General features: G+C 40.4%; 1 protein-coding gene and 1 pseudogene across 4 annotated transcripts; both read right to left on the minus strand.

Moving 5' to 3' along the window:
- Window positions 1-40033: 40033 nt before the first annotated feature.
- LOC148027952 (kinesin-like protein KIN-4A) lies at window positions 40034-105130 on the minus strand. 3 transcript variants are annotated; one of them, XM_087689646.1, is made up of 28 exons: window positions 103730-105130; window positions 96541-96687; window positions 96165-96317; window positions 83958-84217; window positions 83436-83623; window positions 83210-83334; window positions 83088-83124; window positions 82586-82677; window positions 82344-82460; window positions 81446-81559; window positions 81275-81358; window positions 80918-81137; window positions 80747-80844; window positions 79175-79273; window positions 78900-79013; window positions 68773-68889; window positions 68382-68462; window positions 68207-68278; window positions 68007-68106; window positions 65793-65836; window positions 65555-65652; window positions 59275-59379; window positions 58863-59099; window positions 58491-58653; window positions 58216-58347; window positions 57163-57471; window positions 55712-55766; window positions 40035-40666 (listed from the first exon to the last, which is right to left on the minus strand). In XM_087689646.1, the coding sequence occupies exons 1-26, from the start codon at window positions 103898-103900 to the stop codon at window positions 57262-57264; spliced, it is 3378 nt and encodes a 1125-aa protein (XP_087545772.1). In that variant the 5' UTR covers window positions 103901-105130; the 3' UTR covers window positions 40035-40666; window positions 55712-55766; window positions 57163-57261. The 3 variants fall into 3 exon arrangements, with proteins under 3 accessions (XP_087545773.1, XP_087545772.1, XP_087545774.1); XM_087689648.1 differs by having other exon boundaries at window positions 65793-65824; window positions 103730-105129; XM_087689647.1 differs by lacking the exon at window positions 55712-55766 and having other exon boundaries at window positions 40034-40666.
- Window positions 84229-88504, minus strand: LOC148027953 (uncharacterized; annotated as a pseudogene). Its single transcript, XR_015692668.1, has 2 exons — window positions 86741-88504; window positions 84229-86638 (listed from the first exon to the last, which is right to left on the minus strand). The product of XR_015692668.1 is annotated as an uncharacterized LOC148027953 (transcript).
- Window positions 105131-144179: the final 39049 nt, after the last annotated feature.

Consider the following 144179-nt stretch of genomic DNA (forward strand, 5'->3'; position numbering starts at 1 on the left):
CCAACCCAATGGCTCATCAGACTGGCGGATCAGAGTAGAATCAAGCCTTTGGGCATTCTCCCATATGTGAAGACTACAGTGGCTGGAAAAGATTATTGGCTAACCTATCTGGTGGTGAAGCCAAACTCTTATGGTACATCCTATCCTCTGTTACTAGGCAGACCATGGCTTTTTGAAGCCCGAGCAAGGACGGATTGGTTCAAAGGAACTTTGACCTTGGGCAGAGGACCCAACAAAGTGGTGCTAAAACTGTATGGTTCTCAAAAAGGACATGGATCCACCTCCTTGGAATTATCTTCTGATTTCCCTAACGAGGTTGCGGATGGAACATCAGCAGACGAAGATGCTGTCAAACAGATCCTTCCCAAGAAAACAGTGGCACATTCTTTAACAGTGGATACTGTAAGCCGACTTCCAAAAGATGCAAAGCCATTATCAATGGGTGAATACTTCCTGCCTGAACCGGGAATGACTTCTGAAATCACTTCTGATAGTGAGATAGAAGCATGGATGTACTGCTCTCCCTGTTACATGGTCACAGCAGAAGCAGACGCAGAGGCAGAGGCAGGAGAGGAACCAGAGAATCTGTTCTTCTGTTACAGAGCTCCTACAGAGACAGAAGCAGAAGCAGAGACAGAAACAGAGACAGAAACAGAGACAGAAGCAGAAACAGAGACAGAAACAGAGACAGAAGCAGAAGCAGACGCAGAGACAGAGACAGAGACAGTAGAGGATGGATATGATATGGACGAGGAAGATTATGAAAGTAAAATGGAAGGGTCTATCCCACCTGAAGAGGATACATTTGAGGAAGAAGTTCCAGAAGCATCAGAAGCCGACGAGCTCATGCTATGGGACAGAATGGCGATGGTATCATTTGGTCTGGTAAATGGATCTTCTCATATGCAAAATCTTTATAAGAAATGGATTAAGAAGAGCAAGCCATCTTTTAAGTGTGGCTCCTGCCGTCCTAACCCATCCTTGCCAAAGAAAGATGATGATGATGCACCGTGCCAACAAGCACCAGTCCCACCAACCCAACAAGCATCAGAGGGTCCCTGTTATGTGACGTTCCTGGATGTGTCATTATCAGAAGATGAGTCTTCAAGCCAAGAGGTAATTAATTTTGAAACCAAACCCGAAACAGCGCTAATCCCATTCCAATATCTTAAAGAGCAACCTAAGTCTCCACCAAAAGAAGAAATTGGTTCTAGTGGGACATCAGAAGAGGATACCACTCCCTTGAAGGAGTCGGATCTCTACCCAGAAGCAGTCCGCGGGACCTTTATCCGTGAAGTAGAAGGTGAAAGGTAGTTAACCTTTGTGGATGCAGAAGGCACTGAACGCCACTTGAAGGTGGGTAGCAGTCTCCCAGAAGAGGAGTTGTCAACCTTGTACAACTTGTTGAAAGAAAATTTGGATGTGTTTGCATGGTCTTACAAAGACCTAAAGGGGATTGATCCCACAATATGTCAACATCATATTGACTTGGAGCCTGATGCCAAGCCAGTACGGCAACGACAAAGGCGAATGAACCCGAATTATTCCACATTGGTGAAAGCGGAGTTGTTGAAGCTTCTAGAAGCCGAGTTCATTTATCCAGTGGCAAATAGTGAATGGGTTTCACCCATCGTGGTTGTACCCAAGAAGAATGGCAAATTGCGAATATGTGTGGATTTCCGAAAGCTTAATTCCAAGACAAAGAAGGATCACTTTCCAATCCCTTTCATAGACCAACTGTTGGACACAGTGGCAGGACATGAACTTTATTCTCTTCTGGATGGATTCAGCGGATACAACCAAGTGCAGATCGCAGAAGAAGACCAGTCCAAAACAACCTTCACCACAGAATGGGGGACCTACGCTTATCGAGTGATGCCATTTGGGCTCTGCAATGCCCCTGCTACTTTCCAACGAGTCATGATGGCTGCATTTCAAAATCATCTGCACGACTTCATTGAGGTATATTTGGATGACTTCTGTGTCTATAGTTTGATTCGTGAACATTGGGAGCACCTGGAGCAATGCTTTGACCGATGCCGAGAGTATGGGATTTCCCTCAACCCTGACAAATGCATCTTTGGGGTCTCTTCTGGAGTCCTGTTGGGCCACATTGTCTCTGCACAAGGGATATCAACAGACCCTGCAAAGATCGAAAAGATCGCAGCTTTGACAGCACCCACCAACCTCAAACAGTTGAGGGGATTCCTAGGCCATGTGGGTTACTACAGAAGGTTCATAGCCCATTTTGCAACAAAGGCAACTTCCTTGCACAAGCTTCTGAGGAAAGATGCAGAGTTTACTTGGACGGAAGAATGTGACAAAGCCTTCCACACTCTGAAGCAGTGTCTGATTGAGGCACCCATTCTGCAACCTCCTGATTGGACGAAAGAGTTCCACGTACACACTGATGCATCAATTGAAGGCTTAGGCGCTGTCCTCTGCCAAAAGGGCTCCTCGAAGCTGGATCAACCGATCTATTATGCAAGCCGAAAAGTCACTGATAGGGAACGGAACTATACAGTGACAGAGTTGGAGTGCTTGGCAATGGTGTTTGCCCTGGAGAAGTTTCGCCATTACCTCCTATCTACCCACTTTAAATTTTATGTGGATCATGAGGCCCTGTCCTTCTTGATGAACAAAGCAGATGTGAAAGGACGATTGATGAGATGGCTCCTTCTATTCCAGGAGTTTGATTTTGAGGTGATTACTAAGCCTGGTCGTTCCCATGTTCTGGCTGATCATCTGTCGCGTATCCCACAAACTGCAGACGAGGAGCAGGATGATCCAGACCTCCCTGATGCTTCCCTATTCTTGGTGGAAACTGTAACTCCGTGGTATGCAGACATTGCTAATCTGTTGGCAACCCAACAGTACCCTCCTGGTATTTCTAGTCGGGAAAGGAAGAAGCTTATGTTAGAATCAGCCCCCTACACCCTGCTAGGCGGTGCATTGTACAAGAAAGGCAAAGATGAAGTGCTCCGAAGATGTGTTGCAGGAGAAGAGATTGGGATTGTTTTGAAGGCTTGCCACGACGAGCCATGTGGAGGTCACTTTGCAGGAGAAGCTACAGCCAGGAAGGCTCTGCTAGCAGGATATTGGTGGCCTACCATTCATAAGGATGCCTATGATTACTGTAAAAGATGTGATGCTTGTCAAAGAATGGGGAAACCCATGAAGACAAGTGCCATGCCGTTGCAACCTATCCTTCCTTTGAAGCCGTTTGAGAAGTGGGGCATTGACTTCGTAGGTCCGATCGACCCTCCTACCAGAAGGAAACAAAACAGATACATCCTCGTATGTACGGATTATGTTACAAAGTGGTGTGAAGCTAAAGCCCTTAAGCGGGACGATGGTAACAACGTGGCCCTGTTTATGTACGAGAATATCATCACCCGTTTTGGCAGTCCCTTAGAGCTGGTAAGTGACAGAGGCACGCATTTCCTCAACAAAGTCATGGAAGAGTTGACAGAGTTGTATAAGATCCGCCATCGCAAGTCCACTCCTTATTACCCCAGAGCCAACGGCCAAGTCGAAGTCACCAATCGCATCCTCTGCTCGATTCTGACAAGAACAATTGCCGCACATCGTCGTGATTGGGACGATCGACTTACAGAGGCCCTCTGGGCGTACAGAACCTCCCATAAAGCAGCAACGGGACAAACACCCTTCCAGTTGGTGTATGGTACAGAAGCTGTTTTTCCTGTTGAATTGGAACTACCCTCTTTGAGAGTGGCGATCAAAGAGCGTTTGGGGGATGACGATTCACTGCAACGCCGTCTCCTGCACTTGGAATGTTTGGACGAAATTTGTCGGATGGCTCTACAGTGCATGGAAGCCACGCAAGCTCGACGTAAGGCTTACCATGACAGCTTCATCAAGCACAAGGAGTTCAAAGAAGGTAATTTGGTCCTAGCTTATGATTCACGATTTGGCAAGTTTCCTAGTAAGCTCCAGCAGTGGTGGATGGGCCCCTATAAGGTACTTGCAGTCAACCCTAATGGCTCTGTCCAAGTGCAGACCGTTGATGCCTCTGATGATCCCTTTCTGATCAATGGATATCGCCTGAAGACGTACTTCCCTCCTTGGGGATCTTGACAATTACGGACACTTGATCCTTTCCCTCATTGGCGCGGCACTGTAATTGTTATGATGCTACTTCTGATAGCCGTTCTTCAATCACTCCTGATGAAGTGGACGCAACCCCCCTATCTCCTCAAACCCCCCTTCCAGCCTTGATCTCTTATCCTCTATTTTCCACCAGCATCAGTGGCGAGGTGGGTTCTGACAAATGGTAGTTCTACCATTCTCTTGCTCAATTCGAAAAAAAAGAGAAAAAGAAACGAAAAGAAAAGAAAAGAAAGAAAGAAAGAAAAAAAAAAAGAAAAAAAAACATATCGGTCATGGGAGAAAAGGACTTAGGTCCCTGTCATGCCGACCTCTTCTTCGAGAAAAGGTGGAAACACCCTCGGGAATAGAAAAAAAAAAGAAAAAAGAAAAGAAGAAAAAAAAAGAAAAAAGAAAAAAAAACAAAACAAATCTGTTATGAGAGAAAAGGAAGCAATTCCCTGTCATAGCGGGCCTCGTTCCAAGAAAAGGTGGTAAACACCCTTGGGCGAGAAGCTGGCTGTGGAAAAGGTGGTAACACCCAGCAGTCCAGAAAGTGGATTCATTAATTGATATCCCTAGGATCCAATTCCGACGCTGCCTCCCTTGGTACGCTGTGTCCTGGGTCTCTTTGCAAAGTGACTACCTGTCCTCTAGCAGACGACATATTCCTATCCAACACAATGTTCGATTTGATGGCTACCTCCCTGGGTACGCCTCTTCAACAACTGCTGACGCGATCTTCATCGACAACCCCTTGAGTGATGTGAGCTTTCATCCTAACCGGATGGGGAAGTGAGTATGGTTGCCCTCTGTATCTATCAATAGAGAGTGAGACAGAGGGTGGGTCGAGAGACCAATCTTTTCCCTTCAAATCGAATGAGAGGTGAGAAGTGTGAATGAAGTGTTGCACGCACGGGATGGGCTTCTCAATGCACAAAGCACAATTTGTCCCTGTGCACTGCACCATAAGGCTCCCTTGCCTTCCTTCTCGTACCGTATGCCGGCACAGGGCGGGATGCACGGTTGCACCATCAACTGCGCACAAGGCATACACCCTTTGCACAAGTGATTGTGAGGATTACATCAATGGGTTTCAGGAAAAGGCTGCCCTCCTGTATCTATCCACAGAGCGTGAGACAGAGGGTGGGTTGAGTGTGACTGGAGTTTCTTCAATCAATTACCGAGAGGCGAGATTGAGGGACGTTACGACACTTGGAGTCAGGTATGTTCCCGTTTCCCTATGCACCCACGGGATGGGTCTTTACCGTCATCACAAGACACAGCACCCTGTTCTGTACACTGCACTGTAAGGCTCCCTTGCCTTCCTCCTTGCACTTATGCCAGACGGGTTAGACGCACTAATGCACCATCAACTGTGCACCCTGGCACACTCCTTCTGCACCATTCCCCCCTTGTCGATTCCTCAACCGGGTATGAGATATGGGTCTTACTCCTTATTCCTCGAGTGATATTAGTCATGGGGCGAGTGACTGTTCTTTCATTCCAATTGAGTGACTGTGAGTTGAGTGTAGTATCCCTTATCATCATCGATGAATTTCTTGCGATTCCTTCCATCAGCTACCTCCCTGGGTGCTGCCGCGTGGTCCCTTCCATGACGGACGTGTGCGCTGTAAAGATGCCTTGGTCCCTCCAGCGCCGACAACCACACTGGACGTGCCGTTGACATTCAACCTTGATTCTTGACGAAACGGGCCAAGTTTTTCTAACCCTACACTTTGGTTTCTTCGTGCCGGTCATGCTTTAAGTGTGGGGAAGTTAGTGGATGGTCTGTGGCGTGGTCCTAGGTCCCTAATGCTCGGTTAACCCTATCCGTTAAGGTCTTAAGTGTGGGGACGCGTCCCTGCGCGTCTCCCGTGCATACTTTTCTGCATATGCCTTATCTTGCTCATGCATGTATGCCATGACTTGCTTTTACCCTGATGGGGTCCCTTCCACCCACCCGGTTATGTTCCACCCACCCTTGGGGCTATTTCCTTGCAGTTTTCCTTCATTCCTTGATTTTGAGGTCCTACTATGTGAATGCATCCTACGTTCACCAAAATCCAAATCCAACCTTATAGCCCTGTTCCTCTCTTTGAACTGATCATTTTTCCTTTTTACCTACCCCTGTTCCGGTGCACGGTTTTCGAGTTATTAATTTTTGAAGCATTTTGCGCAATTTAGACGGTTTTCCATGTGAACGCCCTTTTCTTGCTTCGAAACTGTGATATGATGTCATAGCCCTGACTAGTGCTTTTTCCCTGCCAGTTTTCCTTTTTATTCTGCATCATTTCGATACATGGTTTGTCCGTTATTAATTTTTCGGGTTTTTAAGACTTTTTCGTGTGTATTTTTGACATCTTTCCATGTGAACCTGCCCTATTTGCATCGGAATTCCAATCTGATTTGACAGCCGTGTCCCCTGTGCCTTCCCCTACCTTTTTCCTTTTTCCTCCACCCTTTTTCGACTTCCGGATTTTTACTTATTAATTTTTAAATGAGTTTTCGGGAGTATTTTTGGAGTTTTTCACATGTGAACCCCTCCTATTTCCGCCGGAACTGTGTTTTAACATGATAACCCTGTGCCATTCCTTTCTGCGGACATTTTTCCTTCTTACTGCATGTCATTCCGGTAAACGGTTCGTCCGATATTAATTTCCGATCCCATTTTCGGGTTTGTTTTTTGGGTCTTTCCCATGTGAACGCGTCTTCTCTCAGTCGGAATTATGTTTTGATGTGATCGGATTGTCGGGCACATCTTTCTGCCTAGTTTTCCTTTTTGCTGCACCTCATTCCGATGCACGGATCTTTCAGTATTAATTTTTAACTTGTGTTTTTGGTTCGTTTTTTGTGTTTTTTGCACGTGACCGCCCTTTACCCCTCCCGGAACCCCCGTCCCGTATTTTTCTTGTTTTCTTCCTGTCGTCCTGCCTACTTTTTGTTTTTACGCTATTTCGTTTTGACGTCCGGATTGGGAGTTATTAATTTTTCTTTCTTTTTACGTTTTTTTTCTCGCGCTCGTTTTGCGCGTGAACGCGCCTTTTTTCGATTTTACGAATCTCCACGCGCCTCGGTCGTGTCCGCGTAACCCGTACCGTCTTCCTCGCGCCATTTCAATCCCGTCACGGCAAATTTTTTTTACCCCGCCCCGCGCACGAGTGCGGGACGGGGGTACGCGCCTTTGTCCCCACCCCATGGCCCCCCCCCATGGGACCCCCCCAATTCTTCCCCCCAACTGCCCACCCCTTCCCCCCAACCGTCCTCTTCTCTCTCTTCTCCCTTTCTCTCTCTCTCTGTGCGTTCTTTCTCTCTCTCTTCTTGCCTTTCCCCCAGCGCCCGCCCGTCGTCGCCTTCCCCCAGCACAGCGCCCGCGGCCTTCTCCTCCACCCGCCGCCCGCGACTTCCTCCCCCCACCTTCTCCTCCCCCCACTTCTCCCTCCCCCTCTGCTACCATCCCCCGCGGCCGTCTCCTCCACTCCCTCCTTCCCCCAGTCCGCGGCCGTCCCCTCCACTCCCTCCTTCCCCCAGTCCGCGGCCGTCCCCTCCACTCCCTCCTTCCCCCAGCCCGCGGCCTTCTCCTCCACCCGCCGCCCGCGACTTCCTCCCCTCACTCCTTCTCCTCCCTTCACTCCTTCTCCCTCCTTCGCCCCGCCGCCCCACCTTGGCCCCCTCTCCCGCGCCTTCTCTCCTACCCTCCACCTTCCTCCCTCCACGCCACGTCGCAGTCGTCGTCGTGCCCAGTCTGCCACGACAACCGCCGCCACGACCGCCGCCGCCGCCGCGTCGTGGAGAAGTCGCCGTCGCCGCCACGACCGCCGCCGCCGCCGCGTCGTGGAGAAGTCGCCGTCGCCGCCGACACGCCGCCACAGTCGCCGCCGCCACGCCGCCAGAAGCCGCCGGCTCGCCGCCTGCACCACCCCCACCTCTCTTCTCCTCCACCACCCCCACCTCCTCCTCCTCCTGCTCTGCCTAACCTATCCTAAGGTTAGATTTTAACCTTAGTTTAAGTAACACTAACCTAAGTCAACACTTAACTAGACTTAGGTTAATAACTAACTTAACTAGGGTTAGGTTGAAAACTAACTTAACTAGGGTTCGGTTAACTCTAACCTAACTATAGTTAGTCCACTAACCTACCTCAGGTTAGCCTTCCCCCCACTAACTAACCCTAGGTTAGTTAGTCTCACCTAGGTTAGTTAGAACTGACCCAGACTAACCTAATTGACTTAGTCCACCCTAGACTAACCCAGACTAACCTAATCAACCTTGACTAACTTAACTAGACTTAGGAAGACTAACCTGACTTATCCCACTAACCTGACTTAATTGACTTATGTTTAATTGAGTTATGTGATTAATGTGATTAATGAGACTTAATTAATCACTACATTAATTTTTCCATTAAAAAATTTCAGAAAAATTTCTAAAAATTCATTTTGCCTTTTGTCAATTTTTGGAACTTTGTCTGCTAGGACTTGCCTACCCTATAATTTCTGAAAATTCCACATTTCCTAAATTTACCCCTAAATTGCCCATAAATGTAGAAAATTCATTTAAAAAATTCTAAAAAATTCTAACAAATTCTAAAAAATTCTAAAAAATTCCCCTCACCTCCCTTGCTCATTTTCCATTTATTCAAGCATAAATACTCACAACTAAAAATAAAAAAATAAATAAAAATAAAAAACCAACACAAACCAACTTAACACATCTGCTAAGGTGCTGTCATTGTTGTTTCACCAGTGTTCTTTGCTTTTCCTTTACTGGATTCACTTCTTTTGGGAGACTCTTCCGTGCGCATTCCTGCATTACATACACACCCCTTCCAGGTATTTATTTTATGTGATTTATTTATTTATTTTCCCCCTTAATCACAATTAATTGTTAAAATGAACCCTTTAATTCACCCACAGTTTCCACACGCATTCGCGCTAAACACACATACTTTTTTAATTAAAATAAACAAGCCGTTCACTTAGCACGCGCTACGTGCGCTAAAGAGGCACTTTAAATTTTTTAATTAAAATCAACCAGCCGTCACATGAGCACGCGCTGGCAAAAAAGCGCTCCACATCACCTTAATTATAATCAATGAATTGCATTTAGAGACCCAGTCGGGAATCGAAGTCCGGGAATCGAATAAACGCACCGGTTTAACCTAATAATTGGTAATTAAATTTATAATAAGGAACCACCGTTTTCTTATTAAGGTTTATCACCTAATAAAAATTCACCCATTTTTAATAATTGATTCAAATCAACCCTTCATTACATTAATTCCCCCTCACTGCACTTAATTCCCCTTTTTAATGAAGCGTTTCGTGGGATGGGTATACGCAGTCATTAGTGTTGTTTTCCATGGTCCAGTCTTGGTCTATCACAGATGTCGTACTGATATGTGTTGGATATGGTATGGTTTTGGTTTCCTGTCTTTGTTACGGTTACGGGTACGGTATGCAGTTTTTTCTTTTATTGCCTGATACGGGGTTCAGGGTGTTTGTCTGATGCATCGCATGAAGCTTTCGGTCGCATTTGTCTCAAGGTCATGTCAAATTTTTATTTTTTTTTCTAGGATGTGGTTTGCTTGGGGTTAGTAGGTCGAGTCACGTTTTATTGGTAATTCTCTTATCCTTGGTTTTTTGTCTGTTGCTTTGCAGGCATTCTCTTTGATTGTCTGTGTTTGTGGTGTGTGTGTAACCATCTGAATGGCGCCTTCTCATGCTCCTCCCCCTATCCAGTACGTCCCATTAGTTAGTAGGGATTACTCTTCCCTACTTACTTTTGAGCCCCTCACGAAGGCAGGACTTGCTGCTTTTGTGGCCACTCCTTTTCCATTACTTCCAGAGGATCCGTCCGTATGTGATGAGTTCCTGGCCTCTTACAGCAAGAAGACAGGAGTCGTCCAAGGAATGTCTATGACATTGACGTCTCGAGGCTTAGGGAAGGCTCTATCTTTACCCTCCAAAGGAGAACCTTTTGTGACCACTCGTCAGCTCTTCTCTAATGAAGAGATTCTGAAGCTGTTGCAGAAGCAGACAAGGGAAGTCCTTGATGTTAAGAAAGTGATAAACTCTTCAGGAGTTTCGTTTTCTATGATTACTGATCCCGTATGGAAGACGGCGTGTCAGTTCCTTCAGGACAGGTTCATGCCTGCCAAAACGCCATCCCACTATTTGTCCAAAGAGCTTTTCACAGCTTCCAGGATGGTGCTAAAAGGAGTTGCCATTGATTGGAGCACATACCTCCTTACTAAAATGGATCAGCATTTTGTTAAAGTCACGAGGGGTAATGTTACCAATGTTACCTATGGATCATATTTGTCTGCCTTCTTGACCTATTCGGGTTTACAGAAGACTGTGCCTCCACCTCCTCCATCAGATCCAGTACCTCCTCCTCCACCTTCAGAAGAGTCAGCACCTATTGACATTGAGGATGATGATTCTCCGCCTCCCCTGGTCATACAGCGCAAACGCTTGAAGAGGGTAGCGGACAAAGCCCCTGCTGTACTTCCCTCAGTGTCTATCCCTGGTACTTCTGGCAGTGAACTCCCTGGGTATCTCACTTGCAATAACCTGTTCCGAGCACATCGAGAAGGATCCTTGGAGATCTCAGTTCCTTCCCTGAACAGTCTCGTCTCAGGAGATGCCATTCCTTTCCTCTGCAAGGATATTCAAAGTTCCATTGAGTTGTCAGTGACAGCCTGTGTTCAACAGCTGTACGCATCTTTCTATGAGGAGCTCATGCAGTCCAAAGACCAGTTGCATAAGGCAACATCTGAGTTAGCTTCTGCTAAGGATACCCTAGCAGATCTATTTAAGCAAATGGAACAGCAAACCCAACTGGTTGCCACTCAAAGCGATGAGATTTCGTCATTGAAGACCCAGTTACTCGAGGCTCAATCCCAGGTTACTAGCCTTTCCGCAGAGAAGGAGAGGATGTCTAGTGAAGCGAAAGAATTCCAAGTTCTCTTAGATGACAAGCTTTCAGCTTTACAGACTGCTAATGACACAGTGGCCAACCAAGCCTTCCAAATCCAGCAGTTGCAAGATCAGCTTGCAAAGTCCCGCTCTGTTCCTCCAAGCCCTCCTGTTCCATTAATTCCTTCTCTTTCACAGCAGGACTTGGCTGCTCTTCAGAGACAGGCTACTTTGTGCCCTCTATTCCAAGACAAAGTGGAAAGATTGCAATCCAGAATGGACTTGTTATGGTCTACCTTTGAGCAGTTTCAGGACTGTGTCTTACCAGACCATTCTTTCTTTGTCCACTACCACTTGCAAAAGTTGGTCTTCTATATGAAGCTTTCCACGATGGATTTACCTTTTCCAGAGGATGGCTGGAGTGGGGCTTGGTCTGCTGAGTTGTTGACAGAGGTAGTTAGAATGCTCTTTGAAGATTCTGTCACGCCAGACACCATGCTGATGTCATACATGTATCTCCGAGGAGATTTGTTAATTCCAGATGAGGTAGATATGGCATGGTATGTGGGGGATGTGGTCTTACAGGCTGTTCTATATGTCAATCATTTGGAGTTGCGCATAGCTGATATGTTCCAGAGTTATTCCTCCAAAGTGGCTGATTGTCAGGATAATTCGTGGCATTCCATGATTGATTCGGTGGTCCTCAATCAAAGACAAAACACAGCTCCTACCTTTGCCCAGAGTACTAACCAACTGAGGATGGATCTCTTAACCTATCTTTCAAAGCATAATCCATTTGATGCTATCTTCTTTGATGCCTATCAGAGACGATCTCTCTTAGGACCTTCTGTTCCTACCCTCCTCTATTACCAACAATTGGCTCACCGCTATGCTATATATATTTCCCTTTGTCAAACTAATTCCACAGTAATTTTACCACTTCTTTTCCAACCTTCTAATTTTCCTCAAATTCCTATTTTCACTTACTGTTCCTTTATTGAGTATAGGGTATTTTCCCCTTCTCCACCCTGTCCTTCACCCCTCATAAATGTTCCCTCTACATTTCCTATTTATCAGTTAACACCATTCCTTAGTGATTCCTTCCAAATTTCTGCCACTCCTTCTTTAACCTTTTCTTCCTTTTATGATTTTTCCTATCCTTCCCTACATCCACTTTCCCTTATTCCATTACCCTCTCCTAACACTTCCATATCTCAACCACCTCAGTTGGTTAGTGACTGTGACGGTTTTGATACTCAGATTTCCAGACGAAGGGGATGGAGTTCGGATGATTGCCTTACAGGACCGCAGATTAATTGGCCAGTAATTCCAGGAGAATGGACAGCTTCCAGTCAAGCTTATCAAAACTATGTTCATTTTGCCCAACAATATTCACAGTCTGCAGATCCCTCAGTGAGATTAACTGCTCACTTTGCTTGGTACCTGGCGTATATGCATAGGCACTCTCATACTGATTCAAAGCCTATTCCAAAGTTGTGCATGAATGTCAATGTTAGCATTGATTCCCAACAGCTGGAGATACTGTATTTTCATGCCCTCTGTTTGCCTAGCAAATACTTGGTCCTGTTGGAAAGGATGTGCTGTCTCCAATTTTTTCAAAATCCTCCTAAAAACTTTGTAGATGAATCCTTATCTATGGATCGATTCCGACAACATCAATCTTTTAAGAGGGATCATCTTCATTGATACCTTTCCAATGTATGGTGGAAGCTTTTAATGAACAACTCTCTTTTTGAAGAAGTCATTCAGATGGTTGTGTTGTGTATTAGTGTTTGTGTTGTGAGTTCATTTATGTCAAACGAACGTGGTGGTTTCCTATTGGATTTTGTGTACGAGCTATGTTTTGGAGATTTGTAGAGATGGGGTCGTGGTTGGAGAGTTGAAGCAGATGAAGATGATGAAGAAGAAGCAAACTCTTATATCCTTTACAAATTTGTTGTGATTTTTAGTTTGATAAGAGGTGTTAATTTCAAAAGAGTTTTCCTTTCTTTGTATTTTTATATCAGAAACAGGTTATAAGTTGGGGTCGTGGTGGATGGATTCTTTGTGAAAAGATATTGAAGATCAAAGTTGAGCTTTTCCTTGAACTTGTATTCCCTTTTTCCTGGGTCGCGAGGACGCTTCCTTATTAAGTGTGGGGATATGTTGAGTGTTGAAATGACTTGTTTTTTGGCTGATTTTTGTTGTTTTTGAGAGCTGAATGGTTGATTTTATGGGATGATTGATTGATTTGGAAGTGGATTGAGAGTGTTTTGGATGATATTGATTGTGTTATTAGAAGTTCATGATGTTTGTTGATGGTTCTGTGATGTTCTGATAGGTTCTGATTGGTTCTGTATACCTTCTGTTTTGTTCTGTTTTGGTCTGTTTTGTTCTGATTGTCTTCTGTAAGGAGGGATGGAGTATTAATTGATGAAGATTGAGATCTTGAGAAAGCTTAGTGAATGGTTTGTGAGAGTTTTGAATGGTTTGAGAGTGAGTTATGTGGTTTTGATGACCTTCTGTAACCTTCTGTAGGTCTTCTGTAGAGCTTCTGCTTCTGTTCTGCTTCTGTTCTGTTCTGTATTGTAACTGTTCTGGTACTGTTCTGTAGACTGTTCTGTATGCTTCTGTAAGTATTCTGTGGAATGTATATGTGACTTTGGGGAAAGTTTTCTAGCCTTGGAAAGAGGTGAATACAAGTGCAAAAGAGCTGAAGGAAGTGGAAGAAGTAGCTGCTGAAGACTCAAGAGAAGACTAGAGTGAAGTGACAGTAGTGAGCTGTGAAGAGACACTGTAGTGGCTCTGGTGACCCTTCATATCAGACATACCTCTTGGGAGGGGTATCCACGACCTAAGAGTGATTATTGAGAGTAATTTTTTAGAGATTGTAGTGAGGATATGATGTATTATTGATGGAGAGAGAAAGAGAGAGTCAGAGATAGCCAATTCTACTCAAACAGAGTGATTGTATATGAGAGATTGAGAGAGAAGACTATGAAGATATTGAAGATGAATACTATGTGATGTATTTCCATTCAAAGATGGTGTACTTCTTTGCTTTCTTTGTTCTATTGATGGATTTTATGAAGATATTGAAGAATATGGTTGATTCTATTAAAAACCGTGGGAGGTCTACATGATGCTGCATGAAGATTTGTTGTGCCTGGTGTTCTTTTCTTCATTGTGATCATATGAAACATGATAAACAAGCTTGTTGATGTTACAAGATAGATTTTCTTGCAAGAGAATTCCCTTTTCTTGGTGTTCCTCTCGGGGCTCCATAAACTTGAATTAGTATTTGGAGCCTAAATCCGTTAATTACAAGTTTAACAATATCCCCTTGCATTATAGCCAGAATGCAAGTATCTGCAAACTGCTGACATGTAATTAGCCATAGTTCTATAGTACAACCATTTCAATGAAATATGCTAGGGCTGAGAACATCATATAAAATGATATCCATAATATATAATAGAGAATGAAGATATAGAACCAAAATAGAACAAGTAGATTACCATTCCAACTGCAAAGAATAATTCCATTGACTTGAAAAAATGTCAATGATGCTCTAGCATTTTCATCATAATAAATGTATGACAATATGCTACCCAATTTGAATCTTGAATAAGACATTGCATCCTGAAAGAAATATGTAAGATAATCCACAGCAACATGTAACTGTTGATTTTCAAGTACTTGGAACCAATAGTCATCATGTAATTGTCGTATTTGTTGTTTTTAAGGTTGTTGTAGCACTTTTGACTATTTTTTATCTTGTTGTAGTACATTTTGCTACTGTAGGAAGTGTAGGAATTTAGCTTGCTACTGTAGGTACTGCCAAAATTTAGCTTGTTGCTGTAGGTCCAGGGAAAATAGAAATTGCTACTGTAGGATGTTTGGTTGTTCTTGTGCAGGAAGTGAAGATATTGTTGCAGGAGTTTAGAGTTCAACAGTAGGCATTGCTAAAATTTAGATTCTTGTAGATCATTATGAAGCTTTCATGATATAGAAAACTGTAACATACTCTTGCTACAAGAATTCACTTCATACAACATCAACACTTGCATTGTTAAAAACCAATCAACATGAATAACATCAACCATTGTTGTTGGAATATGAATTGCATAGATATCCACTGTAGGTACTTGCATACTTCCAAGTAGTACTGGAACTTCAGTGATAGATTCATCAGAGTTCTCAAACACTTCAGAAATAACAGTTTGAATTGAAACATCAACAACTTGATCATTCAATGGCATAGAGATTCTCAAGAATTTATTAACATTGGTGTACATTTGGACATGAGAAATTGGGGCTTTTGCAAAATTTTGTGAAATTTGACTAAATTTGCTCATTTTATGCTCTTGGAAACATGTATTAATGCAATTAGGGAAGATTGGTCATTAAAATTTTGGGGCTTTTGCTAAAATCTATGGATTTTGGCAAAATTGATGTGCACAATGCATTTAGGGGACATTGTTGAAGCAATCTTAGTGATGTAGGCCGTGTAATTTGTCTTTTATCTCCTGCTTGTGAGATTTTGGAGAAATTGCAAAGAATTCTTGGGTATTTTTTTGTGTATCAAAAGTTGATTTGGACATATATGTATGCAATATACATGTTAGGCAGCTCTTATTGAGTTGATGTATTGCTGAATATTCATGGTATAGCAATTTTGGAGATCTTTTGTAGATTTGGGATTGTTGTAGATGTAATTTTTGGCGACATTGTCGAAGTGGGAGTCACCTGGAAGTGATGTATGCATCTAATGCATGCTAAAATTTCAGTTATATTGCTGAAAGTCATTTCCTCTACTGTTGTACTTGTATTTGGGCACTGTCAGTAATACGATGACACTAAAATTTGCTGTTATTTCTTGAAATTTTGGGCAAAAACTAGTTGAATATTCAATCTGCTATATGTTATCATAAATTACAGCATTAGTACTTGGCACTTTGTTGACAAATGGCCACTAATGCTTCTAGCAATAGTGACACTAAATCCCTCCTTGAAATCAAGAGGTTTGATGGCACTGGCTTTGATCTATGGAAGGATAGGATGTAAGGCATTTTGTTTCTCAAAGATTGTGATGATACTCTCTTGGAAACTAAGCTTGCAGCTATGGCATATGAGGATTGGGCTAGACTCAACAAGAAGGCCACTGTAGACATTAAAATGGTTATATCTGATGATGTGCTTACATACATTAAGCGTCTTAATATAGCTTATGTTGTATGGAAAAAGTTAATGGATACTTATGAAAATACAACTTCAATAATTCACGTGCATCTCATGCGCAAGCTTGTGAACACAGAGTTGGATGAGTCTAAGCTAGCATTTGAGCATTTGAGTGCTTTCACAGGGATTTTGAGTCAATTTTTGTAGGACTCTGGTTTTTGTAGCCCTTCAACAATAAACTAAAAGCTATTTTCTTGTTGATGACTTTACCTGATGGGTGGGAGGCTTTGGTTGTTTCACTTAGAAATAGCACTACTTTAGCCTTTGATGGTGTTAAAGGCTCTATCGTCAATGAGGAGATTAGAAGAAAGTCTACCAGAGAAAGTAGTGGCTCAACCTATCATCTTAGAGGTAGGTCACGAGAAGAGGGGTAATGTAGCAAATAAAGGAAAAAGTAGAAGTAAAAGCAAGGGCAAACATCAGGATGTTACTTGCTATCAATGTGGATGTAAAGGGCTTAAAAAGCCCGAGTGCTAGTATTACAAGAAGGAGCAAGAAAGAAAGAAACAATAGGGAAAGAAAAAGAAGGATGACAGCTCTCCCTCAAAAGGTGTTGCAAAGGAAAATGTTGTATCTAGCGTGGTCACATTGAAGAGCTCTTTAACGTTGGAGAGATACTTATTGCAGCCTCATGCAATGTAGACACTATGGCAGCATCATGTGATATGCACATCATAAAAAATGACGTAATTGATGCCTTACTTTTAACTCATGATGGGTTTTCCCAATCATGGATAGTGGATAGCGGTGTCTCTTTTCATGTTACTCCCTCCTTGGAGTCATTTTTTGAATACATTGCAAGTTGCCTAGGCAATGTTTACTTGGGAAACAACTTTGCATGTGAGATAGAGGATGTAGGTACCATTCACTTGGTTCTTAAAAATGGCAAAGAGCTAATTTTACAATATGTCAAATATGTACATGGTATAAAGAAAAGTCTATTGTCAGTTGGGCAGCTTGATGCAAGAGGGTATTTTACTACCTTTGGCGGTGGATCTTGGAAGGTCCACAAGGGCTCTATGCTTATTGTTAAAGGCATAAAAAAGGAAACTTTGTACTATTTGTTGTAAAGCATTACCTAGCAAGTTCTTGGCTGTGTGGTTGAAGTTCAATTCACAAATGGAACTTTGGCATAGAAGACTTGGCCATATGAGCCAAAAGGGCCTTCAGATTCTCTCCTCTTTAGGAGATTTGATGTAAAAGGCTATGATCTCGAATTTCATAATGATTGTATATATGGAAAATATGTGAAGTCTCCTTATTACTATGGTGTCATTAAGAAGTCCAATGCTCTTGATTTAGTACACTCTAATGTGTGCACTATGCTTGTTACTTCATATGGGGATGCACGGTACTTTGTCACTTTTATTGATGATTTTAGTAGAAAGTCATGGGTGTATGTGATAAATAACAAAAATGAAGTGTTGGATACCTTTAAGAGGTTTTATGCTTTTTTTCACTAAAAGGACTTAAGTTAAAAGCTATAAGAATAGATAATGGGGTGAGTATGTTTCTAATGTGTTAAATTTTTTGTGTGAAATGCATGGAATTAAAAGGGAGTTGACAACTCCTTATAATCATGCATTGAATGGCATGGATGAAAGATACAATCGCACACTTTGTGAGAGAGTCAGGTGCATTCTATCCACAATTAATCTCCTGTAACAGTTTTGGGGAGAGGCTCTTAAATCTGCAGTTCATGTATGCAATTGCTCTCCAAATCATGTATCGAAAAATGGCATTCCTAAAGAGGTTTGGTCTGATAAACCTGCTTCATATGACCATTTGTGTGTCGTTGGTTGTGATGCCTTTGTACATGTGCCTATAGAACAACAGAGAACCAAACTAGACATGAAATCCATTAAGGGCATCTTCATGGAATAGGGAGAGATGGGTTATAGAGTTTAGATTCCTGAGGGATAGGAAGATTGTATGCAGTTGAGATGTAGTATTTAATGAGGCAAAGTTGGTGAAACATGCTACACAAGGTGAGCTTGACAAAAAGAAGGTCAAATTTTAGCATGAACAACCAGCCATTCAACAACCATTAGTTGAAGATTTTGTTCCTTTTGATGCTGAAAATGAGCAACAACCCATTGAGCTACAGCTAGAAGATAATGGATAGCAAATAGAAAAACAGGATGGAATAGGACAACAAGACTAACTTGCCGAAAATAGGTTACATTGGCAAGAAAATGCTGAAAATTAGCAACATGGTAATGATGTGCACGTACCTCAGGATGTAGGCCTATTGCATGATAATGCAGATCGTTGGGTAAGAAGGTCTACATGTATCAAAAGGCAACCACAAAAGTTTTAGCCATCTTTGGATTGCATTCTGTTGACTAATGAGGGTGAGCCTATGACATTTAGACAAGCACAGTCATGTGAAAACAAGAGAAAGTGGGAGCTTGCTATGCAAGAAGAGATGAAGTCTCTATATGCAAATAACATTAGGAGCTTGTATCTTTGGCCAAGGATCTGAAATCTATCCCTAATAAATGGGTTTACAAAGTGAAACGTATTGACGAGAAGCCCAAGTACAAGGCATGGTCGGTTGCTAAGGGCTATACATTGAAGGAAGGCATAAACTTCTAGGAGGTCTTTTCACCAATGGCGAAGATGACTACACTTCATGTTTTGTTTGATCTCACTACATTCTTGGATTTAGAATTGGATTAGATGGATGTGAAAATTGATTTTCTCCATGGTGATTTGGATGAAGAGTTGTACATGAAACAACTAGAAGGCTTTGCCATTCTAGGAAACAAGCATTTAGTTTGTAAGTTGAAATGTAGCTTATATGGGCTAAAACATGCCCCTATAGACAATGGTACAAAAAGTTTGATACCTCTATGCTCAACCATGAATTTAAATGCAGTTATGTAGATCACTGCATATATATTAAAAAGGCTAATGATGGAAGTCTTATTGTGCTAGTCTTATATGTGAATGAGATGCTGATTGTAGGAAAGCATAAGAGTACTTTGAATGCTCTTAAAAGACAGCTAAGTTCAGCCTTCTATGAAAGATTTGGGGGCAACTAAACACATTTTGGGCATACGCATTAAAAGAGAGAAAAGGTAGCACTTGTTGTTTCTCTCACAAGACAAGTACATTATCAAAGTACTTGATAGGTTGAATACATCTTATGCTAAGCTTCTTGGTGTGTCTTTACCGCCACATACAAAGCTTAGCAAAGCTGATTTCCCAAAGGATGATGCACTTGCTAGTGCTATGAAGGGCATACATTATGCATCAACTTTTGGATCTTTGATGAATGCTATGGTTGCAACTCGCCCTAACATTGCTCATGTAGTGGGAGTTGTTAGCAGATTCGTGTTTAACCTTGGCAAGCCACATTGGAAAGCAGTGAAATGTACTTTCAAATACTTAAAGGGTACACAAGAGAAGTGTATATGCTATGGAATGGGTACATTAGAGTTGCAGGGATTCTATGTTTTGGATGTAGTAAGAGATCTTGACACTAGTAAATCTACCAGTGGGTATGTCTTTACTTTGGCTAGTGGGGCTATCTCTTGGTGTTCAAGGTTAGAGAAAATTGTGGCATCGAGTATCATAGAGGTTGAATATATCTCAGCCATAGAAGCCTCTAAGGAAGCTATTTAGCTTGGCCATTTGGTCAATAATTTTGGTTTTTTTTTCATGTACTCCAATGCTTGGTTGTGATAGCCATAGTGCAATATGTCTGGGTAAGAATGCTATGTTCCATGCACATACCAAACACATAGATGTTCGGTACCGCTTTATTCGATAGGTCTTGGATGATGGTCTTCTCACACTGAAAGCCCAAGATAACCATGCATATGTTCTCAATAAGAGTCTTACAAAGGCTTAACATGAGCATTGCATCCGATTAATGGGAGTAGGTTAGCTTAAAGGTAACACTTCGGGCCTTTAAGTGGGAGGTTGTGGTTGTAAAGTCCCTTCATCTTTGTGTAAAGTTATACATGTGTGAACACACCCTTATTTGTACCCTAACATATAAATACATTTTTCTTCTTTGTGTACCATTGCAATTTGGTACATTCATCTTGGCATTCACTCACTCTCACTCTCAACACTACTGCTCCATTTCTGACTCACACTTCCATTGTACACTCTTCCTTCAAGAGGAAGTGGATTTGCATGTTCATGTGGATGAAGAGAATGCTACTACAAAGACTGCTTATAGCCTAGATGTAACAACTACTTCCCGATATTATTTAGAGGGAATGAAAAATATTTATTTTTGGGTAGATGGTTTCTTGTATTAAAATAACACTATCACTAGGTTAAATCCACCTTTTATTTCCATTTCTTTGTTGCTCATTTATATTGGGAATGGTGAATAAGGTCTATTAAGTTATTGCAAATAGTTAAGTGGCAAGCCATCAAAGCTAAAAGGGTAGCTTTCAAAGTATACATACCAAGAAATAGATATTTAAAAAGAGATTAAAGCATAAAGAATGCTCTTGTAAAAGTTTGGTATTCTTTAGATAGGTTGGTGTTATTAATGCTCAAAACCCTTCCAATTGAAGGAAAATTTCATAAAGTTGATGATGATTTTACAAGGTCAGTGAATGTATGGAGAGAAATCAACATTATCTACTACATCTGGGTGAAAGCTAGTTAAGCTTTATATCAATAGTGTAATATGTAAGTGAAAGCAAGTTATTCAATTAGAGAAAGGGTATTAGATGCATGATGTGTCCCCATCTTCTCCAAGCACTCTTACCTCCTCCTCAATTGTTATTATCAAAATTTTCTCCCCAGTCATAGCTAATCCCATGGCCACAAAAGAGTTGCAAGAACCCCCAAACCATTAACATAAGCACCATGGCCTCATAGAGGTTATCAAGAACTCAACCAACTTATGTAAGCCCCTCAATAACAAGAGCCATCATCAATGCATGTGTTGACATTATGTTTCTCTATTGGAGATGAATAAGTATCAAATGAGCACAGAGGTGTTGATTCAAAGGAAACTTTTTACTTGTACCATGAAATTGATATTTTGGAGGTATGGGTATGACAACTCGATACAATCCACAATATAAGAGGCAATCCAAGAAGCAACAAAAGCTCATATAGTTTCTTTCCTTTGAGATGCATCTATCTCTATATGGAACCCATGCCAAGTGTGTAACCATTATGTATAGGAGGATATACACCTCACTAGGTACATTAGGGGTGAATGGAACTAAAGTCTCTTTTTTTGTAAGTGCTCATGTAATAGTGTATCAATTATTACTTACATCATACAAATACAATTTACAAAACACTTACTATGGTTTGATCACCTTTCTATGGTGGCATAAATAATTTGTTACATTAATTATAGATTATGGATGGATCTAGGACCATTTTGCTTAGTTGATTGTTTAATACCACAATAGTTGTAAATGTGCCATTATCAATCACACTAATGATTGTGGAGAATAGGTAATTGTATGGTGGCTAGGGCTATTTGTGGTTTTTGAGAGAGAGAGAGAGAGAGAGAGAGAGAGAGAGAGAGAGAGAGAGAGAGAGAGAGAGAGAGAGAGAGAGAGAGAGAGAGAGAGAGAGAGAGAGAGAGAGAGAGAGAGAGAGAGAGAGAGAGAGAGAGAGAGAGAGGTATGTATGGCCTAGGGGCTATGTGGCAATAGTTAATGCTTGTTTATTCTTCTTGAACAAAGTTATTGGTATGAGGCTTGAGGCTACTAGCGAGGGGAGAGAGGGTAAGTGGTTATGGTGATAGTAAAAAATGGTACCATAGCCCTTGCCTGACTTTGCAACTATTTAGTCTCAAGTTTGCTTTCTATATGTTCATTGAGCTTCAAAGTTTTTCTTACCCTTTTTCTATTGCAATTTCTCTTTTTCATTGACCATAGCATTGATGATCAATTTAGGAAAGAGTAAGTAGTATGTTCTATATTTTGATTTGATATAGTCATTTAATGTATAATTTTAGTTTTAAAACTAGGAAAAATGAATGGCACAGTTGCATTCAAGTGGCTCAAAATCCTAACTGGAGGTCAATAAATGCCAAAAATAGAGGTTTAGAGCTCAAGTTATAGGGCAATCGTGGACCAAAATCCCAACTAGAGGTCGATAAATACCAAAAATAGAGGTGTAGCGCTCAAGTTATGGCTCCATCCCAAATTCATGTATACCAATGCAAAATATGTAATCAAACTTGTAACTTATCCTTTAAAAAGGGGTTTGTAAATTCTTGGCCCACCATGATGCGTGAGAGGGTAGGATGACAGGTGAGCCAAATATCTGCAAACCCCTCTAGGGCTATAACTTGAGTCTGGACCTATATTTTAAATGTTTCTCAACCTTTAGTGGGGGTTATGAGCCATTCCAAATGCAACCATGCCATCCATTTTTCCGAATTCTTCATTTAAACTATAGATCTTGGAAAAATATCTACCATGTATACATAATGCAAGTAATGATTTGTAATATGTCTGAACTATGATGGAACTAACGACTATACTATGAACTTGGTGTGGTGCTAGAAATGATTATTATGGTGGTTAAGGGCCAAGGGGGGCAAAAGAAATTTACCCCTCCATGGTGCATCAAGCATGTACATGGGGCTCTATTTCACTTATTTGATGCAAAGTGCAGGGATCAATTTTTCTCCCTATCCACACCATCTCCCCTCCCCTTCCCCTCCTTCCCCAAGCCCATAGCCACCATACTTGTAGTAATTATCCCCTAGCCACCATAACCACATCATTTGCAATATCTTTGTTCTTTATACTGTATGATAACTTGTACATAGTGTTAGAATTTATCCTTAAAAAGTACAAGGCAATTCTACAAGGCTATCTTGTTCAAATAACCAATTGCCATGCATTATGAAGCTATTGAATAGAATGCCTCATAGTTCCATCATAAGCACATGAAGCACTTTAATCCAACCTTAGTGCTTGAAATGCAAGGCATGATCAACTTAAATACTCAAAACTTCTTTTGTGGCGATTACAAGTACAATATGCACAAAAAGGTACTTTCTATTCCAAGATTAAAAGTTGATATACAAGGTTGTTAACATTAGTGCTACACACCAACATAGGTTTACAAAGACCATATGACATTAAAGTAAACTATATAGTAGCTTTCTTTATTGAAGTAGTAGCTTGCTTCTAACAATGCATCTTAGTTGTTAATCATTGGCCTACCATCACATTAGGCATTAGGTTGTCTTTGTTTCCCAAAGGCCTTGCCAATTGTAATCAAGGCTATAATTCTACTATGCAAACCTATGCTAAAAACATGCCTTAACAAGTGAATTGATTCCAATGAGAAATCACTTCAATGTACTTAGCCAAGAGATAGTATCCTTGAAGTCCCTCGACCTCCTTACCAACAACTAGGATGCACATCAATATCCTGGATAGCTCGCATCAAGAAAATATTACTTATTTAATCTTCAAAGAATCGAATAAAAAATATAAATAAATAATGCAATTACCTCTTCAATCTCATCAATTGTGCTCTCTGTATGTTTTCTCAACTAGATTGGCCTCATTGAGTGTGTAGGAGGCAGGGGTGTGGGAGGAGAGAGACACCTAATGAAATGACATGTTTGCCTCCCCCATGGCACCCCCATATAGCACGAGTGGCCTCAAACTCATTAATGGAAAAAAAAAGAAGCTCTATGCTATCAAGTGCCTATGTCACGGCACCAATAACATGCTCTAGCTCCTAAAGCTAGGAAAAATAGTTGCAAATATTAAGAACAAGCTAGGGCAAGGATTGAAAGCAACATATCCTTGTCCAAATAATTTCTCCACATCTTGAAGAAACAATTTAGTCCCCCAATCCTTCTAAACCAATACGAACTAAGAGACATCAATCTATAGGAAAATGTCACCTTTGTTACCCAACTCTCCTCATCCCATCCTTCTTTAAAGAAATGAGGAAGACCTCGTTTATATTCTTATAAATGAGCATAGAGGGACAATGATGTGTATTAGAGGTTTTGAATATATAAGCCAAAATATGAAACTGCACACCTAGAAAGATTCATAGATCTTAAAGATTTTTCAAATTTCAGCAAACTATTAATGTCATATACAATCTTCAACCTTAATGTTTGAAACAACCACTCATCTAGATTGGGTCATTCAATAGAATTGAGAGATGGACAATGAAGTAATTCAAGAGAACCATATAAATTATCTAATTTAGGCACTAGATATATGTATTTATAGAACAAAGTCTTGCAAATCTAGAAGATGTTATGATGACTTTTGGATCATCGTTATCTCACCCACAACCACATGTAGTGCTTTGTATATCCCTATCAAAGCTTATCAAAGGTTGATCCTTAACAACATTTGAAGGGAGAATGTTTGATAGGAGAAAATAATTAAAACCTCAACTATAAATGGAAAACTAAGAACATGAAAGTGATGGCGTATAATTTGAGGATAAGATGTGCCAAGTATTCCTAGGAGGTAGTTTCAAATCAAATAATGCCACAAACACAGTTGTGTTTTAGATCTCAAACTTGAGTTCACTTGGGCCTTCGATTTTAGCGCAAACTACTTGCTTGTAGTGTGAACACAAAGGGGTTGAACCAATTTTTGGGTTGATTAAGCTTAAGAGAGTGTAAATGAGCACAAATAGGGGTTGAACCAGTTATTTGGTTGATTAAGCTTACGTGACTATAAATGAGCAAAAAATCAATGATTTTTTGGGGGTGGAAGGGGGAGGGGGTGTACTTTTCGACGTATCGCCTTATTTCTCCAAAAATGTGATTTGGCAACCGGTAGAGATGCAAGGAGCAGCCTTGGCCATGAGATGCTGTATTTTTTTGCCTTGAATCCCCACAGAAAATTTTAAAAATGATGCATTCGATTAAAAGTTCATTTTTAGTATTTCTCTGTTTTTTTTCTCTCTCACCATAATTGTTGTTTATGTGGACTAAGAGGATGATAGAGAAAGGGTATTGGAACATGGTACAATGTGAGAAATGGAACGAAGAAGCACGAAGGTAGCTATTAGTGGCTATGTGAAGCATCATCAAGCTGCCTAAGTGACTTAGAAATCATAAAAAATAAGGCATTTTTTAAGAACATTTTACATTAAGTCTCAGTTTCTAAGAAAATGTGATTTTATTTCTGTTTTCATCATGGAATTGAGATGCATATGGGATGAAATTTGATATGGAAGTAATATATATTGGGTTTAAGTACTAAAATTTTGAAGTTTCAAAATTTATGGTTATTATAATACAAAAACTATTTATTCAAGTTATGCAAAACCTGTAAAATTAAGAAATGTGATTATAGTTGATAAAATTGATGAAAATAATGGTACATATGGAGAAAGATAATGCATACCAGTTACCATGATTGTGTTTCTCTATTTTATGATAAAAAATTGTAGATTTCATAGTAATTATGATAATAATAAATGATAAAATTAATAAAAATGTTTAAAATTTAACTTTTTGAGGCTAGAAAAATAGGAAAAAATCAAGAAAACATTGACAAATGTGTTGTGAGTAGTAGGGCATGGGGTTAATCCTCAGTCTACAGTTACTTTTTTGTTAAAGTGGCCAAGTAATGGTAGATTCTATATAAAATGACACACTAAATATAAAAATGGATACATACAAGGTATATACATGAAATGAACGTTGAAATTTGACATATTTGCAATGAAGGACCAAATGTGTATGCATCATAGTAAGGCATTTAGGGTTTTAGTGAATATTTAAAGGAGTGAAAGTATGGGTTAGTGTGGTTCCATCTCTTCAACACCACACTACGCTAGAATAAATAATGAAAAGAATGGTTTTACACGTCACATGGTTGTTTTATTAGTTAGAACTATTTGAGCATATAAGGATGGTATCTAAATAAATCTTTTTGGATGCATATCAATTGTCTATAAACCCATTGACCCATGTGGAGTGGAAGAGAATCCCTAGCCATAGGCTAGCATATTTATTTCTTGGGAAAAAATTATGTGAGGTTGTAAATAATCTCCTGGAATGATAAATATCAAAAGAGGAGTTTATTAAGATGTTTTATATGTTTTAGATGGCGCATCCTTGGGCCAATCCTTGGGGTGTAGGAGAGCCATGGGGACCACAAGAGTTGGTTGGGGGTGCCTTTTATATATGTGATTCGAGGTGTGGATAGTTCGAAGTTTTGTTTCTTAATATTATACATTTCGTTCATAGATCCAATTCTATTGTGGAGATGGAAAAAAGATTGACATGCAGGTAATAAATCAAAGAAGTGCAACAATAAGTATGCCCTTCCATCCCAAACAATGAATAATTATAGATATGACAAATAGTTCATCATCATCTTGAAGATTCTATAGAATTGAGAAAAACTAGATAGATTGACTAATTGTGTGTGCCAATCCATTAATTCTTTATCCAAGGAAGTACTAAAATGAATGTTTTCTCAAACTAAAAACAATTCTTGATTTCTAACAATATACTAAACAATGAAACAAAAAATAATTGCTACCAAGAAATCATTCCAAGAAGCCATAGCCATATCTTGTATTTGCATAATGCACATGGCACATAGAAACCATGGTTGAAATCAAAGAGAATATATAACAAAGGATCATGGCACTCAAAAGTTTAGAGATGAGAACTCACCAACATGCTAGGTGGACATGAATACACGCATTCAAGCTAGATGGGAGAGCCAAGATCCTCAAAGCATGAGAGTACAAATGATGTCCCAAAGATGTGCATAAAGATAATTCTCTACCTTTTATACCAAACCCTTATGTCTTAGGTTTAGTGTAAAGGATAGGCTAAAATGCTATCTTATAAGCCATCCTAGCACAATAAAGTTTTGTTATCAAAACTTGAGTACAAAATACAATGGTGCCCTTGTATACCAAACTCTAAGTAAAATGCTATATTATAAGCCATCCTAGCCCAATAAACTTTTATCCTCCTTGAAACTTGAGAGAAAAATACAATGGTAACTTATATTACAAGAGAATACATCATGAATCAAATTTGAGCACAAAATAAACTGGTAACTCATGCTAGAAAAGACATACAATGAAGTTCCTTTGCTAAGTATATTCCATAGAACGTGAAGAATCCTCCAATGGAAGTAGGGATAAATATAGACTTGTAATTGCAAGTGTCCTGTATGTAGTCAGAAACATGACTACCTGAAAGAAATGTTTGTAACTTTTGATAGACAGCTCCATTCTCCACCACAAACGAGGTATAGATATGAAGTAGATACCATAAGCCATCCATTCATTGCATAAAATCCCAAGTATGATGGAGGTTATATAATTTAATTTGTGATAGAAATTTAATACAAATGCTATCTATGTACTATGAAATCAAGTATCCTCTTGCAAAATCCAAAGAAAATACTCTAAACATGAAGTTGTTTGCCAAATAGGCTCTTCCATGGGTAGATGTCACTTCTTTCTTGCCAATGATTCTATTTGATTCATAGATGATTGGTCCATCTTCATCACAAGGAGATAACTCTTTAGGTACTTGGTTTTCAAGGCCCACATACTTATTGAGATGGAAAACATGGAAGTTGAGTTGATAAGCACAATCACCAACTCTCCAAATGATTTGATAAGAGCCATAAAATCTATGAGTAAATCTAGTTGTTGTGCCCATCTTTAAGTGAAGCATATCATTATTTGGGAATCTTAAAAAAGACCTAATCTCCCTCTTTAGATTCTAAATCCCTTTTTCTCTCATCAACATTGCTCTTCATACCCTCTTGTGCCTTATGAATTTTATCCTTACATTGCTTCATAAGTACCATCCATCTTATCTAGCTCTTCTTTAGCTTGAGGATTCACATCATCATGAAAGAGGACTAAGGGTACTTGAACCTTATAAGCATAAAGAGCTTCAAATGGAGACATCCCAATATTATGATAAGTACTATTGTAGCAAAATTCAACAAGATGTAGCAATTGATCCCAAGATTCATAAGTAAAGTGTGTCAAGTATATTTCCAACCATTTACTATTTCAATTTATCCATCTATTTGGGGATGATAAGTGGTACTTAGAGTCAAGGTGGTGCATATAGAAGTGAATAAAATCTTTATAATAAAAAACTCCTGAAATTAGTATCTCTATCGATCACAATCTTCATAGGTAGCCCATGAAGTTGATAAATTGGTCCCCACTTGCTTGGATGAAAAATAGACTTTGATTGGAATGAAATGTGTTGATTTGATCAACTTATCAACCAAGATAAATATGCTATTCCACCCATGCTTAGCGGTAGGAATCCTTGCAATAAAATCCATAGTAATATCAATTGCATTTTCCATGAAGAATAGGTAAGGATTGAAGTAAATCACCTAGCAAAAGAGAAGAATCCTTATTTTTTTGCATAGTAAACATTGAGAGACATAGACTTTTACACCCTTCCAAAGTCCTTTATAATTAAAAAATTTTAAAATCTTATCAAAAGTCTTGAAAAGTCCAAGTTGGGGTGGCCTACCAAAGGAGAAGAATGTATCTCTTGAAGTATTCATTGCTTGAAGGTTTTTTAGGTACCAAGTAAATTTTACAATCAAATCATAAAAGTCCATTATGCTACTTGAAGTTTGGAAATTCTTTCCTATTACCTTATTGTAATTACTAGATCATTGTGGCAATATGTTCATCCATGAGGTACTTCTCTTGGCTATCTTATATCCAATCTTTATGGATAGTGGAAATAGCCAAAATCGAACATGCCCACATCCTAGAAAGTGCATTAGTCCCCCACAATATTATTGTTTCTAGCCATGTAAGATATCTCAAAGTTATAGATTTGAAGAGTGACTAATCATTGTCTTTGCTTTTGCATGTTGGGTTGTGAAAGGAAATATTTCAAAATTCAATGACCACTTTTAACTTTGAAGTGGCTTCCATAGAGACAATGATGCCATTGCTTAATATGGCATGAAGGATAACAAGCATGTCTTATTCATATACATGAAGGATATCAAGCATTTCTTATTCATATACATGAAGGATCCCCAATGCTAGACTATTAGCATCCACACATATAGTAAACTCCTTGGAGAAATCTAGGCATATCAAAATAGGTGTTGAGATAAGTGATTTTAGCTCATTGAAGCTCTTTCTAGCTATAGCATCTAAAAAGAAGGCCTCATGCTTTAATCGATTGGTAAGTGGAGTAGTTGTATGAGCATAATTCTTGATGAAGTGTGGACAAAATGGAAAAAGACCAAGAAAACTCTCAATGAAATAAACTCGGTAGGAATAGGCCAATCTTTAACACATTGGACCTTCTTTGGATCCCTTTTTTTCCCAACCATGTGACTCTAATATTCCACCTCATTGTCCTTGAAAGAAAACTTGCTCCCTTTTGCAAAGAGTTCATGCTTTCTCAATGTGTCGACAACTTATCTTCCATGCTTAAATCATATCCTTGCTATATATGAGTATATTCTTGAAGAACATAAGGGTTGTTTTAAACAAAATTAGCTTTAATATTTTATTCATCAATGCTTGGAAGGTAGCAATGAATCCCAAATGGCATTAACTAAAAAAGTGATAGAGAACTCTTTCAGTCCTAAACCTTGTTGGGAGCCAAGTCCATTGGTGGATGGTCCACTTCTCCCTTTGGAGACAAAGAAGTCGATGGGGCTAAAATCTATCTTTATATTCCTCCAAAATTTTACATAAGTGAAGAATCATCTCTTTTGAAGAAGAGGGCTAATTATTTTTATGAAATTTGGAAAGAGGAAGAGTGAATACACATGATATAATAGCACTAATCACACTTTTGAGCTTCTTTAGGTTGACCCATTCCACTTCTTCTCAATACCATTGATAATAACTCCTTTTCCATACCAAAAGAACTCCATTTTCATGTTTTCAGGATCCATAGGAAACTTGCCAAGCCTTTTAAGCTAATCATAGCCAAGAAAATATTAATAGGATCCATCTCAAGTGCTATGAGAGCCACCTTAATAGTACAAGAGAGTGATAAAATAATAGAAGTGCCTAGGCACACTTCTTTGTTGATCTCGTGTGCTCCATTTTCCAGTCGTACTCTCAAAGGAACGTCTACCTCTTGAGGATATAACTTTAGTCCATCAAGAGATTTGCTATTGACAAAACTATGTGTGCTGCTCATATTAATAAGAATGTGAGTAATTTTGCCATTCACAGTCCCTTTTAGCCTTCTTGTATTCTCCTCCTTGGAAACGATCCATGCATCATGAGAAATAGAACGTATCATTGAAGAGTAAATCTCATTCAATGAACCATCCAAATAGAAACCATCCAATCATGAGTATCCTCAACAAGATCATGTGGCTCATCACAAGTAGGTCTTGCCTCTACTTGAAGTAAATTTCATTCATAAGGCTCTTCATTTGAATCCTCCAAAATGATCATACTTATTTTATTATTCTTCGCTTTTCATTTTTTCTCATGATCAAGAGACCATTTCTCATTGCTTTTGAAACATAAACCTTTGGAATGCATGTCCCTTATCACTAGATAGATGCTTTCTTTGAACATGGTTGGATGAAAATTTTCCCATAAAATCAGTGAAACCTCTTTGTTATTGGCCATACCACTTGCATTCTAATCTCTCCTTCTCCATGGGAGAAACAAAAAATTCAACCATAGTAGTATTAAATGCATTCCAAGTTGGAAATGCATGGCCAATCGTTTCCATATACCTCCACCATGTGTGTGTGTACTTTTCTAGGTGTATGGCTCTCAAATTGGTAGAAGGGTTATTTCTCTTGAAATTGGTATTGGAAATATTATCTTTGTACCCATTTTAATAGTAAGAATTCTATTCACCATAATATTGCAATCCAAATATATGTTTCCCATGAAATTACCCATGAAAATTATTACCATAAGAGTGTTGTCCATAAGAAAGTTGCCCGTAAGAATGATGGCCATGAAAAGACATATCCTCTTGTCTTCTAACTCCATTTCTATCATGGAAAGAATAATAAACTCGTTGATTTGCTTTATCAAGTCAAAATGTCTGATAATCTTCATAAATAGGCTGATTAGAAGTCTCCGATCTATGGGGCACATTAGTGGGCTAAGGATACAATGACTTATATAATGGATTATGCCCACGAGGCTTTTCTTCTCTAGGCATGAGGTGAGAATCTTTACGATGATCATGATTCTTTGGAGAAAATTGAGGTATGCGCTTCATAATATACATTGAGTGTAAAGGCATTTGTTGATTAGTATCTGTTGAAAACCAGAGTTGCAACATTGGAATGTGTGCACAAGAGGGAGAAGAGAGCTCAAAGTACAAGAATGAAATCTTGCTTACTAAGTTTCTTAGAGTAAAACTTGGGTATACTCTCCCACAATTGATAGTGACCCATAGGCTGTTTTTATAGCCTTTGCCAAGCTAGGGTTAGGGTTTCCCCTGCCCCTAGGGCTATTCACACTCATCTGCCCTTATACTCCCTTGCTTATAGTGGGTTCCTATGCTTGCCTTCTAACACCCCCCCTCAATGCCAGGGTGGCATTGGATTACAAAGCATGTAAGAGGTTCCCCCCCTTCTTGGGATGCCTTTATAAATCAGGCTTACAAGGTTGTTTTAGGTAGATGATTTAAATAGTCAAAACAGTCGATCTTCAAATGGATTGGAGGCATAGTTGGCCACCAATTCTTTGGGTATATCAAGAGTGTTGGGGCATTTACTAATGATATGCCCTGTCTTCTTGCACTTGTTACATTTTATCTTCTCGGGATACTTCTTTCAGCAGTTGTTTACAAGATGTCCTTTTTTCTTACAGAAAGAACATCTAGTGAGAGCTGTATGAACCAATACTTGATCACGAGAATTTGAAGTTGCATGACTGTTGCTGCTTTCTTTGTGGTTCCTCTTTTCTTCATCCAAACAGGATTGAATGATACTTGCCAATGTAGGATCTGGAATGTTGGTGAGAGTGGTTACAAGAGTAGGAAACACCTGTGTTACAGCTTTTAGGAGAATAGCAATAGCATCTTCTTCATGTATTGGAGCTTGTACAGAGGCAAGCTATGCCATAAGTCTCTTCATATGAGAAATGAATTTTCCAAAATCTTCTCCTGAACAATATTCCAAGCTAAATAATTCAATTTTAAGGAAGATTTTAGTATTTTTGCCAGTGGCTCCATAGAGCTTTTCAAGCTCATCCCATTTTTCTTTAGCAGTGTTTAGTTGATCAACATGATGAATCAGGGATTCATCTAAGTGTAACATTATGATTGCTTGAGCACATTGGTCATCCTCTATATCAACCAGATTTGCAGAGTTTACAACTCTACTGCCTTGAATGAGAGGCCAATACCCTCTCTCCATCATTTTGTATTTTATAAGTACCTGCCATGGGTGGAAATCTTTGCCATCAAACTTTCGAATTCGAGGATGGACATCAGCATATGTTGTGGTCATTGGGAAGGTCTTACCACTTGTTAGGACAAGGGCAGTGTCTAGTCCCTTACGAACTTTTCACTGAATGCAGAAGCAAATCAGACAATTTTGAAATCAAAGTTGCAATGAAGAGAAAGACTGAAAATCATATAAATGTAATATTTCAAAGTATGACTGTGGTGGTCCTTTATTATGTGCAAACTTCTTCGGAGGTTTAATAGTCTTTTTAGGTTTTAATGAAGTAAACCTAGACTGGACTTCAGGCTCCTCCTTGTGGTATGGCTTAGTGGATGAAGCTTGTGTTGGACAAGGTTGGTCTATGATCTCAATGCTTGTTGCTGATGATTCCGAGGAGAGTACAATGATACTCATACTTTTGATTTCATTGACCAGTGTACTTGAAACAAAGTTACTCACGGTATGCAATACACTTCTAGTGTATGATGGTCAATGTGTTAATTGTACACATAACCTTACAACAATATACGAAGAGGAATAAAAAACTCACTAGATTTTAGTGAATGTCCAGCAAGCAAATGATTATATGATTCATGATTAGTGTTTAGAAAACACTATTGTCAAGCTTAGTGAAGTGCTTGAATGGAACCCGGTTGGAAGTCGGCTTCTTAATGCTTAGTGATGTCCATTGAGCATGCCCAAGAGCTTTAGAATTCGGAATAGGCTTTAGAGACTCTGCTTCAGTGATTAGAATCACCATTAATGAAGCTCAGAGTGAAAAAATGACAAAATGTCAAGCTTGGAGCTTGTTGGCTATAGCTGCCTCAAAATACACAGTTAGGGTTTGGCAGAGATCTCTCTCTGTAAGAGGAATTTCCAGGAACCCTTGTAGATGAGGATAGCCCACTAGGGGGGCTATCAAAGCCCCAAGATAGCTACAGAGATCGCGTCGCCTGCTGCATGTACAGCAGCACGAATTTCGCGCTGTCAGAAACTGCGTGTGTTTCTGGGAATCATGCAATGCCGGCCTCACACGTGGACAATGTCGAGGGTAGACCTGACGAGGATCTGCGCCCTGATGTGGGGAAGAGAACTCTAAAAGAAAGCACACGTTGATATGGCCTCGTTTGTCCTCCCCAAGTCCTCTAATGGAGGTAGGTTGTAGGCAGGTATGGAGGAAAGAAGGATAAGATGTAGGAGGAAGAGGCTCATGTGTACTTAGTGATAGCTGAGGCTGAGGGAAGCTGAGGACATCGAGATGACTCTGACACCATGTTGAAAAACAGAGTTGCAACATTGGAATGTGTGCACAAGAGGGAGAAGAGAGCTCAAAGTACAATAATGAAATCTTGCTTACTAAGTTGCTCAGAGTACAACTTGGGTACACTCTCCCACAATTGATAGTGACCCATAGGCTGTTTATATAGCCTTTGCCAAGCTAGGGTTAGGGTTTCCCTTGCCCCTAGGGCTATTCACACTTATCTTCCCTTATAGTCCCTTGCTTATAGTGGGTTCCTATGCCTGCCTTCTAACAGTATCTCTAACTTTGGAATTTTCTCTAACCTCGTATGTAGGTGGAATAGGATGATTTGTCTACTTCATAAGTGTAGGGCCATTTGTGGGTTGAATATTTGATAATTTTTCACTCAAGTTGTTAACGGCCATGATTTTTTGATCAAATTTTGACTCTGTAGTTTGATTAAGCTAAAGAATACCCACATTCATATTCCTAATATCATGAGAAAGTTGGAGATAATCATTAGATGCATGAGATACATTTGTATCAACTATATGGTCCTGGACAATGGGTGCAATATAGGAACCACTTTCTTTGTTTGACATACTCTTCTCAACACCTTCTAGGCCTTGACATAAAGCATCATTTAAAGAAGGAGGCTTTTCATAGAATGTTTGAATATCTTCACAATAATGTTGTCGACCCCCTGGTCCTTCTTATTCCTAGCCATAGAAGAATGGATGTAGTAATGTAGACCATTGAAGAGTTAAATGTACATATATTTCTTGATACTCCACCAAATCAATGAGTTAATAGCTCCAAAAAAAGCTTGAAATGTAAAGAAAAATGGTAATTTAATAATCTCTTGAATTGGATATTGATTACTAGGTGAGATAAACCAAAATAGTAATCCCTATCTAGTTGTCCAAGGTGTTGTCCATAACAACAATAGTTAAGAGAACTTAAATATCTCCCAAAATATAGAACAATATGGGGCCCATAATGGCTCTTTTGAAAGATGTTGTAATAACCCTTTAAATTGTATCTTGTACCCATAAAATAGCCAAACTTTCTATCCCAAAATTGAGAGTAACTACAGAGATCCTATTTTAGTTTTATGACACAATACTACCTTGTTTTGACTTCTCTTCCCCAAATATTCATTCCAAATGAGTATCCATTACAAGATTCCTACAAATAAAACCAAAAATGGATTCCAAATCACTAAGGGATGGGCCAAGTACCTCTATAGATCAATTAGTGTACCCCTTTGGGATCTTAATTAGTGAGGGAGGTCACCTCTCTTTTGTCCCACTACCTCTTGTGACATCCATATTTTTCCTTAATGGATATGTCATTCAATGCATCACAACAATGCTACGCACTAAAAATAAAAGAATGGACTAAAATGAAAGATCCTTTTTGAATTAAAAAGAAGAAGTTTTTTGAAATCGAAAGAAATTGAAAAGGGATCGAGATTGGTAGAGGTTACTTCAATTTATTTCAATGAGTTCACTGATCATATACTTATCCACAAACTGATTAGTTCAATCAATCAAGAGAACACACTACATGTTAGGTAGATGAAATCCAACACATTGACAATCAATTAGAAAGAGTTTTTGAGAGATAAAGATAGAAATTGGAGAATTCTTGCAGGATTTAAGCTTAATTGCTACTCAATGGATTATATCAATTTAACTCCATGATAAGAAGACTCAATGAAAACTCCAAATCTCTTTACAATAATAGGAATTGGCTCAACAAGAGGACTTCAAAGAGATTTGAAAGAAATTGATAGAGAATACTTCATGCAGTAAAAATGGTTGATGGTTGAAGGCAAAAGGTTTTCATAGAGTGATCCATTAAGCTTGATGCTCCATAGACTGCTTCCTCTTGATCCTTGGATGCTCGACAATGAGTATAAGCACTTCAATATAATAGAGAAGGGGACAAAATGATGATTTTTCCCAATTCATGTTCTATCAATCAATCTTGGTCCAAGAGGTCTTCAATTCTTTGATTCTTGGAGTAATCTCAATTAATATTTGTGGTGTAGAAGCCCTAGGGTCATATGATGATACCTTCATGAAGAATATTTGAGTTTGAAGCTTTCATGGTTGTCCACTCTTGTACACTAGGGTTTATGAAGAAGGAATACCAAGAAGATGGAGAAATGGACTTCAAACTTGCCCCATAATGTCGATGAGCGTTGCTTGATGGTTGAATTTGGATCAAGTAATGATCAATGCTAAGAAATATAAAGACTAGAATGACAAATCAACACCTAATTTGCACCCCAAATTGTAGGGGCTAGTCTAAAGGAAATCTAGATTCAATTGTTATAATCTAGCTTGAAATGAAGTTAGTAGCGTCTCGAACAAGCCTTTGAAGCATTGGAGTGATGGTTGACAAGAAAGAAGGGTATGAAATCTCCATGGAAGCTCGAGAACTTTGTAAAGATTTGAAGGGAAGCATGCTTGAAAAAAGTAGCAACAAGTTTAGTCTTTTCCAAATCATGTAGCCCCATTTTAGTAAAATTACATCCAAAAATGCTTAAAATTTGGTGACGATAGCCAAATCTATCATTCTTCCACCATATCTATCCAAATCTACTCCAAATAACTCTAGATTTAACTTCGGTTATCTATGGAATCTTTGTTACTCAAAAAATGTCCCATCCCAAGTTTTGGAACACTTGCATTCGTTTGATATGGAATTTTATGAATGAAAATGAAACTAGTAATGGATCTAAATATTAAGCTTTAATGTCACTGAAATGAAGCTTGCCTCAAATGAAAATAATTCATGAATTCTAACAAAATACTAAACAATGGAACATAATGCCTACCAAGAAATCATTCCAAGAAGCCTTAGCCATATCTTGTATTGCATAATGCACATGGCACAAGGAGACCATGGATGAAATCAAAGAGAATACATAACAAAGTATCATGGCACTTAATGAGGCCAAAGCTCATGCATGAGAACTCACCATCATGCTAGGTGGATATGAATACACACCTTCGTGCTAGGTGGAAGGTCCAAGTTTCTCAAAGTATGACAATACAAATGATGTGTCAAAGATATGCACAAAGCTAATTCCTTTACCTTTTATACTAAACCTTAATTTTCGAGTTTAGTGGAAAGGCTAGGCTAAAATGCTACATTATAAGTACAAATGCCTATTTTATACCTTCGTGAAATTATGCAAGAAATAGAGAGTGCACATATTGAGCTTCATAATATCGTTAATGAGTTGCATTATGAAATGGAAGATGTGGTGGAGGCAATGTATGAAACAAAGTGAGTGGTAGATATTATGATGAAGAAAGTTTAGCTTGATTTTCGGGACTTAGAGAGTGAGTGGAACACAATAAAAACACTACAAAATTTGTTGAACAAGTGTTAATTATGCAAAGCAATACACAATACACATATCCCATTACTCGTGCATTCCTCACTTTAGGGAACATCATGAGTTCATGGATCTTTTGTGATTGGTTAGAGTGCATTAGTTGCACCTTGATGTGCTTGTGACCAATGGAGTAGAGATTCGTGCACCTACTTCCAATTTGGGTGATTGTAGCTACATTTTTTAATCTCATTTGTATTTGTGCACTACACAAGTTTCTTGCTAATAAGTGTTGTTTGTGTTGTTTAATGTAAAAGGAAGTTCATAAAGAGCAATGGTGCCAATTGTTCATGTAGAAAGAAGAAGTTCGCATTGGCAGTGCACAATACAATTGATGCTCTAATGTTCCCTAACAAAACTCATTTGCAAAAAAAAAAAAAAAACAAAAAAAAACAAAAAACAAAAAACAAAAAACTTTTTGCTTAAATATTGATGTTTTACTCATTTTTTCATACACTTCCCTCAAGTTTACGAACATACTTCACATGACATTAGTTGTTTCATGTTCTTCTTTGTGGTTGGACTTCATTTAAGTTTTTGCAAGCACAATTCTGCAACATTGTTTGCATCATGATTCTCTAAAATGGGTCGTACTTTCTTATTAAAAATGTTTTTCCTTTATGTATTATAACTTGAAGTAACTTTGAAATTACATCATGGTATTGAAAGCTTGGATTCTTTGCATAGTAATTTCAAGTTTCCAAACAGATAAAAGATTTTTGTGTTTTATACCACATGCACATCTACATCATGAAATGGGTACGTGTAGTATTTTGCTTTTCTAAGTCAATTATCAATTTTACATTTTGTTCAATTGTGTGTACTACATGAGATTGTAGTGAAGTAAGAGAAGAAAAAATTCATTCCAATTATCACTCATTTATGAATCATTTGGACATACACCATCCATGTTGTGTGTGAGTATCGTGTGGTTGCTTCCTTTGCTCATAAAAAGGTGATGCAAGCAAGGCATAGCCTCACGATCACTATGGCACCAATTAGCTGGCTTGGCCAACAAGACAAGCCAAGCTAGTGTTAAATTGGCAAACATAAAGTTCTAGAATACCATGTACATGCATGCCATAACTCTAACCGTTACTTCAAGGTACAAAAGTGTGTCATTTTGTCTTAAAGGACTAGCTCACATAGCATAATGCAGGGCTTTTCCCTTGGAGCTTGAGATACACCTCTTAGGCAATAGCAACAAATAAGTTGCCTACTAATAAAATTAGTTTGGGTGTCATTCAACCATCAAGAGTCCAATGCATGGTTCATTCTGATGTTCCAAGAGCTATGTACACAAAGTGGCCCATGTATGGCATTATGCACCCATGCGCAACACAATCTTGTTGCCATCCCTTTTACCATATCCAATTGTTTTACAAAGTTTCCCATGTATGCCATTAAGCATCCATGTTACAGCACAACTTGGTCGCCATCCCTTTTACCATATCTAATTATTTTGCCTTACTCTTATGGAACATCATAGATTTGCCTATGCATGGCATCAAGCATCCATGTTGCAACACAACTTGGTTCCTGAGGCTCCACTGCACATGAGGGATGTTGCCAAGCAATATAAGATCTCTCTACAAGAGGTGGGTGCCTCTCTCACTTGTTGGTGACCCGTGGGAGCTTCACCACACACGAGGGTTGCTACCAAGTGATATGGGTTCTCTCTACAAGAGAGAGTGACCTCCCTCGCTTAGTGGTGACATGAGGATTGTTAGCAAGTGATACGGGCTCCCTTTGCAACAAGAGGGAGGTGCCTTCCTTGCTTAGTGGTGACCCTTGCAAGCTTCACCACACAAAAGGGTTGCTACCAAGAAATATGAGCCCTCTCTGCAAGAGGGAGTGGTTTATTTCAACTTGGCGATTTATTAGATTCTATTTCTAAACTTTGTTGATGTTCGATTATCAATTAGCACCACATACTACAAAACCCCACACACTTATGTTTTAAGAGTATAATCTAACACCATTGATTATATTACTATTTCCTTAGCAAACAATTTCGGGTTGAATGCATGTGATATGGGTAGTTTCTTAATAGTGACTTGTGCGAAGTATAGCTACTCAAGTCTATCATTTACACATTTACATTAATGTACTCTCTTGGCAAGAACACAAAAGCAATGGTTCTGGCATCCAATATCAAAGCCTTCAAACTCAACTTGGATGGCTTGCGAGTGTACTCTCTCAACCTTACATGTTTTTGAATCATAGTACAACTAAACTACCTTGATGTCATCCAATACAAAACATTTTGCCAAACTTTATCAAGTTCTTTTCCAACTAGAAAAACTCAATTTGGTCCTTGGCTGTTTTTGAAATGTCTTGCTAGGCGCTTAGTAGTGAAAGGTAGACAACCATTGGATCCTACCTTGACGCTTATGGCATGCATTCATGGTAAGAATCTAACATTCTTTTACATGGGTGCATATAACATTGATATGTTTGTACAAACACCAAAAAAATCCATTTTCTTTATTATTTGGATTTTTCAGCAATAAATTGTCAGTTTTATTTGTGAATTTATCAAGATATATTGCAAAAATAATTAAAGAAACATAGGATGGCTTGCATGTCCATGGCGAGTGCGGCACATGCGATGGTGCGCACACAAACATTCATATTCGTATCATATACATATGGAAATGCACACATGCACACATTACTCTTGTGAAGCTACATAAGCATGCAACGAGCCCTGGAGGAGGGGGAGGGGGGGGGGGGGGGGATCCTAATTTGCAGAAAATATAAAAAGAGAGATATACAGCTGAGATGTATCCTAGTGGACTTCACTGGAGCAATTTAATTTGCTCTTAAGCAAAAGTGTATTACAATCTCATGCAGGAAGGTATAAGTAATACAAAACTGGCAGTGGAGTGGAGTGGAGTGGATTGGATTGACAATATAAGTATACACCCAAACTGTACAATATGATGGGACAATCATCCACCTTCGAAAAAATGGCACTCATGAATGAGCTGTTGGATACAGTTACTATAAAGGTGACTATAGACATTTGAAATAAGTATGGCTAGCTGCACATTGAAGCTGGGGGATTTGAAGGGAACTCATGTTATCCTTCTGTTTCTTTAACTCATTACTCTGGTATTGAGAAAGAAGACATGTGTGACCCACAAGTGGGTAGGCTAAACACTAAACAGCTAAACGAGGTTAACAATAGTTGTATACGGGTCATGTCAATGCAGTCATTGGGAACCTCCTACACCTTTGAGTTGCTCTACCATCAACATTCACATCCCAATCGTATGCGTCGTAGCCTGCACTTCCTCTTAACATCATGCTAATTCAATATGATGACACCATGCTGATAATATGCTTTGCTTCTTTGTGTTGCACATGATCCAGCCTGATATCAAGCCTGCAAAGCCGCATGCAAACCACCTTGTTACACTTCTGTTTTCAATCACACACACACACACTCACTCACACATCTCTCTCTCTCTCTCTCTCTCTCTCTCTCTCTCTCTCTCTCTCTCTCTCTCTGGATTTTGAATTTACGAAGGGCCTTCTGGAAAAGGAAGCAGACTCAAAAGCTATGATGACAGGAGAAAGAACCACGAAGCAAGCACAACCAGGGTGGAGCAAATGATACCCATCCAGGAAGCAACCACCTCTCTGAGGATCACAACAGCAGAAATCATGGAATGACCTTGTCATGATGACAATCATCAAACACGGCCCTCATGACCATGGATACTTGAGGGCAATGCAAAAAATCAAAGTGACAGGTATGCTCTGGTTGTAAAGTGGCCATTAACAGCATCTTACTTGAAACCCAAGAACAGATGATTGACATTGACATGTAATTGAAGTCCACATTCAGGAGGAGAAACCCAGACCTGCCTAGGAACTAGGCAAGAAATGAAGAGATGAGCAGGTGTCTCATCACACATGGTGCAGAAGACATATCTAGCGGTTGTGTTCTCTCTTTTTTTTTTCGTAATAGGTTGTGTTCTCTCTCTCTCTCTCTCTCTCTCTCTCTCTCTCTCTCTCTCTCTCTCTCTCTCTCTCGCGCGCGCGCACACCCACCCACCCACATGCACACACCCAAGCAAGAACCTAGAGAACATTGTAAGGTGCTTACCACCTAAACGCACTACTCTCAGTAAGAGTGAGGAGGCTAGATGGAATAAATCCCTCAAATTCTGTTATGTACCAGGAAGGAATTCAGAGATACAAGAGAAGACTATCTGGAGACTGTTAAGTGCCGTCCATCACACAGGCTGGAACATCTGATGTACTGCAGAACTAAGCACCTTGTTACTCCATCATGTGAATGCTGGAAATCAGCTTCTTGCAGGATGTAGGCTTGCTGTCTCGTGTGCCCTGGCTGAGTTAAGATCTTTTGTAGTAGGGGAACCTAGGCAACACATCTGAGTCAGGAAGCCGACTTCTAAAATTTCTACTCAAGATCAGTCTACTGTACTCTGAAGGGTTACTTTTCAATCAAGCAATGTGGCTTTGAATACCTGAATGGGAGTCAAAAATAAAGGCATTCCTAGTGACCCAGTTATGTCAACATCCCCACAAATGCAAAAAGTGGAACACTATTTATGCTTTTAGATCTTGTAGTATTATGGATGGATCATCACTCTAAATGAAACTGAAAAATTAATGATAACCATGCTGCATCTTAAGACAATTCATTTGTCACATGATGTCTCTCCAACTAGTAATTGTGAAGATATGTTAGTGGGCGGAAGGAAGCCCCTACAGAGGTTACAGTGGGATCCAAAAGAGTGGGTTTGGAGAGACCTGTTTCTTTACAGACTATCGATGTAGCCTTCTTTGGCTATACCATGTTGGGAGGAGGATATAGAGGGGCAAGATCAGTGCACAACCAATAGCCACTCAGCTTGGGCACATCTTAGTGTCTTTCTTGACATTTTTTTGAAGGATATTGGATGATAGCTTCACACCCAAGAAGATCTCTATCTTCGTGTGGATTCTAGCATGTAGAAGTTTGGAAGTTCGTACATGGATCGATGACCAATGGGCAGATTGGAGCTAGACCAGCAAAACGCAGCCTGATTTGATAACATGGAAGTCAAGCACAGGTAGGAGAATGCAAAACACATGTGGCATGCTGTACCATAGTCTGCAGTAGGAAACACAGCCAGAAACTGCCACGTGGTAACCTGGCGACAGCTAGCAGGTCCTGAACAGCATAGCAGCAGATGATGGACAGGCAGTAAACGCAAGTTGAATCATGTCACCAGCTGATCTAGAGGGCTGGACAGCAGGCACCAACAGCAACCGCAATGGACAGCAACTCGAACTAAGATATCCTCCATGCGGGGTGTGGACAGCAATGTTTGGGCATGCAATATGCAAAAACAAGATGGGGCTGAGTGATGGGCAGCCTATCTATTTATAGATTGATGGATCCTCCCAAATTAGGATTTGGCTTGTGGGATGTAGACATTCTCTAGGATCGCGTTTCTTTTTAATAAAAAGTAAGGTAATTTTGAGTTTTGGGGCTATAATAAAGAGCTAATCAAGTGATCATCTATTTTCTCAATAGTAGCTTGGGTCACAAATAGAGGCCTAACATTTGGTTATATTCTTACTAGGATTTGGACATAGACTATTGCATACTTGTGGGAAATGGAAAAGTCTACAAGGTGACTCTGAGCGTATGAGAAAGAGATGCTTTTATATAGACATGGGACTTTGGCGCCTTCTTTCATGCCAGACATGGTCTGGCATTATTGCCCATCAGATCAATTATTCACTTATGTATTTATGATGTACTTAGTGGTCCCTTGATGCATTAGATGAAAAGTCAGCCAAATTATTATAAAAATTGGGGCCAAAAAAGGTAATCCACTAAGGGGAAGCCATGTTAAGAGAAACATGAAAGAAAAGAAATTTTCTATTAATAAATTGACAGAGTATCTTGAGGCAAAATACAAAATAGCCTTGTAAAGGACTTCCAAAACAAAGAGGAAATCTTTTACAAGGCCCAAGTGAATAACTAGTTAGAAGGTCTATAGTGCCAGATCATGTTTGGCTAATAATGAAAGAAAGTGACAAAATCCCAAGTCCTGAGAAAAGTTTCTCTCCTCATAGTCTCCAATTGCCATGTATCCTCTCCCATCTCTTGCAAAGGATATGAGCAGTCTCTATCCAAATCCTGGAGAGAGTCTTTGAAGTGGATCATGTCCAATGAATCTATGGCATGACTACATCTCAATCTCTAAAAGGATGCTGGAGAGTTGCATTAGGATTCAAGATAGCATTAAAAAGGACAAGGAAATTGAGTCATGCTTGACAAAACATCAAAGCTTCTTGATGAGCTCCCAAGAAAAAAAGGGTTTTTGTACAATGCATAAGAAATCATACACACATCTATGCTCCTATAGAAACATCTTGTAGCTAGCAAGTGCACTTTTGAAGTTCAAAGTTCATAGATGTCAAGAAGTTCCCTAACCGATTATATAGGAGGGTATGGAAAAGACATGGGCATCTTTCCTTGGGAAGACTAGAAAAGCATGTTGCAAATGATGCAAACGGTATGGACAAGATAATTTAGCTTTTGTAGTTGACCTAACATTGCACAATGAACCCAAAATGGTGGTAGTGGGTGAAAATGGTATAAAAAATGGAACCATAAACTGTAAGTCACTGCGGGGAAGCCATTTGAAAGAGCAACACAAAAGAACCTTGAGGAACCAAAATCCTCATGTTACACTTTAATTTCTAGGACGCAATAAGGCATGATATATTACACTAAACAATCTCTTGAAGGATGTTGGAGAGTTGCTTTAGGATTCAGGACAGCAATGCAAAGGATAAGGAAATTGTGTCACGCCTCACAAAACATTAGAGCCCTCCATAAGCTCAACAAAATACAAGGTTTTCACACAATGCTGATGTAATTGGACACACAAATATGATCCTATAGAAACATCTTGCAGCCAACAAGTGCATTTTTTGAAGTTCATAGATGTCAAGAAGTCCCTAAACCGAACATATACAAGAGTATGGAAAAGATATCACCGTCTTTCCTTGGCGAGAATCAAAAAGCGTTACACAATGAGTCCAAACAACACCGGCAAGGATGTGTGTTGAGTGTGGCTTTTCCTAGAAGAGAAAATTTGAAAGGTAAACACTTAAGTCAAAAAAGGGATTAAAAACAATACAATCCCTTTATAGGACAGCAATGCTCACTCCATGGCCATGGTAACCACTCACTAAAACAAGGTGCTAGAATCCCATGTATCAAAAACTGCATCTCTCTCCTCATGTGCTCTAATTCACAGAAGTATGGATGATCTTTGTCAGCACTAACCATTAGTGCATGCTACCATAATGGTGCAGTGACAAGGTGGTTATTGCCCCAAAATGTTACCCCTAATTAACTTGGCTTAAATGGCCCACTTGTACGGTTATGAGTGTTGGATAAAATATATTAAAAAAAGAAAGGATTTTTCTAGAAAATAAATAAAAAATGAATAAAATCCTACTTACTTTTCTCTCTTTTTCTTTGCCCAGCATCGTTACATGCTCATTCCATGGCTTTCCTTGGATCCATATCTTCCTCAACAATCAAGATCCTCACACCGATCCTTGCCTAATATGGGCTCTTTGCTTTGCATTCTACATGACTGTATGCTTTCCACGAGGGAAACAATTGCCATTGAGCTGAGCAAGCAACATATGTCACCTTCTTGCCTTGATCAATGGGCTAAAATCAAACGACTCCTAGCCTCAACAATTTCTCGTTTCCATTCAGGAAACACTTCAAAGCCAATTTTATGCTTCAAAGACAACAACATTAAGTCCTCAAGGAACAGGAGCAGTAAGTTCTTTGGGGATACTTCATTGAACGTCATCTTCTCATCCTCACCAACTAACAAGCATTCGTTGCACCAACCTTTTAGACATGGGCCTTCACCACACTTAGCCCGCCCACTCAGCCAATGGAAGCCTTACAGACCGGCATGCCGCCTTTGTTTCTCACAACTTGCTTCTTCAAACATCCATGTAGGCACAGGCTCTTGGGTCCAAAAGAGGCAAAATCCCTCAAGATTAAGTGAGCTTTGAGTAGAATTTCGTGATTGTCCATGGCCTGCACCTGTTAGAGATTTAGGGATCAAGAGAGCTTAAGAAGGTGAGAAGGAGGCTTTATCCATGTCAAGAACACCTGCTAGAAGCTGTAGAAGCAAGCCAAGATGGAGAAGAAGCTATAGATGACCCTGGTCTGATCAGGTTGCAACCCCTAAATCTGTGCCGAAATTTACGGGCTGCTGCCTGGGGAGAAAGGGAGGGTCAAACCATTCACTGGACAGCTTGAAATGAAGGTTAGGATCCTTGTGAAGCTTTGGAAGAGTGGTGAAGATCACTAGGGTTGGGGTAGAGAGGATCTATGGTGTTTCTCCTCCATGGAAGCTTGGCAGGAGCTTGAGGAGAGAGAAGACTCCATGTGAAAAGTAACCAAGATTAAACTCTTTCTAACTCATGTGAGCACTGTTTTTAGAGATTTACCTTCAAATTTGGCCCAAAATGACCCACGAGCTGCCAAATCCAGTCTTCTAGCCTCCAAACTTGGTCCAAGGACTCCATTAATGCTCTTGACTACTGTCCTCCTAGTCCTTGACCTCTGGGTCCTTCAGTGCTCCTCCATTTTAGTGCCTGTCCCTATGTACCTGAAGCTTCTTGGATTTTGAAACTGAAAAGGATGGTAACTGAGCCTCTAAGGTAACTAAATTAATCAGAACTAGAGCTCTGATACCACTTGTCATGAAGAGAATAGGAGAGAGGGAGAAGAAGAGAGAGAGAGAGAGAGTACAAAAGAGAGAGAAATATTGCAAGAGAGTGACGAGGAAAGAGAAAGACAGAGAGAGGAAAAAGTCATGAAAGCCAGGAGAGAGAGGTGAAGATGAAAGGAGACTTGTATTATTATCTAATGGCCAAAAATCAAGTCCCTAACACCCTATATACCAGCCAGTGTAGCTAATATTTCCCCATTATTAAATCCCTTTTAGCCAAGATGGTTCTTCATTCGTGTCCTCTACCTGTTCCAGTTTTTTTAGCTTGATCAGGTAGATGGATAATCCTTTCCTTATTCCTTGAACTATTCGTGTTGCCCTAGCTAGTTGGATCTTTGGTTACTTGCTTCCACTTGTGTTGTTACATGCTCACCTTTAAGATTACGAAAGGAGACTTGTCCTTTCCCACAATGAATGTGGCCAACATTCACCAACATTAAATGTTGGCCAACTGGCATAAAATGCCTAAAATGCCACAAATAAATCACAATAAAGTGCCTAAAATAAGGACAATGTGCCCAGCCCTAAATGGCATGCATAGACTCACACATGAGTTGACAATCCTAGTAAAACACTCTCAAATCATGGGTGATCTAATATAATGATACAAGGAGAATGACCCATCATAGTCCATACAACATACAACCACCAGAGTAGAACCACGGATACACAAGCAGTGGGTGATCAAGCCATCACCAAGGTGCCTTGGAGAAAACGTGATGTTGATGTCACTCGTACTAGCTTCTAAACATAGAGAAGAATCGTAGCGTGTCTCTGTGACTGTCATCAATGTCTCGCAGTAGCATACAAGCCCAGCTTGTCAAAAATGCCTCTGAACATATGTGACCATGGATTCCCTAGCTTTGGCCAGAGACCAACAAAGTATCCCCTCATGTGAGCTTAGACTAGGAGCCAAGCCCAAATACCAAACCATCATGAACCTAGATCATTCGATGCATCAATGACATACCTCTCTAGAACTTGTGCATCTATATACCTATATAGATGAGGTTCACCTACCCCATCTCAGCACCCTCGCATTCCCTCTCTCACACTAGAGAGTTATAAAGAAATGATCACATCACCTGGACTAGAAAGCAGCAAAGGAAGGGGCTACCCAACCCTACCCGCGATCTAAAGAAGTGAATCCCTTCTGCGCCTTGGACATCTCCTTGGCTAGAGAATTGGAGTTGGAAATTGAGGAAGAGGATGACTCGTTGGGGACGAGGCCGCATCCCACTTCTTCTGCTTCTCCTTCTTCTTCCATGAGGCTACTAACTCCTTGTGATCCTTCCACAAGTGTCCCTTCTCACTTCAAGACCTACGAGGCATGGAGCAGGTTCCTCATATTCCATATCATGTTCAGGATTGCTATGAACCCTTCAAGTTACAATGGTAGCACTGGGCCTTCAACTTCTTTTGGTCACCCCTCTCTGAAGCGGCAAGAACCTCATGAGAACCTCCATAATGAGATGGAAGCATCCCCTGTAAATGCCGATGTCTTATGCTCAAGTAGCATCGAGGACATATGTGTGAAGCTCATATGTGTAGATGATGTTTGCACCCTCAAAGCATTGGCCACTCCAAACGTTGGGGGGAGCTTGTAGAGTATTGTTCCCACAAGATGTGCCTCTAGAAGGGCAAATTGCATGTGTCAAAGCTAGTTTTCTACCTATGTAATATAAAGTAGAAATGATTGTATGGTGTCCTTAGGCTCAAACTTCATCTACTAGAGCTATCCATAAAGTATCATTATAAGCATGGTGAAAGGTGTCTCATACAACATCTGAAGCTTTGACCATACTTCGGGAGATGTTCTATAGGAGATAACCGCTAGTAGAGCTTCTTTAGAAATACATCTAAGAAGAGCACAATAGGTACGTGCATCATTTGAATCCCATGTAAGCACAACTTCCTCATTGTTGTTCTCATCAAAATCTTCTGGAATGAAAAGGATGCCGAGGATAAGGAATAGCTCCACAAACAATGTACCAGATCCGCTTCTACATAAACCGGGCTTTCATAACTTCACTCCATGTAAGATAGTCAGGTCCATGTATCTTATCATCTATAGAACTACATGGAGGAGCCATACAGAGAGGATAAGAAGAGAAGATGGAGAATAGAAGGTATACAGAGAGAGAATATTGTAAAACCAACAGCAAAGACTTCACAAAATGAGAGTCCACATGCAAGATAACCAAAAATCTGATAAAAAAGGAAGGGAAACTACTATAGATTGATGAAAACTCAGTTGAAAACTGCCATAAAGAGCAAAAACGGCCTGTAGGAACAGTCACCCAGCCACAGTTAGGGGCAGAAAACCAAAAGCACAGGCTGACAGGGCAATTAATGCAGCAAACTGATGTCAGAGGCTGATAATGCAGGGGGCTGGGCTGAAAACACAGGCAGCAGTTGAACCTCACACAAGCTGAAAACAGTCAGCAACAGGTCACTTGATCGGCAAATGGAAGAAAAACCTGTAATCAGCAGAAAAATAGTAGCAGAAACCTAGATCCTACAATTTGATACCATATCAAAAGTGGATGTAGCAATGGAAGTGTATCCGTATGCTGAAATGGATTGTTGAACACAAGACACAGAGAAAAAAAAGAGAGAATACTACAAAGAAGAGAACTCAAAAGAATGCTTGGGAAATGGATAGTCACGTACGATAGTGAGTCACCAGCTGTGTAGGCATTGGCAACAACTCCTCTCTCCTCCAAGACCTCCAAGTGATGATTGATCGTGACTCAGGAGGAGGAGCACAATATATACGCAATAAATATTCCAACAACAATATTTGGTCAGCATAAAATGCCTAAAATGCCACAAATACATCACAATAAAAAGGCCTAAAATAAGGACAATGTGCCCAGCTCAAAATGGCATGCACAAACTCACACATGAGCTAACAATCCTCCTAACAAGGTGTGGGTGCATGCAAGAGAATTGTGGGAGTTGGAACAAATGCCTAAGAGAGAAAGTACCAAAGTGAAATCACACATGACCTAACAATCCTGCTAACAGGGTGTGGGTGCGTGCGAGAGAATTGTGGGAGTTGGGACGAATGCCTAAGAGAGAAAGTACCAAAGTGATATCATCAATGGCCCATTCAGGATAGTGCCTCTTCTATCTGCTCTCTCTCTCTTGAGAGAGAGAGAGAGAGAGAGAGAGAGAGAGAGAGAGAGAGAGAGTTGTATTAACTTCCAAAAAAGGCGAAGTCAGCCTATGAGATAAAGTGGATCAACCCTGTGCCTAAGGGGTACTTTCATATTGACTTGCACAAGACCCACAAACTTGGGATGTCCAAAGACCCAATCTTTTGCAAACATCGATAGCCGACCCACTAAGAATCAAATGACTAATTGTAGTGACCAAACCTTCCGTGCCAACTCAATCAAGTCAAGCTGCCAATGCAGAAGTCCTTTCCAGCAAACTATATGACCCCACACTCTTGATGAAGCATCAAACATGAATGCATTTCTCATGGTCCATATATGCCAACAATCCCAAAAACGTGAGAAATGAAAGAGTACTTTCATATTAGCCTGCACAAGACCCACAAACTTGGGATGTCCAAAGACCCAATCTTTTGCAAACATCGATAGCCGACCCACTAAGAATCAAATGACTAATTGTAGTGACCAAACCTTTTGCACCACCGGGCAAGGAATTGAGGGGGGGGGAATGGGATTGTTGTCAGTTCCTACATATGTTTGACAAAAGAAGCAACAACCATCGAAAATCCTCTCCTTGGAGAGTGTAGAGGCAAGAGCAAGAGCACCAATCAACATTTGCCAAATGAAGACCTTGGATTGGAAAGGCATTTAGTTAAGCTAGCTTTTGTCATTGCCACAAATTTCCACCACACTTGACCTTTCTAGAGACCCTGGGTAGTGTTGCCCTTCTTGGAAAGCTAGTCCTTATCGTGTATGAGCAAATGGTATAACTGATTGGCTGAAGCACGGCCCGAATGGAGCTGACCACTAATCTTGCCAAGGGGCCTAAAAAGATCTTGTTGCTTTGAACTGTGAAGCTATGCCGTCTAACACAAAAGTAGCGCCAAACTCATCTGAAAGACATGATAGCCCCACTTGCAAGTAGAAGAGCATCAACAACAATGACCAATCCCAAGTGTGCCATCCTATTCAACATCGGCCTTTGTTCCTATTTCCCTTGCCAAGTGAGAAGCATAAAAACAGGTAACACTTCAGCTCTCAAGGAGTTTGCCATCCCCTGATCCAGAGATGGGACAAGATTTAACAAGGACCGATTTCTAGGAGTGGACCAAATGATTCAAAATCATGGAAGATTTAAGATGAAAAGGCTATCCAGCATTAACCACATGCCACCATGAGGCAAAAATACTAGTGTTCCCATGCTTAATACCTTGAGTCTCAAGAAAGAACTTAGCAATCAAAGGCTAGGGCTGCCTACCCTCACACAAAGCTTGAAACAATGACCAACACAGAGCAATCATATGTGTCTCCAAGTCTAGAATAGCCCCACCCCACATTCTTTTGAGAGTACAAACATGGTGCCAGGAGATCCAAGATATACCCATCCGTGTAGAGTCTTTTTTTCAAAGCAAGAACCAAATGGGTTGAGTAATTTCCCACAAATTAGACTTCAGCCAAGGGAGCAAGGGGAGGTAATATGAAACCATTGGCACCATGATTGTTTGAGCGATTTTCAGTCTTACGTGGAAAGGCCAAGCTTGTGATTTCCAATACACAAACCTATCCATAATGCCCAAGGAGATCCAATCCATTAGCACTTTAGATAAAACTTGCACCCTCCAAGGATAGCCCACATGCCAGAAAACAAATCCTTTAAGCACAACCTCGCCTTGCCATCCCAAGGCCTAAAGATCACTCTCAGTGCAACTGATAAGGGCTGACTTAGATGCATTAATATGGAGTCCCGAGGCAATGGCAAATAAGTCCCATGTAGCCATCGCTCTTCATATATGATCAAGATCAGCCTTGAGAAACATGAAAGTGTCATCTGCCAAAGCTTGCCCAACCAACTATTTGTGTGAAGAGAGACCGACCACCTCACCATTAGCTGCTAGGTGAGACAACATCATCAGAACGGATTGAGTAGCCAAGGCAAAGAACAAAGGCCTCAGCAGGCAACCCTACCTAACAAATCGACAAAGGGGAAACGGTGTCATGGCACCACCATTGAGTAGAACTCTTGAGGAGGAATCCACACTGATAGTATTAATAAGCCACATTCTTGGACCAAATCCCATGCCTTGCATCAGCTCTCTCTCTCTCTCTCTCTCCGTGAAGATAATTGAATTGAGTAGCAAATATGTACATTAGACCATCAAGTCAACTAAGAAAAATAAGACACAAATGAAAGTCTACCAGACTCCAACACAAAAAGATCACACAAAAAGGACAGCTGGTGTAGAGCGAACAATATCTAGCCAGGGAGCAACAATGTCAGCAGGCAACCCTACCTAACAAATCGATGAAGGGGAAACGGTGTCATGGCACCACCATTAAGTAGAACTCTTGAGGAGGAATCCACACTGATAGTATTAATAAGCCACATTCTTGGACCAAAACCCATGCCTTGCATCAGCTCTCTCTCTCTCTCTCTCTCTCTCTCTCTCTCTCTCTCTCTCTCTCTCTCTCTCCATGAAATAATTGAATTGAGTAGCAAATATGTACATTAGACTATCAGGTCAGCTAAGAAAAATAAGACACAAATGAAAGTCTACCAAGACTCTAGCACAAAAATATCACACATAAAGGACAGCTAGTGTGGAGCAACAATGTCAGGAAGAACCAGATCAGCTAACACCATAGACGAGATCTGCCATAACACTATACCACAAACACGGGCCACATGACCATGGATGTCGGAGGTTGAATAAAAAATAAAGACATTCTGAGTACGCCAAATATGCCACAGGGCTGTCAATCTAAGGAAATGAAAGAGGCACGAATAATCTGAATGCAAAGTAGACATAGAGGTCATCTTTCCCATAATCCACGAAAGACCTGATATATGATGCTAAGTCAATGAGGATCACACACGGGAAACAAAACTCCAAATATGTCGAGCAACAGGGCAAGAGACAAAGAGATGAAGCAATGTCTCATCACATGTAGTGCAAAATACACAACGACCAGCAGAGATCTTATGAGCATGCAACACATCCCCAATTGGAAGACCCCCACCAATAAGCAACCTCCACATGAACACTTTACCCTGATAAGGAACCTTAGACTTCCAGAGTTGGATGAATCTTTCCTGCCACTTCTTTTTGCTACCCCAAATATGTCATAATTTATAAGCCTTTCCAATGACCCATCTCTTGGCCTCCACCATTTGATGATATATCTGATTAGCCACTCCCTCATGTCACTGTTAGTCTCTCATTCATGCCACAAAAGACTAGCCTAAGAGCTCCCCTCCATACCTACTAATCTCTAGGGAAATCCCATAAGCACTGCCTTTGTATTCCATTTGTCTCTCCACAACCAGCAAAAATTACTAGGAACTTGTCATATCTAAACTATGTACAAACTTCTGAACTCGTGTGCCAATAGCCATAGGGAGAGAGAGAGGTTGCTAGGTTTGAAACTATAGTGCAACCTCCTCAAGAAGTTGGGTAAGTAAGGAGAAAAAATGCCTCAAGCGCACGAGTGCTAGGCAGCAATCGGCATCACTTTGATCCTACTTACCTAACCTAGTTAGTACAATAGACAAAGGGTGAGATGGAGGGTTGAGGGTCTCTCAAGAATAGGCAAGTCTCTCAAGAGATAGGTCCCTCCAGACCAACTCTACTAGATCCCACTATAATCCCAAAAAACGTTTCCTCTAACAAACCCAATGTCTGCATCCCACCCCTAGATCGCGCAACTAGTTGGGTCAAGATCTATGAACCATCTCCTATCATATAGGAAGCTACTCTAATCCTCTAACAAGAACAATTTGTATACTCATGTCCTCCCATGAGCTTGCAACCTAGACATACGAGGTGCTACTCAAAACCTTGGCTGCCAAGATAGTAGGTGGGGAGTTTCGGAAACGGGGGAAATAGACATGGCAAAAAATGAAGTTTCAGATTTTTGGCTAGTTCTGCTAATGGGGGGAAGAAGTTTTAGATTTTAGCATTAACTCCATACATAGGTACTAAAATATATCAATGCCCGTAACAACATTTACTCGAATTTCACAAAAAACTTAGCCTTCATGTTACATGATTCATGACATTTGAACATGTTACAACTTAAAGCACCCACGATCATTACAAGAGTGAAGAAGAAGGTGTAGGAGGAAGGAGGAGGAGGAAAAGAAGGCAGAAGAAGAAGAAGGAACAAGGAAGAAGAAGAAGAAGAAGAAGAAGAAGAAGAAAGGAGGAGGAGGAGGAGAGGGAGAGAGTTGCTAGCTTCATGGACGAAAGAGAGATGGGGCAGAGAAGAAACACTTGAGCAGATAGGCAGAAGAGAAAACAAGAAGAAGAAACCCGCATTTCCATTTCAGGTAGAAACAGCAGCTCTATTTCCAGCTGCCCAAAATGGCAGAGACGCCATTCCAGCGTACAATGGCTGCCAAATTAACATTAGTATCTCATCACCACAGCAATTCCTATAAGTCCTACCAGACGTCAGGAAGAATTCTATATACACAGTCCAGACCTTCAATCAAAGGCTCTAGTGGTTAACCATGTTAGTGCATTGATAGATTATCTATATGTCAGCTAAATATATATATACTTCTAAGCCATGTACAATAGTCTCAAAAACTCAATGTGTAGTTTGAGAACGATCCTTCTAAGAAAACCTATAAAGTGTTTGAGCATGAGAGGACGATGACTGTGTAAATCAAATGAAACGAATAGAAACATAAGTATTTTCTCTACAGTTTATAGAGTAGTTTTTTACTTTGAATACTGTATCTCACCTCGGTGGCAATTTTCACTGATGTGATTTTAATAGAATTTATCTTATTGGTAAAAACAGTAACCGAAAGAGAATCTGATGCCACTATGCATGATGAAAGATGAGAGAAAAACGCACTGCTCATTGCTAATTGAATTACAACCATAGCCCAGTACTAGCCAATCCAACTCTAATAAACATGAAGCATATGCTTGCCACATTGCTGCCCACCAATTCTTTCTTGTTCCAGACATGCACTACTATCCAATGCTGCCATATGCCGACATGATCAACCCCAAGCCCTCAACCTTCCACCTTAACGTTTTACTTAAGCACACTGTCCAACATGAATCATCAAAAGTCAAATGACACAAACTTGGATCACTAAAAAGAGGGGACTGGCAACAAAGAAAATGTGCCATACTTGATCAAGCATTACATGAGTAAGAAGGTTAAAGGCCTTTGTGAGCAAGAGAGAGATAGAAAGAAACACTCAAGACAAAAATGCATCACTAGACTGTTCGATACAGGTGTTGTGTAGCACTAAATGCATTGCTGGAACTGGATATTTGCAAGGATTGGAGAATTATTTCATTAGCCTTGTATTTAACATCTTCTTTGAGCACATAGTCAAGGAGATTTTGTCACATGAGGAGATTTTGTCACATGATGCCTCCCTTCCTTATTGTGATTCACATTGTAACGAAACAAAATGTCTATTGCTAATATCAAATGCAGTCATTGCATGCCTATTTAATGGTGGCACATGTGATAATATAAGAATGCTTCTCAAGTCTAGGAAAGCTTTTATGAAACTCATGCACCCCAATCAGTTCATATTATTGAAGAACCAAGGTAACAGGGGCTGCCTTATTGGTAATGTGATCACATTGGTGAGCTTCACAGTTCAGCATTGTTTCAGGATTTGTCTCTTGCTCAGTACCCTTGGGTATTTATTGGCAGATTGGCTTCTAGGTAGGAGGTGGTGATACATCGAAATAAAAATCATTGATGAATAAACAACACAGGAGGTGGTGACACATACATATAAAAAGCACTGCTGCATAGACAACAAGTTACCAGATGACATATTGGGAATTTAAAGGGCTAAAGTTGGTGAGTAGGAAAAACTGCTATAATGCAGGTTTAATTTAACTTTGAACAGCATCCTTACTGGCGCACCTTGAGGGTTTTGAAAGCAAACACAAAGAATAATAAGAGAAGATTACATTGGTGAATGCTTGACCTCAACATTCCTGTCCAGAACGTGGAGAGAAGTATTCATTTGTTCAACTCCTCCCTGATGGCACGGATGCTATGGTCTATTTCTGTGGCTTGGTAGGCCATTACTCAACTTTGGCTAACGAGGAATGCATTAAAGCTTTGATTTTTCATCTGAGATTTTCTCACATGTTATAGGAATTATTGGGCAAATCCCTTTCTTGGGTATTTGCAAAAACAAGTGATACCTTGAGTTCAGGTAGTCAAGGCACTAAAATGATGCAGTAACATCATCCTAATGTGCAAACACATTATAAACACATGGTTTATATGCTAGCTAGCAGGTCTACTATACTTTCAATTCAGTCCTAATAAATCAAACATTATGGAAAGGAGAGGAAGAAAAAAGTATGGGTCGTGCAAACTCGGACATATATTCTCTAAAGAAATGAAGGCAAGAAAAAGGTTCTTAGATAATGATTTAAGCTGTATGATGATTACCTTTTCAAGCCCACAGATCTTGTTCCCCGAAAGCTCATCAACCTTGACCGAAAAGCTGAACACATTTCAAGATGAAAAAAGAGGCTAAACCTCTCTCTCTCTCTCTCTCTCTCTCTCTCTCTCTCTCTCTCTCTCTCTCTCTCTCTGTGAATTAATGAATTGAAATATTTACAAAGGGCCTTTTGGCCAACCAAGCATCAATGACAAGTAGAAAACACACATGGAGCCAAAACACTACAAAAAACACAGGGGTACAATAACAGAAGAAGGGGACCACAAACCAGGCACAACCGGGGTAGTGCAGATGATATCCATCCACAGAGGCGCCACCTCTTTAAGAATCACACCAGCAAGGACCATGGAACTAACTTTCACACTAACAATCCTCAAATATTGCCCACATGACCATGGATACTTGAGGCTGAATAAAAAATAAATGTATTGCATATCCACCAAATGGGTCAAAGATCAGTCCAATGCAAAAAATGAAAATGACGAGTATGCTGCAGCTGTAAAGAGGCTGCAGACAGTATCTTGCCTAAAGCCCAAGAATGGATGATTGTACGTTGACCTGTCACACTGAAATCCATACTGGGAATGAAACATACTAGAAGCAAATTGACACCAAGCATAATTGATGTCATCAAGCATTTGAAGACATGAATTGTCTACCATGATGGATTTCTTGCTAAAATCACAAGATAAATAATTGGTAGTAATTAACAAAGGCCTACGAAACAAACAATAATCCACAATGCGAATGCCAAAATATAAGCTGAGCCATAAAGGCACATGATCTCATAAACAGTATCACAATCAATCCAAAGCTTGCATGAAAAGGCATCATAAGAGTTATCTAGTTGTGGGGATGCATTATTAAAATCCCCACACAAATGAGTTACGAAACAAGGATAAGCAGCCATTTCAGCCCACACATACAAATACACAAACAAAAGAAGTAACACAGACAGAACCCCAATACAATCACAATTCAGCCAACACCATATCATTGTCATGCTGCTCGTTTGATGGAATCAGAGGATCCCCAGCCAACATCATATCATTGTTGCCCTGGTCCTGAATTAGAGGATCCCCTTTTCAACTTCCACTCTTTTGCACGTCAGACCAGTTCAGCTTAAAGCACACAAGGCACTACTCATATGCTACATGCATCAAAGGCCTTGTCAGGAGTGAAAAGGTCAAAGGATCTGTAGCCTGTGTGGCAGTCGCTGAACTGGAAACAGATGAGCATTATTTTCTTCAATGGTCAGTTGGGTGGTTTATTGTTCTTTCGAGGAATGCTGTCTTCCACTTCCAAGCTTCTATTTATGAAAAAACACGTAATCTGTCTTTTGCCCTTTAATCAGACATCTCCTAACAAAAAAAAAGCTAAGTACAAGCTTGCATATGGGAAAAAATGGCATTTGCAGATAAACTTCCAAATAACTAACCTTCTCTGAGCGGGAGGATAGCTTTTTAAGCTGCAGTGCTGCCAAGTAAGCCTCTTCACTTTTGGCCACCCAGTTGTTGCATGTTTGTCTATTGCTGTTTTACTTGATCTCCATCATATTTGAAAATCTAGATGGCTTTGCCCTAGTCAGGGACTCATCTCCATGCCTTATCCACTCTGATAGACGCCAAGGCTTTTGCCACTTCCATTTGAACTGCAATAACCACCGCTCATGGCTTCTCTTCCACCTTAGTAATTTTCCTACTTGTGTTGTTTGCTTTGTACCAGAACGTAGCCCTCTATTTGTGAACTGTAAATGAATGGAAAAATGGAGTTAGTGATTACATTAATCTGAAAGCAATCAAAACACTTGTAAAGTGGTATGATTATTGCTATTACACCAAACAGAGCTATCTTTCAGTGCCAACCTATTTTCTCTACACAACCCAAATTCACAACCACGTTAGAGCCGATCACAAAGAAATGCCCTTGCTTTGAGAAAATATTGTACAAGCTTGATTTCATTTTTCTATCTTAGCTCTTCTAAACAGAAAATACATTTGCTTCCCCTGTAGGAATGCATAACATCCCAATTTAGAGCAATACTATGGCATGCAAAAGAATCAAACACATTTCACATATGCCTGATTTTTGAAATGTTTTGGAAACAATGGTAATTTCACTGTAAGGGTAACGACTGCAAATTCTGAATTCCTGATCATGAAGGTACAAGGTTTATGACAACCGAGTATGTGAAAGCCAGAATTATGACTGGAACCAGCCCTAATTACATGGGGATTGGGTGGTATAAGAACTCCTTAAAGGTTACATCATCTGATATGGCTGTCTGTCACTTTCAGTACTATACCAACAACCAAAAGTATAGAAAGAGTGCATAGTAATGAAAAACAGCATAAGTTTTCCCCCTGGACAAGTAGAGGATTTGACAAAGAGACCACTAAACATGGACCAACATTTTCACAAGTGATATAGGAATCTGATGAGGGTGACATCACAAGAAAAGTAAACTGATAGAAAGGTTATTTGATCTTGCCTTTTGGTATCCATATCTATAACCGACATTTGATGTTGAGCTTTGATACATTCCATGAGAATTAGGCCCTTGTATATGCAGAAGGTGTGATGGAAGATCCTCATCACAAGCTACTGAGACTTCTGAGCCAAGCTGCATATAATCATAAGCAATCATGACCATTAACACTAAACAAACTTTGTTAAGTTCTATAATGCATTACAATTGTTACATGATAAAAATGGGCAATTACATTCAAAACATCTGCAAATTCACGACTAGTAACAAATTGATACCTTTGTAGAAGTGGCAATTGCTTTTGCTATGGCATGTTCTCGTCTCTGTTGCTGTCGACCCATTTCTTTTCTGCAAGCCTCACTCTGCCTCAATAAATCCATCAGCTCAGTAACCTTTTCCTTTAACTCCTTGTTTTCCATGTCCTTATCCCAAAGTCGACACCTGTAATTCAAGTGACAATCTAACAGACTCAGTGACTGACTGTGCTGTCATTGTGGTACTGTGCTGCCAATTCAATTACCAATTTCTTGGGCTGATCTGTTTAATTTTCACACTAGGAAACTCTTTGGCTCATCTCTTGGTTTAGAAGCTGCTTGCTTTCATTGATAATAGATGTTCTGAAAAAGTAAGAGATAGGTTTTGATCTGGACCTGGCATCTATCACCATGTTAAACACATAATGTAGAAGATTTTTTGCATCTCCCATTGTTCGCAGTTGCTGCCAGCGTCCACGACCTGTAGAAGTCCTTTCACGCTCTTCTGCTTCTGACAGTTCCGAGGCCATTGACACCAATGTTTGTGAAGAGTTCTCCAGCATAGTTTTCAAGGAGTCAATTCTTGCACGCCTAGCATCAGAACTGGTGAATGAACTAGGGACAGGTAGCAAACTGCAAGTGAACATTTAATTTAAGCATGTATGATGACCTAATGATTCACTATCTGAACATTTGCTACAACTCCAAATCTTACTGAATGGTGATGATGCATTCTTCTTAATCTGATTTGATGAATTATTGCAGGAAAAAGTACCATCAAGATGTTCATCATGAGGTGAAGGATCACCTTAATGGCATTTCTTCAGATTTGTTATGGTGCAACTCCAGCATGTTTCGCTGTAATTCATCCTCCTTGATTAGGCTATCCAGCTCTTTTGCCAAGCAAGCCCTCCTTCAAAAATCAAAACAAACAAACAAATCAAATTTTTTGCAAGTAAAACATATTTTACATTACATCAATCTCCGGAAGAGTGAAGAGGAATATAGAGGAATATACCTAGTCTTTCCATCAAAATAGTGATTACATTAAAAATCAAAATCAAATTTCGCAAGTAAAACATCTTGTTGCACAATATCCACTTCCAAAAAGAGTGAACAGGAATATACCCAGACTAGCCATGAGAATGCAATGGGTAAAGTTGGGGGGGATTTTTACTTCTAAACAACAAACTAACTTGTTAACAGAAGAATTCAGCCAGAGAACAGTTAGAGCCCCATGAAAGTACGAATAGTCTAGCAAGTCATTGACTCTTTTCATAAAACTACAGACAAATTGGACTTGGCCACAGACATTCATACAGTATGTTTTGAGCAGGATAGCAGATTCAAATGCATGTACAAGCTCGCTCCATAAGTTCATCAGCTCACTAAGCTCCTTTTAATCAATGGCTGAGTGGTTTCAAGCTCTAGGCGATGACTAGAACTCAACTTCTTTTCAATTCCTTTGAAAAAGTAAAAAATGCAAAACAAAAAACAAAAGGTTGATGTTTGTAAAGCTGCCATTCAATATCAAAGATTCAACTCAAACAATGCATAAGCATCTATTTGGATTCATGCGGTTTGAAAATGGACCAAGCCAATTTGGAGAACAACAGAAAGATGTGTTCATCAGTGAAAAACACCAATGTCCATACTATTTATCAGCACACATATGTGTGCTAATTTTTTTCCTTTTCAGAGATACTTTTGGCAGTCTGCACTGCACACCGCTGTCTTGCCATACTCACTGTGGATTGATCATCACCCTTCCTTACTATTCTCACGTGATTCTTGGCATCTATGTGTTTTCAGAGAGGCCTGTTATGTCCAATTATCAATACCAACCCATCAAAGGGAAAGGTACTGGTGCAGTCCCAGTACATATCTTGCCAAATGAACGTCTGACCCATTCCTTCAGAGCATGATCAGCAATTATTATTTGGAAATTCAGATCACCATACTACCCAATAGTTATTTCCTATTTCCTATAACTCATCTTTAGAGCATTTGGCTCTCCTATATATACCAGTTACCCACAGAGCAGCCAGTTAGGAGTAGACTACTTTCAAATCTGCAACCCATAATTATGAGAAATTACTTTTTTTATCTTTCAAAAAGGTGAGCTGAGGCGCTGAAGACCTACATGCCATTAAGGCTTATGAAAAGATATTAGCAAAGAGTAAGAAAAGGGCAAGTGGATAAGAAGTCGAATGAATCTCCTATGCAAAAAGGTTGATGACAAAATCCATCACCATGATACCCATCACCAACTATAGACACCATCCAAAACACACACTTTTTCTTCTGTGCAACCATGTATTAAACTACGTTAATCTACATCCAACATGTTTTTCTTTTATGAAGGAAAACCATTGCTCATGATCGCCCTAATGTGCAAGGAGAAAACGGTGCTCAAGTTACTGTTCATTATCGCATTAATGCACAAGAACAATAGACTTCATGACAAAGGCTTTTCAAAAAACTCAAAAGCAGTGGTGAAACACATCCATGTTAGAAGTGCATATATCACCAACAGGGCAGCTATCATATAAAGATTGTTGCAATGAGTGACAAAAGTAGCTGTGTGGATGGAATGACTTAACCCCCAAGAATGCATGATTTCATTGAGTCCAATTTGTGTTACCAACGCCCAAAATTTGACCCATATGGAGCATTTGGACACAGTCAAGATGAAATCTGCCAATTAACCAGAAGAAATTGCCAAAACTCTGTGCTAGAATTCCATTTTTGAGAAAGTCTATCCAGGAATACCCTACTCAACTCACAATTCCAAAGGAGATGAGGGTTTGGTTGTTTTTGTAGCATACCTTTTAAAGTTCTACTCTACCTCTTAAGTGGCTTTGCAAGATGTCAAAGGGCATTTGCATGATCATTCACCTAAAGAGAACAGAATAACATGTCAATAAACTGATTTTCAAATAAAATTTGTAAGGATACAAGTCTATAGACCAGTAACTCCAATCAACCATCTTAAAAAGTGAATCAAGTGGAGAACTGGTCCAAACGGCTTGATAAGCTCGTTGAATTTCCTCCATACTAGCATGTGAAGCCCATTAATAGAAGTGAGGACAAAGAGGATCGCATTACGATCATCATCAACCAAAGATTATATATAAGTGTTGCCATTCTTTGCAAATGAAGTATGCTCTCTGTGCATCTTGGATAGCCAAAGGGTTTCAAACAATCTACTCCAATGCATAAACTTCAAGGCACATAGAGATAGCTTGCTGAGTCTGACTGCCTGTTGATTTTATATCCACCAAAAATCTTTTCCCAATTCATAATAAGCTCAGTGGAGAGAGGAGAGCCCTCTATTTTGCCTTCAAAATGACATCCCAATGTGATAATCCAATTTCCAAAGGCTTTGGTTGACATATTAGTACACATTGCAGCAAACATTTCAAACCATGGTTGACTTTGCTGCACAAATTCAACCTGATGAAGATTTCCTAGCACCATGCATATTCAAAGAGCTCAATCTATCAACAGCCAATACAATACATCCACGCACATACACATACTGTTTCTTTTTTTGAAACTATGATGTCAAATAAATAATAGCAATCTCTGGTAAAGTATGATCTCAAATAAATAGTAGCAATGTTGAGTGTGAACATAGGACCTACAAAGATCTCCTAAGGAAGGTAAAAGCATCAATGGGAATATCACCAAAGACCATAGATTATGAGATTTTCAAATGGTCCACAGTGTCCAAAACCTTAGCCAAGAAAAAGACCAAGTGCATGTCATCCCTGAACGAGTCTTCCAAAGAAGCTCCACTGCCTAAGATAGACTCATTAATATCCTTTTTTGTCCAAATCCAGAGTGCCAAATAAAACTACAAATATGCCATAATAATCGAGTCGACTGACATGCAAGGATGAACTTGAAAGATTCTACTATTCTACATTTTTCTTTAGCTTTTGTGAGATCCCATCTCTTTGATGCTTAACAGTGACATTCCATCTAGTAGGATAGTCCAAGTGCCTGACAACCTAATGTGGCTGCAAAATCTGTCCTGGCAGAAGCATGCCATGCCAATCATAGTGTTTCAAAGGCAAGAGCTTGAATTTCACAAAATTGATGCGCAGTCTTGTTGCCAATCAAACATCCTGGGGGTCATTTTTACGCAAAAAAAGGAATCATCAGAATATTCTTGAGCCAGGAAAGGCTTCACACCTAGTAATCACAGCCCATGCACAAATAAATGTTCACGACATCAATAACTCTTGTCAATGATACATCACATAGTTGCATCAAGAATGCAACTAGTACATGGCATTAACCAATTTATGTCCAAATCCCAATTTCAGCATAGTATGCGATATAAGGTGCCACTTCATTTCATGAATGCTTTTGTCACATCCACTTGCACAATACATACATCCCATTGAGTGTAATTAGGATACTCAAACCATCCCATCCTTGACAGTTCCATTTTCCCAAATGTTCAATGTGTCATTTAGTTCTATGTCATTGAAAAGTTATTCCAGCTTGGCAGCCTTAATCGAAACAAGAATTGGGTGGACATCATCAAGAAACTGTCAATGAGCATTTATAACCTCAGCTCAAGGATGTGGTGGTAGAGAAAAGGCACTCATAAAGTATTTGGTACATTCATTTGCCAATTGAAACTTTGATCGTGTCCATGAGACATCATGTTGTTTAACTCTGAAAACAGTCATCATCTGTCTATCAGGATGCAGGCTTTTAAACCCTTACAAAAAGAATTTTATCATGCCTAAATCTGCTGTTTTTGGAGCTTACACTAACGACCATATTGGATGACATGATTTGCCTGGTAGAATGGATCTTGTTCTTGTGGATCTAGCTGTCTAATGCAGATGAGTTTTTCTGGAGAATAGTTTGAGATTTTGCCCATGATAAGTTTTGCCTCACCTCTTCCATGAACTATGCATCTGCCATTATCTTTAGTTACAATATATATTCATATGACAAAAATATGCCATGCAAATCTCCAAATCTCCTTGAGCAGGTGCCAAGATAGTACAGATAACCATTCATACCCCGAAATTCTTGGCATGATAAATAATTATTGTTTGCAAGCCACAATCTCAGAGATGGGAAAGGTGTGTTATCTAATGGTATATCAGTAATCAAATCCAACCATAGTGGAGAATTATCAGATAATTTGAAAGAATGATCCACCCACATTTTACATGTGAAAGAATCATATTGCTGAGCATACAACAAATACCACCTATCCAATCAAGCCCAGTAATTAGTAAATGCATCATGTTGATAGGTGCAACCCATGACTCCTAGTTGTAAGATTTTCCACAAATCTATTTTGCATTGAATGTGGCAATCATAGCATTCCCATTTTTGCATTTCAATACGGAACACACGTATATGATGAGTAGAATTGTCATCATGGTGAGGGTTATTCAAATTCCCACGTATTAGTGCAGCATGTCTCCAATGACACTATCCAATAGAATTAAATAACACACTCTTTTTTGTGAAACCAGTGTTTCACACACCCAACGCACCCCCCCTACTTGTTTTGTGGAACGCTTGTTTCATGCAAAAATGTTATGATACATAGACAAATGAGACAATATAGTAAAAAAAACAGTAGGGAAGCGGTTCTACCTGATCTTGGTGAAGATCTTCAAGGTCAAAGGAGTCTCAAAGAGACAACAAGAAAGAACATCTTAAGTATACAAGCAAAGGAAAATCAGCTCAATGAAAAATCAAATTATTTCATATATGGTAAACATGGATAGCAGTGTAAAGAAGTTTGACCAAAATGAGCCAGCTAAGGCAGGGAAGTTTTTTCGAGTTGCCATCTCTCTTCAACTAACATTAAGAATTTCAATTTAGCATATCCAAAGGAAACAGATAAGGCAGTCTGGGCAATCATCATGCTGGCATGCTTATACAGATGTGTCTGTAAGAACAAAATTTAAGGACTGCTTACAGCTCCCTATGTTGTCATTCAATGCACTCCAGGAAAGATGATAGTTGCTTGGGGAGCTGTGGCTTCTTGGGTAACAAGCACAGGACCATCTTGGGTATATGACAACTTCCTAGAGGCCATTTTTTTCACACTATGCCATGCCACCAGATCAGTCACCACACTCCAGACTTTACCCAAAAGGAGTGGACTAAAGGACACTGTAAAACATGAGATCTCTTCTCTAATATCACTGCTTGCTGCATTGGACAGTGACATGCAGAAAGCCTATTGATCAGCGGCACACTTACAGTTTCACCTGCATCTGGTCAAAGATCATACATACTGCCAGAGGCAAATGGGATAGCGCAGGGTAATTTAGAGCACATGAGGAGGAAGAGAGAGGACTTCCTAGAAATTTGACCTTGGTACCTTCTTTCACTTAGTGATTCCTCCTCTGGCACCAAAGTTCGCACTATAGATCACCAAACTAGCCTTTTGGTTTAGCCCTTACACTAGGCATTCTGCCTTGAGAGCACCCAGCTTGCAAGATGTCTATTCCCTATGCTTATATATATTATGTATTTTGACTTGTGCTTTGGTTTTTTACCTCAGTGATGATTATCAATGAGATTGAATTTTCTATTCTTTGGGGGGGGGAAAAGGGTTGCACGGTGTTCACTGCCTTTGACGAGCTCAAGCATTTTTAAAAGCACCAGCATCAGCTTACTAAACTTAAAGTTCCTTCTAAAATTCAATGATAGTAAACGCCACTAATTACAATGTCACTATTCAGAAACCACTAGTAAGGTGAAGGTTATCATGGCATAGGGTGCAAAAATTCCAGAGGTCAATCATAGAGCAAGTAAAAATATGACAAAACCAGATTCTACACTGTTGCTAGCATTTTCTCCACTGTTCCCTTTGGAGTGGGACACACTCAACTTTACAACTGCATTAGTATAATAGTAGAGCACCAAGTGTTCTTACCTAAAAAGCACCACTACAGTATCATAAAAATTTTTGGCTCAAACAAAGTTCAATTAAAATTTTGGAACAATTAAAAAGTCAGAGCCAAGGTAATAATGAACTTCAAAACAACTAGCTTCTGACTTTCTTCAGAGAAAGAGAGCACATAAATACTCACAATTCAGCCTGTTTCTCATAATTGCTGCGCACCACATGGATGTGCACTGCAACCTCCAACTCCTGGTCAATACATTTCTGCAAAGATTTTTGATTTACCTGAAACAGCGGAGAACCAAGTGTTTCTAATCCTGCTGGATTATGTATGGGCATATTTTACACACAATTAAGTTTGGAGCTTATGTTATGGATTTACAGTAATACATGTGACTGTCAAATCAAAGAATGAGTGCTTTTACCTGTTTGAGTGTCCCACTGGGTGCCATATTACCTGCAAGGACCACTATAAATATCATCAACATCAAAACGTTCAGGCTAGTGGAAAATACAGGACTGATATTTTGGGTCGTTTTTTAAAATGCTGATTCTTGGTTTTCTACCCATAATTTCAATCAAATGGCTTATATAGAAAGGAGGTCCATCCTTATTATACTTGTTTTCCTGTTTGAGATGCTCTACAAGGTTCTAAATTATTAAGTCTCTCTCCAAGCAAAGGCTTGCTTTTGAAAAAACAAGTCCATTTCATCAATTTGTCTCTTAAATAATAGAATTCATCATTAAAATAGAGACGCCCATTTCAGGATCTATCAGGTGCCACTTACAGATAGAGACGTCAAGTTTTAGAGGAGCTAAGGAAGATAAAAATATGTCTTAGATTGGTCTCTTTTCCAATGGAGACATCTTGCTTAGGCTACTTGCGACAAGTAGGAAAAGTGTCTTCAAATTTTAGAGGACCAGATACAAACATATCTTGGATTGCAGCTAGCAGAGATTTAGAGACACAGACTCCAAAGAGCTAGGGCAGATACAAACATGTCTTTCATTGGCCTCTTTTTGAAAGGAGACATCTTGCGTAGGGTGATTGCAACTAGAAGGGAGAGACTCTTCACTTTCACAGTAGAGAAGGATGGGACATTCAAGAGAGGATTGGATCAATCATCATCACAGTTTACATGTTGCTCACGTCAGAGGATCAGAGTGGTAGCTCACAGCAACAAGAAATAGTACATAAAACTTGACCTGCTTATTTGCATGATGGATGGATGGAGATGCTCCATGGATTTTAACCTGGTCAATTGCATGGTACGCTTTTCTCAACAGACCTTTCAACATCTCATTCTTTGGACATACTACCAGGCTGACCAGAAGGATCAAAATGAGTGGGATCAGTGTGATGTCAGGCTGACCAGAAGGATGAAAATGAGTAGGATCGGTGTGATGTCAGCTGCCACACAATGCTGGTACAAACAGGACATCTCTTCACCTTTCTTTATGGACTTCTGTAGAAGACTAGATGACAACTCTAGACATACAAAGAATTCATTCTTCCTATGGTTGGTAGCACACAGGAGCTTGGATGGATGGAGACACTACATTGATTCTAACCTGGTTACTCGCATGATGGATGGATGGAGACACTAGAATTATCAAAGACTACAACGGCATCCATGAGAATGGCTATGGAGGGACCCTTTTCTTGCAGAGCTTTCAAAGTCTCGTTCTTTGGATATACCACCAGGCAGACAAGGAGAATCCAAACGAATAGGATCACAATGATGTCAGCTGCCATGCAACTCTAGCACAAACAGGGCATCTCTTCACCTTCCTTTATGGAATTCTATAGAAGGATAGATGACAACTCCAGACCTTGAAAGAATTCACTCTTCCTATGGTGAGTAGCACATAAGAGCTTGGCAATTGGCCCATGGCTTGACTTTCTAGACTCCTGACAGCTTGTGCCAAATGCAAAGACTCAAGAGAGATATAGAGGCACTGTGATTCCCCTAGATCTTACGACAAATGGAGATCCCTTAAGATGGTCTTCCATGCTACAACTAAGCCTGTGACACTGGCTTGGGGGACAATAGCTTGGTTCATAGAGAAAGGTCCCACATGTGGCTATGAAAATATACAAGCAATCCAGCTTTTCCTCTTTTGGACAGCAGCTGAGCTTGATTGCAACAGTTGAGTTCTTGCAAACAGAGTGGACTCAGGGACAGATCAAAGATGAGAGCTGATAGCTAGTGTTATCACTGGGTTCCTATGTTTACAGCAAAGATACTCTCTGGAATCTGGAAAGAGATAATCCATATGCTCGGCGGGAGATGGGAGAGGCTATAGGGTGCCTTTCAGTACACGAGGAGAAGAAGAGAATGCTTTATTGCTACATGGACTCTGGCACCTTCCTGAGCCACACATGGTTTGGCATTATCATCTCCTGCTTGGCTGTTTCAGACAGCCCTTGTTTTACATTAACAAGGTTATGATGTACCATAGCCATCATCTTTCTTTTGACTGCTGTTAATAGGAGGGGCCTGCACTACATTTTCACCTTGGTATCCTTTGGTATATTTCTTGGTTTAGGGGGGAAGGGGGAACTAAGACACCAATTATCCATCTTAAGACTATATTATCTTTGGAAAACGAATAAGGTAAGAAACTTTTCAAATCACCAGCATTTGAGGTCTCCCGCATAGAGGATTTGCGAGCTTCAAGGAGCTCCTTCAATCGACGGGTGGCCATGGCAGCCTCTTCTGTTTTACGCTGCAGAACCTGCACATATGTTTGTGTCTTCTTATTCTGTACCGGGTACAATGGAGCGGGCTCTACATTCAACTGATCATCTGGTTTGATTAGATAACTCTTTACTCACCATCTTTTGTCGTTGATTAAGGACCTGCAGCTTGTGCAACTCATACTCATTCTTCCGTCCCTCCTTCCTCAACTGTAAACAGGTACTCCATGCATCAATACAAGCATCTAGGACTCATTTGTGGACAACACCATCCAGCTAATATATTATTTTGAATACATCTGAAGCAACTCACCTGCTGAAGCTCCTTCTCACGAGATGCTTTCCAAAAGCGAAAGTATTCTGATTCCTGTTTGATTCTATGCTGCAATTGAACCTATTTAAAACATATGTCTGGTTTAGTTTTTGCTGAGTTCTGCGTAAGTGATATCCGTCCTTATCATTTCATCAGCAACAACAATAATAATGACAAATTGGTGAAGGGAAGTCATGTTGCAATAAGAAGTAAGTTTTGCATATGATACTTGAACATTATAAAAATGTTTTGCTTTTGAACTAGAACATATTTCCTAGTGCAAAAAGTGTCCATAGTTATGGGAAAAGTCCAAATCATCTGAGAGCTTTTGTTAGACAGTACCATTTAACTCACCATAGTGCACATGATTACACTATTGTACATAGCATACCTTTTGTGTTTTGATGCGCTGGATCTCCTCCTGTAGGTGTTTGGCTGCCTCTTCACTACGAATCTTTTGTTTGAGCAGATGTGTCTGATTGTCTTGCGTTTGCTTCAACTCCACAAGCTTAAGTGCAAATTATCAAACAAGAAACTCAGTTCTGGTGCATGATTTGGCCATTAAGAGATTTTTTATTGAATAATCATCTCTATAGCAATAGCAAATACGTAAACTCAAGCATATTACAAAGTGCTCAGGCCAAAAAATCAAAGTGTATATATCTATATATGCTTGTATCTCATATAGACATGCTAGAGTTTCAAAATCACTAAATGCCAAGGTTTATGCCTGATTAGAACACTTCTTCACCTTCCTGCTTCACTCTTGTACACACCGATGGCATTGTCAATAGCCTCTAATAGACATTGCTCTTGTGCTGAAGCATCAGTTGTACCAGCTTTTCTCAGGACAGGACAGGACAGCGAGGAGGCCTAGCAGATTTTCGACCTTCCTCAGGCTCAGGCACCTATTACTCTTGTGCTGAAGCATGATTTCTACCAGCTTTTCTCAGGACATGACAGCAAGGAGGCCTAGCAGATTTTCGACCTTCCTCAGGCTTAGGCACTTATTACATCACTGAGGTGTGGCATAGCTAGCCACCTCCCTCTATCAGGTACCTGTGCAGCCACCTCGTTCTATCAGGCACCTTGGCAGCCACCTCTTCCAGACCACCAAAGAGTTGACCTATCTACTCCAGCATCTTCACAGGCAGCATGATCCGAGATGCTGTAAACAGGGTGCAGAATGGCCAGACACAGGATATGTTTTCCAAGAGGTTTCCTCTCTGCAGGGTAATGGAGTATGAGGATCAGAGATGCCTAGGACTGTTCTCATTGGAGCTCCAGACACACAGAGAGAAACTTCTGAGGAGCAAGATAAAGACAGAGGCAGAGGCAAGTTCTTACAGATTTCTTCCAGACACACAGAGAGAAACTTCTGAGGAGCAAGATAAAGACAGAGGCAGAGGCAAGTCCTTACAGATTTCTTCAGCACTGGCTCCAAAGCTAGCTCACTAGACAGTACCACTGTAGCAGCACCGCCACACCATCCACGAGTCAGACCAAGCAGCCACACTTCTTAGAGCACGGCACCCACCACCCCATCACCATGCCCAACATCCTCACCTTCAGCAGATTTGAGCCATCATCACTTGCCATCAGAGACAAGTACCTCCTCTTAGTGGACTCGCTATCTTGGACCACTCTAAAGATTCTCGCCATCACTACAAGAGTCACAACAGAATAGCAAAAGAAACTCTCTCTCTCTCTCTCTCTCTCTCTCTCTCTCTCTCTCTCTCTCTCTCTTTAGGATCAATGGAGAGCTAGTGCGCACACATACAGTTTCAGGAGCCTTGGACAAAGGTCTGGCTCTTCGACACTTTGGTGACACCAGCACTTTTGTATGGGGACCCCATATGGGGATCAAGCCTCTACTGCACAAGGAGAGCCACAAAGAATCAGCCGCTACCCAAGGGGGGAGGAGATATATGAGGTGAGACCCCTAGTACTGATGATTTCATGGATGATTCAGAGTAAGGCCTCTACACCACATGAGATTATCAGAGTAGAGATGGGAGCACCACCCATAGTGGTAGAGGCCCTCTTCCAAACAGTGACTTTCCTACATAGGCTTTGGACCTTGCCGAAAAAGAGATACTCCCAGCTTGCACTAGAGTCGTCTAGACACCTAGCATTATAGGAAGATACTAAGCACTGGCATGCTCAAACAGAGGCATGGTTACGACTACATGGATTACACATGGATCACCTCCCACCACTACAGTACAGCTTGGATTGCCCTCACTTGGAGCTTAGCCGAGAGGAGCTGAACTACATCATCAAGATGGACATCATTTACATACACAGAACCAGGACATGGGTGACACCTACTAAGGATCTAGGGATGAAGATGGCTTTCTATCGAAAACATCTTCTGCACATATCCCTCGATGGCTTTGTTATCCGCCCGACATACATGGATGCACACTTGTCTCATGGGGTATGATGCGCCATTGGACAACTCCGTGCATCCTCATGCCAACTATGGATCAAGACAAGTAGATACAGTGCATACTCCCTCCTCCCAGAGGATAGGATTTGCCAACTTTGTTAGATCGAGTCAAAGACAAAGAAGCACTACTTATGCAAATGTCTAGCGTATTATGAGATCAAAGGGCGTTTCCATTACCTATTTAGAGAGGGATTTCGCTACTATCCAAGGTGATGGATTTCCCAAATCAAAGATGTCTTAGCCTCTTCTTAATGGAGCTACGCTATCATAGAGAGCACCTCTTATACATTCTCACTGAGTTGGTTATTTGGTGTAACCATTAGTGCAGTATTGAAATCATTTAGTTTGCACGTTAAATATATAACGCAAAATTCTATGGTCCCTCTTTTCGTAGGGCTTAGATTTACTCTCCACAGTTTCAGGAGCCGCACACCAGCATACACTCTCAAAGTTCTACGGAGCATCGACTACTCCCTCCACTACACAGCTCTCAGCAGACCGACTAGTGGCCCCTCCAAAGGGGACCACCCTATACACAGCAGCCACAAAGAGATGCAGAGTTCATCATCCACGCCCAACCAGTCCCTTGGCCCCCAAGGAGGCATCATCTGAAGATACAGAGGATACTACACCGTCATCAGGGGATCATACCCCGCCGCTTCAACTTCTCTTTGTTAGATAGACCCATGAGAGATATCTTGGGATGACAGTGCCTCTTGAGCAGTTCCACATTGTATCTAGCTTAGACATCATTTTGTACTCATCAACTATATATTGTTTGTTGTTTATTTTCCATTTAGTTAGAGATAGCATTAGATGACACCTACTTTGGTACTTGGGAAAATTCCCTGACTTTTCTGGTGTAACATTTTGGTCTAATAGGCCAATTTAGCACCTTTTGTAGACGTTAATAAAACTTTTCTTCTTTCTTTCTCTTTTTTTTGTAATAGATAATTGTATTTATTACAAAAAAGTACAAGACAAGATCTCTCTCTCTCTCTCTCTCTCTCTCTCTCTCAATAGGTAATTGTATTAATCACAAAAAAAGTACAAGATTACAAAATGAGAAGACAGAGGATGGCTCTAGGCCATCAAGCATTGGGCCAATACAACGGACTCAACAAATTCTCTCTGAGACATCACAATCAAAGTGCAAAGGAAGTACATTGACTAGAGAGGGATAGAAGATTCTACAACACGCCAGGCAAGCAAATCTTGTTTGGGAAGAATATCTGCTAACTCAATCAAGTCAAGCTACCAATGAAGAAGTCCTTTCAAGCGGACTATACGACTCTGCGCTCCCAACAAAGCATCAAACATGAATGTATACTCTCTCTCTCTCTCTCTCTCTCTCTCTCTCTCTCTCTCTCTCTCTCTCTCTCATAATAGGTAATTGTATTAATCACAAAAAAAAGTACAAGATAACAAAATTAGAAGATAGAGAATGGCTCTATGCCATCAAGCATAGAGCCGATACAACGGACTCGAGATCCTCTCTCAGACATCACAATCAAAGTGCAAAGGAAGCAGAGTGACTAGAGAGGGACAGAAGAAACTACAGCATGCCAAGCGAGTAAATCATGTCTGGGGAGAATGTCTGCTAACTCAATCAAGTCAAGCTACCAATGAAGAAGTCCTTTCAAGCAGACTATATGACTGTGCACTCCCAACAAAATATCAAAGATGATTGCATTCCTCATGGTCCATATATGCCAACAACCCCACAAGCATAAGAAGTGAAAGACCACTTTCACATCAGCCTACACAGGTTCCACTAACTTGGGATGTCAAAAGGCCCAGTCTTTTGGAAGCATCGATAGCCTAACCACTCGGAACCAAATGGCTGATAGTAGTGACGACCAAACCTTCCATGCCACTAGGCAAGTAAGGAACCAATGGCGGGGGGGTTTCTACAAATTTCTGACAAAAGAAGTAGCAACCATTGGAAATCCTCCACTTGGAGAGTGTAGAGGCAAGAGAAAGCACACCAATTGACACTCGCCAATGAAGACCTTGGATCGGAAGATGGATCTCCCTTTGATGTACCCTATAAGGATATTATGAGATATGCTAGCATTGGGGACATATTATTAGTTGGAGATTTCAATACATCCACTACAAATCGACAAAGTGACTTTTAATGCATGATAATGCCATGTTAATACCATGTTCAGAGAGATTGATATAGACGAAATAGGCCTTCACAAGAGAGCCCACGTTAAAGAAGTGAGTACCTATGGGACACATCTATTGGCTCGCGAAAGTGCACATAGATTAGCCATCTTTAATGGTCTACCACAATCACCAAGATCTAACACTTTGACATGTTGGAATCACAAAGGAGAAGCAAGTACTGTGGACTACTTGATAGGCTCACCAACATTGATACTGGACATCCAAAACTTTAAGGTATCTCAGAGATCAATTGCTATAGCAGCAGATTATGCTATTTTGACTTTTGTGCTCTCGCGTGGACATATGAAACATGGAACACTATACCTCTCTAAACATCCCAAGTATCACTTTGTGGAAGACACCTCACACATGTACAATGGCCCTCTGCAGAATAGTTTACATATGTTAAACTTCAGCAGATTGTTGAAGGAATGTATAAGAGACTTAGCAAAAGCCATACATAGATCAGCCATGTATACATTCCCACACACCCTATCCCAATGTAGACCCACACTCTCTACTACTCCCCAAAATAGTTGGTATGATGACAAGTGCAAAGTTACACGTGCTAGCTTACAAAGAGAAGTGAAGGTTGAAGCTAGGCATTTGGACACATCATCAAGCAAGGACATTCTTCGAATGCCTTATGCCGAAGAAGCAGCAAGATTACTTGGCGAAACTAGAAGCAAAGATATATAAGTTCTTTTTGGGATGGGATAGCAAGAGTGCACGGAAGATGTTTCATGAAAGTCAATCCCCCCATATAGATTACATTGCTAGATGCTTGGCTTGACTATGGAAGACACTTGTATGATTTGCTAGGACAACCACCTATGCAGCCTCCATAGGCCTATTGGCCAACACAGTGGTCTTTCTTCACCTCGAAAATGGTTAGGGATGCAATTTACAGATTGCAAAATGGGAGGGCACAAGATGAGGATGGGCTAATGGCAATTTCTCACATACTTGCGACATACTAGTACCCATATTGGCACATATGTTCGATAAAGCAATATGTGAGGGCTTCCCTATAAGCTGGTCAGACGATACTATAATTCTACTCTTTGAGAGTGGTGATCCTTTGATCCCTAGCAACTACAGGACTATCATGATCAACCATACTTTGGCCAAGATATATGGATCTATACTCGAACATGAACTCGATGAGTATGCTAAGATGCAAGGCAAGAGAGCACAAGGACAGGCAGGTTTACAATAATATTGGTATCAACAACATGCCTGCTAGGTTGGGTTCGGCTCCCCCTCCTCGGTCAATGTAATCACACACTTCATCTATATATAAACCAAACAGAGTGGGTGAAAGCAGACACTCTTGCTTCACTCCTATGGTATTGTCAATTCTCTCTGATAGACCCCTAGGTGCCTATACATGACGTGTCATTGTCTCATATAATGCATAGATACCCCATTGTATACCTTTTGGTACTCCAATATCTTGTAGTCTTTGCATAATGTGTGTATGAGGCATTGTATCAAAAGCTTTGTGAAAATCTACAAAGCAGCAATAAATCCTTGTCTTGAGCTCAACCCTCTTGGATGGCTCTGAGTGTGAGGATATGGTCTAGTGTGGTATATCCATGTTTGAAACCTGCTTGTCCTTGTGCTCTCTTGCCTTCCATCTTATCGTATTTTAAATTCACAAGAGGGATTACAGCACCACTTGGATGCTTTGCACGTCTTTTGTATAGATAGAGACCTCATAGTAAACCTTGGGAAGACCAAAACCATGGTCTTCAATACTTCAGCAGCATGGGTGACTAGATCTATGTACTAGTTCACATTTGGAGGATACTATAAGCAAATATGTCGGTTCATGGATAAGTCTATGCATGTGATCCAATAGGCTAGGGCAACACGATATTATCCTAATTATTTAGGCATTTTATTTGGTTATTTATGGTGGCTATTTTAGCATTTTATGCTAGCCGACCAGCATTAAATGCTGGCCGACTTGCTACCATTTATGGCATTCTTCTAGCCTATTTATTCAAGCTCCTCCTCCACAATCATAATCATTCATCTGTCATTCACAAGTCCTTGCTGGAGAGAGGAGCTGGTGCCAGTGCCTTCACAACAATTGACACACACTGGTTCTAGACTGTCTCATGTCTTAGTATATGGATACCATTTCCAAAGTCTTCTTCTGAGCTCTCTACTTTTGTAGTGTTCTTCTTCTCTCTGTCTTGTGTTCAGCTGTCTATTTCAGCATACCTATACGCTTCCATTGCTACATCCACCTTTGACATGATATTAGGTTGCAGGATCTAGGTTTCTGCCAATTATAGGTCTTTCTTACCTCTTCTAATCAGCCGACCTGCTGCTGATTGATTTCAGTCTATTTGTGGTCTACTGCTGCCTGCGTTTTCTGCACAAAAATCTGCATTTTTGCTCTGCATCAGCATTCGGCTCTATAATCGTCACTTTGCTGCATTTATTGCTCACATCAGCCTGCATTTTGGTTTGCTAACCCCAACTACTAGCTAAGCAATTGTGTCTACAGGTCGTTTTTGCTGTTTTTGGCATTTTCTAGCTATGTTTTGATTCTCTTGCAGCAGTTTCCCTTCTGTTCTGATCACATTTGTTTCAACTACATGTGAACTCTCATTTTTTGTAGTTGATGGTTTGGCTATCTTCTCTCTCTATCCCCCTTCTATACTCTTATCTTCTCTTCCTATCCTCTCCAGATGGCTCCTCTGTGCACTTCTACTAATGATAAGTTACATGGCCCGGACTATCTAACTTGGAGTGCTATTATGAAGGCCTCATTCATGTAGAAGCGGTTATGGTACATTGTTTGTGGAGCTATTCCATGTCCTCAGTGTCCTTTTCCAATTCCAGAAGATTTTGATGACAACCATGAGGAAGTTGTGCTTACATGGGATATGGATGATGCATGTGCTTATTTTTCTTTTCTTCGTTGTATTTCTAAAGAAGTTCTACTAACGATTACCTCCTGCAAGACATCTCTTGAAGTGTGGTCGAAGCTTCAAAAGTTGTACGAGGCACCTTCCACTATGCGTGCAGTGATACTTTATGGACAGCTCCAACAAATGAAGTTGAGCCTAAGGATACTATTCAATCATTTTCGCTCTGAGTTACATAGGTACAAGACCAGCTTCGACACATGTAGTCTACTCTTCCAGAGGCACATCTTTTAGGGATGGTACTCTATACACTCCCCCCGCAAGTTTAATGGAGTGGCCAATGCTTTGAGAGCGCACACATCCTCGACACTTGTGAGGTTTACCCATATGTCCTCCATGCTACTTGAGCATGAGGCATCTTTGATTCTACATGGTAGGCTTCCAGTTCTAAGAAGAAGAAGACAAAGGCCCAATGTTATCGGTATGGTAAGAAGGGACACTTGCAGAAGGACCATAAAGAGTTAGCAACTTCCACAAAGAAGTAGAAGGGAGGATGTGGACTTCTCTGCCAAAGTCATCATCCTCCTCAAACTCCAATTTAGATCCTTCAGCCCAAGCGCAAGCCAAGGCACGTAAGGGATCCTTGTCTTCAAATTGAGGAAAGGGCTTGGTTGCCCCTTCCTCTATTACTTTCTAGTACAAGTGATGCCGTCATCTCTCATGACTCTCCAGTGCTAGAGAGGGAGTGTGAGAGGGTGGTGAGGTGGGTAGGTGAACCTCTACAGATACACAGGTTCTAGAGAGGGACATCCATGACACATCAACTGAAGTTTGGCAATTTAAATCCTAGAGCTGGGATTGGCTCCTAGTCTAGGATCACGTGAGTGGGCACTTTGGCAGTCTAGCCAAAGGTGGGAAATCCATGGTCACATGTGTTCAAAGGCATTTTTGACAAGATGGTCTTGTATGCTACTACGAGACATTGTTGACAAAGATTGAGAGCTGCTTTGATTATTCTCTATTTTCAAGAGCTAATACGATTAACATCGACATCAAGTTTTCTCTGAGACACCTTAGTGGTAGCTTGCACACCCACTGCTTGGGTATCCATGGTTCTACTTTGGTGGTCCTTGTTGTATGTACTATGATGGAACCTTATCATTGTACATTGTATTGTATCAGATGATCCATGATCTTAGAGAGGGTGTTAGCAGATATGTCACTTCATGGCTCAGTCTATGCATGTGTCTAGTGGGCTAGGGTACCAAGATATTATCCTAATTATTTAGACATTTTATTTGGTTATTTATGATGGCTATTTAGCATTTTATAATGGTCAACTTGCAGCCATTTATGGCATTCTTTTGGCCTATTTATTCAGGCTCCTCCTCCACAATCATTATCATTCATCTGTCATTCACAAGTCCTTGCTCGAGAGAGGAGCCGATATCAATGCCTTCACAACCAGTGACTCACATTGATTCACACCTGTCTCATGAAACCGGTCTCCCACCTCGAATAGGGTAGTAAAACTTGATCAAGCACTTAATTACAACAATTAATAACTATGCATAAACTAAATGCACACATAACTAACATGTTGGGCCCCTTGATTTTCATCCAAGAATTGCACAAATGGAACCACCAACTGGGCAAATGCTGCCTCAATTTACATTGGATCACCTGGCATCTAAAATCCCTGTCAATTCCACGAATTTCTGATGCTGATTTCAATTTACAATGCCTATTCCTATTAGCATGGGTCCCAAGGTGGCTATCAAACCCTAATTTCTACAAAAATTTAGGGTTTACAACATAAATCCTCATACTGTCCACCAAATTTAGCTGAGATTTGCTGAGAAATGCTGAGATCTTTAGACAAATTACTAGAGAATGTGAGAGAAAGCCAAGATGAGAAAGAAATTTGATTTTCTTTGTGAGAAAACCATAAAATCTTCCTGCTGCCTGCTCCAGCCTATATTTAATGCAGTTACCTACTGCCAAGCCCCGTAGCTTGTGGCTACCTTCAACCTTCCTCTTCTGCTTTAGGCACCATGTTCCAGCATCAAGCCATTTGCTTGGCATCAGCACCCTTTTCCATCAAGCTCCACCTTCACCTATGTTTTTCAGTGTATAGATCTTCTCCTTACCTAGTGTCATCATCTCTAGCTTGGCATAAACATCCTAGCCTTTGGCGACAATCTCCATCACCGAGCGTCAATGATTTCATCACTCATCTATTACACGGGCTGCTAGGACCTGCGTTTTTGCAGCCTAGCTCCTCCTCCCTTACTTGGTGTCATTCGTATATCACAAGGGCTATTGGGACCTGCCCTTTTGCAGCTTGGCTCCTCCTCCATCACCTGGCATCACTCGTCTTTCATAGAGGCTGCTAGAACCTGCGTTTTTGCAGCCTGCTCATCCTCCATCATCTGGCATCATCATTATCAACCGGGCGTCAACATTTGGACTGCCTCCCCGGCATCAGAGGATTGTGGTTTGCTCCTTTGATAGCTGGCAATCAACTTCCACATCTCCGACAGCATTAGAGGACTGCGGTCCACTCCCTCGATAATTTTTTTTCACCTTCTAGTGATTACTTCAATAGCCCATTGCCCGGAGGACTGCCCTTCGCTCCATTCACTATGCAGATTTCCCACAGGTGCTGCCGCCTAATTCAGACAAGACAGTGCAGTTATCTTTTGAGCTTTGGTTCCGTTGCATCAGTTTTTCTTCTCATAGAATGATTCAATGCATCATCACCGTGTTCTTCTTACTTCTAAGTTTCTCTTCTCTCTCAATGTTTGCCATACACACTGTGTTATTCCCCACAAACACTATTGTCTCTTTGACATGGTATCAGAGCATACCTGTTATTTTTTATACTATCTTTTTCATGAATGTTTTTGGCTGCATTTATTTAGAGTGTTCGGCCACTTTGTACATTCATGATAAGCATTATATTTGTTCACCCAAAAAAAAACTGTGTATGTATGTGTGGACTACCTGTGATTCCAAGTCCTTCAACTTCTGGACATATGCAGCTTGGATTTTCTGAGCTTGCTCATCTGAAACGCAAGCAAGATTCTCAATTTCCACCAGCAATGTATCTCGCTCCACCTATTGCAAAATTAAGAAATTATGGACTTGCAAAGTCATCTTAGCCAATGTCAAATTATCACAAAAGTCCAATAAACGTCTCATAAGCTATTGTTTGTGTCAGCATAGATCTTTCAATCATCCATGGAAGTAATTGCAGTGGTATCCAGAGTGTGGCAAACCTGGAGGGTTTTCTTTTCTTCCTCTAGTTCCGTCAACTTCTTCTCAAACTGCTCCCTCAAAACCATATTCTCAGGTTTTACAAAGCTCTTCATCTCAGCCTGCAATTTCGACAAATAAATCAGAAATCCAAAGTGAACAAGAAATCCAAATCCTTTTAGCCCTTAGTTTGTCTATCTATTAAGATTGGCATCAAAAGGCATACATAATCCGTTTATTGCATACTTCATTTTTTGCAAAACCCACTCACTGTAAGATAGAACCATTTGTTACAAGCACTCTGACTTGATTAAGATTGGCATCAAAAGGTATACATAATCCGTTTATTGCGTACTTCATTTTTTGCAAAACCCACTCACCGTATAGATAGAACCATTTGTTACAAGCACTCTGACTTGATTTATTGAGCTCAGAAGTAGTGTGCAGGTAAGCACATCTATGTCTGTTAGTTGTGTCTTGGAAGAAGCAACCTTCTCTTCCTATGAGGTCACCATCCAGGACAGCCTGCAGTACCTTAAATCTCTCTGTAAACTGATCTAGCCATCAAGACATGAAAAAAGTGATGGATGGTCTTTCTTCTATCCAATTTCATAAAAACTTCATCACTTGCACCCTTTACATACTATTATCACATCAAGGACTGAAAGAAGCTTTCAAACATCCTCCCACATGTCCTTGTCGATAAGCCCATCTATGTCTGTTAGTTGTGTCTTGGAAGAAGCAACCTTCTCTTCCTATGAGGTCACCATCCAGGACAGCCTGCAGTACCTTAAATCTCTCCGTAAACTGATCTAGCCATCAAGACATGAAAAAAGTGATGGATGGTCTTTCCTCTATCCAATTTCACAAAAACTTCATCACTTGCGCCCTTTACATACTATTATCATGTCAAGGACTGAAAGAAGCTTTCAAACATCCTCCCACATGTCCTTGTTGATAACCCTTCTAGAGAGAGCTATGCCTGCTATTGAGTCATCAATGGCACCAACTGCCGACCATTCTGTACTTAGTTATGATAATAGATATCGCTGAGAGGTCTTTAAAATAATTTTCTTTCCTAAAAATTAAAATGTAACCTTATCTTGAAAGATCAGTTCAATTGAGAGAGAAAGTGGGTGAAGCAACAATGTTGATTCTCAAATTCAGAGAGAAGCTTGGTAAAGAAAAAAAAATTAATTTTATAATCTAAAAATAAAAATTGGGCTTCAAGACAAGTGAACAAATTGAGAATAGCATGTTATGGAATGATTATAAATGTGCAGCATGCAAATGTGAGTAGCATGTATGCGGTTGCTTTGTAGAATGGTTGCTCAAATTGGAATAAGAGGTGTTTCTGAGAATGCATGTTATGGAATGATTAGTTAATGTGCAGCATGCAAATGAAAGTAACATGTATGAGGTTGCTTCAAAGAATGGTTGCTCAATATGGAATAAGATGTGTTTCATAATGTTTAGTGACATCCTCTATAAAATGTGCCAAATGCGTAAGGGAACAATTGTTACTATACTTGAATCAACACCCAAGAGTCAAAACCTAATGCATTATAAGAAGTTCACAAAGGAAATATACCAACCTCCTTTTGTTGAAGCCTCTCATTAAGCTCCTGGAGTTCCTTGCCCATAGATACTTGTAAACGAGTGTGTTCCAGCTCTTCAGCAGCTGCCTCCTCATCTGCATACCCAGTTTATCTTCTTTTTCTAAGTGTGAAACTAGAAAATAAAGCTGAAAAATTAATGTGACTAACCTTCCTCATTTTCAATACGGCCCATCTGTCTCATATCAGCATGGTGATTTTCATGTTTCTTGATAAAATCCACATATTGTCCAGCTGATTCATTTTTACAGGCAACCATTGGGTGTTCCATTGGGGATATTAATGACTGAGGTTCTACATTTTTGGCAGGTTGTATGTTGCATCCTAGCTCATGCATTTTGGTGGTGTATGCTTGAAACAACTGAACTCTCTGTTGAAACCCAAGCCAAAAAAATATATGGTCTTACTCTCAGTTCTTGTTGAATAAGACTCTTACATGTGTCAAGAAATGCATGAAAGAGATGGCAATATAAAGGTTTAACCGATTTCTGCTCTCTGAAACACTACCTGGTATGCATCATCATCCAACTCATCCCAAGTCTTTCCAGCGCGTAGGAGCTCCAGTTTGTGAAGCAAGTCATCTCTTTCAATCTGCACATGAAGCATTTGGCACTTAGCGCGGGAAGCAAAGACCAAAGCCAGTTCTATTCTTTGAGTAGGAACACAAAATGAACTCACCAGAGCATCCATTACCCGTTGAGCGCAGAACTGCAATCCATCACGTGCCTGTTGTAATTCTTGTTGAAGTTTTGTATTGCTTGCTTCAAGCCAAGTTATTTTTTGTTTTAGCATCTGCAAAAAGTATGAATCCCTTTATCAACAATGGGTAGAAATTTAGCTTCTACAAAGTAGTGTTTGTGTGGCTATCTTAATAAAGATATATCAGCACAGTAAGGATGGAGGTCAGCTGCAATAAGCAAAATGTAACCTACTGCCAAAATGTGAATCTACAGACACTATAGAAAAGAGAGAAATAAGAACAAAAAATGTAGATACAATCTTTCGCAAGATTTAGGTATGCTCTCTTGAAAGAGTCCTTACAGGCTTTATAGATATGTACAGGTCAGACATTCCAATTCTGTTATATATCTAAGCACACATGCATGTAATAAAAAGCATTGGAATGTTTCTTTCTATAGATACCTGATACTTAGACAAAAACACCAGCAACCTGAGGAAGAGTTTTTGACAAGTTTTTTAGCCAATTGACTTTTCAGGTAAGGCTGTTCTGGGATAGACAAGGCAAGCAGAGAATGGATAAAGGAAGAAGACATCAAAAATTTCCTCTTTTTAGCAAACTCGAGTCAGTCATAGTGCACCCAAGTGTACATCTGTTCTTTCTGTTGCAACTGCAAATTAAGCTTTTCTTGAAAACAGGCTTATAATGAAAACAGAAAAAAACCAGCTGTAAGTTTTGGATCATGCTCTCGCTTTTTTATTTAAAGTTTATGTCCAGATAAAGAATGAAACTTAAGAGTGCAATTCCACGAAGATACATGCATATTTCAGCTGGTCCAGTTCTCATCACACCCATGATGATGAAAACAATCGTCACCTTCATGGTGAGAAACATCACCTGCATATCTCCACCAGTCTCATCACATCCAGATCGCATGCATAAGAGTTCAGCTTGGAGTGATTCCACCTGTTGGCGCATTCGTTGCATCTCAGCTGCCATTGGGTCACGATTTACCTTGAAATATAACATGCAGATGAAGGTAATTATTTCGTTACTTACACTGATCAAAGCACAAGGTCAGATTTCATGTTCTCTCTCAATTGAGTGCTAAAAATCCAATACTTGAGAGCATATCTTACTATTGGCTTGTTCTGAATATTCCGTGCTCTATTGGCATACTTCAGTGTATTAAGTGTCTCCTCTGCATTTGAATCTGCTGGACTAATACAAGCTACAAAGGATGACACAACACGACTAGTTAGCGAGAATAGTGATGAAGTAACCTTAGTTGACTGTGTTAAGCTTGAATAAATAGATAGACTACATGAGCTTTCCATGTGCTTCAATTCAGCGCATGGCATTTTGTTTGAAGCAACATGTCAATCAGGATTTTTGAGCGGAAATAGTTTGGTACAAGGAGACTTTCTGAGATTCTAATACATTTTTAGTTCTCAAAAGAAGCAAAAAGGAGTACATTGAACTCAAACATTGTATCAGGAAGCTAACACTATAGGATAATAAGAGCTTAAAAGAGCTGAAAAGAAAGCCTCAATAGACTTCATGGGAGATCCATATCGAAAGTAATCAGTCATCCAGGAATGCAACCACTGCATAGCAACATTAAGATATAGTGAACCATACCAATCATGACCGTTCTGCTATTGCCTCCAAGGGAATCCTAGAAACATGCAACAGACAAAACTTAGGGAGGACTCAAGTTGTTTGAAAATAAACAAGCATGCACTCTTAGCTACTGGGGATACCTGTAACAGACGAGTTAGCTTGCTATCGCGATAAGGGACATGCCCCCCATCTTTCCGCTTTTTCTCATCCCCCAGGGCACTTATCACATTGCCAAGAGCTAGCAATCCTTTGTTGATGTGCACACCTAGAAAGATAAAGGGGCCAAAAATGGTCTTCTACATCAGCAAACAAAATGAAAACAATCATTCAAAATGAATTTTGGGAAAAAAAGGGTCTCTACACAACCTTCTTTGAAGCGGAGCCCATCAGCCCCTGTGCGCTTGACTCTTTCAGATCCTGCCAAGTCTACAAGGTGCAATTTTGCACATAAGGAGTCATCATACTCATTATCCCGAAACAGAAGGTTTCCATTTGCATGTGGATCCAGTTTTTGCCGTTGTTGCAAAGTGATTGTAAGAATAGCATGTGATCGACTGCAGAAAAACATGAGTATATTCTATGAGGCAGCTGATGTGGTTTGGCTGGCACTCAAACTGAAGCTTCACTAAGTGAATTTGGCTGGCACTCAAACTGAAGCTTCACTAAGTGAATGGTTGTAGTGATGGTAGAGACTCCGATGAAGGATTTATCAGCATGTAGGGACTCGATGAAGGACTTATGAGCGTGAGCATGTGTAATGGAAGTGATTAACTGTAGTGCAAATATATTCAACATGGATATGAGTCCCGTAATAGTGCAAGTTCCCTACTTCACAGAGTCACCTGAACCTGGTGCAACATAGACATGCATAATGGCTCCAAATAATACCTGGAGTGTGAATTCATGTTAGTGCTTGCAGTTGCACGAGAAAGAGAACCCTGCTCTAAAAGTGCTGCCATCTCATTGAGGCTGTTTACTTCCACCTCTGTCACACCCACAAGTGTAATTTCACCATTTGTTGCTTCTCGAATTTGTATACTAGGCTTTACAGGGGTTGTGGGTCTTGCACCAAAACCTGCACTCACTTCTGATCGACCAGAAGTTGAAGGACTTGAATCCAGCAGGTCATGTACTTCCTCATTTAGAATCTGCTAGAATAAACACTCGTCATTACAGCAACATGATGAAAACAACACAAAGTCACAACAACCACCACGACAACCAATCACAACAGTTGCAATGGTGACAGCAGCGGGGCCATCAACAACAACAACAATGATAACAAGAACAAGGTGAAGCTTTTCTAAATATTAAGAAGTTTTGACCCAACATTTTAAAGAGGAGTTTGCTGTGGAAATCAACTTCGATTGACTTTCATGGTCCACAAAACTTTCTCAAAGTACAAAACAGAAGCTTGTGGAGACTTTCCTATACTGTCAGTCCAAAGCCCAAGCTCTATTTTTTGGTGAATGCCATTGATCTATTACATTAGTTTACAAATGTAACACTTGAAGGACAAGCTACCACATGAGCACTAGATGTGGAAGCAAGAATGCATATTGAAAGCTAAATTCTAATCTATGCAGAAGTATAGAGAACCACCCAAAGAATCAAACAAGCCTATGTTGGGGGTAAAGGCACCTGTGCCTAAACCGCCCATGTATAACTACACTGACACTACCCGCGCACCTATACACTGCAGGTGGTGGGTGCCCATCAATGTCACTTCATTCTTTATTCTAGTGACATTTGAATAAGGGAAGGGTGGTCACACATTGTAACTATAAGAGTTCCCACATCTTGAGTCTCTCTCTCTTACTCTCTTGCTCTATCCGCCATAGCTCACACCTCCAATGCTTCCGTTTGCTTGTGCTCTCACTCAGGCTTCTCCCTTCAACTAGTATCAGAGCATTGGTTCGAGGAGCTTCACCCAACATTGTCTCAGCCCGGACTTGAAAGCTTCAGCACTTCCCCAACAGCAACCATGGCTTCAGCTTGAAGTGGTAACCATTGTAACTATAAGAGTTCCCACATCTTGAGTCTCTCTCTCTTACTCTCTTGCACTATCCGCCATAGCTCACACCTCCAATGCTTCCATTTGCTTGTGCTCTCACTTAGGCTTCTCCCTTCAACTAGTATCAGACCATTGGTTCGAGGAGCTTCACCCAACATTGTCTCAGCCCGGACTTGAAAGCTTCAGCACTTCCCCAACAGCAACCATGGCTTCAGCTTGAAGTGGTAACCATTGTTGCTCACTCACTCCCTGGCTTGTATAAGCTTCTTTCTAGCATTGTGGAGGCTTATTCAAGCACCCTAGAGTGCTTCTTGAGCTCCATTCACTTCAGCTTGAAGAGCAGGCCATCAGTTCAGCCCAGCGTGTTTGCACCTGTTTCCCAGGCGAGAGGATGGTAGTTCATCATCACTTGCCACTTGCTTGGTGGTCTCTAACACTTGATAAACATCTTGGCACTCATCTAGCATCTCCAAGCATCAGTATTTTGCGCCTTGGACACCATTTGGAGCTCCCAACCTCAGTTACTTGCTGTAATATACAGCAGACCTGCTATTACATAGGTCTAAACAGGGTCTTCTCAATCATTGGAGCTCACTCTTGTCTCTGATGTCTTGAGGTGCTTTTGGCTTGACTTTGAGCTCGCATTAGCTTCAGTTTAGCAGAGTTTCTATTGCTGTATACTACGGGCAGCATGGTATAATACACACAGGGACAGCATACACTTCATTGTTTGGAGCTCTATTGATGGTTGTATGCCCACATATTGATGCCAGATCATTGGGGGTTGTTATGTTGATGTCTTGGAATCATAGTTGAGGGAAACGGGGAAACAAAAACGGAAACGGAAATGGCAATGGCAATTTTTGAGGAGGGGGAAACGGAAACGCCACGTCATCGGAGAGAGAGAGAGAGAGAGAGGTTAGAGCCTAGGTGCTTAGAAGTTACAATACAGATTACAAGTTTCACACTCACAATCAAAGCTTTCTAATTTCCAAGTTTTGAAAGAGTTCTACAAAAGGCATAAGCTGAAAGGAGCTTCTTGATGCGTACAAGGATTTTGAAATATAATTCATATGCTAACTGCAAAGAAGAAACAATTCTAAATAAGTGCAAAATGCAAAAAGAATGTGATTGATAACTAATTATCATCTCATAGTTCCTCTTCCTCTCCATCTCCCTCTTCCTCATCCATTTCATAGACTTCAGTTGCTGTAGGCGGATCAGATCCTCTTCATCCTTCTCCTCCTCATCACCGGCATTTTGCACAGACCAAGAATCCTGCTCACTTTTATGAAATCCTATATACACATCTCAAGAATACTCTGACTTCATTTTTGTCAACAAACATAGGTTTGCATTGACAAAAACAAGGTCATCTACTCTTTGAAGCCCTAAGTGATTCCTTTTCTTTGTGTGGATGTGACTAAAGGTGCTCCAAAGCCTCTCTAGTGCTGATGATGAGCAAACTTGGCTAAGAATCCCAATAGCCAAGTTTTGAAGCCCAAGTGACTCTACACCATAGTCCTCCCACCAAGTCACAACACCAACATGGAATCTGCAAGATAAATACAACATTGAGAAAAGAATCACTTATTGATTCAAATTATAATACTAAAGAATGGCTACATAAAGATTTTAAAAATGTAGATGGGATTACCTATCACGTTGAGCATCAAGCCACTCAAAAATTCTCTCCTTATTACGAAAGTTTGCAAGTTGATCTTTCACCAACCTACATTCCTCTGGAGTAGGAATCAACTTCTGAAGAGTTGAATTCCAACCTCGCACCACCTCTGCATCTGCTTGAAGAACTTTTCCCTTGTGTTGGAACTTAGGATCCAATGCATAAGCTACACAATGTAATGGAGAGAAATATTGAGTCCACCTACTTACCACAATCTCTTGTAATCTGGCATTATATATCTCAATGGATCGGATGTTTTCTATTATCTGATCCATTGCCTCATAAATCTTCCCAATATAGGGAACATCACTATCCACATGACGCAACAACTTCACAATGGGCAAGCACAGAAGAAGTAAACGTTTCACCTCTGGCCAATAATCCTCTTGGATGATGGTGGTATTATACAATTGTGCCATAGCTGTGTGAGAAGTAGGCCAACCCTCCCATTCTAGACTAGCCACCATTTGCTTCAATGCCAGTCACATGTTGCACAAACGGGGAAGCATTAAAAAGTAATATGCAAATCTGGTCTCTGCATACTTCAACACCTCTTTCTTTGCAAACTTTCTATACAACACCAATGAGAAATGGTGACGAGTGATGAATGTCGCTATTTCCTTATCTGCAATGATAATGATTTTTACCCATGGCAAAGCACCAATGTCCTTCAACAAATTTTTGAGACAATGTGCCATGCATGGACTCCATGTGATAGTAGGATACTTGCTCTCCAATAAGCCACCTGCTGCTCTATTGGTAGCCTCTCCATCTGATACAAATTCCACAACATTCTGTGGTCCCACATATTCCACAGCCTCACTCCAAAGCTCGCATAAGACAGGAGCTGTCTTTTGTCGTAGACCACACTCTGTGGACTTAATGTAAAAGTGCTTTGCCATGACAAGCTGCAAGCACTCCCTGCAAAGAATGACTCCGCGCATTTGTCAATCCATCACCTAGCAATGGTACACCATATGAGCTCCACCTTTGCTTTATTGGTTGTATGGCCTCTTTAATGCTCGAGACCTCATCCTCAAGAAGCTTTTTGTGCAAGGCATCATACGTGGGTGGTGTGTAGGTGGGGCCAAATTGAGCAATCTCTATGACCATCTCCTTAAAGAAAGGAGATCGCACAACATTGAAAGGAATCCCACAAGAATTTAAAAAATGGGCTACTACTGCATCCACTTGTGCCTTACGCCAGGGATGCCAAGAAGTAAACAAAGTATTTTGTTTACCTCAAGAGGCTGGTTGAGACCATGTTGCAGTTCCATGTATATTAAAAGCACCTCCACTAGAGAGAGAAGATTGGCTTCCTCTATCTTCACGTGCATGAGGTTCAGAGGTTATGCTAGTGGGTGGCCTGGATGTTGGAATAGCAAAGGGATTTCAAGGAGTCCTTGTTTCTTGAAATATTTTGTGCTCTTAGCGCAAGACTTAATCCCATTTCCACTGAGAACATGTAGATGGGCTTTCACCCTTTCTACTGATCCACCTTTTTCAATGCCACAGTAATGGCACATCCACCACCTAGCACCACCTTTCTTACAATTGTACTTGCATAAGATCTTCCCTTGATCCCACCAATATTCGGCCTGGGTTCTCTCCTTCTCCGTGCTAGTCTCATTGAGAAAGGCTTCAACAACTTCAAGATTCATATTTTGAGAGGAAGAGAAAGCTTTGGGCTGAGAGAGAGAGAGATGGATGCTTAGCTTGATGGTTGATTTAGATACTCTAGCCTTGGATGGCATGGGGCAAAGCTGCAGTGCATATTTATAACGTTTCTAGACTTGATTGTTACCCCTTACTCCATTATTTTTAAAACTTTATGACAGATTTGATTATTGACTGTGTGGTATAATAATTACTCTATTTGAAGTTTGGCAGCCTAGGTCTGTTTTCACTGTTCAGCTCATAATTGGTTTGTTGGGAAGTGGATTGTCAATCTATGGCGTGGTAGAGAGAGAGAGAGAGATGCTAATAACAAAAATTTGTTGACAAGTGGAGTCCAGGCTGTGGTATAGAGGTGAGAGCGAGAGCGAGCTGTTAGTGCAGTTCTAGCTGAGTGACAGACTGTTTCTTTAAAATTTTGTGTTTATGTTCTGTTACCATGGGGGCGAACACAGAGAGAGAGAGAGAGGATCTGGATTCTGTTACAAAGCCTGGGCCCTGGACTCTAGAGCCTGACAACTATCACTACGGAATCCGGATTCGTGAAAGAAACAAACTAATCGCGATTCGCAATATCGTCGAGTACATCTGGAGCTGGGTCGTGCCACGCAGTCCCCCTTTAAAACAAAACATTAAAACGTTGACTATTAAACATTTTAACTTTATTATTAATAACTTTCAAGATTAAATACCAAACATTAAAACGTTAATTGGACGTCACGATTGAAACAAACCATAGTTAAAAATGAAACTTTAAATTAAAACATTTATTATTAAAAACGTTTGGACAACACGATTAAAACAAACAAAAAACATTTGCAACAAGACGTAAATAACAATCAGTATCGTATTTTGAAAAACAAGCCAATTAACCAAAAACGTTTCGGCTATGTGGGGAAACGTGTCAGTCCGAAACGTTTCCTAAGGTGAAACGCCACGTGGCAGCCCTTTCCCCAAAGGGGAATCATTTCGGCTGGGGAAACACGTTTTGGGCGGCCCAGCTCTCTACATTTCGGTGTTTCAGCTCCTCCCAAGGCTTCTATTCTTGGAATGCTTCTGGGACTGATTTGAGCTCAAAACAGCTCAGTGAAAACTGTCAGTTGGGTGCTGCAATAGCAGGGCAGCACACCATTTTATCAATGCACCCAAATGCCTCTTGCTCTCGGATGCTATTCCGACACTCTATTGGATGCATTGATGTCTAACATGGAACGCTACACCCTCGATTATGCTTATTGAGAACTCTTGAGCTATGATTTGGGCTTCGTTACACTGGCATTGGCTGTGATTTATGCTATTGGCTGCTACAGTAAGAGCTTGAAGAAGATATTGGGTCTTATGCTCCCGAATGTATGTCACATGTATCTTGGATGTCTGGATGCTATACACATGATGTTTTCAGCTTCTTTTGCTCATCTGGCATTCACTCTTTGTTCCACTGGGAGCTTGCCTGACTTAGTACCGATTGCATGCTCAATGACTGCTAATGGTTTGTACATATCCCATTTCTTACAAAATATACCTGGCAGTTGCAGATTGGATTCTATCAGTTGATTGCTCACACCTGGCTTTGGATTTACTGCTGTCATTATTTTTCATCTTGCTATAATTGCAAGTTTATGCATTATCTATGAGGGCAAGTGCTTTGACTTGACCATCACTCTTTAGCAGTTAGTGGACATCTGCTACATAGCACCTGATCATTCTACATTTTCAGCATTTGGTGCCAAGCAACAGGCTGTTGCCATCTCTCCCACCACGTGACTGTTGCAATGCCTGTCCAGCAGGCTGCCTACACCAACACACACCTCTCCTGTTGTCACTTGACAGTTCTCTACCTCGGGTGACCAGTTTTCAGCCTTTCTCTAGTGGTACATTGCTGTGTTTACCATATTTTAGCCTTCAAGTGCTGTGTTTTGGTGATCAGCTTGCTGTCCTTTATTATTCAGCACTCTCTCATCTCCAACTAGTGGTTATAGCACTCAGGGTTTGTCTCCAGTGGACGTCACTCTCCGACATTCCATTGCTCTACCCTTGGGCATTTTATACACTCTTACATTCATTTACAACATTCCTTCACTTCAGAGTTTCTTCTCTCTATGTTTGAGTTTTGAGTTTTGCATTTAGGGTTTAAGTTTTGCTTGTCACTGTCTGAGTCTTTGTGTTTCAATCTTGGTCGTACATGTTGTGTTTCCTCAGTGCAAACCCTAGCATATCTTCACACATAGTGCCATAAAATGCATGATGATAAGCACAAGGAAAAGAAAAAGGGCAAAGTGTAGGAAAAGAATGATGATCGCAACATTGTCCCTATCAAGTCCAACATCAAGATTGAAGAGATTAATGCCATGCAAACTAATTCTAATAATTGACTAAAGACTTACTTTTTGCTAGACACTTAGATGATACAAGTTATGTTGTCTCTTTTTATGATTCCCCATGGAAAATCACCCATGGGAATCTTGTCCTAGCACGAGGTGCCAAGTCTAATACTTTTATCAACCATGTTTTGGCAATGGCTGCAATACCACATGTATTGTCATAGCATTGTCGCCTTGGGCACATGTCACTCCAGGGAATGAAAATGCTTACTCATTTGAAGTATCTTCCGTCCCTTGACTATAAGTGTCTTGATTCTTGTGATCATTGTCTTTATGGCAAGTAAACTTGTAATTCACATAAGAAGTCTGGCATTACCCGCATGGATGAGCCTCTGGCTCTTGTTCATTCTGCTCTTTATGAACCCATGCCCTACAAATCATTAGGTAGCATGAAATATTTCGTTACTTTTTTTAATGATTACTCACATAAGGTCTAGGCCTATCAAGTAAAAGTCATAAGTATTGACTACATTTCAACGTTGGCTTGCTCTTGTTGAGAACCAATCTAGGTATAGGATAAAATGCATACGATCTGACAATGGGGATGAGTATGTATCTAAAGCCTTTGAGCAATTGTGATAAGAGGGGTATTAAGCGTCAATTGACTGGCCCCTACACCCCACTCCAAAATAGTATGGCTGAACACATGAATAGGACAATTAAACCTCCATCATATGCTCATTTGTATGTCTTTGGTTATAAGGTTTTCTGCCATATTCCCCGGGACAAGCACAATAAGCTAAATTCTAAGTCCGTGACGTACATCTTTCTTGGTTATGGGAATGCAGATGAGATGAGCTATCGCCTATGGGATACGTAGGCTCGAAAGGTCATCTACAGCCATGATATTGTCTTCCAGGAGGAGAAAATGCATAGGCAACCTAAGCAAGTCAATGAGATATGCATAGTGATATTTTAGGAGAAGCCTCATGTTACTATACAACCAGCTAGACAACCTACAACAACTAATGCTCCAATGGCCTAAGACCATGGTATTAGACAAGACGTGCATGCCCCACAGCCTCCGATAATCAGTTTGCACCCTCTATGGATTATGTGACAGATACTGGTGAGCCTCTACCTATTATGAGGCTATGCGTAAAGGTGATAGTTACTCTTGGCAGAAGGCCATGCAATTACAATATAACTCACTGCAAAAAAATCATGTGTGAGATTTAATTCCTTTGCCTAGTGAAAAGCATGCTTTGCCATGCAAGTGGATGTACAAGTTGAAAAGTACCCTTGGACATCCCAAGCCCACCTATAAGGCCAAATTGGTTGCTAAGGATTTTAAGCACGAGCATGATGTTGCCTTCAATGAAGTCTTCACTCCTATAGTCAATATGACTACCCTACACTTGGTATTGGCATTGGTTGCACAGCTAGATCTGGACCTTTGTCAAATGGATGTCAAAACAGATTTTTTACATGAGGACTAACATGATGAGATTTACATACAACAGCCTAAGGGCTTTGAGGAAAAACACAAGGAACACTTAGTGTGCAAGTTGAGAAAGAGCCTTTATGGACTTGAGCAAGCACCTAAGGAATGGTACCACAAGTTTGATGCTTTCATGCATTCATACGGATATATCCGTAGTGATATGGATCTATATTTATATACGAAGAAGGCCCCATAATAGCACCCTTATGATTTTGGTACTCTATATGGATGATAGGTTGATTGGTAAGAGTGCTCATGATAAGTTGGATGCCTTGAAAAGTTAGCTCAAGAAAAGCTTTGAAATGAAAGATATGGAACAAGTTTCACATATTCTTCGAATGCACATCACACACGATTGCTCTAAGGGGCTCCTTTACTTATCGTAGGAGTACATCCACAAGGCCCTTGAGCAGTTTCATATACAAGTCGTTAAGTCTATTGCCGGTTGTTCTTTACCTTCTCATGCGAAGATAAGTCAGGCCGATTGTATGCAGTCTAACGAGCAAAAGGTTGAGATGGCCAAGATCCCTTACGCATCCACAATGGGCAATTTTACATATGCCATGATAGCCACTCATCCCAACATAACATTTGCAGTAGAAGTTGTGGTGCGCTATATGGCTGCGGCAGGTGGCATTGGGATGTCATGAAGAGTATTATGAGGTGCCTTAAGGGAGATGTAGATAACATTTATAGTAGGAGTTGTGAACTTGGCAGGCGGCATTGGGATATCGTGAAAAGTATTATGAGATGCCTTAAGGGCACTGTAGATATGTGCATATGTTATGGTGGCCAAGATACAAGAGTCATGGGATACACTGACTCTGATTATGCAAGATATGTAGACAATAGGAAGTCCAACCTTTGGCTATGTCTTCAGCTTTGTTGGAGGTGTTGTTTCTTAGATGTCCAAGGTGTAGAAATGCACGGCCCTATCTACTACAGAGACAAAGTATGTTGTAGCCACTGAGACTTGCAAGGAGGCTCTCTGATTAGGCCATCTAGTAGCAAACCTTGATATTACTGATGTGGTTCCCACATTACATTTGAATTCTATGAGTACTATTCATTTGGCCAAGAATCCAATCTTCCATGCGAAAATAAAGCACATTGAGGTGTGTTACCATTTGATCAGAGAGGTCGTTGAGGAAAAACCCATCAAGCTTGCAACTGACCAAAATCTTGTAGATTTACTTAGTAAAAGTCTTTCAACAAACCGTTTTGCCTTTCCTTCGAAAGTCTTTCCTCATTCTGTTGTACTTTATGTAAATTTATACTTTATGTACATTTGTGCTTTGTCACTTTTTTCTTATTCTCTCCTCGCTAGGCGTACATTTGCCTTTAAGTAAAAGATTGTTGGGGGTAAAGGCACCTATGCCTACGTCACCCGTGTATTACTACACTGACAATATCCGCACACCTGTAAACTGCAGGTGGCGGGCGCCCATCACTGTCACTTCATTCTTTACTCTTTCAATGATATTTGAATAAAGGAAAGCCAGTCACACATTATGACTGTTGGAGTTCCCCGTCTTGAGTCTTTCTCTCTTGCTCTCTGGCTCCATCCACCATAGCTCACACCTCCGGTGCTTCCGTTTGCTTGTGCTCTTACTCAGGCTTCTCCCTTCAACCTACACATCCAAGGAATCCAGTATATGCACAAGTGCCAAGGACCAAGACAAGATTCCCGCTATGAAAAGCCAATCTAATCATGCTACAAACACACCCAATCCTCTAGCCCAAAGAAAGCAAACAAAAACAATTCAATAAGAGGGAAGTAGGGCTTCAAATAGCCAAACCTTCAAATAAGTATATGGCTGCTGAAATAAACCATCTAACTTTGCCAATCTGTATCTATGACCCTAATACCCTCTAAGCAAGGTCCTTAGTCATTCAATAGCCTTGATGTCTATCATCTAATGTTGATCGTCAGGAAGCCACTGGCATCTATGTCCACAACATTCTCCCTGAGTTAGAATTGCTAGAAGAGAACCCAAAGACTTGAACATAGTATTGGAATGTCACATTCAAGAGACGACCGGTCATGAGCACTTGATCCATAATCCTTATGATCAATTAGGTATTGAAAGGGAACTCTCATAATTGTATCAAGAAATGGACTGCCTTGGGCCCCACTAAAGTCAATGAAGCCAAGTACTCGCTAAACTCCACAGTCCACTACTAAGAGAAGCCACCTCTATCACCAAAGGGGAAGGAAGACTAGGAGCTGACCCAAAAACATCAACTGCCCATGGTCTTTGAAATAGCTAAAGTGTGTTGAGAAACCCAATCATTAACTGCATTTCTTTTAAGTTTTCGTTAATTCATTCCAGTTTTGCACTTAGAGCCCCGAAAAGGGCTGGGCACCCACATTTTGGGGCACCACTCGAGCGTGCTTGTGCCTATGAATAGGGCACCAGCTCCCCTCATTCTTAACACACTGTCATTCATTTATCTGTCATTCTTTTCTCCTCTCCTCATCCTCTCCGCTGCTGTTCACACACCTGATAAGGAGGACATTAGAATTCGTGGATCTTCTACCCTGCAGCCACACGCCCTGTCTACACTCTATCACATTGCGTTTTGGGGCAGATCAGGTCACCCCGCTGTCTACACATCCTCTCCATGCTAGCAACAGCATATTACTGCCAGGCGACCAGTATACAGGCTGTTTTTACCTGCATTTTGCAGTGCAGCCCCTTCCTAGCATCTGTGTTGACTCTGACAAGCAGTCAGGCTCCAGGCTGCATTTTGCAGCTGGGAGGCCCCCTACTGCTGCGTTTTGCCCTGAGGCAGGCCGTGCTGTTGATCCTCTCACTCCGGAGCTTGTGGTTGCTGGTCATCATCTTCTCCTCAATCTGACGCCATCCAAGGACTGCATTTTGCTCCCTCTCCAGGTTTCCTTCATCATTCAGCATTTACCTTTGATGCCTACTACCCGGAGGACTGTGTTTCGCTCCCTTTACAATGCAAGTTCCCTACTAATACTGCCACCTGACAGCCAGGACAGTGCAGTTATCTTCGAGCTTTTGATCCATTGTATCAGCTTGATTCATTCAGCATGATTATTTGTCCTATCATACATATAAAGGGCAAACAAAGAGCAACCCAGTAATCTAAGTATTCTTGTGTTTGACTGCTTTGTGGACTAATTGAAAAATAACATAGCCTGCATTATGTGCCAGCATACATGCAAAGGACAAAGGAAGAGCAACCAATAATCTAACTATTCTTATGTGTGACGTGTCTTGTAGAGCCTCTCAAAAGGAATCATACCTGCCAAATGGGTATCACAAGTGGCAAGTAATTTTATCTATGGGTACAATTTGACCAGGCCTTGGATGACAATGCCAATCAACTAAACTAAAGGTAGCGATTCAGGCCTTCACAAAACTATTGCATAAATAGCATCTGCAACTTGCTGAAGTACGTTCAATAGCATTTGAAGATCCTTTGAAGGGGGTTGCAATAAGGAATGAGCCATCTACATAAGCATCTGCCACCAGATTTGTATCTTTGGGTTACATACAACAACAGTGGGTCTGTGGCAATACAAAGTGGACTAAAAGGGCATCCCTTTTCTTACTGCCTTGCCTAATACCCATGGTTAAAGGAGCCTCTGCCAAATCAGGACATAGCAACCAGTGATCTTTGACTGCATCCGAGTTATATGTTACCCATCACAGCTGTAATGCAATCCCATTGGATGGTGTCAAAAGACTTTACCACATCAATCTTCAAATGCATGTATAACCAATGTACATATCCATCATATACTATATAGAACAGTTTGTCCGTCTTTAGGCATTAGAGATGTAGTCAACAATCATAATCATTTTCAAAATTAACACAGCACGGTTATCAGATCCTCAAATGCAAAAACTGAGCAAATAATTACCTCAATAAAAGACACCCGAACTTTGAGTTGCACTTTTTCACTCAACGTCTCCACTTTCTTGTAGATCATATCCATCACTTGAGGAATAACACCATTAGAACTACCACCCATGGTATAACCAGTCCCCATTGTGTATGTTTTACCAGAACCAGTCTGTAGAATATCATGAGCACATTAAGAAGTAAGGTATTTGTTTGCAATGAAAACACTGAAGACCTGTCTGTAGAATTTTTCAGTGTGAGAGCATGTATGTATCACACCTGTCTAGGAATAATTTCTTGTTTATATTACTTTTGGAAATGAGAATTCCTGATTTCTAGAAGCTTTCATGATAACCAGTCAACTGATCACAAAGACTTGAATGAAGGACTATGACCTGTCCATATGCAAGGACTGTCGCATTGTAGCCAAGAAATAAACCTTCAACAAGTGGTGCAACACACTCGTCAAAAATCACTGATGATGGAGATGCAGAGCTGCCATAGACATGGTCAAACGTGTAGCTATTGTTGCCAATCTGAATCTGAAAAAAGATTATTATGGCAATCATCATCACCGGCATTATTTATGACATGTTTCAATACTTTCCAGTTAGCAAAGCACATGACAAAGTCTATACAAAGCAATGTTACTATTGTACTTGAGATTCTTTCTGCTGGAAGTGGTGCACTAAAACTTAATGCAAAAGAGTTGTCAGAGCACAGATTTGAAAGCATGATATTTGAATGGCACAACCAAAGACAAGTAACCCCTCAGACAATCATAGCTCTCCATTTGAAATCATCCGACAAGTATGCAATACTGGATTTGCGGTCCTTCATGACATCATTAGGCTTGTATTTGGCAGTACTATTCAATAAAATAGAATTTTCCAACTCAATAATTACATGAAAAGCTCCCATTTTGTCATAAATGTGGTTGAACCCCAATATAAAATGAGTTTGAACTTTGAGAGTTGTCTCAGGACTAAGTAGTGCCAAGATCACCCTCTGCCTTGCCAAAGATGGAGAGTTGGAAATGAGTTTGAGACTATCTCAGGATTGAGTAGTTTGAAGGTCATCTTCCCCTTGCAAAGCCCAAAGTTGAATGCGAAAACACTAGCTGCCTATTTACCAACACAGGTAAGCTGGCAGACTGCAGTATATCCATTGATCTTTCAACTTGGAGCTCATCCACGACCCAAACACTCTATGACCCGATCATCTGCATCTCAACATATAAATATCAATATAAAGGGACATCTCTTATAGACCTCCTGAAGACTGGGAGCTTACTGGAAGCTTGTCCAAGCTTCAAAGACTAAAGGCAAATTGGGCATGTATTTTTAACTCATCTATATAGCAACCATATAGGAAAAAACCAGGAACAGCCAATGCAAATATTGACAAGGATAAGATGCCAAGTTACATTGACATCATGGCAATCTGTCAATCATTCACACTGAAAGACTATGGCAAAATATACTTACATAGCAAGCAATGCACAATATTATTGCTTAGTTGATTTAAATTTATCAAAAGAGCTTCAATGTGGAATGGAGCCTCAAAAAGAGAGGGTACTTGTAGAATTTGTTTTTCAATCAATGGTATCAGAAAGGAGGTGATGAGCTTACATATTGACTAGCCCACATCCAATGAAGGAATCCAAATGGTAAGTCATGTGGTCAGGATGTTCATCTATGTTGATAATGCGATGCTACTTTTTAAGGATAGAGATGTTAGAAGAACAATAAACAAAAGTGGAATAATGAAAGAGACAATGCACAAATTCTAAATAGGAACAGGATCCAGTAAGATAAACAATGAGTACAATAGTTGAGCACCAAATCGTACTCTCCACACCAAGAAACAACAAGTGTGAGAATCATAGTTGCCAAGAGCTTCAAAAACAAGGAAATGGAAACACATTTCAAAGTTGTGAAATGGAGTTTCGGCCGTGGTCTGAAACGGGGAAACAAGGAAATGGGACCTCAAAAAATATGAATATATATAAATGTCTTATTAGATGAACGTAAATATAAATATAAATGTGTGTGTGTGTGTGCGTGTCTACGTGTACTTGTAGTACACTGTACAAGCTACTACTTTAGCCTTTACATAATCAGATGCTTAGATTGCAAAACATACACATTACACTCGCTATTTAGTAGCTATTGGTTGCTAGCTAGAGAACAACCTTCATAATTACACAAATCTTTGTATGACCCCATGCACCCTCTCATTACAAATGGCTTTAATGAAGAGAAACAAGCATGAAAACACATGCAATAAAAATAGAACTTGAAGGCTAGAAATGAAAGCTAGAACTAAAACATGCTGCCTATTGGCAAAAAATGGAAGCATGGGTGGGTAAAGTTTGAACACCTTCCCCCCCCCCCCCCCCCCCAAAAAAAAAACCGCAGAATCATAGTTGCCAAGAGCTTCAAAAACAAGGAAATGGAAACACATTTCAAAGTTGTGAAATGGAGTTTCGGCCGTGGTCTGAAACAGGGAAACAAGGAAATGGGACCTCGAAAAATATGAATATATATAAATGTCTTATTAGATGAACGTAAATATAAATATAAATGTGTGTGTGTGTGTGCGTGTCTGCGTGTACTTGTAGTACACTGTACAAGCTACTACTTTAGCCTTTACATAATCAGATGCTTAGATTGCAAAACATACACATTACACTCGCTATTTAGTAGCTATTGGTTGCTAGCTAGAGAACAACCTTCATAATTACACAAATCTTTGTATGACTCCATGCACCCTCTCATTACAAATGGCTTTAATGAAGAGAAACAAGCATGAAAACACATGCAATAAAAATAGAACTTGAAGGCTAGAAATGAAAGCTAGAACTAAAACATGCTGCCTATTGGCAAAAAACGGAAGCATGGGTGGGTAAAGTTTGAACACCTTCCCCCCCCCCCCCCAAAAAAAAAAAACCGCAGAATCATAGTTGCCAAGAGCTTCAAAAACAAGGAAATGGAAACACATTTCAAAGTTGTGAAATGGAGTTTCGGCCGTGGTCTGAAACGGGGAAACAAGGAAATGGGACCTCGAAAAATATGAATATATATAAATGTCTTATTAGATGAACGTAAATATAAATATAAATGTGTGTGTGTGTGTGCGTGTCTGCGTGTACTTGTAGTACACTGTACAAGCTACTACTTTAGCCTTTACATAATCAGATGCTTAGATTGCAAAACATACACATTACACTCGCTATTTAGTAGCTATTGGTTGCTAGCTAGAGAACAACCTTCATAATTACACAAATCTTTGTATGACTCCATGCACCCTCTCATTACAAATGGCTTTAATGAAGAGAAACAAGCATGAAAACACATGCAATAAAAATAGAACTTGAAGGCTAGAAATGAAAGCTAGAACTAAAACATGCTGCCTATTGGCAAAAAACGGAAGCATGGGTGGGTAAAGTTTGAACACCTTCCCCCCCCCCCCCAAAAAAAAACCGCATTTCTCTTATCTCCATCTTCTCTTCTCACTCCATGTTCTTCTTCTTTCTCACAAAATGCTACCTCCGTGGCAACACTAGCAACCAAGTTAGTATTTGTTACCCTTCACAATGTAGAGGAGGTTATTGCTTTGGCTTCTTCAAAGTCAAAGTCTAAGTTGCTAGGAAAGTAGAGCATAGAACTTGTGGCAAGCTAGCTATGCAAATTTGGTTGAGAAGTAACTAGATATTGGGGTGTGCATAGGAAGCAAGCTCCCTATGAAGTCACTACTCCTCTCCTTGGCCACATGGATTTGCATGGCACTATGCGCACCATTTATCTCATGTAGAGCATGATAATTTCTCTAAATACATTTGGGCTTTCTTTTTGAAGGCCAAGTCAAAGGCACTTTAGCACTTCTCTGATTGGAGATCTGATGAAGAGACAATCTACTCAAAGGATTAGGACAATAAGAGCAGTAGGTGATGAGTTTGTATCTCACGAGTATCAATGGTATTGCATGTCCAATGGCATTCAAATGTAGTATATCAATGTTGACACACCGTTGAACAATGTACTAGTAGAGAGACAAAACATGATAGCTCAGGAGATGGCCCACTCTATGTTATAAGCACAAGGGAGTACCTCATTCTCCTTGGAATGATATCGTTTCCACTACAATTCATATCTACAATAGATCTCCTACTATTGTTGTTCTACGTATGACTCCTTCCGAGGCTTATTTTGGGTGTAAGCTATCACTTGCTCATTTCAAAGTCTTCAACTGTGATACTTACCTACATATTTCAAGTAAGGGTGAAGTTGGATAGTAAGTCCAAGCCTCACATCCTTATTGGCTACAACCATGCCACCCAAGGATATCGGCTCAATGATCTACCGTCCAGACACCTTACTAATGGCAAGGATGTGTCATTCCTTGGAGACAATGTTCGACATACTATTGCATCACGTGGTCCTTTGTCAATAGGTGGTGCTTCTCCTTTAGAGGCATAGCCCATTGCTACACAAGATCCAACCCTCCTACCCCTACTTCCTCCCTTGCTTTTCCTACTTCCCAAAGACTTACTACCTACTACCCTACTTCTATCTACACCACCTGTCCCACCTTCTTCACCAAAGGTGCTAGTTACCAACATGCCTAAGCCACCAAAGCTCAAGCCAATTATGCTAGGGTCAAAGGGTGCAGATTAGATTTTTGACAACAATTTAGAGTCATAGATACAAGTGTGGAGGAGGAACTAGAGGCCCATGGCCTTAGTTTAGAGTAATTATTTTTTCCAAGTAAAGAAGGATTTGTGAATGACACCTCAACAAAAACCCTGATGTGAAATGCAAAGTACAAAAAAATCCCTATGAGTGACTAGTGCATAGTCACAAGAAAAGTTTCATCCTATTTCATGTTTCAAGGTTTCGAGGTTTTGTTTTTTGTTTCATTTCATTGGCTACTTCAAGGTTTCAAGGTTTTGAAGAGTATTACTATATACTAGTAATATTAGACGAAGAAAACATAACTATAAAATGAAAATTTTATTTCACCTAGATTCTACAGTCAAAAGTCTCACGATCCACAAATCCCAATGTATAGGCTACAATTCTTGTAGTACATAATGCAAAGTAAGAGTGAAACTATGTTCATGAGTGGAATCCTTGTGGGGAGGCATTTCTTGCTCGAGGAGATGGAGGCCCAAGGCAAAGGAGTGTGTGGAAGAGATGGAGAAGAGTGTGGAGGAGGTGGAGGGCAGGGAAAAGCTAGAGTAGGAAGAGGAGGCAAAAGAGAAGGATGATGAGGTTATGGCACGCATAAGGATGGTGTGGTAAAACCCCAAGTTGTAAAAGAAAAACAACCTACACATCCATTTATAAAAGAAACTTTAGTTTGTTTTTGGATTTTTGTGACTCCCTTTCATGGTTTTCCCTAGCTAAATGCATTTTCCGGTTACTATGGACTAGTGAGCAGCCAATCTGGTAGGGTATAAAATGCCAAACCATGTATGTGCTAAGTGAAAAAATGTGCCAAAGTCCCATATTCGCATAAAAGCATTCTCCCCCTCCTCCTCTACCTTACAATCTCTCCCATCTCTTAAGGAGAGTAAAGACATCCCAAAAGTCAAGTTGTCCCAGCACACCTTAAAAGCAATGATAGACATCACTAGGTGTAGGCACTTGGTCGGGTCATTGATTTGGCTCATTCATGTACAAACCATGATTACTATCCAGCCGCCACCTCTTCAGCCTCATTGGCATGCCACTTTGCAGATTTTGTGGTACTTGTAAGCACCCCAACACAAGGGATTTTGTATGGAGATGGGGTGTCACTAACAAATTGGATAGATTTTAATAGGGCTGGTGATGTAGACTCCCAACAACCCACTATAGTGCTCTTTTATTGAGGTTGATGTTGGCTTTTATTGGATTTCCACAACCGTAACCTATAGTTATGTGTAACAACTAGAGCTATCTACTGACCATAGCCAAGTGTTTCATGCTCATACAAAGCACATTTAGATCCAATATCACTATACTTAGGAGCATCTCCAAGATGGGGAGTTGGAGTTGGTTTACTATCCCCACAATAGATGAGGTAGCAAAATTCTTCACAAAGACTCTTTGATTGCCTTCACTTCTTTGTCATATGCGTCCATTGGGTGTTCAAGCACGCGCATGATTTAAGAGGGGTGTTAGCAGTCATGGTCATCTCTTGGTTGTGAGCCCTACACTGAGTCAATGAGGGGCATTAGGAGCTCTATCCAGGTCTAGCCATTTTTTGCTGCTTTGTCTTTTGTCCCTATTTTTGGGCCCTCATCCATGTTTTGGCTCAAGAGGCTACCCTACTACATATAGGGATTTGGTCACTCTCCTAGAGTATTTTGAGTCAATCTTGCCTATTTATAAGTATCGCCTACCTCCACATTGGCAGATACACAATGCCTTTCATGTCAGTTTGTTGAGGCCTTTTCATGGTGACATGCCAAAGGATATGTCTGCTGAAATTGAGGAGCTGGATGAGATTTTGGTACCCGAGCAAATTTTGGCACATAAGGAGAAAAAATTCAAAGGTAAAGTTTCCAGGAGATACTTGGTGAAATTTCAGAATTATTCACCAATGGATGGAAGAGAATGACTTGGCAAACCATCCTCAGTTGTTGCAGCTTTACCTAGATACCTTTCAATTAGAGCCGACTCCGTCAGGTTCAACAAAGCAAGGGTCCAGAGTATTGCCTGATGCTCAAGGGGGAGGACATTGACTTCTTAAGCCTCCCACCATCCCTCTCCTAGTTTCTCTTCTTGCCTTCAATGTTTTTCTTCTTGTTCATGTGCATCCTCTTACATTGCCAATCTCACACCAATGTCGCCAGTCCAATTAAGCTCTTGTATAAGTTGGGGATTCCAGTTATGCAATGCTAGGAACAAGCCTGCTATAAAGGCAAACCTGAAATTTGAATACATAAACCTGCACTCTTTATTTTCCCAAGCTAATTCTGAAAGAGATAAAAAACCTCCTCCTTTGGCACCAACTTTTAGCAATCACACCCACATGTCAAGAAGACTGATTGACCTAAAAGGGCTGAAATTTACACCATCTTGATCATTTCCCTAATGATCTCAAACGGTAACCGCTTTTAGCTCTCAAACACTCTATATCATTGTGTTGAAAAGCACAATGGCCTTAACCACTGCCACCAAGGACAAACTCTCCATCAAAAATGCAAATGACCCTCAACACCAAGCAATTCCAGAATGAGTTGAGTTGATAATAAAAGTGCACATCTGGCAGCTGTCTTCAGTTGACAATTTGTGTAGCTTTCTGGCATTGAACTGTCAAGTTCTTCGAATGCTGACCAGGATGTGTGAAGAGTCTCAAATAAAATTCAAAAAGCTTACACAAAATACTAGATAGAAAATGTAAAGGAAACTGTTTGATGCAAAAACAGCAACGCTGATAATTCAAACAGCATCATTTACAGCAAGTGTATTTATCAAACATCCCAAATCAGCAGCATAGAGATGCCTTCATTGTGAGAGACAACCTTCAGCACCTATGCCCCACCCAAGCTACAGTTACAAACAAGAAAAAATGATGGAGGTGAATAACTACCTGGGGTTCCCCAGGAACAACAATGACACAGTCCTTGCAGCCTTGAAGTTGTTCAGAAGCAATGAGAGGACGGATATGGACAGCCACTTTCACTGGTTGCGTTGCTGAATCCTTTTCACCAGGAGGAGAATTGCAGGTGCCGTCTGAGACAACTCCATTGCTGTTAGTCATCGCGTTAAGAAGGATGATTGCACGTCAAAGTACAGAGTCTTCTTTAAGAATGGTCACATCAAACTTCCAACATCTCATCCATAGAATCTCCCGTTGAGAGTAAAGTTTCCTTTGAGATTGATCACATCAATATCCAACATATATCTGGCACAGTTGTGCAGCACCACCTCTGCTGAAGGATAGAAAACAGTGTGTACAAAGGAGTTGTTTCTATTTAGGTGGCAAGGACAAGCAAAGTGAAGATTCTGCAATGAGATTACTGATCACTCAGGATGAGCGCAGCATGCAATGATGATATTCTGTGTCTACAACTTCCGACCACGACTCACAACTCCAAGTCTGCAAAGCGTGCACCATACAAGGGAGTATCTAAACTGTAGAAGATGACCTGGAATGTAGAGGGGACGGTTATAACCGTACAAATTGGCTCTGCTTGTGCTCCTGGTTATCTTTGTGAGCATTCCCAAAGAATTAATTCACCCCCTCACTTCTAAACGAGAATGGTTGAGATGTCAATCTCAATTTGTCTGGGTAAGGAACCTTCCAGTTATGAGTTGCCAACTAGTCAATAAGCTCCCGGGGCATGATTTTCAATGCTGATGACTGCATGTAGGGGACTAGTAAGCAGATGGAGAGAGCTGATTTGGTAAGAAAATCAGCTATGTCACTGCTTGTGAGTAAGCATAACTAGAAGTCAAGCAATGGCATCAAGCTCTCAACAGCCCAGAGGTTACAATGTCAAAATTGAAACAGCTGACTTCGAGAATGAATTTACTACGTCACTGCTTGTGAGTAAGGATAACTGGGAAGGCAAGCAATGGCACTAAGCTCAACAGTTCTCCATCAGCGGCGACTGCCTGGGCAGTGACAGTAATTATACTGGTATATTATTGAGAGTGACAGTGCCTGAGCCGAAGAAAGCTCTATTTCTGATGTACTGTGGCTAACAAAGGCTGGCTTTGTTTAAGATGATGTATTGCTTACTGCTGAATTCTCAAATGCGCATTGCGATTGACTCGAGGGGCGATGAAGGGCATGGGCTTCTAGACTGGTCCGAAGGGTGGGCGAGCATTAAAGAGAAGGAACAGGAGCTGAATTGAGAAGCAAAGGCAGGGGAGAACGTCACCCACAAGCATAGAAAGAGCAGAAGAGGCTGCAAAGGCAAGCAAAAGAGGGAAGTTCGCTCGGTACCTGCCAAACGACCCACATAGGTTCAATGAGGCCTACATGCCACCTCCGCCTCCCCCCCGCCCCCCTCTCTCTCTCTCTCTCTCTCTCTCTCTCTCTCTCTCTCTCTCTCTGTGTTCTGCTCTCACAGGGTATAGACCTTCCGTAGTAAAGCCGCATTTTTGCCGCAACCCACTAAAGATCTGAGAGGCTCTGAGAGAACCCAATTGCTTTGCAACAGAAAAAATTCTCTCTCTTTGCTTTTTTTCTTTTGCTTTTCTGATTGGTTGAAAATGCGGAATTCATTATGTTAAAGCCTGCTCCTGCTCTTGCTCAGTTCCTGGAAAATGCGCACAAAACAAGCTTCTTTTTTTTGCTACGCCTTTTTCCTTTTGTTCCTTTCAAGTTTCTCTCTCTGTTCTTATTCTGTTCCTGGAAAATGCGCACAAAACAAGCTTTTTTCATTTTTACTACTCCCCCCACCTTTTCCTTTCTCTCTCTCTCCCACTCCGTGTCTCGTAATCCTTTTCGAGAGTACCGTTCCCTCTCTCTACTCCACAGTCCCCCTTTTTTTTTACTTCTCTGTCACCGTCTGTCTGTTGCATGCAATCACTCATCAACAAGGCCAAACACCACAGCCTTCGGATCTCGCGTTCGCCCGTGGTCCCCTGCCCCCGGGCCCCCAAACCCTCCTCTGTATATTATGTTTTATGTCCGTTGGCAGGGTGTGGGGTGCGTGTTCATGGCGTGGCCTTGTCATGCTTCTGTCAAAAAAAGCCCACCCACTCTCACGCAAAGTAGGCCATTGGAGTTAGTGCTTGGATGGATGGATCCCCACACAACCCAACTGCGAAGCCTCTCTTCAAGCACCACAATCGACCACAAAGGCTTCCAACAACCAACACCCATCCATCCCGCATGTGCACTCCCAATACATAGTGCCCCAAACGGCAAGGGAGGTGTGTAGTTTGTTAGCATTGCTCTTTTGGCATATGCTTATACAATAGTGAGTGACAAGGCCGTGCAGGTACCAAAGTGATTACCTACTATTAACTTCAATTAAGTGGTTCACTTGGCCTTGATTACTTACTATTAACTTCAATTAAGTGGCTCACTTGGCCTTGAAATGTACGGATATCTTACTTCTCAAAAAAGAAGAGTTTATTTTTTTTAAAGAGTTTATTTTTAAAAATAAAGAAAAAAGTGCTCTCTCTCTCTCTCTCAAAAAAGGGCAATGCTCTTGTGCACGATGGTGTGCCCTTGTTTGTCATTTGTTTTATACACTTCTTGCGCCAAAAATTTGATGTGAAAAAGTGCTTGGCCTAGTGGTTTTAAGACTCCCCTTATCAAGCATTGGCAAGGGGTTGAAGTCTTGTCAAGTGTCCGATTCACTTGTTTAAAATGTCGATGTAGTTCTGTGTTGTCTTCTTGCATGAATAGATGTCTCGGAAAATTTATCCATCAACTAAAAATATTGCTCTTCTCTATTACAATCTTTCAATACATATTACCGTTTCTTTTAAAAAAGAAGTGAATCTTAATATTGCAATAGTGGCATTACAAACTCTTTTTTAATCCTTAAATTTGATCGTTTGGCACTCTAGGTAACCAACCTCATAGCTTGCATACATGTGCATGTAAGAAGTTTTCAACACTTTCCCACATCTCAATCCTCATTTCTTGAACATCACAAGCTTCCACAAGGGAGCTTGCCACATACCTAGCCTACTAGAGTGGGTTGGGTAAGGGAATGTAAGAGTAGCTAATCTTATAGTTTGGCATTGATGTGTGAACGCATTTAGGACAACCAATGCACTTTTTTTCTCTCACCGAGGGTTTTTTTCCCTGACCTTATATATATGTTGATTCACTCTAGGGTAAACTTAGTCTTGTAAATCTTCCACATTAGTACTTCTCAATTTACTTTGTGTTGTGAGCTCTCAAGCTACTGCTTCTTCTTCCATATGTGTGTGTTTCCAACAGTATCTAAATTCCCATTTCTCAAAGTTCAACAACATCATGAAGTGCATGTGGCCTCCATTCCTCACTCTAAAGATAAACTAGCTATGGGTTGGCTACCTTGAAAGAGATCATGATGTCAACACTAGTATGTGGAACTAAATATAGAGGTTTCCATAATGGAAAATGACTAAACCTTCTTGTGATAAAGCTTAAAAGAGGTCACCATTGTAAGTAAAGCCTCTTTACTACAACACATTGTTCAAATCTTCCAGCACCTGTGTAATGTTGTTAACCATCCTTACTTTCTCTACTGTCAACTTCTTTTGAGTTGACCAATACAATGAAGGATTACGTTCACAAAGCTTTATCATGTGTTCTTAGAGTCTCTTTAATACAATAGGTTTAAATCTACATTGAGATGTTTTCAACCTCAACTGATATAGTGGCCCACACAAATTAGAGGAGTAGCAAAGTAGCAACGGTTCACAACATTCATTTGAGATGTGTAGCTATGTATCAAGGTGCTAAGGCGAAAGGTCAATCATAACTTAAGATCCTGTACACTTGCCTTTTCAATTTGACCCAATACCTCTACCCTAACAATACAAATACCATTCCTTCAAGACCATTCAACCACAAAGGCTAATTTTCTAATATCTCTTTCATCATGTTGTACTCCCTAGACTTCTTCCACTCCATCACAAAAGTGCCCTATCTTAGCATAAGGGGCCCTCCTTATCATCATGTTTAGGGGAATTTATCGTGTATTTTCACTCTTTTGAAACAAATTCTTGTAATCTCTTCCAAAGACTCAATAGATTAGTTTTTCTATCTTACATCCTCTCAACATCCCATTTTATCACTTTCTTTCAAAGAGTCCACATTACATGTGTGTTGTCAACTTGTTTATATTCCTATATGGAGAAAATTCTATGTGCTTAAGATACTATAAATGATCATTAAAAAGTATTTTTCGAAGTATTGATCAAAGTTGGATGCTTTAGCAATACAATTTGGAGAAGTGATACTTTCTCACTTGCATTGCACATAAAAGTTGTAGATCACTACTAGGCATCCAAATATACACATTGGAGAATGAAAATGTTGGCCAATGTTACTAGCAATGGTGCATAGTGCCATGCAACCTTAGGAACACCTCTACTTATACAAGTATGCATTATTCTATATTTGTTAGCATCTTTGTTATTGGGAGAGCAACCTAGTGTAAATATGCCCATCTCAATCACGTGCATGAGAGAACCAAAAGTAATAGAAGACCTAGGACACTCCCATTGTACAAGTAAGCACTTTGCAACCAAATTGACAACTTGTAAAGCCATTCAAGTTGGTCACTGATGGCCAACTATATTTTCATTTACAATGATCTATACTAGTACATGTGATGTACCAATGCTTCAATGTTATACATATAAGTTTCAAAACATGTTTATACTTTTTTCTTGCAACAAACTTAGCTGATAGCATCCACATATCTAAATGTTTGGGAAAGTACTAACAACAATTAAGGGATCAAAACATCATCCCTAAAAATCCAAATATTCCTTATGACAAGAGCTCTTAGAAGGGGTTGATTTTGCTATTCAAATCTTGAAAGGGGCTATTTCCATTTTGGGAAGGCTTTCCAAAATTAACTCTACTTGTAAAGTTTCTTGTAAGTATATTTTTACAAATACTCACTACATAACAAAGAAAAAAAATCAAAATAACAAAACGTAAGAGCAATAGTGTAATAGTAGATGAGATTCACTATACAAGTTGATTAGCAAAAGTTCTTTACAAAAGCACATGCCAAAAAAAAAAAAAGTAATGCTCTATTGTTACATGTAGCAAATCTTAGCGGTCTCTTGTTGTGTCTACCAAGTCTAAAGCTAGATCCTCTAAGCTTAGAACCAAGATATGCTTGAATTTTCCAATATAGTTGCCATATGAAACACAACTAGCACACTATAAGGCATGCAATGTTACTAATATTACTAAAGTAATGGAAGGCAACATTACATGCAAATCAAATTTTTATCTTCTATACCTTTGCAAGAAGTACTCCTCCTGTATTGGTCATTAACTAGTAGAAAGTTGAGTTTAAAATCTTGGTCAATCAATCCTTAGCTCAACAAATAGCCTCAAGGAGATTGAATTATATAGAGCTAGATGTCACTGTTTCATCACACAAAAAGAGATAGCTTTTGAAATGTATATATTCAAGCCTATGACTTGAATAGTTAAGCACATTATGTGAATATAATTAAGGCGGGTGTTCTAAGATGCCAATCATGTATGCATCTTCGTTATAAAGAATGTTGACAATGATTTTTTGAGTATTCTATGCTAAGTTATGTCTTAAAGCTACTAATAAAATCTACCTTTTAAGGATGCCCAAAATAAACTAAACTCATCATTCCTTGAAAAACGACGTTCTAGTGTATTTTTAGTGTCTCAAATTGGTTGGACATTGTCATACTTTGAAAATAATAGTGCAAATTCTCAATATCTTATTGATGAAGCCAACACTTTCTTGAATAATGGGAGATTGAATTAAGTAGATATTTACGTCACCATATAAGCAAAAACGAGTCTCACACCACACTCTTCAAATGCTTGCTAACAAGCCTGAAAGCATCATGGATGAAGCCAACATTGCAATTGAAATTTGAAGAGAAAAACCTCATATCCTTACAAAGACTTCAATTCTTCTCAAACTCTTGAAATAAGGGTGCAAATTTTGATTATCCTGCATATACAATTGGCATTTGAAGTAATTATTGACTAGATAGCCCAACTACATTAGAATGTTGCCCTTATTTTGATTTGTTGGACTAATAGTTTTCTAATAGCAATAAGATTGACCTAAACACATATCTACCACCTAAAATATATTTACAACATATTACATGTGACATGTCACTTTAGGAGTGAAATCAATACAAAATGACGACTCCTTTTAGAAAAATTAATGCACACTTATGTTAAGAGCAACTGTAATTACTTAAAGCAAAAGCAACCACCTTTAAATGCTAGATTACCTAAGGACTTGGCAAAAACTTTGTAGACTTGCTAGCACCCTTGAAAGCACTTACAATAAAAAACTTGCATCGGTCAAACCACCTTGTAATTTCTAAAAATCCAAATATGCTTGATAACCACCCTAATGAAAGGATGACTTTTAGCACAATCTAACCTAGTATTTAATTGAATGCATGAACTCTGACTCCTTCTTTCTTGACCACTAATAAGTTGCTATTCTTGAAATTGTGCGTGCCAACTTTGTCACTCATACTTTTAAAGTTGAGTGTAGCAAAGGAAATGTTGCTAATCCATATCTAGACTTGAAGGGCACATCTTCTTTTGAAGTCTTCTAGATCAACTCTTTTCTAATAAGTGAGATATATCACCTTCTATTTGCAACCTTAAAATCAATGATGAATAGGGTTATCTGTCATTCTTTGTTGACATGCTAATGAAATCATACCCAACATATAAGTTTTTTTGTGATTTCACTATCTAGAAAGCCATTGATACCGTTGCAGATTTCAAGGGATAATGTACAATTGTCGGGATGTGAGTCTAAAAAGACTTTAAAAATGTGTGCCTTGACTTTTCCCTATATTTGAAGTTTGAGTTTTAGGAACTTGTACAAGCTACCAATTGAGGAAAGAATAGAATACTCTATGAATAACTTGATAAATAATTAAGGGACATATATCTAGTGAGGTGCTAGTTTCAAACGGTAGTATTTGTCAAATTCCAATGAACCAATTCTCTTTTAAGGTGGCATTACTTTAAGTGCATAATAAAAATGACCACCATACTTGATACTATACAATTTCAAGGAAAAAGAACAATTTACAAATTTAGATAGATGTATCATGAAATGGGCATCCAAGTAAGTGGAATTCAAGTGCAAAGGCAAAAAATTTCTCCAATTGTCAATATTCGTAGTTAATTTTAAGATCGACATACTTGCACTATATCCTAGGAATTGAAATAATTAAAGGCGTACTATCAATGTGTGTGATGCATGATTGTGAACCATTGAAGGACCATAACAATGATAAAGATAGCCACATCTATGAATAAGTCACATGACGAGTTGTATTCCTTGCAAGCTCTTTTGTGGGATTTTTCTTGTGTTCAATGTGGGCTCTTTATATCCAAGGATTAAGGGCATGGGATGTGTTTGTTATGGATCGCAAGTGTTGTAATACCAAAATACTATTGTGGTAATGTTTGTCAAAATTGCTCTAAACTTTCACCTACTTCATTCTTTTCTACACCAATGATCTATCCTTAAATACAAACTAAAATTTCCACAAACGAGGTGATCAGTAGTTTCATCTATGCCCATTGATCATGTGCTATTTCATCCCTCATTGTGTGATATCTCCAAATATCCTCAATCTATCATCTTATATTAACAAGACATATTTTTCTTGATAAAAACTAGTAAAATATGCTGTACATGAAAATTCATAAGCATAATAGGGTATATTGGGAGTTTGGGAAAAGTTTGAGGGGAATTTTGGGAATTTTGGTCAAAATGGAATTTTGATCAAATTTGAAAGGTATTTTGGTATTTTTTGACATTTGAGGGGCACATTCAAAATTTTAACAAAATGAAGGGGTATTTTGGTAAATCTCCCTTTACAAAATGTCTTCTTGATGACTCATAAGTACCACACCTAGAGCACTTTGTGATAGCTTATTCTGCAAAGTCTTCATTGAACAATGTTTCATGAATCCAACTTTGATGCAAAGTTTTTCTTCAACAATCTTAATCTTCCCATAATGTCAACTTTGTTGCAAAGTTATTTGAACGATATTTCAGAGTAGAAGAGAATACAATCACAAGGTTTTCAACTCTATTGTGCTTATACTTACACTAAACAAATAAATACTCATGCATACATAAACATGAGTATGAAATATTTAGTTTAGAGGTACCTTCAAGGAATGCATAAATAGTGTTGAAATATGTCAAGTGGAAGCTTTAACATAGACGTACCCTCAAGAAACACATTGAACATATCAAGTAAGAAATGCACTCGTAAAAAGCATCATTAGGAAAGGGTTTAGCAATGGCAAGTATGCATTACTAACAAGATTTATCTGCAGTAACAAGTAGTTGATTCATGAAAATATTGTATAATAATTGCTTCATTTCAAAATATGGTAGTGAAATGAATTACTCCATGAGTAATCTTTCCCTTGTTGACAATTATTCCATGATTAATCTTCCCCTTATTGACAATTATTCCATGATTAACCTTTCCCTTATTGATAATTATTCCATGATTAATCTTCCCCATTACCAACAACAAAAAAAGAAGTGAGCAACAAAATAATGAATTTGCAAAGGTTGTGTGAATCAAATTAGTTGGAAAGGTGAATCATTCTTGTGCCTTTAGACGTCTATGACTAGCATCATTTAGAAAGTAAATCCTTCTAAAAAGACAAAAAGCTATTATGTTGTCTTTTTTGACAATCATGCCATCTAAGGGAGACAAATTTGACCGTTACTTCAAGAATATTTTACTTTCTTAATCAAATGAATATGACAATGTCAAGGGTGCACATTTGATCATTAACAAGGTTCTTTTCGTAGCCCCCAATAAAACCACAATAGAAAGGTTCATGCTAACTACCTTGTAAGGTGACATGCTATCTACCCTCCAGGTTTAACATTACTTCACGTAACATGAGGTGTGTTTCATCCATGATGATATTACCAAATTGGCCAAGTGCGTGGCCTTATTCATCATGCAAGAAATTCTAGCTGTATAAACTCCATTTCAAAAGTAACCCCATGACAATCATGATAAGTGCTCAAATCTTTTAGTCATGGCCTAAGGATTGTGTAGCCTTGCCTACTCACAAGTCTTAAAAGTAGCTCCCATCCATTATCTCATGTGCTAAACCCAAAAGCAAGTTTGGAAAGCATGCAAAGTTCATTATATGAGAGCCATACCATTAACTTTCATGTCACCGTTGGTATTTTCATTAATCATAATATAAATGAATAATATTCATTTTCAAAGTTATGATGTTTCTTAGGCAATAGTACACCTATTTTCTAACTTAAGTTCTTTGTGCTCCTTTTTCATTATAAGAAATGTATATCCTTTTACTTTGGGCACAACATGATAACAGAAAAGGCCATTTCAAAAGTGATAAGTAATTGATATTGAATTGCATTTGAAAGGGAAGTTAGATTTACACAAGGATTTGAATTGACACAACCCTATTTAGATTTGCACATTCTTAGGCTTTCTTCTAAGGATATATGTAGATTGATGGGCATATCATTTATGATAATTAAATAATTGTGCAAATGATCCTTATAAATCTGTGCAAGTAAAGTTGACATGATGACCTATAATTTTCACACAACTTGCATTTCCAAAACTCTAAATTACTTTATCATATAAAGGAACATGTCTTGCACATGGGGTCAATTAATTCATTCCAAAAAACTTATGTCCACTTCTACTTGATGGTAAAGTAGTCCCTTTATTCTAACATATACCAATTTTTTTGAATTAGCATTTGCATAGAGGATGTTCATTTATATGACATGACTTCTCTCTCTATCAACATATTTAGAAACCATTATTGGCTTAGCATATACGGTTGATTTATATCAATGCCACCATTCTCCAAAGCTAACTTTAATTTCTAAAAGAGTTTCCATGTGATACCACCTCTATATCCTAACTAGAACTATGGATGGGTGCATCTTTTGGAAAAATATGTGTTTTACAACATAAATTGGTAGTGATAGATGATCCTAGAAAGGCTAATCTCTCAATGGTTGGCATCATCTTCTTTAACACAAGGGACAATTCATGCAATTGGGTAGCTTGCTTTGAAAAGATGGTTACCAAAAAGGTTGGTAGCTCCATTTGGACACTTGTGTCTTAAATTCCTTACCCTATCAAACTTTTGTAATGGCTACAACTTTAGGTAGAATTCAAATGTTGCTTGTGCTTATACAACCAATATAGGGAATCCTTTCTTGTCTAATAGAGATCCGTAATAAGAATGAGGAGAACATTCTGTCAATTGATTCAAGCTAGAGCCCCCATAGAAAAGAGTGTTGTCATGTAGACCTCATCATGCATGAAGGTGTGATAAAATGAAGTAAGCTACTTTGATCATTTAAACGACTTCAAATGTTAACCAGGCAATGAAATCACAAGGGCCTACCAAGATAAGAGCATAGGTTTGGTTGAAATGCTTAATAAAGGAAAGTCACTAAGAATTGTACACAAAAATCAATGGAAAATATGATGACTACATGTCACATACACATAATAAAGCATTAGTGGAAAATGTACTAAGAATACTAAAGGAAAGATATTGAATCATACACAAAATCAACAGCAAATATGATAGCTACATGTTGCATATACATAATAAAGCACTAATGAAAAAAATATTAACTAGATGAAATTTTCACTTAATCAAGCATTCATGCTATAAAATGACTAGGATGGAACTTTAATCATAGCACTCCCTAATACCTACCAAGATACAAAATGATGTATAAAGAACTTGAACCATTTTGAGCATACCTTAAATAGTAGAATATATATTAAAGCCCCTTTAAAATTTGGTCCATTGGTTTATGTTTCATATTATTTAGTTTTCCTAACCAGTAGAGATTTTACATGATGAGTTAGATGTGTGTGTGTGTGTCCATACAAGTTAGTGAATACTAGGTGTTGTGCACATAGTCTCCTCCCAACACTTCACGTAGGGGTTGGTGCTATATGCCAGCTTACATTTGGTGCTTTGCACCAAACTTTGAAGCACCACTATTAATATTGGTTAACACATTTCACATCTTGATGCATGTCTTACGTGGCAATACGATTCATGGCTAGTTGAGTCCCTAAAAACAAACCATAAGAGACCCCAAAACCATTGTGAAGCACTTGTATTATTAATAGTTAATAAGCACTTCACGCCTAGATTGTCTCAGTGCTTTGCACAGATGTTCTCCCACTTTGCATCGAGGTTTGAAGACATGTTTCAAGTGGTGATGGCTCATATTCATATATTCATATATGTAGCCATGAATCAAGTTGTCCTGCCATTGCCCAATTCTCACATCGTGGCCCATAGTACTGGGCCCTTCTCGTTCGCATGGCAAATGTTGTATGGCACTTGCCATAAGAGGATGGCCTATTGTATCCTTGACCTTATCACCACCCTCAACACCCTCGGTCCCATCCTTTTCAGGGACTACAACTACCCCCCTCCAGCACCCCACCTCCACTACACTGCTCTCGCACCCCCATACTCCTCGTTGATAAAGCATGTTGATTGCTATGTTGGCATATTTGGCATTAGTGTTTGCCACTCTTGCTTGAGTGTATAACTTTTTTCATGAATGTATTATGTGTGCGTGTGTGTGTGTGTGTGTGTGTGTGTGTGTGTGTGTGTGTGTGTGTGTGTGTGTGTGTGTGTGTGTGTGTGACATCTATTCACACACATGTGTATAAGAATGCCTCAAGGTTGTGACTCAAGGCTAGCTATCCTAGCCTAGCAAAGAAGCCATCTTCTAAAAGTTGTTCATAACCTTCTCGTCTAAAGTCAAATCTCTTACTATCTCTAGATATCATTTTTAAAATTATAGTGACTCTCTAGTTTCATAGCCCAATGACTTTTCTAAGCTAACAACAACTAAACCAACACATGATACTTGGCTAATTATATGGTGTCAAGTCCATACAAAACAAATGATAAATGTAATTTGTGAGGTATCAATTTGAATGGGAATGTTGCTAGTGGCTGAAAAACTTTAAATTTGAATTTCATAACCACAGGAGTATGCAAACATGTGCATTTTGAATGGGAATGTTGCTAGATTATAAGCTTTAAATTTGAATTTCATAACCACATAGGACTACGCAAACATGTCTATCCATTTACATGCACATGGATGTTCCAAAGCTAAAAATGTGTTCTCAAGGAAACAAATAGGTGCCAAAATGATAGTTGTACTATTGCAAGTGAGCTAAGGTGACAATAGGACCACCACATATTTTTGGAGGCTCAAAAAACTATGCCTTGATAGGTATGATGTCCTCTTTTAACATGGGAGATGGACAAGAAAGAATTGATAGTGCTTCATCATAGAAAAAGATCACATGGAATTCTAGAGGGACCTACTTGGTGGATTCTACCTTCTCTAGTCTAGGTACTACCAAATATTATATTTGTTCATTTTCTCTTCCATTATGGACTATTAAGATCTAGGGTACAAATTAGAGAGCACCATGTAATGTCGTGTTCAACATCAATATCCATCTATTTCCATACTACTCATGTGCCCTTCATCACATCAACCATCTAATGATATGTTAGGCGACGAGCAATAAGTTAGGTTAGGTTATAGTCTCTCTCTCTCTCTCTCTCTCTCTCTCTCTCTCTCTCTCTCTCTCTCTCTCTCTCACATATAAATGAGCACATAGACCTTAACATGAACTTGCAAAATCATTTAATGTTCATGTTAGCATATAGATGAGCATGCATTATAATCATTGATATAGTGTTGCATAATCGAGGTTGTTAAAAAAAGCATCCTTTGCTAGCGTACTCTCTCTTTCTATTAATGTCAAAGGTTCAACTTACCAAGACCCATATCCAATCACTTTTTTGTCAAATTTTCCCACTTTCAGCAAGTTCTTAGGTGTAGGAAAATGAATGTATAAGCACAATTCAAAAGGCAAATATGGAGCTTGTAAAATATAAATAGAGACTAACCATACTTCAATTGACATTGGGATTGGTATGCCCTGGGTATGCCTAGCCAATAGCCATTGCATTCACTTTCACACTATCAAAGTGAATTTGTAATGCACCCACCTAAGCCATTCTATAGAGAAGAAAATACATTGTCATCCAATAGGCCAATAAGGTAAGCTATAATAGATTGGGTGGTGATAGGTATGCCTAGATGCACCATCACACAACCATATGCATATACACATACCTTTAACAAATAGTTAGAGTGATTAATTGTAGCTACCGCTATTGTGCCTTGAAGCCACTCTCAATCTAAAGTTGACTTGCCTTCTTTGCAACTAACAAATGATCTCCATTGCTCGTCCATTTAAAGTGACAAAAATCAGTGCTATGGAACTTGCTTGAGAGAGAAAAGAGAAAAGAGAGGCCCATTATCCAAAACAACCAATCAAGTATGTGATGCAAAATAATATCATCTTCCATATCTCAATCTATGCAATAAAAATAATGGAGTGTTATAAAAGTAATGTTATTATTGCACATGCTTACTCACATGAGAGAGAGGGGGGGAGGACTCTTATTGTCCTCAACCACATATATCTTGCATACCCATAGATATCACCACAACTCTACACATTTACTTTGAGAGTGATAGACTTGCACCAAAGAGAGAGAGAGAGAGAGAGAGAGAGAGAGAGAGAGAGAGAGAGAGAGAGAGAGAGAGAGAGAGAGAGAGAGAGAGAGAGAGAGAGAGAGAGAGAGAGAGAGAGAGAGAGCACCTTTGCTCCCAAGCCCAGACACACACTTCCATTACCTCGATCATGCCCATGGTGATCTCCACCGCTACCATGCCACTCTACTTCGTTGTCAATCCACTTCAAGGATATGATAGGTGTAGTGCACTACCCCTTTTGCTATCACATGCTTGCTCCTTCCACTTAGCCTACTACTTCTCCATTGGGTTGGACTAGTCAAGGATGTTGCCATCATCTAGTGGTGGCAATTACTTGAAGTACCTAGGTTTGAAAGAAGAAATGAGCCATACTCTCCAACATCATGCAACATTGCTAATGACACAATTTTTAACTGCTTGCCCACTTGGGTGGAGAGAGAGAGAGAGAGAGAGAGAGAGAGAGAGAGAGAGAGGGCTTCTTTTCCATAATTCCATGACCCTAGCAAGCCTGCTAGCAACACCTTGTCATTCACCCTCCTGCCTATAGAGAGAGAGACTTGAGTAGCTGTGCTAGACATGTTGTCAATCACTTGCTAGTTGGAGAGAGAGAGAGAGAGAGAGAGAGAGAGAGAGAGAGAGAGAGAGAGAGAGAGAGAGAGAGAGAGAGAGAGAGAGAGCGAGGGCTTCTTTTCCATAATTCCATGACCCTAGCAAGCCCGCTAGCAACACCTTGTCATTCACCCTCCTACCTATAGAGAGAGAGAGACTTGAGTAGCTATGCTAGACATGTTGTCAATCACTTGCTAGTTGGAGAGAGAGAGAGAGAGAGAGAGAGAGAGAGAGAGAGAGAGAGAGACATCTCCACACAATGCCTTGGCCCTCACAAGTGAAGAGAGGGAGAGAGATAATCGAGAAAGAGAGAGAGAGGGGGGTTGGGGGTGCTCAAACTATGGCACCCCTAGACCATCCCCTAAGAGGTTTTGTAGGGGTGCAGGAAGCTGCCATGTGGCAACCCTACAAAATCTTTCAATAATAATAGTAAGAGATATATTTGAATATATTAGACAATGATAGTTCTTTTTAGTTTGCCTAACCAATGGAGATTGTATATCATATGTTAGATGCCCATGTGTGTCCACATGAGTTAGACTTTGGCACTTTGCAAACAAACATTGAAGCACCACTATTACTATTGGTTAACACACTTCAAGTCTTGATGCATGTTTTACACAGCAATATGATTCATGGCTAGTTGAGTCCCTAAAAAACAAAATACAAAAGACTCTAAAACTATTGTGAAGCCCTTGTATTATTAATAGTTAACATATTGCACTTCTATGTCAAATATTGAGACAATAACTTGATTTTTGAAAATACGGTTGTACCTCACAATAATTCAATATACAAAAGAAAGAAATCAATAATATTTTGAACATCTTTTATTATCTCTTATTATCTCTCTCTCTATGTCTCTCTCTCCCCCCTCTCGTTCATTTTGTTCTCCCATTGTCCCCCACACATCCACCTCCACCTCCAACCCCTCCCCCCTTTCTCTCTCTCCCCCCCTTCATTTTGTTCTCCCATCCTCCCCCTTCTCTCTCTCTCTCTCTCTCTCTCTCTCTCTCTCCCTCGAGGATGGCGCAGCTCAAGCGGCCGATGTCTGAATCAGAACATGCAGGTGCATCCGCCGCTGGCACCGCCCAACAGCAGCTACAATTGGTGGAATTAGAGCATCGATGCTTGTGGTGTTGTTCCAAGGCCGCGACGCTGTGTGCGGGCAGGGGATGAAGACGGCGGTGAAGGGCAAGTGAGAGCTCGTCGTAGGCACGGCGGGGTAATTCGTCCACCTCCACCACCACCTTCATCGTAGCGCACGCGAGGTGGTCACCAACGTCGAGGGCCTTTAAGATGGCGCCACACCTCTTGACGATAGCGAGACCGAATTGGTCTGCGGGGGCTCCGATTTGAATATATTAGACCACACTAGTTCTCTTTTGTATATGCATAGATATGTATGTGGCTAATAGTTACTACGCGCTCCGCGCCTAGACTCGCCTCGGCGCTTTGCGGCGGGGCGGGCGCAATTTTCGCGGGCGGAGCAGGTGCTGGACTTGTGGCACCCGCCCCCGCGTTCTCTTTTTTCCTTGTGGAGGAGGTGGGGGGCTGCCACATGGCACCCACCCCCCACCTCTCGTTAACTAATAGTATAGATGTTTGTACATATGTTGATCTTTTTGTGTAATAGCTCTTTCTTGTGTATGTGCATATTTATTTATGTTTGTATGCATTTACCCTAGACAATATTAGATCTTCTCATATATGATCATATCATATTATTTGTGTATACTATTGTATATATGCATGCCGATATACCTAACTTTGACATCTTTATGTGTTTAAATATGTGAAACCATGTATATAAGCAAGCAAGTTAGTGTATATGTTTGTGAGGTCTTCTATATCTACATGCATACATGCATGTGTTACTCAATAGTGACTAAGTTCTAAAAATAGTTTCCAAATGTTTAAATGAATGTATTATACATTGTAAATTAGAAGAGAATCACTACAAGGAAATGGGGGTATGGCAACGGTTGTTTCCGATGAAAAACAATGGCATCAATATTTCTGAGAAAAAAAAGCACTGAAAACCCGAGTGCGACATTTTGCCACAAACAGTTCGAGAGAGAGTGAAAGGCATCGTGACTTTGGGATGGAGAGGGAGAGGAAGAGAGAAAGAGAAAGAATAAGAGCTTCTTACCACCGCCATCGATGCAAAGAAGAGGGAAAAGTGCACGAGGGAGAAAGAGGGGACACCGCGAAGAGGAGATGAAAAATCCATCCTCGAGCCTTTGCGCTAGGTACATGGCATCTTCTTGGTTTGTTCTTGTGCTATATTCTTTTCTTTTGTTTGTTTTTCTTGAAAATGAGATGTTGAGAGAGAGAGGAAAGGAGAGAGGGAGAAGAAGGAAGGAAAGAGAGAGAGAGAGAGAGAGAGAGAGAGAGAGAGAGAGAGAGAGAGAGAGAGAGAGAGAGAGAGAGAGAGAGAGAGAGAGAAGATGAAAGATAATAAAGAAAGAGAGAGAGAGAGAAAGGGAGGGAGAGAGGAGAATGAGTGAGAGAAACAATAAGGGGGCGGAGAGAAACAAAGCGAGAGGTAACAAAAAAAGAGAAAGAGAGGAAGAAAGAGAGGGGAGAGAGAACACGAAATAGAGAATGAAGGGAGAGGTAGATAAAAGGGTGAAGTAAAGAGAAGAAGAAGAGAGAAAAAAAGAGAGAACTAGAAAGAGAAGGGGAGAAAAATAGATAAAAAGAGGGAGAAATAGAGAGATAGAGAAAATAACAAATAGAGAGCAAGAGAAAGAGAGAGAAAAACAAAAACAATGAGAATTAGAGAGAACGAAATGATATAAAGAGAATGGCAGAGGGGGAAGAGAGGCACGGAGAGGGGTGGGGAAAGAGAGTCTTTCAATGTCTTGTTTTATGGGTTTTTTATTTTTTATCTTTGATTTTGATTTTAACGAGATGCATTGAGTGCAAATGGAGAGAAAATAAGAGAAAGATATAGAGAAAAGAAGGGAGGGAAAGAAGAAGAGAGAAGAAATGAGAGTGGGGAGGGAAGATGGGGGGATAAAGAAACATTTATAGAAAGAGAGGGGGAGAGAGAAGCAAAGAAGGATGAAGGGAGAAAAAGGAAGCAAAAGGATAAACCACATTCGAGTGAGAATGGTATGCCATTCATTATGGAAAATTTGGATTGACTTTAAGCCTTGTATGAATTACTTTGTCATTATCCTATTTAAGAAAGAGGAGCCATGAATACATATATCCATTGTGCCTCAAAACTATGTCATGTAACATATCATTGGAAAGGTCTTGATGAGAGGATTCTACAACAACATCGCTTGACAAATTTGGACTTTATATGCTTAAGTTATAGCTTCTCTACCAAAAAATAACCTCAAAAGTTCCATGATAGAAGCCTCACCCTTATTTGTCCTTATGGAATGTCTCTTAGAATCTCAAAGAACTTAAAAGGCCCAAAGTGAGTCCAAAATTTTCCTAATGCAAGCTTCCATTGCCAAAATTGGAAGTTGTCTAATGACTACTATAGAGTAAAGATGAGCTATAAAGACTTGCATGTGTGATCCAAGGGATGTAACTCCCACTTCCTTGTGATTTCTAGTAATCTTATAAGATTTTCCATTTAGTGAATGGCTATTACAACATCCTCTGCTTGACAAACTCCACGCAGAGGAATAAGTGCATGTTACTAGTTGACCATGCAAAAATGACATGATTTTAGTGCAATTTTCTACATCTCATTCATGGTCGTAACACACATCTTCTTGAAGTTTGTAAATTCTTCACATAATCCACACTTTTATGAGTGGCTTACTCCAAGACCAAGCTTAAATGTATCATAATCTAACATTCTTCAATTATATATAGATAAACAACACATTCAAATCATATATAAATAACTTTCAACAAAGAAAACATACAATATAGACCACAAGAGTCTACCAATACCCATCCTTCTAATTCTCAAAAGCATTGCCACATTTGTTGTGCAAGGGGAGATATGAGCTAATGTACAAGATAAAGTGGTAAGATGCTGTCGGAGGGGTTTTTGTCGACAGGTCAAATCAACCGGGGATCAGAGGTAGAAGGAAGTTGAGATAGGAGATGGAAGAGAAGAAAAAGAATAGACAAGAGGTAAACACGATAAAGACAAAGCACAATGAATTGAATCAATATATATTGACATAACCTAATTTCTTTTGTCTGGCACTACTCAAAAACAATCTCCAGGCATTACATCTCCTCGAGCTCCTTCGTAGAACAAAAACGTACATAAAAAATAATAGCTCCTTCTCTGCTGCTCGAAACCCAAATCTGATGGTTTCGTTGGCTTCGAAAGGGGGGTAAAACCTTAGGACACCTGTTCAGGGATCTTCCAGATCACTCCTTCCTCTTCCAGTTCAAAGTGCAGTTTTCAACCTGTCAACAGCGATCGCGACGCATGCGATTTTGCCAATATGTCTTTTTTATGAAAAATCTCATAAATGGCTGAAAAAGCAACTTGTTTTTTGCATGCCATCCTAATCTAGAAGCTTTTTTAACTTTTTCAGATTTTTATAATAAATAATATAAAAAATAAGCTAAAATTATACTAAAATCTAGTATTTTTGAATAATCCATGCCACGGACACTAGCACTAATGACTCAGATCACATTGACTCTCTACATTAATAAGAAAGTCAAATGATGATGCACTCCAAAGTTTTTCACATCGTGTCCACGTAGCGGCATGACATCTACCCCCTCTGAATTTGCACATTCTCCGGTATGTGCCAAAATCCTAGTTGTCACACCTGGTTTTGAGTCCTCCTCATCCTCTGCAACCATATCCTGTGCTTCTTCATCATCCATATCTTCTTGGCTAGCCCCTGTATCATGGCCACTATTTTCTTCCAATTCTGGCAACTCATAGACATTAGATTCCCGCCTCTTGAATAATTTGATTCTTTTCCCTGCTACCGAAAAGTTTTATGTCTGTCCCATGTAGCTCATTTAATGCATCAGTAGCATTATCAAACACATGTCTTACCATATAGGGTCCAAAACCATCTTTTGGAAACTTTATGCATGGCACTATGCTGGTTGTCTAAACTGCTATCATAAACCAATACCCAATCCCCATCTTCTATGGTTCTTGGTCTTAGTCTATGTCTTTTGTTAAACCATTTCTTGTTTTGTATCCTTGTTGCCCTTAATTTTGCAATTGCTGCCTCTATGTCTTCTGACTTTCTTTCCAACTGTCTAATGCATAAGGCCAACAACTCCTCTCGCCAACAACTCCTCTTGAGTCAACTCTTCTTCCCAAGGTAGAGTACTCCATGTAATTGTCATCTCTATCGGATGATAGGTTTTTGACCATACATCACTTCTGCAGGCGTATATCCTGTAACAACACTATGAGTTGTTCTGTCAGCCCACAAGGCATAAGGGAGCAATCGTGGTCACTCTTTTACCTTCTCTCCACATGCTTTTGCCAATGCCTTTACAATAGGTGAATGACCTCTTTCACTTTTTCCATTTCCTTCAGGGTTATAGGTTGAAGTTTAAGCAAGCTTTATCCCCAACCGTGCAAAGAAATCATGAGCCTCATCTGCATCTAGCTCACCCCTATCTGCAATAATTTTTCACACATAGCCATACTGACAAAAGATCTCTTCTAAGAGGAAAGTACACACATCATTTGTTGTCTTAGTACATAAAGCTCTCCCTTCCACTTGATTAGTCAAGTCTTCACGGGCAAGCACAAGATATCTCATTCGCCAAAGACCTGTAGGCATCGTGACTAAATCCACCACCCACTTAAAATGAAGAGACAATGGATATGGGGGCTGCAATCCATCCCGATGTCTCACAGATGAATACATTTGACATGTCGTACATGTTTCCACAAAGTGAGCCACATGCTTATACATACCTTGCTACCAATATCTTTCTTTGATCTTTGCAAAAGTACCCCAAACACCTCTATGACCAGTCCACAAGCTTTCATGAAATTCTTACATAACATTTACTTATGAAGCTCTGTCACCCAAAACTCGTAATGACATATTCTGTTTCTTTTTAGCACATTTCCATAGGTATCCATCTTTTAAGAGAAACCCATAGGCTTTTCTCTTGATCTTCTTAAAATCCTCATCTGACCATTCATCTCTCTTTGTTAATATATTGAGGTATTGACCAATTCCTAGCCATTCTCATGCATATTTATCTTCCAGAAACACTTCTACATAAGATACAAAACATCTAAAGTGCCCTCTTTGTTGTCCAAGCTTCTGTTAATGCTGTAGCAACACCTTGCATTGCTAAATTCACTCTTACAACATCATTTTTAGCCGCAAGAAAGTCATCTTCTTCCTCCTCATCCATCATCCCATCTTCATTCTCATAGCGTGCTCTCGAGATAACATGTCTGCCATTGGGTTATCTCTTCCTGCAATATGCTGAAATTCAGGGTTCAAAGATTTGATGTATGCAATCCACCGAAGTATAGCAATGTCTAGGGTAGCACAACTAGTAATCATACCCAATACCCGCAAACAATCGGTCTCAATAATTACATGAACACCCATAAAATACTCCTTATCACATTTAAGGGCTATCACAATTCCCCATAATTCTCTTTTTACCTGTGGATACCTTCTCTGTCGTTTTGTCAATACTTTAGCACCAAAGCAAATTGCATATCTTTGCCCTGCCTCATCATCTTGCCCAATTGCCCATCCAATCCCGATTAGGCTTGTATCAACAGTAATAATGATAGGGTTTCCATGTGAATAGTTAGCCTTTCTCAATGTAGGAGCAGATTTTAAGAGCTGCTTCAATTTCCTCATTGCTTTCTAATGCTTCCTTTCCCAATGAAATCTCTGACCTTTCCTCAGAAGCTGATATAGAGCATCAGCTACATGTGCAAAGTGAGGAATCCATATCAAATAGAATACACATGCACCTAAGAATCTACGCACCTCCGAAACATTTGTGCATACATCTTGCATTCTATCAATCCCATCTATTTTTGCTGGTGATGGTCTTCGCCCATAGGGCCCACACATATGCCCAATAATCAAAACCTCTTCAACTCCAAAGACAGGCTTTTGTCCAGAAAGAGTTAAATGCACCTCTTCTAGACGTGTCAAAATTCCCTCACAATCCATAATATAGTCTGCAACAAACTGTTTGCATCCATGAGCATCCATCTCTTCATTCTTTTCATCCACTGCACACCCTTTGATTAGAACATCATCCAAGAAGGGCATTGTCAATTGTGGTATAAAATCCATGAGTACCCTATTCATAGCATTTGTCATGTGTGCCACTGAGTTTGTTGCACCCTGCGGAAGAGTACACATCCAAACTAACCCCAAAGGCATCTTCATGGTTGTGATATCCTTGCTTTCAATTGCAAGCTAAAATTGGTCATACCCTGAGTAAAGATCACTCAAAGAATATATCGCTCTGCTTGCAAAAGCCTCTGCAAATTCATCAACCACAGGACTTGCACTCACATTTCTTATGGTCACTTTATTGACCAGTTGCATGTCTTGAATAAATCTCAAAGCCCCATTCTTTTTGGCCACAGTAAACCAATGATTTGAGTACGGGGCTGAAGAGGGCTCCAAGGTCTTCATGCAAAACTTTTCATTTAGCAAATCCATCAGCTTTGGCAAGTAAGCTTTAGGCACTGGAATAGGCCTCAAGTTCCATGGTACATGTGGCCTAGTAAATATTACAATAGGAGAGACAATATTTGGATCCACACAACCTATTTCAGTTGGTTGAAATGCAAATGCCTTTCCATGCCTAGCCAACATCCGCATAAAACAGTCTCTCTCAGTAGGCAAAAGAAACCCTTCTGCACCAACTTTCAATTCCTGTAATGTTTCAGATGTAAACTGATGACCTATATCTTTAGGATTCCGTAAGCCTGGCTGCCTTGATACTTTTTCATACATACCCTCACTCTTCGGTGGAAGTGTAAAGCAATTGGTTTTATCTTTTTGTCAACTGTCTTATACTTTGTTTCCACAAGTGCTTTAGCCCATTGTAATCCTTCCTGCTGAGCAACCAATGCTATAACATCATACATGTCCAAAGAACATACTGACAACTCTTTGTTTTCAGCCTCATTTTCTGCATGTATAGTTGTTGAAATTTCAGCCATAGTGTCATTAATATTCAGCCCATAAAAGTTGCCTGAAATGCCTTCATTTTCAGCTAACAACCCCAATGCTCTCAGTTCCTTAGTAGCCCGTTTCATAGATATGCGTTTAGCCTTGCACATAGCTTCCATAGGCTTAAACCAACATGAACTGTTTGCTGTAAATTGAGAATAACCAATAGGAAATACATGCTTCATTTCATCAAGAGGCGAGTACACCCTCTGAATAGCACTACTGTAGCCCCGCATTATAGTAGTGCTTAATGAAAATCCAGGTCTTTGAATTCCCTTGCATTTGGAGCCAAAGGAGCTCAAAGTGTATCCCGATTTCTAGGATGATTAACACAAACAGTAAGAAATTGGACTGCTTATCCTTGCTTCTAACTCTTGCATAAGCAAAACCATCATCAAGCACCTTTGTTTCCATATGCACTTCTCTAATATAGGGCTGTCCCAAAATCACTACATATGAGGAATTATCTTGCACAAAGAAGTGTTGCTCTTCTTGCACATCACCAATCGTCACTTTCACATTAGGACATGCAACATAAAGCTCTCTCGAAGAGTTATTTGTAGCCTTCATATGCCAACCATGATCAGTATCTACAGGCCATGCACCATTTTCATACAATCCACGCTCAATGACATTAATCTCACACCCATGGTTAAGTAAAGCAGCACAAGGAGTTTCATGTTCCCCTATTTTCATTATCGTTTCAGTGGTAGCCCTGGCCCAATGATTTCTGTGTAATGACTTCGAGGAATAAATCCTAGAGTCTCTTCCCCATATTGTTGAATCTGCCTTACTCCACCATGCATATTGCTACATAACAATGACTTTTTAGCCACTTTCTTATCTTTTCCACATGGTGTCCTAGTGGCATCATGTATAGATAATCCAGTACTTACTTCATGCTCATATTCAGCTCGAATATCCAACAAACTAGTTTCCTCTTCAAATTGCAGCAATGTAGTAGTGGTATCACCAAGAAATTAATGCTTCCTCTTAATTATGTCAATGATCTCATCATGAAATTCTCACTTGATGATGCCAAGCACCTCTCCCAAGGTGAATTCCACCCGATTGTTTAGGATTTGTTCTTCAAGAACCTTCTTAAGATATGTGGCTGTCTCAATGTTAGACAACAACTTATATCCTGGCTGCTTGCCCTTCTTTTTGCCCTCTTGTTTGTTATCCTATTTTTGCTCCTGACTGACCTCTTTCATAATATGCTCGGGAGGTGGTTGATTTGTAGCTTTAGGTTGATCCACACTTCTTCTAGTCATTCTTTTAGATGTCCTTGCATTATCTTCATCTCTCTTTCGTTTTTCTATCCACAAGTACATCCGTGTTTTGCACCTTTGCTAAATATGCATACACTGAATATGCATCTATCGGTGATTCCCAACCAATTATGTCACGAATGTCTTGCCCTACATGAGACATTTCACTATCAGTAACTTTTCTCTTTTCAATTGCATGTAAAGCATGTGTCCATATTTCAACCTTTGGACCAACCGTCACTTGGCCATGCATTCTATTCAATTGTAGACCAAAAGTAGAAGCATGTACTGCGCATAAGCATTTCGGACAGCCAAGTCTTCCAATAACTTATGCATGCCTCCCTTTCCAAAATTCAAAGCAAGAGGCAATCCCATTTCTTACGCATGGATCTTGCCATCTTTCCAAAAGATGAGCTATCGTGCCAAGGCCTCCTGATAGGCAGCACAATCCTTTCTCTCATGCTGCAAACTATCACACCACATACATCTTTTTCCTGGCTTAGGGGCTATTGTCCGTCCCCTTTCCTCTTGTCCTTTTTCATCCAATTTTGCAACCTTCAATTGAAGATCCCACATGCCTTTGACCAATTATTTTAAGACATCTTCCCTAACAGAGGGAACAATAGCAGGTACAGCCATAGGGTTAGTCACAAAAGCAGGCGGCTTACTAGATACTTCAACTATTTTGCCCATAACAGTGGGCAAGCTAGAGACATGTAATCTTTCTCTTCTTCTATGCTTTTTCACAAGTGCAGTTACAGCTTCCTTGACATGTCTCCACTCTGTTTTCAAACCTGTCCCTATAGTCAGATCCTCCAGCAAATCATCTAGCTTCTCTTGAAGCTCAAGATTAGCTACCTGTAGAAACAATTCAATTTTTTAAATTGCAAGAGCTTGCTGTTCTGCAAGATCCAACTGCTCAATTTGACTTTTAAATGCTCTTAACAATAGCCACAAGATCCTTATTGGGTTGTAAAACCCACTCTTGAAAAGTCTTGCGCATAATCAAACTGGTATCTTCAATGTAAAATTCTACTCTGAGTGTCTTCTTGAAAGCTACCCAGTCAGCATCCTGCATGTATAATTCAGTAATTCGCGCTTTCAATTCATGTACAGTAACACGTACAAAATACCGGCTCCATGCAAGTTGAGCCACCCCAAAGAATTCCATCTTTTGAGCATAGATATGTACATATGCAAATACATTCCTGCCATTGAATAACCTCATCTCACGCTCAACTGCTTGTAGAGCATTCATCACAACACTTTTTGTTTGAGTAGAAGCCTGCATCGCCCGTTGTTGTTGTTGTTGTACCTGCATAAGCATATTCATATTCTGCACCAACCGTCGCAAAATATCACTGGAGATTGTGTTTGAAGGTTCTCCCATCTTGTGTTTCCTTCTTTTGACGACCTTTCATGTCGGGTTCACCAATGTCAGAGGGGTTTTTGTCGAAAGGTTGAATCCACCAGGGATCAGAGGTAGAAGAAAGTAGAGATAGGAGATGGAAGAGAAGAAAAAGAATAGACAAGAGGTAAACACGGTAAAGACAAAGCACAATGAATTGAATCAATATGTATTGATAGAACCTGATTTCTTTTGTTTAGCACTGCTCAAAAACAATCTCCAGGCATTAGATCTCCTAGAGCTCCTTCGTAGAACAAAAATGTGCATAAAAAATAACAGCTCCTTCTCTACTACTCGGAACCCAAATTTGATAGCTCCGTTGGCTTTGGAAGGGGGGTAAAACCCCAGGACACTTGCTCAAGGATCTCCCAGATCACTCCTTCTTCCTCTTCCATTTCAAAGTGTAGTTTTCAACCTATCAACAGCGATTGCGACGCATGAGATTTTTCCAATCTGTCTTTTTTATAAAAAATCTCATAAATGACTGAAAAAAAACTTTCACTCCTTCTTCCTCTTCCAGTTCAAAGTGTAGTTTTCAACCTATCAACAGCGATTGCGACGCATGAGATTTTTCCAATCTGTCTTTTTTATAAAAAATCTCATAAATGACTGGAAAAAAAACTTGCTTTTTGCATGCCATCCTAATCTAGAAGCTTTTCTAAATTTTTTGGATTTTTACAATAAATAATATAAAAAATAGGCTAGAATTATCCAAAAATATAGTATTTTCCAAAAATATAGTATTTTCCAAAAATATAGTATTTTTGGATAATCCATGCCACGGACACTAGCACTAATGAATTAGATCACATTGACTCTCTACATTAATAAGAAAGTCTGATGATGATGCACTCCAGAGTTTTTCACATCGTGTCCGCGTAGTGGCACGTCAATGCTCTATTGATGAAGCAAATCCTAGTAATATAACAAGATATTAAAGCTTGGATAAATGAAGTGTAGAGCTAGCAATCAATACAAAGCTTGATCTTGACATGCGCATATCTATTCTAATAGTTAGCCCATTCTAGGAGCTTTGCAAATCAGTGCCTTTTGAGAAGCATTGAAATGCATGCAGTCCTACTAGTAATGGCCTTAGGACACATAACCTAATGAGGCATTAATGACATTATAGGTTTAAGTGTTCTAAGTCACATGGTCTTGCAAGAATGGGGCAATCCCCTTGTTGAGGCTATACTCTTTGATGCAAGATTGGTCAATAGAACAAAGATGAGACCCTTTTGAGTCTACCTCATTGTCATGAAGGGAGTGGACTATCTTGCTTAGTTTGCTCAATATGGAGCCCCGAGAGGAACACCAAGGAAAAGGGAATTCTCTTGCAAGAAAATCTATCTTGTAACATCAACAAGCTTGTTTATCATGTTTCATATTATCACAATGAAGAAAAGAACACCAGGCACCACAAATCTTCATGCAGCATCATGTAAATCTCCCACGGTTTTTAATAGAATCAACCATATTCTTCAACATCTTCACAAAATCCATCAATATCACAAAGAAAACAAAGAAATACACCATCTTTGAATGGAAATACATCACATAGTATTCATCTTCAATATCTTCATAGTCTTCTCTCTCAATCTCTCATATACAATCACTCTGTTTCAATAGAATTGACTATCTCTGATTCTCTCTCACACACTCCATCAATAATACATCATATCCTCACTACAATCTCTCAAAAATTACTCTCAATAATCACTCTTAGGTCGTGGATACCCCTCCCAAGAGGTATGTCTGATATGAAGAGTCACCAGAGCCACTACAGTGTCTCTTCACAGCTCACTACTGTCACTTCACTCTAGTCTTCTCTTGAGTCTTCAGCAGCTACTTCTTCCACTTCTTTCAGCTCTTTTGCACTTGTATTCACCTCTTTCCAAGGTTAGAAAACTTTCCTCAAAGTCACACATACATTCCACAGAACACTTACAGAACAGTCTACAGAACAGTACCAGAACAGTTACAGTACAGAGACAGAACAGAAACAGAACAGAAACAGAAGCTCTACAGAAGACCTACAGAAGGTTACAGAAGGTCATCAAAACTACATAACTCACTCTCAAACCATTCAAAACTCTCACAAACCATTCACTAAGCTTTCACAATATCTCATTCTTCATCAATCCATACTCCATCCCTCCTTACAGAAGACAATCAGAACAAAAACAGACCAAAACAGAACAAAACAGAAGGTATACAGAACCATTCAGAACCTATCAGAACATCACAGAACCATCAACAAACATCATGATCTTCCAAAACACAATCAATATCATCCAAAACACTCTCAATCCACTTCCAAATCAATCAATCATCTCATAAAATCAACCATTCAGCTCTCAAAAACAACAAAAATCAGCCAAAAAACAAGTCATTTCAACACTCAACATATCCCCACACTTAATAAGGAAGCGTCCTCGCGACCCAGGAAAAAGGTAATACAAGTTCATTTAAAAGCTTCACTTTGATCTTCAATATCTTCATACAAAGAATCCATCCACCACGACCCCAACTTATAACCTGTTTCTGATATAAAAATACAAAGAAAGGAAAACTCTTTTGACATTAACACCTCTTATCAAACTAAAAATCATCACAAATTTGTAAAGGATATAAGAGTTTGATTCTTCTTCTTCTGCATCAGCTTCAACTCTCCAACCACGACCCCATCTTTTCAAATCTCCAAAACATAGCTCGTACACAAGATCCAATAGGAAACCACCACGTTCGTTTGACATACATGATCTCACAACACAAACACTAATACACAACCCAACCATCTGAATGACTTCTTCAAAAAGAAGAGTTTGGCATTAAAAAGCTTGCACCATACATTGGAAAGGCATCAATGAAGATGATCCCTCTTAAAAGATTGATGTTGTCTGAATCGATCCATAGATAAGGATTCATCTACAAAGTTTTTAGGAGGATTTTGGAAAAATTGGAGACAACACATCCTTTCCAACAGGACTAGGTATCTGCTAGGCAAACAGAGGGCATGAAAATACAGTATCTCCAGCTGTTGAGAATCAATGCTAACATTGACATTCATGCACAACTTTGGGATAGGCTTTGAATCAGTATGGGAATGCCTATGCATATACGCCAGATACCAAGCAAAGTGAGCAGTTAATCTCACTGAGGGATCTGCAGACTGTGAATATTGTTGGGCAAAATGAACATAGTTTTGATAAGCTTGACTTGAAACTGTCCATTCCCCTGGAATTACTGGCCAATTAATCTGCGGTCCTGTAAGGCAATCTTCCGAACTCCATCCCCTTCGTCTGGAAATCTGAGTATCAAAACCAGCACAGTCACTAACCAACTGAGGTGGTTGAGATATGGAAGTGCTAGGAGAGGGTAATGGAATAAGGGAAAGTGGATGTAGGGAAGGATAGGAAAAATCATAAAAGGAAGAAAAGGTTAAAGAAGGAGTGGCAGAAATTTGTAAGGAATCACTAAGGAATGGTGTTAATTGATAAATAGGAAACGTGGAGGGTACATTTATGAGGGGTGAAGGACAGGGTGGAGAAGGGGAAAATACCCTATCCTCAATAAAGGAACAGTAAGTGAAAATAGGAATTTGAGGGGAAGATGAAGGTTGGAAAAGAAGTGGTAAAATTACGGTGGAATGAGTTTGACAAAGGGAGAAATATATAGCATAACGGTGAGCCAATTGTTGGTAATAAAGGAGGGTAGGAACAGAAGGTCCCAAAAGAGATCGTCTCTGATAGGCATCAAAGAAAGTAGCATCAAACGGATTATGTTTGGAAAGATAGGTTAAGAGATCCATCCTCAGTTGGTGAGTACTCTGTACAAAGGTAGGAGCTGTGTTTTGTCTTTGATTTAGGACCACTGACTCAATCATGGGATGCCACGAATTATCCTGACAATCAGCCACTTTGGAGGAATAACTATGAACCATATCAGCTATGCGCAACTCCAAATGATTGACATAGAGAACAGCCTGTAAGACCACATCCCCCACATACCATGCCATATCTACCTCATCTGGAATTAACAAATCTCCTCGGAGATACATGTATGACATCAGCATGGTGTCTGGCGTGACAGAATCTTCAAAGAGCATTCTGACTACCTCTGTCAACAACTCAGCAGACCAAGCCCCACTCCAGCCATCCTCTGGAAAAGGTAAATCCATCGTGGAAAGCTTCATATAGAAGACCAGCTTCTGTAAATGGTAGTGGACAAAGAAAGAATGGTCTGGTAAGACATAGTCCTGAAACTGTTCAAAGGTAGACCATAATAAGTCCATTCTGGACTGCAATCTTTCCACTTTGTCTTGGAATAGAGGGCACAAAGTAGCCTGTCTCTGTAAGGCAGCCAAGTCCTGCTGTGAAAGAGAAGGAATTAATGGAACAGGAGGGCTTGGAGGAACAGAGCGGGACTTTGCAAGCTGATCCTGCAACTGTTGGATTTGGGAGGCTTGGTTGGCCACTGTGTCATTAGCCATTTGTAAAGCTGAAAGCTTGTCATCTAAGAGAATTTGGAATTCTGTCGCTTCACTGGACATCCTCTCCGTCTCTGCGGAAAGGTTAGTAACCTGTGACTGAGCCTCGAATAACTGGGTCTTTAATGAAGAAATCTCATCACTCTGAGTGGCAACCAGTTGGGTTTGCTGTTCCATTTGCTTGAATAGATCTGCTAGGGTATCCTTAGCAGAAGATAATTCAGATGTTGCCTTATGCAACTGGTCTTTGGACTGCATGAGCTCCTCATAGAAAGATGCGTACAGCTGTTGAACACAGGCTGTCACGGACAACTCAATGGAACTTTGAATATCCTTGCAGAGGAAAGGAATGGCATCTCCGGAAACGAGACTGTTTAAGGAAGGAACGGAGATCTCCAAGGATCCTTCTCTATGTGCCCTGAATAGATTATTGCAAGTGAGAAACCCAGGGAGGTCACTACCAGAAGTAGCAGGGATAGGCACTGAGGGAAGTACAGCAGGGGCTTTGTCCGCTACCCTCTTCAAGCGTTTGCGCTGTATGACCAGGGGAGGCGGAGAATCATCATCCTCAATGTCAATAGGTGCTGACTCTTCTGAAGGTGGAGGAGGAGGTACTGGATCTGATGGAGGAGGTTGAGGCACAGTCTTCTGTAAACCTGAATAGGTCAAGAAGGCAGACAAATAGGATCCATAGGTAACATTGGTAACATTACCCCTCGTGACTTTAACGAAATGCTGATCCATCTTAGTAAGGAGGTATGTGCTCCAATCAATGGCAACTCCTTTTAGCACCATCCTGGAAGCTGTGAAAAGCTCTTTGGACAAATAGTGGGATGGCGTTTTGGCAGGCATGAATCTGTCCTGAAGGAACTGGCACATGGTCTTCCAGACGGGATCAGTGATCATAGAAAACGAAACTCCTGAAGAGTTTATCACTTTCTTAACATCAAGGACTTCCCGTGTCTGCTTCTGCAATAGTTTGAGAATCTCTTCATTAGAGAAGAGCTGTCGAGTGGTCACAAAAGGTTCTCCTTTGGAGGGTAAGGACAAAGCCTTCCCTAAGCCTCGAGACGTCAATGTCATAGACATGCCTTGGACTACTCCTGTCTTCTTGCTGTAAGAGGCCAGGAACTCATCACAGACGGACGGATCCTCTGGAAGTAATGGAAAAGGAGTGGCCACAAAAGCAGCAAGTCCTGCCTTCGTGAGGGGCTCAAAAGTAAGTAGGGATGAGTAATCCCGACTAACTAGTGGGACGTACTGGATAGGGGGAGGAGCATGAGAAGGCGCCATTCAGATGGTTACACACACACCACAAACACAGACAATCAAGGTGAATGCCTGCAAACCAACAGACAAAAACCAAGGATAAGAGAATTACCAATCAAACGTGACCCGACCTACTAACCCCAAGCAAACCACATCCTAGAAAAAATTTGACATGACCTCGAGACAAATGCGACCGAAAGCTTCATGCGATGCATCAAACAAACACCCTGAACCCCGTATCAGGCAATAAAAGAAAAAAACTACATACCGTACCCGTAACCGTAACTAAGGCATGAAATCAAAACCATACCATATCCAACATCTATCAATACGACATCTGTGATAGAACCAAGACTGGACCATCGAAAACATCACTAAGAACTGCGTATACCCATCCCACGAAACGGTTCATTAAAAAAGGGGAGTAAGTGCAGTGAGGGGGAATTAATTTAATGAAGGGTTGATTTTAATCAATTATTAAAAATGGGTGAAGTTTTATTAGGTGATAAACCTTAATAAGAAAACGGCGGTTCCTTGTTATAAATTAGTTACCAATTATTAGGGTAAACCGTGCAGTTATACGAGTCCCGGACTTCAATTCCCGACAGGGTCTCTAAATGCACTTCATTGATTATAATTAAGGTGATGTGGAGCGCTTTTTTGCCAGCGCGTGCTCATGTGACGGCTGGTTGATTTTATTTAAATTTTAGAGTGCCTCTGTAGCGCACGTAGCGCGTGCTAAGTGAACGGCTGGTTTATTTTAATTAAAAAAGGATGTGTGTTTAGCGCGAATGCGCGTGCCATGGTGGGTGAATTAAAGGGTTTATTTTAACAATTAATTGTGATTAAAGGGGAAAAATAAATAAATAAATAACAGAAAATAAATACCTGGCAGGGTGTGTATGAAATGCAGGAATGCGCACGGAAGAGTCCCAGGAAAGGAAAAGCAAAAAGCACTGATGAAACAACAAATAACACCTTAGCAGATGTGTTAATTTGATTTATGTTGGGTTTTTTATTTTTATGTATTTTATTTTATTTTTAGTTGTAGTTTTGTTATGTTTGAATAAATGGAAAATGAGTAAGGGAGGTGAGGGAAATTTTTTAGAAGGTTTTTAGAATTTGTTAGAATTTTTTACAATTTTTTAAATGATTTTTCCTATTTTTTTTGGCAAGTTAAGGGTAATTTAGGAAAGATGGATTTTTCTAAAATTATAGGAAAGGCAATTCCTAGCAGACAAAGGTCCAAAAATTAACAAAAGACAGAAGGAATTTTTAGAAATTTTTTTGAAATTTTTTTATGAAAAAATGAAGGTTGTGATTAAGTAAGTCACATTGATCACATAAATCACATAAGTCACAAGTCACATTAATCACTTAAGTCACTTAAGTCATTTAAGTCACTTAAGTTACTTAAGTTAGGTTAGTCATGTTAGTCAGGGAAATCAACCTAGGTTAGTTCTGACTAACTAAGTTAGTTAATTAAGTTTTAATTAGTCATGGTGGTAACTAAGTTAGGTTAGGTACTTAACTTAGTTAGTGAGTGACTAACTGAGGGTGGTTAGTGACTGACTTAGGTTAGTTAGGTACTAACCTAGGTTAGTGGGAGGTGGGAGGTGGAAGGGAGGGGAGGTGGAGGTGGAGTCGGCGGGGTGGAGGTGGAGTCGGCGGACGCGGCGGCTCTGGCGGCGGCGAACGCGACGACAGCGGGCGGCGACGGCGACCACGGCTGCGGCGGGCGGCGACGGCGACCACTGGTTCGGCGGCGGCCGCAGTCGACCACGGCTTCGGCGGGCGGCGACGGCGACCACTGGTTCGGCGGCGGGCGCAGTCGACCACGGCTTCGGCGGCGGCGACGGAGGGAGGAAGGAGAAGGGGAGGAAAAGGGAGGAGGGGAGGGAGGAAGAAGGAGGAAGAGGGAAGGGAGGAAGAAGAAGGGGAGAAAGAAGAAGGGGAGGAAGAGGGAAGGGAGGAGCAATGGCGGGCAGGGAGGGAGAAGGAGGAGAAAGAAAGGAGAGGAAAGAGAAGAAAGAAGAAAGGAGAGAGAAGGGAGGGGAGAGAAGAAAGAAGAAGGGAGAGGGAAGAAGAAGGAAAGGCGATGGTGGCAGGAGAGAAGAAGGAGAGAGAAGGGAGAGGAGAGAGAAGAAAGAAGAAGGGAGAGAGGAAGAAGACGTGCAGAGAGGGAGAGAGAGAGAGAGAGAAAGAAAGAGAGAGAGAGAGAGAGAGACGGTTGAGGCGGGAGGGGGGTTGTTTTTTAAAAAAAAAAAAAAAACAAAAATAAAAAGAAAATAAATAATAATAATAAAAATAAGAAAATGGGTGGGCGGGCAGGAGGGGGTGAGCAAGGGCTAGGGAGGATGGGCGGGGTCAAGAAAAGGCGGATCCCCGTCCCGCGCACGTGCGCGGGGCGGGGTAAAAAAATTTGCCGTGACGGGATTGAAACGATGCGGGGATGACGGTACGGGGTACGCGGACACGACCGGAGCGCGTGGAGACGCGTTAAATCGAAAACGGGCGCGTTCACGCGCAAAACGGCGCGAGAAAAACCGGAAAAAGAAAGAAAAATTAATAACTCCCAATCCGGATGTCAAAACGAAATAGCGTAAAAAACGAAAAGTGGGCAGGACGACAGGAGGGAAACAGGGAAAATACGGGACGGGGGTTCCGGGAGGGGTAAAGGGCGTTCACGTGCAAAAAACACAAAAAACGAACCAAAAACGCAATTTAAAAATTAATATCGAAAAATCCGTGCATCGGAATGAGGTGCAGCAAAAAGGAAAACTAGGCAAAAAGATGTGCCCGACAATCCTATCACATCAAAACAGAATTCCGACTGAGGTAAGACGCGTTCACATGGGAAAAACCCAAAAAAACAAACCCGAAAATGGGATCGGAAATTAATATCGGACGAACCGTTTACCGGAAGGTCATGCAGTAAGAAGGAAAAATGTCCGCAGGAAGGGGTGGCACCGGGTTATCACGTTAAACTGTAGTTCCGGCGGAAATAGGAAGGGTTCACATGTGAAAAACTCCAAAAATACTCCCGAAAAGTCATTTAAAAATTAATAAGTAAAAATCTAAACGTCGAAAAAGGGTGGAGAAAAAAGGAAAAAGGGAGGGGAAGGCACAGGGGACACGGCTGTCAAATCAAATTGGAATTCCGATACAAATAGGGCAGGTTCACATGGAAAAATGTCAAAAATACGCACGAGAAAGGCTTAAAAACCCGGAAAATTAATAACGGACAAACCATGTATCGGAAGGATACAGAATAAAAAGGAAAAATGTCAGGGGAAAAGCGTTGGTCAGGGCTATGACGTCAGATCACGGTTTCGAAGCAAGAAAAGCGCGTTCACATGGAAAACCGTCTAAATTGCGTAAAATGCTTCAAAAATTAATAACTCAAAAACCGTGCACCGGAACAGGGGTAGGTAAAAAGGAAAAATGGACCGTTCAATGGGAGGAACAGGGCTATAAGGTTGGATGTGGATTTAAGTGAACGTAGGGTGCATTCACATGGAAAAACCTCAAAATCAGGGAATGAAGGAAAACTGCAAGGAAACAGCCCCAAGGGTGAGTGAAACATAACCGGGCGGGTGGGAAGGGACCCCAGGAGGGTAAAAGCAAGTCAAGGCATTCATGCATGAGCAAGATAAGGCATATGCAGATGAGTATGCAATGTAGACGCGCAGGGACGCGTCCCCACACTTAAGACCTTAACGGATAGGGTTAACCGAGCATTAGGGACCCAGGACCACGCCACAGACCATCCACTGACTTCCCCACACTTAAAACATGACCGTCACTAAGAAACAGAAGTTGTAGGGTTAGAAAAACTTGGCCCATTTCGTCAAGAATCAAGGTTGAGTGTCAACGGCACGTCCAGTGTGGTTGTCGGCGCTAGAGGGACCAAGGCATCTTCTTGGCACACGTTCGTCATGGCAGGGACCACGGAGCAGCACCCAGGGAGGTAGCTGATGGAAGGAATCGCAGGAAATTCGTTGTCGAGGAGGGATATTGCACTCAACTCACAGTCACTCAAACGAAATGAAAGAACAGTCACTCGCCCCATGACTAATATCACATGAGAAAGAATGATTAAAACCCATATCTCATACCCGGTTGAGGAATCAACAAGGGGGGAAATGGTGCAGAAGGAGTATGCCAGGGTGCACGATTGACGGTGCATTAGTGCGTCCAACCCGTCTGGCATAGGTGCAAGGAGGAAGGCAAGGGAGCCTTACAGTGCAGTGTACAGAACAGGGTGATGTGTCTTGTATTGACGGTAAAGACCCATCCCGTGGGTGCATAGGGAAACGGGAACATACCTGACTCCAAGTGTCGTAACGTCCCTCAATCTCACCTCTCGGTATTTGATTGAAAAAAAAACTCCTGTCACACTCAGCCCACCCTCTGTCTCACTCTCTGTTGATAGTTACAGGAGGGCAGCCTTTTCCTGAAACCCATTGATGTAATCCTCACAGTCACTTGTGCAAAAGTGTATGCCTTGTGCGCATTTGATGGTGCAACAGTGCATCCCGCCCTGTGCCGGCATACGGTGCGAGAAGGAAGGCCAGGGAGCCTTATGGTGCAGTGCACAGAAACAAATCGTGCTTTGTGCATTGAGAGGCCCATCCCGTGCGTGCAACACTTCATTCACACTTCTCACCTCTCATTCGATTTGAAGGGAAAAGACTGGTCTCTTGACCCACCCTCTGTCTCACGCTCTGTTGATAGTTACAGGAGGGCAGCCCATACTCACTTCCCCATCCGGTTAGGATGAAAGCTCACATCACTCGATTGTTTGTCGATGAAGATCGCGTCATCAGTTGTTGAAGAGGCGTACCCAGGGAGGTAGCCATCAAATCGAACATTGTGTTGAATAGGACATGTCATCTGCTAGAGGACAGTTAGTTACTTTGCAAAGAGACCCATGACACAGCGTACCAAGGGAGGCAGCTTCGGAATTGGATCCGAGGGATATCAATCAATGAATCCACTTTCTGGACTGCTGGGTGTTACCACCTTTTCCACAGCCAGCTTCTCGCCCAAGGGTGTTTACCACCTTTCCTTGAAACGAGGCCCGCTATGACAGGGAATTGCTTCCTTTTCTCTCATAACAGATTTGTTTTGTTTTTTTTCTCTTTGATTTTTCTTTCTTTTTCTTATTTTCCCCTATTCCCGAGGGTGTTTCCACCTTTTCTCGAAGAATAGGTCGGCATGACAGGGACCTAAGTCCTTTTCTCCCATAACCGATATATTTTGTTTTTCTTTTTTTCGTTTTTTTCTTTCTTTCTTTTTCTCTTTTCTTCAAATTGAACAAGGGAATGGTAGAAAGACCATGTGTCAGAACCCACCTCGCCACTGTCGCTGGTGGAAAATAGAGGATAAGAGATCAAGGCTGGAAGGGGGTTTAGAGGGGACAGAGGGTTGCGTCCACCTCATCAGAAGTGATTGAAGAACGGCTATCAGAAGTAACATCATAAGAAGTACAATGCCGCGCCAACGAGGGAAAAGATCAAGTGTCCGTAATTGTCAAGATCCCCAAGGAGGAAAGTACTTCTTCAGGCGATATCCATTGATCAGAAAGGGATCATCAGAGGCATCAACGGTCTGCACTTGGACAGAACCATTAGGGTTGACGGCAAGTACCTTATAGGGGCCCATCCACCGCTGTTGGAGCTTGCCAGGAAACTTGCCAAATCGTGAATCATAGGCTAGGACCAAATCACCTTCTTTGAACTCCTTGTGCTTGATGAAGCTGTCATGGTAAACCTTACGTCGAGCTTGCGTGGCTTCCATGCACTGTAGAGCCATCCTACGAATTTCGTCCAAACATTCCAAGTGCAGGAGACGGCGTTGCAGTGAATCGTCATCCCCCAAACGCTCTTTGATAGCCACTCTCAACGAGGGTAGCTCCAGTTCAACAGGGAAAACTGCTTCTGTACCATACACCAACTGGAAAGGTGTTTGTCCCGTTGCTGCTTTATGGGAGGTTCTGTATGCCCAGAGGGCCTCTGTAAGTCGATCATCCCAATCACGACGATGTGCGGCAATTGTTCTTGTCAGAATCGAGCAAAGGATGCGATTGGTGACTTCGACTTGGCCGTTGGCTCTGGGGTAATAGGGAGTGGACTTGCGATGGCGGATCTTATACAATTCTGTCAACTCTTCCATGACTTTGTTAAGGAAATGAGTGCCTCTGTCACTTACCAGCTCTAAGGGACTGCCAAACCGGGTGATGATATTCTCGTACATGAACAGGGCCACGCTGTTACCATCGTCCCGCTTGAGGGCTTTAGCTTCACACCACTTTGTGACATAATCCGTACATACGAGGATGTATCGGTTCTGTTTCCTTCTGGTAGGAGGATCGATCGGACCTACAAAGTCGATGCCCCACTTCTCAAACGGCTTTAAAGGAAGGATAGGTTGCAATGGCATGGCACTTGTCTTCGTGGGTTTCCCCATTCTTTGACAAGCATCACATCTTTTACAGTAATCATAGGCATCTTTGTGGATGGTAGGCCACCAATATCCTGCTAGCAGAGCCTTCCTGGCTGTAGCTTCTCCTGCAAAGTGACCTCCACATGGCTCGTCGTGGCAAGCCTTCAAAACAATCCCAATCTCTTCTCCTGCAACACATCTTCGGAGCACTTCATCTTTGCCTTTCTTGTACAGTGCACCACCTAGCAGGGTGTATGGGGCTGATTCTAGCATGAGCTTCTTCCTTTCCCGACTAGAAATACCAGGAGGGTACTGTTGGGTTGCCAGTAGATTGGCAATGTCTGCATACCAGGGAGTTACAGTTTCGACCAAGAATAGGGAAGCATCAGGGAGGTCCGGATCATCTCGTTCCTCGTCTGCAGTTTGTGGGATACGCGACAGATGATCAGCCAGAACATGGGAACGACCAGGCTTAGTAATCACCTCAAAGTCAAACTCCTGGAATAAAAGGAGCCACCTCATCAATCGTCCTTTCACATCTGCTTTGTTCATCAAGAAGGACAGGGCCTCATGATCCACATAAAATTTAAAGTGGGTAGATAGGAGGTAATGGCGAAACTTTTCCAGGGCAAACACCATTGCCAAGCACTCCAGCTCGGTCACTGTATAGTTCCGTTCCCTATCAGTGACTTTTCGGCTTGCATAATAGATCGGTTGATCCAGCTTCGAGGAGCCCTTTTGGCAGAGGACAGCACCTAAGCCTTCAATTGATGCATCAGTGTGTACATGGAACTCTTTCGTCCAATCAGGAGGTTGCAGAATGGGTGTCTCTATCAGACACTGCTTCAGAGTGTGGAAGGCTTTGTCACATTCTTCTGTCCAAGTAAACTCTGCATCTTTCCTCAGAAGCTTGTGCAAGGAAGTTGCCTTTGTCGCAAAATGGGCTATGAACCTTCTGTAGTAACCCACATGGCCTAGGAATCCCCTCAACTGTTTGAGGTTGGTGGGTGCTTGCAGAGCTGAGATCTTTTCGATCTTTGCAGGGTCTGTTGATATCCCTTGTGCTGAGACAATGTGGCCCAACAGAACTCCAGAAGAGACCCCAAAGATGCATTTGTCGGGGTTAAGGGAAATCCCATACTCCCGGCATCGATCAAAGCATTGCTCCAGGTGGTCCCAGTGTTCACGGATCAAACTATAGACACAAAAGTCATCCAAATATACCTCAATAAAGTCGTGCAGATGATTTTGAAATGCAGCCATCATGACTCGTTGGAATGTAGCAGGGGCATTGCAGAGCCCAAATGGCATCACTCGGTAAGCGTAGGTCCCCCATTCTGTAGTGAAGGTTGTTTTGGACTGGTCTTCTTCTGCGATCTGGACTTGATTGTATCCACTGAATCCATCCAGAAGGGAATAAAGCTCATGTCCTGCCACTGTGTCCAACAGTTGGTCTGTGAAAGGGATTGGAAAGTGATCCTTCTTTGTCTTGGAATTAAGCTTTCGGAAATCCACACATATTCGCAATTTGCCATTCTTCTTGGGTACAACCACGATGGGTGAAACCCATTCACTATTTGCCACTGGATAGATGAACTCGGCTTCCAGAAGCTTCAGCAGCTCTACTTTCACCAATGTGGAATAATTCGGGTTCATTCGCCTCTGTCGTTGCCGTACTGGCTTGGCATCAGGCTCCAAGTCAATATGATGTTGACATATTGTGGGATCAATCCCCTTTAGGTCTTTGTAAGACCACGCAAACACGTCCAAATTTTCTTTCAACAAGTTGTACAAGGTTGACAACTCCTCTTCTGGGAGACTGCTACCCACCTTCAAGTGGCGTTCAGTGCCTTCTGCATCCACAAAGGTTAACTGCCTTTCACCTTCTACTTCACGGATGAAGGTCCCGCGGACTGCTTCTGGATACAGATCCGACTCCTTCAAAGGAGTGATGTCCTCTTCTGATGTCCCACTAGAACTCACTTCTTCTTTTGGTGTAGACTTAGGTTGCTCCTTAAGATGTTGAAATGGAATTAGAGCCGTTCCGGGTTTGGTTTTAAAATTAATTACCTCCTGGCTTGAAGACTCATCTTCTGAAGATACATCCAGGAACGTCACATAACAGGGACCCTCTGATGCCTGTTGGGTTTGTTGGATTGGTGCTTGTTGGCACGGTGCATCATCATCATCTTTCTTTGGCAAGGATGGGTTAGGACGGCATGAGCCACACTTAAAAGACGGCTTGCTCTTCTTTATCCATTTCTTATAATGGTTTTGCATATGAGAAGATACATTTACCAAACCAAATGGTACCATTGCCATTCTGTCCCATAGCATGAGCTCATCGGCTTCTGATGCTTCTGGAACTTCTTCCTCAAATGTATCCTCTTCAAGTGGGATAGACTCTTCCATTTCACTTGCATAATCCTCTTCGTCCATATCATATTCATCCTCTTCTGTCTCTGTCTCTGCTTCTGCTTCTGCTTCTGTCTCTGCTTCTGTCTCTGCTTCTGCTTCTGTAGGAGCTCTGTAACAGAAGAACAGATTCTCTGTTTCCTCTCCTGCCTCTGTCTCTGGCTCTGCTGTGGCTATATAACAGGGAGAGCAGTACATCCATGCTTCTATCTCACTGTCAGAAGTGATTTCAGAAGTCATGCCTGGTTCTGGCAGGAAGTATTCACCCATTGATAATGGCTTTGCATCTTTTGGAAGTTGGCTTACAGTATCCACTGTTAAGGAATGTGCCACTGTTTTCTTAGGAAGGATTTGTTTGACAGCATCTTCGTCTGCTGATGTTCCATCCGTAGCCTCGTTAGGGGAATCAGAAGATAATTCCAAGGAGGTGGATCCATGTCCTTTTTGAGAACCATACAGTTTCAGCACCACTTTGTTGGGTCCTCTGCCCAAGGTCAAAGTTCCTTTAAACCAATCCGTCCTTGCTCGGGCTTCAAAAAGCCATGGTCTGCCTAGTAACAGAGGATAGGATGTACCATAAGAGTTTGGCTTCACCACCAAATAGGTTAGCCAATAATCTTTTCCAGCCACTGTAGTCTTCACATATGGGAGAATGCC

The sequence above is a fragment of the Lygodium microphyllum genome, chromosome 12 (genome assembly GCF_053477565.2).
Source record: "Lygodium microphyllum isolate KBCC chromosome 12, Lygodium_microphyllum_v1.1.10, whole genome shotgun sequence".
Classification (NCBI taxonomy): Eukaryota; Viridiplantae; Streptophyta; class Polypodiopsida; order Schizaeales; family Lygodiaceae; genus Lygodium; species Lygodium microphyllum.

Bases quoted from the DNA above. Each gene is read 5' to 3' on its own strand.
- LOC148027952 (XM_087689647.1), bottom strand. From the start codon at position 103,900: ATGACTAACAGCAATGGAGTTGTCTCAGACGGCACCTGCAATTCTCCT. The intron at 83,335-83,435 runs GTTGTGTAGAGA...TTATCTTTCTAG, and splicing joins TGGGCTCCGCTTCAAAGAAG to GTGTGCACATCAACAAAGGA. The intron at 65,653-65,792 runs GTAAAAGCACTC...CCGCTGTTTCAG, and splicing joins CCAGTGGGACACTCAAACAG to GTAAATCAAAAATCTTTGCA.